Source organism: Anopheles marshallii, chromosome 2, assembly GCF_943734725.1.
Source record: "Anopheles marshallii chromosome 2, idAnoMarsDA_429_01, whole genome shotgun sequence".
NCBI lineage: Eukaryota > Metazoa > Arthropoda > Insecta > Diptera > Culicidae > Anopheles > Anopheles marshallii.
This window is the reverse complement of record NC_071326.1, coordinates 16,858,125-17,002,303: the sequence shown is the minus strand read 5'-3', so window position 1 is coordinate 17,002,303 and position 144,179 is coordinate 16,858,125. Positions and strand designations below refer to the sequence as shown.

General features: G+C 45.8%; 1 protein-coding gene across 1 annotated transcript; it reads left to right on the top strand.

Annotated features, from left to right (window-relative positions):
- Positions 1 to 52,702: 52,702 nt before the first annotated feature.
- LOC128710259 (GATA-binding factor C) lies at positions 52,703 to 136,516 on the top strand. The gene is made up of 7 exons (XM_053805304.1): positions 52,703 to 52,889; positions 90,953 to 91,435; positions 104,378 to 104,529; positions 128,484 to 128,618; positions 135,855 to 136,038; positions 136,166 to 136,353; positions 136,493 to 136,516. Exons 1-7 carry the CDS (start codon positions 52,703 to 52,705, stop codon positions 136,514 to 136,516), a joined length of 1,353 nt encoding a protein of 450 aa, XP_053661279.1.
- Positions 136,517 to 144,179: the final 7,663 nt, after the last annotated feature.

Genomic DNA, 144,179 nt, shown 5'->3' with positions numbered 1-144,179 from the left:
AAATGGGAACAAAAACTGCTTTCTAAGGATAACCCGAACAAATGAAAGGCGTCCGCAAATCTCAAATTACCGCCACACCCGGCTACAACAACGAGTCATTCGAGTCAGCATCAGCCGCTAGCCGCCAACAGTGCAACACGCCTCCAACCCAGAGATATTGTTCAAGCAAAGGCGTTTGCTTTGTGATGTGCTGTGGGCTCAATAAAAAAGACAGTTTTTTTCTGCTCAAAATGGTCCTTCTTTGTGCTCGTCTCGGCTGCATCAGTTCAACCCTTATTTGGTGTGATAGTAAGAGCTCGAAAGAACAAGTACACCAACAGCATGAAGATGCAGATTCACCTGGAACGATGCAATATGCATGAAACACGTTTTGGTGGCTAGAAACGCACGGATGAAATTGTCGTCCATCACGCCGTCGAAGATCCTTTTCCATTCCCCGGCTGTTTGTCACCAACACGGTCCAAGATCATGCGCATGATCTTGGATCCTTTTACAGTCGTCCTTCTGGTTGTGGCGGAAGAGCACAACAGAACCCAGGAATCCATTCCGGTACGGTTCGTCATCTTTCCCATTTTGCGATCTGGTCCCAGGAGAACGATTAATCGTCTTACGCGCGCTTTGGCCATTGTTCCACCGGTAGCCATTCGAAGCCTGGGGTCCCGGAATCGGGAGCGAAAGCACACGGTAGGTAACGGGATCGTTTTTCCATTGTGCGGCTCAAGTACCTCAGCAGCGGATAAGCGCACTAATAGTACTCGAGAAAAACAATGGTTCCACACTTGAGCGGGTGTACCCAGCTTTTCTACCGGTGCCGGTACCGCACGCAAAGGTAGTCCTCGTCCCGGGTGAGTTTTTCATCTGAGGTGAGCCAACAACCAACCCGGAATTGTGTTCGGTCCGCCTTCGCCTGCTACAGAAAGGTGCAGAGACAAGTATCAATTTGAGCCACAATGACCAAATCTGATAATCACCGAAAACAAATCTTTGTTTGTATTGTTCAGATCTGAATGGAGTGATAATGGATTGGTTCAAGTGTCGTTATCGTTGTCAACCGTTCTTTCGTACCTTCCCGCCCAAGAAGTATGGTGTTTAGGTTTGGTTTTTTCTGCTTTTGGTTAGATGAAATACGAATTTAAAACATTTCTATTGACTTGCGTGAAAAGTTTAGAGAAACTTATTAATTAGTGCAGTATCATTGCAAATTCTACATTGACTATTATTGTCACAAAGAATTTAGACACTTTTTCATGAATTTATTTTTTTACCACAGGCTTTCGCGAAAGTGGAGAATTTTTCAGACCCCAGATTTTTAAGCAAGATAATTTTCGCTGCAATTGAACATCCTTTTGGAAATAAATACAATAAGTTAGTTGAATAAATTTACTATTAAAATTAAGCTTCTAAACAATATCAAACGATGAGAATGAACAAACGTGATATGCAAAGGATAAATAACGTCTTATGACCCATCGAAAGGGATGATGATACAGGTACACATGGTTCATCCTTTGCTTCATGTGCACCAGTTACAACCACCATTGATACTTTGAACATTTCGAAGAGTTCGTGCAAAGGGGATTGCCTTAGAGATTTCGCATTGTTTAACCCTTCTAAAACCATTCTCAGACAGTGGACAGACGCCAGATTATCGGTGAAGCATACGCGCAGCAGTAGTGAAATTGGTTTTTATTGTACATGAAGTAGAGTTTGGTTTGAAAAGTAATACAAGTTAGTTTGACATTTACGAGTGATTTTTTATAATTGGTTTCTCATTTATAAAACCCCGGTTCGTCAAAATCAAGCGTAATAGAACTCATGCAACTGTAGTTTCATTTCATTACTCACTCTTCTCAATAAAGGCTAATGTGTGAAAATTTCAACTCCACTCACCAAGGATGTCAGCCATAACCGGAACACCGACACTAACGGTAATCAAACCATTGCAGTTGAGTTAGCGATTCGCAGAAAAAGGAAAACTCTACGCTAGTTTGCCCGCATGCTCGAAAATCACGACAGTTTCGATGCAACCAACAAACCCAACCCTATCAGACTAATGGACGTGCGGATACCGTACCGGGGTGTGTGTGTCACCTTTGATGTTTTTGAATGCGAAATTTAATACATTACACGCTTTGTCACGATTTATCGCATGCGATCTCATTTCCTTTCGCTCGGCAGACGAGCGGACGAGCAGAGGAATCATTTACTAAACCATTTGGCGTTGGTGGGAAGTTTGTAGAAAACTCGTCCCAGCGTTACGAATGGGATGAGTTGAAGCGGTTAGCTGATGCAGATCTAAAACACCATCGTTCTAATTTGGATGAAAGCGACTCTGTCGCAAATGAAGGTTGTGTAAACGTATGGGTGTACTTACGGTAATGCAGTAATTATATTATTGCATTTAATTTGTATTATGTTCTACTTTACTATTTGTGTTTTGTCTTAGTTTTATATTATCTTTTTGTCCCAAACTCCAATTCCAAATCCATAGTAAGGAAATGATTTAATTTTTTCCCTGCGTAATTGCTGTACAATCTGTTCAATGAATAAGCAGTTAACAATGTTTCGATTGCATCATTGCACCAACAATCTCATCAAATCTGTTAACAACTAATTTTGGGAGAAATTCCGTCCACTGGCCGTTCTGGCAAAGGGTCACACAATCGAAATGGCCCAAACAGTCACTGCTTCCGCAAACAAAACAAACGCATCGAACTGGTTGGTGGTGCAGCAAAAGTGAAACATATGAACCGCAAATAATAATAAAATAATTGTCCCTCCGTTTGTTCACCGCACTGCAACACGTTTTGAGCGCAGGGAATGGGACAATTGTCTGGGGTAAAGTGCACCGTGCTTGAACGGGGTGTGGGTAAAGTAACCCATGGTAAGCGGTAGGGATGGTACGAGAACCAGTATCCTTCCGGTACTCGGTGCTGGAGGACCACCCGCCAGGATGACACCGCACGGCACCTCGGGGAATCGATCTAAATTGGGCCCGATTTGAACGAACAAGTGTTTTGCGCCATAAGAAACCTCTTGCCATACGGGCGTTGGCTTTGTTGGGGAGATGTTCGTAGAGAGTACCGAAATTCCGGTTTTGAAGTCATCGGGTTGGTTTGCTTAATTGTTAGGGGTGATGAGTTTTATTTGATTTCATTTGCTACGCGCAGCACATAAACGGCAGCCAAACGTTTGTTTGAAAATTGCCCAATTCTAGCACAGCGGGACAGCTGAAATTGAGCAATAACGAACAAATGGTACGATTTTGGATGTAATTTGTGACGATGAGGTTGAATTTCGAAGGTTGTTGTGGATGAAAAGTACAATTGGGGTCGATTTGAATTATTTTATTGTGTTGAATTTGTGCATAATTTAAGCAAGTGCCGTCACAATTCCATGTACTAGAATTAAGGGACACCTGATGTCCAAATGCAACATGGCAACTTGGCCACATTTTGATCGTTCCATTAGTTCTTTGCAACAAACAAAATTCGAAATGGTCACACGATCGCAGGATCATTTCCAAGTGCAAACATTCCTTTACACTGCGACGCAACGAGCAAGTCGTGGATCGAGTCCTTTAAAGACACCTTCGTCAAACAAACCGCTGCCCAGGTAATGCGAAACCGATCGAAACGTGCGATTGCCGCACATTCAACGCTCATTCCACACACACACACACCCGAAAAAAAGGCCCGATTTAGATGCAATGATTAACACCTCAGAGCCCGAGGCTCATCGATCGAACAGATCGAAGATAGGCCCAGCGGTTTCACTTTGTTTGGGTGCATTCGAATGCCTAAAGTATTTCGTACCATTCGTTACGGCTCGCTGTGACGATTTACACTCGACCACATAGACGGCTCCTTTTTTGATCCTTTGAATGTTATTTGCCGTTGGAATGCAACGTTTTTTTCGATTTTTTTTTAAGTTAGCTTCATTGTGTGAGCAAATTCGATTACAAATTGAAGCATTTCGTTTGCACAGAAACTCCATCTTTGACTCGAACGTTCATCGGTCAATGTATCCAGCAGTCTTTTTTCGGGGATTTACTAGCGCAATTAAACAGACACCAACATGGCGGACACCAGGCAGTGCCAAGAGATGCAATGCATTCAATCTCAATAAATTAGGCAAAGCTGTCATTGTCAAATTAACGATCATTATCTAAAATATGGACAGCACCATAACGCGCGTCGCTATCCGAGAGCGGAACAGGTGGCATAGGGGCTGTACGGGAAGCATTGCTGCTCCACACGCTGATTTGCATCTTGCGTTATGAAAGCTCGCGCGTCCAATGTGTGGCAGCAGAGTTCGGGCAGCATAATTATCGATACCATGAGTAGCCGCAAACGGTGGCGTAATAATAAACTAATTAAATAATTATTATCAATCAATACAATCTAGCGATTGGTGGACAGGACGGGCTCGGACGGACGCCGACCGTGGCCGAGGGTGTAAACGCCTGCAAGCGCATACTGTGCAGCGCCAGTGGATTTATTTTGTGGAGTGCAGATCCGTTATCAAGATTCCGATTGCTATTGGATCGTCAGGTTCATTCGGATCGATTTTCAATGCAAACGGGGGGATGGTGGTGTGGTCATTGTTGGGTGGCCCTCATCCTGGCCCCCGTCGCACAACCCTATCGAGCTGATTTGGATGGCGCTCGATGTGGCAGAGGCAGATGATTAAAATGTAAATTTGGTTGCATCGGTTACCGCCAACGACACCTACCGACACCATCGACCGCAAACAGTCTCCCGAAATCAAAGTATCTGTCGGAAACATTGATCTGGTTTTTTTTATTATTATTTGCTACTGGAGGAGATGCAATTTCCGCGCCAAATCGGTTACGGGGTGCTCTCTTTTTCCCGCGGAATACAACCAAACACCCCGAAAGGCAATCCTCCCAGTACTGGATCAGTCGCATGGGGGATCGAATGGGTAATGGGGATTTCGCTTTTTGGTTTTATTTCGACACTGCCAGTTCCGGTACCGAGCTAATTGGAACAACTGTTTAAGCGTATACACATTATGCTTACCATTACGAACGCGACGATAAGCGGCCGATTATCGTGCCCGTTGATCGTATTGCGCGTTGGCAGCTGCATAATTCCTTCGAGATTGATACGATTGATTCGGCAAAGCTTTAACCGACGGTGCAATTGAACTTAATTGCAAACGGTCAGCGTATGAGTGAACGGTGATCATCAGAAGGCTATTGACAGTTAGTATATCATGTGAGAGCAGCTAAATTGTTGTGCCACGAATGAATGGTCAAACAATTTATTGATGTTTTTTTTATTTATGCTTTCCGGGTAAGTAATATCTTTAATCGATTGATTTATAAACGATCGATTATTATAAACTTCTTATTACAATTTTAAATTTTTAATCTTAAATTTCATAGTCTTTACAATGTGACGTAATAAGAGAAAACGTTTTTATTTGTGGATATCATTAACGGTCATTGGACACATATTTAATGTCGATAAAGTACACAATTTTTCTAAAAAAATCTTGAGAAAACCTCGAATTAATTCTCTGGATAAATAATGCGGGGGATTGACGACACTCCAGCGCACACCGATGGAACTAACTAAAGCAGACAAAGGATGGAAAAAAAGGAACTCCCGAGACCACTGACTGTTTGACCAGGGACGAAACACCGCACAGCTACGGTTTCGTAAAACCCGTCCAGAAATAGACCACAGGTACAGGTAACATAACTCAACGGCTTGACCTTCCGAGGTGCCCCGGGGTCAAGAGATTACAGAGACCAGCAGCAGCTCTCGTCGAGGCGTTCGCCAAAGCTAGCGAACAGAGCCCGGGAGGGAAAAGTCCTCCTAATGCTGGCGCCAGACAGGATCCGTTAAGAAGGTGGTTGACGAAGTACAGTCCAGTGCGGGGCCCTGATAACCCGCTTCTGGAGAAACTTTAAGGACGAACCAAATCGCACCTTCCTGTACGTGACAAATGATGAGACAACTGTGTTTTGTGTCGTTGCTCGTGTACCACCTACAGGACCGTTTAACGTGTTCCATTTCCTTCGTATTCGTCGAGTGAAAAATTGAACATCAATCAATTCCGGCCCAGCTGGATGCAGGACCTGCACAATGCCAACAATGGTCAACGCTAACGATGGTGGTCGAAGCAGAGCTGCAACCCCGTGCCATGACAAACTGACCACAACGTGTGATCATAATATTTTTCCCATTGATAGTGTGAGTGAAAAATCATCGCTTGATTGTTGCATCCGGCCGGGACATTCGAAAGCCAGCCCAAAATGGCTCTGTGCAATTCAACAATTAGCTCTGGGGTTTCAATTTTTTCTTCTGCCAAAAGCCCGCACGCTACCATCTGTTTTGTTTGTCAAGCCCACCTTTGCCGAACGCCCTTCCGGCGAAATGATGATATTTCCAACAAAAGACCCAAATCTTGTGGTTCCAATCTTGCGATGAAAATCTCTAATAATTTCATCACAATATTCCTACATGCGTGTTCGGGCATCCCCGGGCATCGTGGCGCGTACCTGTACGGCAACAACCGTATCGTCGACGTCGACGAAGTCCCGGCAAAAAAGACAAAACAGACCGGGTGAACACAACTCTCGTTCGAATGTCTGTCCGTAGGTGCTTTGCATACGTCACAACCGCAGCGAAGCCATCTTTTTCCCATCGCCTAAGCAAACTAAACCGTACGTACACGCCTGGCACCGTTCCGACCTGGCGAGGACATTCGGTTCCCAAGCGGAGGACAAATTCAGAGCTGCCGTACCCGAGATCGGACGCTTATCGGGTTTGGTCGATCGGCAGAATTTTTACAAACCACTCACCAAACACGAAAGCTTTTGATGTTGATGCTGCTGCTGCACTATTGTTGATGGCTTTCTCCACGGTTGGCAGTGTTTTGTTTGTGCATCGGTTTTGCCGAGGGGCGCATTGAAGGATCCGTGTAGGACGTGACGTCTTTTGATCGTACGGAGCAGGCTTTTGTTTAGCCGGGAATGTTCCGACTGTCAGGGTACGAGCATCAAAAGGGGTTTCTGTGTGCCGTGGGGACAGCAATAGACAAACTTAGCTCGAATTAGCATGCTCCTGAGCTCGTTTAAATGTTTTTTGGGTGTTTGAAGAAGTTTTGCAAGAAAAGTGAATATGATTTGTTAACGTTGTGTTGTTTAGTTTTATTTCGTAACTAACATATTTTCCAATTACTAACCACAATAACAGGCACTCGCAATCTCTTGGCCATTCACCAACATTTTCCATGATGGCTAGCATGGACATACCTTCCCGGTGTGGCTGTTTCTCCGTACGTTTGATGGTTTAGTTGAGATTAATTTCCATCAATGAACGCTAACGAATGAAAAACCACATTAAGGACCCCATACAGACCAGCAAGGAAGCAGAAACATCTGCCCGTGTTCTCGAACATGAAAAATATGGCCGTCTTCTATCGCAATCTCTACCGCAGCTTGATTAAAACATTCACCACCGTAGGTCACCGTATCCCGTACCGTCTGTACACCGAAACGTAGCCGTTTGGGAATGGTTTTTGGATTTTCCATCCAACCCACACCGCCTGTTATCGCACTAATATGCGTGAGCAAACACGTTACTTGCACCACGAGTCGTTTCGGTTCTGTTCCGCTGTTGTTCTGCACAGGCAAGAGCCTATGCGCCTGTTCTAGGGTACAGGACCTGCCGCAACGTTTAACAGCCCGCAAAACAGCACGTACCTGGCGCCACTTCAGCCTGCAGCTGCCGATGGCATAGACCTCCCCGTGTACGGTCAAGGTTGCATGTAGAGGAAGAAGCATTTTGCGATACCCTCCCGAACATCCGCCGTTCTGACGCTCCGTGCTTGTTCTGTTCTGGTGACGTACGAAAACGTGTGCGCCCCAATCTTATCAGCACACTGGCGGGTGTGCAGTTTTTCACACTACGTTTCGGTTTCGCATCTTTTGATTTTCAATTAAGCTAATCAGGAACGCATGTTTTTCTCCGATTGCATCTCTGTTTCGCACCCCGGACCGAGGCCATACAAGGTTGTTGTGCTGTGATGGCAGTTAGATGGCACAACTGAGTTTGATGTAATTTATTGTACACTATAGTGACAGTTTTTACTCTTACAAGGTTAAATATTCTTTGCTGTAACATGAGAGCGAATACTTAGGATGAATTTCTGAGACTTTTAAAATGTACCTAAAATGGTATTGCAATAACAGCAGCTAGGTATCACGTGCCAGATGCAATCTTATCTCGACCGAGCACGAAACGATCACTCCAGCCCATCCAGCTTTCCCCGGCAGTTGGGTTGATGTTTTCTTCTCCTAGTTCTACTATAAGTTTTTTTTTCTACCAGGAAACAGTACATGTAACATGAGTAAGCATCGAATCGGTATGTGACTGATAAGCGAAAACTGGCGAAGGCCAAGGTGACATAATGAGCGCTCTTCAAGATGTATGTTTGCCATTTTTGCCCTGAACATTCACTTTCGTCTGGCACGTACCGCACGATTTTACCGGCAGGTGTAGAGATTTGTTGAAGATCTTGCAGATAGACCCGGTGCACTCGGTTGGCAGAGGTTTGGGAATAACTTAATTGGACCACTAATTGATTATGGTTTGCGATCGGATCACTTATCGTTTATCGTGGGTACGTGACAGATAGTGAGAACGGTTCATCCATGGAAAACCCGAATATGACTGGACGTAGCCACTGGGCGAACGTTGGGTGATGCAATGGTGTTGCAGATCTCGATTAAATACAGTATTTTTTGCCAGTGCAATTTATTTGTTATGCGCAGTAGACTAATATATTGTGAAGGGATCATTAAGGAACGTGGAAGAATGATGAAAATTGTTCAACAACTTAAATGAATTCTTCAATCACAGATAACAAATACTACGATTTTCTGTCCGATTTACAACAAATAAAGTGTGATAAGTCTAATAAGTCTTAATTAAAAATGCTACATGGATTTCATTAATCTCGCACAGAGGTGTAAACAAGGTAGCCATTGAAACATTGTCCTTGCAAAGCAATAATCGAAGCGCAATCTGGATTGCAAGCGTTATGGCCTTCCAACAATGCAACGTTGTTCAACAATAATTAATAGAAATAATCGTACACTTTCTTTCATTAACTCGTCTAAAGCTTCCGCCGCAAGTGAGAAACTCCCCACCAGCACGATTTCACCGCTTCTCCGTGTTTGTGTTTCAATGTCCGTACTCACATTGTACGGGATCTCGCCTAATTGGATGCTGCTGAAGTGTAAGAATCTCGATGATATGATGTGAATCAATCGGCACACAAATTCCGAAAGTCATCACGCCGGCTCGCCGTTCCACCGACGACGATGACGGGGCAAAGTGTGCAGCATTCGTTGCTCGCCAATCAACCCGACCAGCTGCATCCCACAGCCCGGCTGACATCAGCTGGCCGGAGCGGCACAGAGGGTAGGGACCTTTTAAGGACTCGCCGTCAATTTGGCGCATCGCGAAAGCCACTTTAGTTTTGGCCTGTGTGCCGCGCCGCGATGGATGGCGCTTTCGATAGTAGGCGGTTGACAGGTTGCCGTCCCGTGATTTTTGCGCGCTACAACGTGCGAGAACCTCACCGGCTTCACGTTGCGTAGCGCAAGAGCCCGCACGTTCAATGCGGTAGCCGCGTGAGATAATGTATCTTAATGAAAAGGGTGGTTTGATGTACTAATTAATGGCCTTCAGTAGGAACTCCGGCACCTTCTGGACTGTAGCGATGGAACCTTTCAAACATACCAACCGCAAGCGCGTACGATTGTCGCGATGATGGTTGTGGTAGAACTACGGTACGGTAGCATTCGACGACTTCCCGACTTGCGTCTCCAGCGCCCAGTATCAAAGTTCTGATCGATTATTATCACAACCGATCGCATCGTCGGCCCATGGTGTTCGCTTGCGAGCATCAAGATGCAGCATTAGGTTTGCTCTATATTCCAACGGTTGCTTCGTTCGGGTATGGATTTGAACCAAAAAGGTCATCTCTCAATGCGTTGCAGGGTTTGAGATAAATGAGCATCAAAGCCCGCCATTTAGTTTTGACAGATTAATGATTGTCCAGTAGAAATTATACACCGCGGCTGATGGTGCGCATATTAACGCGTGATTTTCAACATTCAATTTTAACATTTCCATTCTGACCGTGCAGTCTGGCCGACCCGCTTGCTGGTTTGGTTCACTCTGTAAACCGTGCCAATGCAAATCGCTGGCAACGCAAACAATGCGCGCACCGTCACGACCTTACACTGCCGGCGGTCATTAGGTGGAGAAGGTTAGCGATCCGTGCGCGTATCGGTTAATGAAATCTAAATTTGGCTATAAAAATTAAAATTAAAAGATTAACGACCACCGCCACTCATCTGTCACCGTGCGGATGGCACTCAATAAAGCATGGCGTTTTCATCAGCGAAAACATAAGGTTTCGTCAACAAACACAAAACAAAAACGCATCTTAACAATCAATCGAGCGAAGAACAAATCTGCCTTCAACCGAAAACGGCTCCGGTGCGGTGGTGGGCTAAATCAACAGTCTAAAGCGGCACCCAACATGATCTTGAGGCGGCTGATGCTGCTACCGGTGGCTTTGGCGCGAAGGAAAGAAAGCTAAATCTTTTCCATTTTTATGAATACCCATAAAACATTATTATCATTAATTTATTTCAGAATCAAATTATTGATTTTATTGCTTTTCTTACCGTCGCTATCGTCTCTCCGTTGGCACACATCAGTGCACACCCGTGCCATGCCCCGTGTGCCCAACCGGTGTGCCGCACAGGACCAGAACGTGGATGATCGAGGTTCCTGGAAATCGAACGGTCTCCGGTTCGCTGGTTCACCCAACGCATAAAGATTTGTGCTCAATTTTTATAGCTATTTCTTTGAGTTACTATCTGGGCAAAAGTAAAGAAGGTAACGTCCCCATTTTGCTTTATCGCTTCTTGGCACACGGACACAGAGCGAGCGGACACGTGTGGTACTAAAATTAATGCGTATCTCGAATCGGGCATTCTTCTTACGCACCCGTACTGCCGGTGACTTTGAAAATGTATCCGGCTAAACAGCAACGAACTCCGGGCGATACCGTTGAAATGCTGATAGAGCGCGAAACAAAACAGCTTTCGCATGCTTTTATGAACAATTTTGATGCGCTTGAAGATGAGGGAACGTGTTGCTATCAAAGTTTGGATTTAATTTTTGATCAAAACCTTATGAATTTCAACTAAAAATGATATTTATGACATATGCTTGGTTAACAAGCTTGTGGCAGAATGTAATAAAAATGGAAGTGCAATTATTCATCATTTCCTGAAGCGTAATTCAGCAACTTATATGTTCGTAATTAAATAACCAATTGAAATTAAACAATAGTTCATCAAACCAACAACTCTTAAAAAATATTTGAAGATTGTGATCGGTCCAGGCAATGATCACGTATATGAGGGACAGAGAAGATCCGCATTACCAATGAGGTATTTTTAAAATAACACAGTAAGGAAGTGTACATTCTAAAAATACCAACAACTCTCATACCATTAAAATTTTAATATTTTTTTTTGTATATTCAGTGCGCCAAGTAACAATAAATGATATTGGTCCCAACTTCTTAAGACGCCACTATTTTTACATCTGTTTCATGATATCTCAGAAAAGTATAATGCGTTCAGAACAGGATAACCTTATTAATCAGGCCACTTACATTAATCAATAGATAAAGATCGAAAAGAGTTTCCACATTGCTCTAGTGTGATATATTATCCAATCATAATTACATTAAGTATCGAATCTATGTTGGTTTTTCAATTGATTTTTGTCAAATTGTCGAATCTTAAATGTCCGAAGCACATTTTCCTCCTCACCGGCACAACAACCTCAGCAGATCTATGGGTCTATAATGTCTCGCTTTCTTTGACTTAATTTACACGCTAGCTAGATAGTCAATCTTGCTTAACGGGTACAGGTTCAAGATGGTTTTTTGTCCCGGTCCTGTGGTGTGAAAACCCGTGCCACTACGCCCATTTTACATTACTAAATGCACTTGAAGAAAGAGAATCAGAAAGAAATTTTGATTCTTTTGGTTATTTTTTTTCTCAATTTTACTTACAATCAAAACATGATACACCGTGGTAACCTCCAACGACTTACACAGACGGGAACAATGCTAAAGACCACCGTGACGCTAACATCCGCTTCCTGTTACCATCCGGGTGGTGTATTTTTTTTACCATCTTCTCGCCGTTCTTCATTGTTGCATCCTATTGTGAATGTAATCATGCCACGAGCCTGCCCGACACTTTGCTGTAGGTAGAGTGGTTTTGTGGCGCGTGCCTACAATCTGTTTTAACAGTAGCTAATAATTTCAATCAAACTCGTGTGCTCGGTCCCGATCGAGTGCATGGTGCCACTTGAACTTTTGCCTCAACAATGGAACCTATTTTCCGACGGGGCCAAAGCCCGTGTGTGTGTGTGGCGTCCTGTGAAGGCGTTTACCAATGCTCTTGATCCTTGTTTGCCAAGCATCGTGATTCTGATTAGGGAAGGAGAGAGAACAAAACAACTCCAACGTCCGCAACGCAAGGAGTGAAGGTGCAAAAACAAAAGTGTGTCGCACTTTGTATAGCAAAAAAAAACACACACATACATACGTACATATTTCCTTCAAACCACTTGCCGCACAAAGCTGTACGGGCCGCACACGAGCCCGTGTGTCATCTGTGGTTTTGCGGTTGAAAGCATATCCTGATGGTGCTGCTTTTCCTTCATTACTCTTTTTTGCCACTCATTCTACCACTTTGGATCGATCAATCTGAAGCATTTCACCTCCGTTCAAGAATGCATGCTGCATCATATGCGCACTAGCCCCCCGGATGGTCGTTCGTGCCCCAGTCGTCTTGGCCCACGTCTGTTAGGAGAAGTTGGTTTTGTTTCCGTGGTTTGAAGCGTTCAGCAATTCCAAGAGCAAATTGCACCATACGCTAACCATCCCGTTTGCATCGAACCGTGCAGCGTATTTGCTTGCGACAAGGCTTATTACAGTGACAAGAGCCGTGGAACGGTACCCCCGATGCCGTAGTACCTCAATGCATCCATTATGGTTATTATTAGTTGAGGATGCTGATCAATATCGCGCTGTGAGTGGAGTGGAATGAACGCGTGCTCATGAGCAGGGCATGTGTGTGGTTCGCATTGCTTTACATCGTACGACCTGCTGGAGCAGTTGCCACACATAGCCCACACCGCGTGACAAATGAAGTAGCGGCAGCTCTTGGAGAATTTCGTTTACGTTTTATTTGTGCACCTAATTTCTACGATTTTCAGGACATTTTGGGAAAAAATATTGTTGAACTATTTACTATATCCAGGATTGGAAATTATTTTCCAGTGTGAACGATACAGATTGCTCTGCTCCTTATTATTCTCCCACGGATTTCAGCAGTAATTGCCGAACTTAATTAGGCAATATTTCTGTCAAATTCCGTTCTATTTGTTTGTAGTAATTGTTTTTCCCACCGTTGATTTCTTCTAGATGTGGTGTGAGAGTAGAGGTTCATTGTGCTTTAAAATAAGACATTTGACGGTTTATTTCCCCCTCCAATAGGCAAGTGGTAAAAAGAATTCTGGTACGAAAGTTGGAAGTCTTCCCTCACTAGTGATTATTTATCATACTCATCTTATTGATTGGAATTCATTCATATTTGTCACCTACATCCAGACTTTTTTCTTTCCCTTCTCTATTTCTCAGAATCCCACCGTATTAGCTTGCAGGAAAGATGTATGATAATTCCTTCAAAACGGTAATTTTTCGGTCAATGATTGAAAGATGTTCGAAGCATAAGGAGACGAACCGTCACAACACGCAAATGATTAAACGAACTAGATTCCGCTGCGAGTGCTCGGTGCGTTATACCATTCTCGTTAAAAGGTGGCAATTCAGCCCACATCGTGCAGAGACAGACACGATGCCTAATGCCTGATCTACCGTCGTTCTCCCGTTCGCTCGCTCTTGGCTATCTTTCATCTCTACGGTAAAACAGAAGCCCAGTTGACTGATCAGTTTCCATCACCATCATCGCCACCACCGTTGGCCACCAATGGGACCAAGCCACCGCGCGTGTGTCAAAGAGAAATGTAGGAAAATTAAATGTATTTTCTACGTATCCGTATCCATCGAAGTTGAGCGCGAGCGAACGTGAATGACGGGCTACGATCGGGCGACATTCGACGAGGCCACCCTCGAACATTTGTCCGATGGTTTATGAATCTATTAAGGATTCGGTTGGCGCTTCTGGTGTTTTGATCGTTGCATTCCATCTGGCTTAGGTAGGTTGGTTTTGTTTAACGGACCAAATAGCTTCGGTATTGTCAGGATACAATTGTCTGTGTTTCATGCAGGGTATGGAATTAATTTTATAGTTAAAGTGGGAAATATGTTGCATTAACTTTTCTTAAGATACAATTATCAAATTGATCTTCAATAGTATTCCAGTCATCCTTTACATCCTGTGTAACGGTAAACGCACATGTACCACCCATCATCTGGCAAACAAAAGATCTTTTATTTTCCAGTCTCACACGGTAACTCAGTCAAACAAATGTACAAATAAACCGATCCTATCGTTTATCAAACGGTAAAATCCCGTTCTCGTCGGGTTTCTCTGTTTCCTCACAAAAGAGTCCTTCTCACACAACAGGCAAAGGAATCCTTCAATAGATCACCAACCATTTGTTGGGTGCCAATGTGTCAAAACAATTCACAGCTTAATGTTTGTCTTGTCTGTGTTAACATTTTGTTCGATGATGCCAGTATACCCGTGTGTTTGTGTGACCAATGTGCCCTGATGGGAAGTGGCCCTTCCCGGCCCCGTAGGGACATCGGACGAAATAAAAGGAAAATTAACTTCATATTATTGGTCTACCATTGAAATCGTTGATTGGCGAGGTACAACGACCCATCACAAAGGCAGTTTCCACCCTCCCTAGTGAGGCAAATAAAATGGCAGACAAAAAAAAACCGGTGGGTACTCGCTTAATCACAAACAACTTACGATACGGTCCCAGCTCAAAACGGCACCAAACTTTTCTTCATGCACATTTCACGTCCACTGCCCGGTTTCAGCTTCATCACCGGGTGGGCTTGGAATTTCGGGCAGGTTTGGGTTATAACCCCTCGCTTTGTGGGTTTTTCTTACGTTTAACAAATCAAATTCATGCTGAGATTTTTACGACCTCTCGGAAGGCGACTAGAATCACGGGAAACAAAGACAACACGGGAGAGTCGCCGGTATGGAAGAAGGCACACATTACTCCTATGCTTGGACGATGAGTTATGTTGGTGCGACCGATCACGGGGGGCTTGAGGACACTTGCGTCATGTTTCGTGTTGCCCCAACCAGACTATCATAAGCGCGTTTAATGCAAGAGATAAGCAAGTAATTTACTTTTGGGAAGGCATTTTCATTTGGTAGGGTTACTGGCCGTTTTGATTTTTGGTTATTGTGTTTATATCTTGGTAGTTTGCTATTGGCACAACTAGTTAAGACTGTTTTATTTATCTTCGCTGGAATTATCTTTAGATTAAGGTCGTTCAATGCAATCCAAAATGTTTGGTCAACCAAATTCAATACGTTGATAACTTAATTTGATCTTATGTTAACATCTTAATCCATATCCTTATGTCCATATGATTAAAAATCTGTTCTTAATTTTATACACTGCGAGTTTCGTAATTACCGTCTCCCAGCGCTATTGACATGTTTTTGCACCTTAGAAACATCATCAATTGAACAGCCAACAGAATAATTATACTTCACCATCGAACAGTCGCTGTAACGAGTGTAAACAACGCTTGTAACTGATGTTATTTTCCTCTTTCGTTTTTCATACGCCCACAAATAACCCCCGAATGGGGGCCAACGTAGCGACATGCAGTAGCTCAGTTGGTAATAAATTATTCTGATAAATTGTATGCACAATCCAGTGACAGTGCAGTTAATAATGATACCCTCCCGTTGCGGTACAGGATCAGTCGAGTGCATCTGTACCAACGCGGCCACGTCCTGACCAAGCTGTCATTTGCATGCAACGGGTACGGCCGAGCATATAGTTTTTGGTGTTAATTTTTCTTCGCCACCCGAGTCTGCCACACCTTAGCCTCAGGCTTCCATCCCAACGATCTTACAACGGCCCCAAGCAAATAACCTCTGGCGAACCTTCTGGCCACAGGCTCCGTCTGCGGTTTTTCATCTGCATGGGTATCGAAAATCTCTACACCTCAAGAGTTTGCCTCGCGGGTCCCCACCGAGTGGGGGGGGGGGGGGGGGGGGGGGGGGGGGACCTTAAACGGTAGGGAATCTGGGCAGGGATCGAATTCCAAACTCGCGTCCGAATGGCTACTGAATTTTACCACTTCTATTGAAAATCATTAATTTTATTTCTCAACCCTAACGGTCATCACCATGGACGCTGTCTCGTTCGTGCCAAGCCAGTGAAGTCACAAGAGGTGGAGTCGGGACGAGCGCGCTCACCGACCCGGCGCTGGTACTTCGAACCCGATCGGACCGCCCGATGCCCGAACGAAATTAAAACACCTTCACAATTCTGAACCCGATCGCGATCGTACCGTTTCGATTCCGGTTGTGATCAGTGTTTTAATAAATATCATTATTGTTCCGTCAGTTTTCGCTCTATCTGGCATCAATCATATCACCTTTTGGGCCTGAGGCTCCGGCCAACCCTCTCAGTACGGGAATATTTATGTGTGTGTTTGTATGTTTTGCTTGTGTGGATATTATCGAGATTTTTCTTCATCGTTGGTATATTAGCCTGAAACGACTTCTGGTGAATCGCGACATCGTCAACAACCTGCTGTCCCGCTGCGTCCGTTTGACTTCTGTCCTAGTGCTGCCGTTTCTGATCTAACTCGACCGAAGGCGATCCCTTTTTTCCGTCCACCCTCATGTGTCGATCGGTGGTGACCGAGGGCCGCACAACCGATCGTGCAGTAGAGCCCTCATCCCAGCGAAGAATGCTAAACAGTCCGAACGGGACGGAAAAGAAATCAATCTTGCGCAGCGTTCAGTTCTTGTTGAGCACCGAGCATTGCTTGGTAACCGAGTGAGGTAACGTATCGGATTTCAAAATTAATGAACAGTCCCACCGTACCAGCTCATCGGTCCCCGGGAGTACAATCGCGATGATCGCGCCTGGATGCTACCAGAAACCAGAACAACCGGAAGAGGTGTTTCGCCCCGGCACGACAATTTCGGGTGACCGTCTGCCACGACTAATCTGACATGGTTCGTGGTTAATCGTTAGCGCTAGCCAACGGGCTTACGGAGAACCGGCAGGACGCCAACACTGGTTAACGCATGTGGGTAGTTCGGATCGTACGTTTTAATCAATTAAACACCGACGCGTAGCAAGTGTGCGCAACGTGACTGATGGGCGTTAGAGGAAGGATGAAGAGACAGGAATTTTGGGGAAGGAAAAACAAAACCAAAAACACAAGCAGTTATAAACCGGATCACCACGAAATTCATTCATAATTTTTGATGAGACCTAGCTATAGCTATTGAGAAGACACTCAGGACGAAGATATTTTAGGAGAATTGGCATAGCCCGTCATGAATGATTTTATTGATATCTATAGACATCAATGACCGTTACTTTCTATTCATTGATGGTTGTTTTGAAAGAATCGTTTTCATTAACGGTTTTAAAATAATATTTGCAAATTGACATCCCCAATGGGAAGTAATGTTATTTACAAAACAATTAATGCCAAAAGAAAATGTTAAATAATATTTATTTATTTTTTCGATGATTACGGGTTTTGATCGTAATATCAACGCCGTATCTAACTGAATCTGAAAGGAAATTAAATGTTGAACTTCCTCTAAAGACGAGCTCATGACGTCTAAGCATTCTTCTTGACGCTCACAGCCTCCTTAGTCGAGTTAGTTGATTAACGTACAGATGAATATTTGCTACAGCGCATTCAAACGCCATCCGGTATCAGCAATTGTATATTCGAATACTCACTGAAATAGTTCGGAATTATCGATTTCTCTTTATAATCGAACCATAACACCTTATATGTTTAACGATTCATAACAACTGCAATTCCATCCTATGTGTAGTATGAAGATATCTTTCAATCAAAAGGCATAATGAAACTGACACTCAAAAAAATGAAGTGAATGACTTCACCTGATTTGAAGTTTTTAACAAACAGTAAGACAAAGATTATCCCTTTCAGATCAACCCACAAGGAACTCTTATCATTTACTTGCTATTTATATTTATGAGACCAATCCAGGCGATGAGTTAAGTAGTGAATATATGCATGTGGAGTTGTGAAGAATAATTATCTTCACTGTATGACGCTTTCTTTGCCGGTGCTCACAACAAAGGCTGCCACCCTCGAACCATTGGCTACAAAGACAAAGACCCATCAACCGATACATAATGTAGCACAGGGTCCAGGTTAAGTGTGGAAATGCGTGTAAAAATAAGCTTTTATTGCGTACACATCCTTTGAAAGGCACCAGGACATGTTTAGGGGCGTAGAATTAATGCACCGTACAGGCGAGGGTGCAAGAACATCTGATACGAGAAGAATTATTTTTTTTCTGTATGTTGGAGTGAAGATGGTGAGATTTTAATAAAGAACTTTTTAGCTGGTTTTAACTAAAATGACATTTAGCGACTCTCTCACACATAGACTAATTTAAGCTTCACGTCCTTTCTTTTGTAGACAGCGTAAGTGCTGTGAACGCGAACGCCAGTGTTTCGCACCAAATGCACGCATGTTGCCCACCACTGTATCATAAATCTAGCGATGTTAAACGGTGCAATCACAGCAAAAAGCGTCTTGATATTAGCCAACAGATAGCGCACCAGATTGACGAGGGGTTGTTTATTGCGAGTGCGCTCTGCGAGGTGATCTCGGGCGATAGATTTCACCGGAACGACCAGTGCGAGGGTGCATAAGACTCGGCGAAGATTTGCTGTCTTTCCAAACCGAACGACGCCGACGCAGGTGCCCGTCTCGCACCAATACCAACGCTGCTCACAAAGCACAAAAATAATCCCACCCCAGTGAGCGAGGGATCCCTTTTTTTTGCGCAACGCCACCCAACAAGCGCCGATTGCGTGTTCTCGTGTCCTTTTCAATGCCCCAGCACACGTGATATCCTTTCACCGAGTGATAGACCAGTCGAATCGATTCGTGTACATTTTTTTTTGCTTTGCTGTTCCTAGTCCCGATTTCCAACCTACGATAGTGAACTTTTGCAGCCGATGATGATGGTGTTATTTATGGCGCAAAATAAACAAAAGGGTAGCGTCAGCAAACGGACGCCCGAGCGCGTGTCTTGCTGGGTTTAATCCGATTATAAATTGACTATTTAGGATCTATTTCCCGGCCATGTCCACGGCACGGATGTGTTCGCCTAGGAAAGGAGAAAAACAAAAGCCATCATCGCATCGACCGGAACGATGGCAAAGCAGCTCAGCAGAACTACAAGCGTTCAGGTCGTTGATGGATGATTTGCGGAGATGCGCAGTTTCGGCATCGTACGATTGACGGATTGACGGGCCGCTGGTAAACAATCACACACGATAACGATCCAATATTCGCTATCAAGTGCGAAAATTTGGTAACGATTGCAAAGCCAAGCGATACTTCATCTGAAGGGAGATGATGGGATAAAAACCCCGATTGAAAAAGAGCAGTTAATAACGGATCGAAATTGGGCCAGAAAACTGGAAAGATTGATATTTTTAATGCTTTGCCACAATATTCTTCCTACTTCACCTTTACTAGGACTCTCAAAGACGTTGCAATGGAAGCTATTCCTTGTATGCTGTACGATTGTGACCGACGCAACCTGTCACAACCCTTGACATTTTCACCATAGCAATTGGATCCAAACCCCTCATCGAATCGTTGACCTCACGCATCGAATGTAGTAATATGACATTTAGTAGTGTAATATGCAGTGCTGATATAATAGTATCAGTACTCTTCACACTTCTGTTATCTGACTTCTTAAGAAGTCGCTAGAGTATTCCGGTTATAGATGAGCTGAGGACTTTGAACGTTCTCAATGTTTTCTGTGTCATGTGACCTTCAACAAAAAAAAAACACATCTTTCTAAACAGAATACAAACACTCTGGTTTCATTGGATGATTGTATAGTATCTCACAGTAAGGCTTGTCCTGTTGAGCTGTAAGACGAACTAGAGCTCCCACAGTGGGACTTGCAGGTGCAGGGCAATTATTAATTAATTATGAACATCTCCATCTTCAGTTTAAATTTGTTTGATTTACAAATACGTTTTTGTGTTTTGGATAATCGTTTCACTACAAAAACAGCAAGATTTTGTTTAGATCATATAATCATATGAGCAAAACAAAACGTTGTTAACATTTATATATGTATTACAATACTTTTAAAAACGAAGAAAAATGATTCGAAAAACATGAGGTTCTTTAACATAGACATTTGTTTGTATAAGTTTAGGTTTGAACTATTTTAAACTCCACAATTCGCTTATATTAAAGTGTGTTAAATAAATGCCAAAGCCACTTAGCATGCAAGGGAGGCACATTTAACTCCCATCAATAGTCACATTGACTGTTTACATGATGTAGCTACATGTGCTGGGTTTCTGTTCTGTTTGCTCTGCCCTGTTCCGTCTGTGCTGCTAAATATTCGCTCGCGAATACGCGATTTTTTTTATCACGATGCCCATAAATCTTGATGGTTTGTACTAAACGCGTTTATCTCAGCTCCTCCTACTTCTTGGGTAGAGCTCCGGTTTGCACCAAACGCACCGATACGTTGGGACTTGGTCGTGTGATACAGCGGAGGTCATGCTACTTTTCATGCGCGGGATAATCCATCAACGCGAATTATGCTGTGGCGTGGGTTGGAATAAGTTGGAAGTAAAAGAAAGCTTCTCTCTAGAAGAATTAGTTTCTAAACCGTGATGAACATTTCGAAAAACACCCAAATGTACCACAAATGTCACGACACTTCCACACAATTATGTGTTAAAAAAAACTGCTGAAAATCAACAGATCTGTTTCGGTGGTTTTACATACACTTTCGCCAGCCCTATCAAACATCAAACTATCCCAATTGGAGTGAATGCAGCAATGTATTCAAACTTGTTGATTAATATGATTGCAAACCCATCTCTGTTTCTCTCCGCAGCACAGTATTCGGGTGAATAAAAGCAAATTTAATCTAACCATCGTAACTATCTTTCATCGTGCTGTGCTTCTCGGTCCGGAAGCGGTCTAAAGCGGTCTGCTTTGCTTGTTGTAGAACCAGTGAACCATCAAAACTTTCTCACTGCACAAAGGAACGAACGAAGCCTCCATCTTGTGCGGCAACCATTCCGGTACGTAACCGTCTGCAGCGTGTCAATCGTTCGGCTGCCGCCCTGCCTGGGAAGGATCTGCAAAACGGATCACTCCGTACGCCCGGCAGGACAAAGGCATCAAAGGAACGCTACGCCACCCAAAGCACCCAACACAAAGTTGACGGTTTTTTTTTTCTCTTTTTCGGGTGTTGCCAACAACAAATTCTACAGAAAAGCGTGTTGTCACCATCCGAAAAATACGCCCGGCCATCGTGTCTGCGTCTGCGAGCGTCAATGTTGTCTAATGCGACAAAGCAACAGCGGGCAACACGGCGTGCCAGGGCAGCATCAACCATCACACCATCACTGGCAGCATCATTCCGGGACGGCTGGCGCTGGTGGCCGTGGGGATGGTGGGGAAAATGAAGACAATAGAGCCACGGTGATACGGTCCCGCTGATAAGCGCCGAAAGGGAAATGTACGCTTTGTTCAATTTAAAAAGGATAAGAAAATGAATTGATGCTGCCTTTCGCATCGTGGCTGACGATGGCAGCTTACACATTGATGCTGGTGTTGGTAGTTGTGTGCCAGCAGCTTCATCCGTGTGGAAACATTTCAAACACACAGGACCAAAATAAAAAAAAAAAAAAACGGATGTCCTTCGCGGTAGCAGGACACACGGAAGACAGGGAAACGAACCCTGACAAGTGACAACAACGTCAACAAGAGTGAAAGTATGTGAGCATCTTAAAATTATGGAACATTAGTATAACGTCGACTAAAATATATAAGGTTACTATTATTTAGTGTGATTGAATCCCCAATTTTTATTCATACTAGTACTAAAAATTAAAAAAAAAACAAGTATAGATGAATCCCAAACTGAAATATCACAGAGAAATCCCTGATGATTGAGAATAAACAAAAAAAGGTTCCATAAGTCTTTCTGACAGTGTGGAAATATGTTTATCAATCAAACCTTCCAACTACGGCACTCATGTACAAATCCTTCCAGCATAGACATTCGTCATACACGGAGTTCTTTTCTGTCCCAGGAAAAAAATCCTAGCTGCGCGCGTTTACTAGCTGACCTGTACAAAATTTACGGCCACAGATTTGCGCATCGACAACGGAGACATCCACCGATGGTCGTAACTTCTAGCTTCTTTTCCGTAAATCTCGGAATGTATTGGCCAACCGTTGTCGAGTTACAACAGGATTCCCGGTAAATCACACCAGCACTAACGACTCCGCCCGTTCACTGCTCATTCATCCCGTGTTTCCCGTGTTCCATTAGGCCACTGCAAGAAAGAACTGACCCATTTTTTTCGATTTTTTACCCTATGCGCTTGACTATTCGTATGTTCTGCAAATGCACCGCTTAAAAAAAATCACTTGTATTTAGATCGAGATGACACTGGCACCTAAATCTTGTCGGACGCTCACCAAAATCCATCGAATGGAAACACCGATCGGTCGTTTGTGTGTGAGACCGTGTCCAAAATCTCCAAAGCCTTGCAATAAATAAACCCATCCGTGCAGAAGTTCTTCCGCTCCATGGTTCTGGTTTCCGATGCTGGAGGAAGCCTCCGTACGTACGGGCGTGAAGTTCTGGTTCGTTTGAGCACGCAAGTGGGATATTCGTATGTTTGTTTGAAGTGGCATCGCAACTGGGGCAAAGTCTTTTTTTTTTCATATGTTACTTTTACAAAACGACGTAAAAAGAATCCTTTTTGCTAGCTAGCTCACTGTGAAAGTGCACTCTTTTGGGTACGGTGTTGCATTTTCGAATACGATGGGATGTGTGTATCCTCGTCCATGGTTACCCAGCACATGTCAGGACACTTTGTGATGGGACAGGAGTTGAAAGATGTCCATACAGTGCAGTACAAAAAATTGAGAATGCGAAATGTTTTACCATACTTATTTCACTAAATGAAAGTTTATGGTTTTCTAATGATAAATGCTTCTACAGATGAGTTTTCTGTATTTAATTTCTAGAATTGCTGATCTCAAAAGTTGCTCGTGAGGAATTAAAAATTCCCCTATGCCACACCTAAATAAGCGCTCTGTGGTGTGAATGCAAAGGGATTTTTATGTGATTTTTTTTTCTAATGTCCTTCCTACATTTTACAAAACTACTAGCTAACATGGTGCGTTGTCGAGATCGTTAATACTACGAAATGAGAAAAAGAACCAGACACACACACACAAACCAGTCGGAAATAAAAACGGAAAAAATCTTTCATTCCCCGTTCTGCCACGGTTGGGCCGCGTTGCCCGAACGGGTGCTTTTAAGGATCTTCTCCTCATGTCCTTTTTGCACGATATCCGGCGCGGATGTGTGCACAGTTGAAATCTGTTAGTAAATCTATGTTTGTACGTTTGTCAACCGAGGTGGAGCGTACCGACCTTCTGACTTTGGCGCGCACTGGTACCGTGCTGGGGGGGAGGGGGGGCTTCTGCTGAAACCCGTGTATTTACCGTGTGTACCGGGAAGTCGAAATCGTAAATCTTCCAGATAACGCTCCTTTATGCGAAACTGTCCGAAGAATTTTATTTTATTTTCAGCTTTAGTTTTATTTTTATTTTTACAACGTAACTCTTTCACGGTTGCCGCCAACCGGTAACCGTAACCCGTTGGGATCCGTGCGTTTAAAGGATGTTCGTGGTAACCTGGAAAGGACATCAGGCAGGACATTACCGGGGACCTCGTGCTGATCTTACACAGATCGGCATATGGACATAGCAGTCAGCTTCTGTGATACAACATCGAAACGGGCTTTGCGACAAGAAATACCGCCTTGTATTTGGTTTGTTTCAGTGGTTTAATGGTTGCGAGCGTAAATTTTAACGAAATGCTTTCTGTTCTTACGAGGTACTATCAATGTACTATTTGTCATTGGAGTGACGTGAAAGTGCTTTATTAGGACAGCATTTATCTTCCAATATTTCTCTCTTCACGCTCAAACTTCTCAATGTATTTGTCTATTTGGACCAAACAGATTATATTAAAATACCTGTATCTTTCTCATCTTGAATTGACAGAAATCAGAATTAACAATGTTCGGAACAAATTGTTTAACATATTTTTTAGCCTAAAATCTTTTGCAGTTTCAGTATGTTAAAAAAGAATCATTTAAAACAGTATAGCAATCAAAACCCATTTCCCAAACTTATGAAACAAATAATACAAAGTAATTTTCTCTCACGAACATTATAACCATTGCCGTGGGTTCCGTGGGTTACGTTAACCGATGCCTACAAGCTAATTATCTTCCCTCCGACCCCACAGTTCCCATCAGCAGATAGGTTCTACCGAAACGGATTCTTTAATTTTCTGTAACTAATTTACTTCCAAACACTGCGCACTACCCTCGTTCAGCGCAAGGACCAGGTCCATGCTGCCCCGCTACCAGAAACCATGATGGGAAGCGTCGGAAATGGGCAACACGGTGGCAGACCGTGAAGATTTGCCTGTCAAAACAATTGTGCCGTGTGCAAAAGGCAAAGTTTGGTCTCGCTTCATTTGGACTGGTAAAGTAGAAGCGCTAAACGAGAAAAAAAAAGATCACCCCACCCGCTTTCCCATCCTGGCACCACGGGGTCGACAATCCCGGGGGCCGGGAAACCGCATCTAATCGATTTCCGAGTTATTGCCGTGAAAGCGGTGGCCACGGCACAAGCACTAAAGTAATTAAATTGTTTCCAAACGATACCCAAACAACGCGAGTCCATCTCGACGGTTTTTTGATGTTATCTTATGCGCGTGATGCGTTGAAGAAGAGACCCACAAACACAGAAACACACGCGCGCACGGAAGATCTGAAGCCTTTCGGAGGCAAGTTGCAGTTTGCAGCACCGATATAGAGCGCGCGCGCACTGTGTTTTGACAGGTTCCTACTCCTTCGTCACGGCAGGGCGATAAATGCGAACAGTGTTGGCCATCAACGCGAACCCACAACTACCCTACGCCCATGTTGATGGTTCGGGCGGTTGTGTTAATTGCGACATGGTACGTTTATTTGCAATAATATTGCGACAATAAAATTTTGCTCGCATCGTATGCAAAAAGTGCAGTTTACGATGGTTCGAAACGGGTACGAGTTTTGTCATATATCAGTTCGCGTGAGTGTGGTCGCCACACGACATGGCCATTAACTAGGACAGCAGCATACGTCTACGTTACCCGAGAAAGTCGATCGAGTGTGTGAAGGAGCTAACATTCGACCGGAGAAATTTACTACAGTAAATAAATCAAAGTAAACCGTTCCGTACTGTGAGGGCAGATAAATGGGTCGATCTAGTAGCCTGGGAACCTGGTGGCGATGGCTTTTTTTTCCGATCCGTGAGAACTGATCTCTCCGAGGTATCTCCGGGGTATAAGTGGATCGATTGCCTAACAGGGAACATGAAGATGTCTCGGGTACTTCGTTTTCCAATGATGCGTAATTATTTCGAGTTGAAAGATCGTACAATGAATTGTTGAATTACAGCTATCCACGAACCGAGTGTCCTCGCCATCTTCAGCACCATGTCGGCGTATCAAAGAAACTCGACGAATGGAAGGATCCTTTCGGTGACACATGGTTTTAATTGTTAAGTGTCAGAAGGATGCGTTGCAAATAGAAGCTTTTCTTTGACTACTCAATGTTTTATGAAAACACGTGCTTGGAAAAATAGAATCAATCGCTAAGCGTACTCAAGCGTGGCGAAAATATTGGAGAGAATACAACATGGACTCGAGTGGCTTATTTTATTCATTTAATTGTAAGAATACCTGCCTTTGGTGGTTGTTATGTTCGCAAAATTATTGGTAAAGTTTATCTTTTAAAATATCTAAAGTTTAAAATATCTCACAAGTAAAATATCGTACAACTATCTTACAAGTATCTTACAATTCTTGCAAGTTCATGTACCATTCTACATTCGTTTAATATTAGTCAATTCATTACTTAACCCTATTGGTATACGTCGGTTAACGTATTCTTTTGAAATGCTGACAGATTATTGATTAATAATAGAAAAAATAGAATAGAATAAAGACTTCATGTAATCTGCCGTTCAGTGTCATTTTATTAATGAAAATAGTCTTTCAAATTTTGAAGAGTCTAGTTCGACGTTAAGTTCATCGTACATCTCATAAAGAGTTTTTAATAGAAGCAGGTCCTTCATTTTCCTTCCACACTATAGGCCACGACAGTTTTGTACAGTGTCCATATTTCTACATGTTTGTCGACCAAAATGGGTGTTGTAGGTCAATTGGAAGTGTAATAATTCGTAGCTTTTATTACCTTCTTGTAGCCAAGTACGATTATTAAAAAAAAACACGATTATCTCATCCTTTGTTAATTAATAAAGCAAAATATGCAATACTCCATACAGTGAAGGCCTTTCATTTCTGCTGTGACTTTGTTGATCGATGTCGGCAATGTATTAGGATTGTTTAATGCAATTAAAAGTGTCAATTAATAAACTAAGCAGTAAATCATGGCCTTAAAAAATAGTATAAATTCACACAATAAACATTGTCCATTCTTCACCAGACTTCAGATTGGACTTCTTTGTATAACAATAAAGTAATCTTCTAGCGGAATATCCTATTGCTTATTATTAAAACAATACTGCTTTTAACTCCAATACACAGTGCACTATCATAAGTATCAATCAGCTCTATTCTACGACTACTCTCAACAAAAACACTATAAATTACTAAAAGCCGAACCCCAACAGCAGCTTGCCCGAACAGAACGCACTGAACCCGTGCAGAACGATTTTATCCAATTTGTCACGTACCCAAAATATTTGGCCAATGTTTAAGAATTCCCAGATGAACATGTCCGTTTCAAGGACATGGGTCGGAACCGGGGCTTATCGCCGATGTACGACGGTGGCTGTAGCTGACCCAATCTCTCGTTCGGTTTCGCTTTTAAACAACTTCAAAAACCAAATATATCATGTCACGCCGTAAGTGACAGCTTCGCATCATGCTTTGTCCTCTCGCCGCCATTTGGGGCCAGGGCGCGTCCCCATGGCGATGGTGGCATGATGAGAAATTTAAAATCCATGCCGCAAGCATGCATTGGACTTTTGCTGCTTTGTGACCCGCGTTTTACCCGGGAATTGGAATACCATCCACCTCATTGTGCCATCCTCATTCGGAAACCGATGAAGATATGGCGTTTGGAGATGGAGATTGAAGTTACGCATGGTATACGAGAGGGAAGAATTTTCCGGACGGGCTTTTCCACGGATCCAGACAACGGACAACGGGATGGTAAATCATGCGATTTTCGGCTGGCAAAGGGCATAAATTTTCCACCGTCTTTCTGTCAAGCGCAGGCCCAATATCAGCCAACAGCATCTTTATACTTTTGCAAGTTTTTCTTGCGCCGGGCCGGCTGGGTGGGGTGAAAGTGCGGTGAAGTAGAAAAACTTTATCCCCCACCAGGGAAACGGGATACACAAAAAGGCTCTCAAAACAGGCACACAAACACATGCGCGCATACGGAAAGACTTTCCAAGTGGCCGTAGAACTCAAACCACCGAGCGGGAAAACAAATGAAACCCACAATTCTAACCCTCGCATGACGAGCGGTTGGAGAAGGGCATGGGCGGAAGTTCAACGGGTAATCTTCGCTCCACGGTTGTTGCCACCGCGCGCCCTGCTCAAAGCAACCCCAGAGTGAAACGGTGAGAGGGAAAGAAAAATCCACCCAACTCAATCCGCACAGTGGAGCAGCAGCATCTTCGTGAAGTACCGGGATTCGTTTCCTATCCGTTTGATTTGGCCGTTCTTTCTTCAGCCGGTACTATTTTATGCTATTTTATGCTGTTTTATTTCCACCGTACCGTACCGTATGCTGCACGGATGCTGCATGTGTGTAGGTTCTCGTTGGCGAAATCCACTCCCTTCCCTTACTGCCGTACGGTTGCCTGTTCCATCACCGGCAATCCCTATGCCAGTTACAGCACCTACGAACTGGGCATTATTCTTTCATTTTCTTGTTCCGGGACGGTTTTTCCTCCAGCATCAGCATTCGTTCGTCACACACACACACACACCCGCCCAACATGACACGATGTTTAATGATCACAGATAAGGCAGGATATAAATTTTATTCTCCTTTCGCTGCTTCCCTTCCACGCCGGTATGGCCACGCTCGCATCTCGAAGGATCCCCATCTGTCTCATTCTGGTGGTGGGATTTTTTTTTCCTCCCATTTTTATTTCCACTGACGATGCATTAGACAATCAGTGGATGAGAATCCTCAATCCTGCCGGGATTCCTGCCTTCCTTCGCACAGCTTTCGGTGCTGGCCACGGAACGAATCCGTAACCGTATCCGAAATCGATGAATTTTTGCGAACCGAATCGCAATAGCAAGATTGCTTACCAGTACGGAAATATGGATTGGGCGATTGCGATGCTTTCGGAGGGTTTGGCTGTTTAGACGTTGGGTTTTGGTGAAGATTTAGCTTGAAGTGGTTAATCCAAGTTTAGTTTAGAACTGTTCGACGGCAATGTTAACTTTTTCTAAGTCAAAAAAAAAGTCTTTCAATCACCAACCTCAACTCCAGCGAACGAATATCATCAAATTGTAACATGAGCTATTCCTAGCTATCATTTACGGGCAGCTTCAAATCGTTAGTTCTCGCCAAACGAAACCTAAAAATCAACACTTACAAATTAGACACTTTAATCTTGCACCAATCTACCATACGTGCTACCATCGTGCCATGGCCGCAAAATGGATTTCTCTCTTCGTCAGCAAAATGCCAATAAAATAACGTCCCACAACTTTGAACACAACACCACACAAAGAAAAAAGCTACAAATGCCTTCACGTTAAACCACAATCAAAAAGGAGGGAAACATGCCGGATGATCAAGCCAATAAAACGGAGCTTTGCAACATGAGCTGACCAAACTTTCGAGCCGTTCCGTTCCGTTAATGTGGACACCCAAGCGATCGTTAACGCCACCGCGAGCTTTTGGAGGGAGGAAGAGAAAAAAAACCATCACTGCCTGGACTGGTTGAAATGGTCGAAATTGAAGTTCATTTTTACGAGCTAGTTAATTTGTTTTGTTGTCCTTTTTTTGGGGGGAGGAGAGGGCACGTAGTAACATTCTGCCCGCTTCCACGTGACCATTTGATGGATTTCAAATCGAACCGAAGAGATGGATGGTCATCATCGATGTCCACATCCGATAGCATCGACGATTGTGCCCGATGATTCGGAACGGATAAATAGCGAAGAATGTTTGTGTGTTTTCAGCGGAAATCATTAAATGTTGAGCTGGTTCGTGCGCACCAGCCATCGTTCGGTTTTCGGAGAATATTATTTAAACGCCACAGAAAGGGGTTTCAGCGTAATGCCATATATTATCGTCGCATTGATCATCGATCGTCGATCATGTGTCGCAAGCGGAACGCGGATTCGGAAAACTCATCACGGGGGTGTTAAAATTGGTAAATAATGAATACGAATACGGTTTATGATCTAGCTGTAAAACCACACAAAAGATGCTGTCGATATGTCGATATACTGTTTGGGAGATTTTGTTACCGAGCTCGAGTGGAGTTGTGCACTCTGAGGTTAAAAATAAAGATGTTTTGGAGAGTTTTTAAATGAAAATTCTTCCCCGTTAGCTGAATAGCAAGTGTTGCTGAGGTAAAAAAATATATAATCAAGAGTATTTACAATAATTATTAAAAAAAAACATAATAAATGACGTAATAAGAGGCCCTCCTTCAGAGAACTGTAAACACAATCAAGTTTATAGCAGCACAGCACAATAACAATTATCAGAAATAATGTTAAAAAATGCAATAACAACAGAAAATTGAATTTAAAAACGTAATACAATAGGATACTTTAAAAAAGTATTGGTTGAACCAGATGCTCCAAATTAACAAAACATTACTGCAACGGCAAACAGAATCAGATTTCTACATAGATTTTTTTAAAAGTATGTTAAATAACATTTACTAAAGATTGTTTTAGTAATCCCTTAGTATACGAGTTATATTAGCTTGATTAATTACTAAAACCGTCCTTCAATATCCCTCTTTTAGTCGAAGGACAAATTGTATGCTTGAAAACTATCGCTCACCAACAGCTCAGCCTCTTACACAGCATTCCTTATATTATCGTTGTCGTCGATGATGATACACAAGACTTTACTCTTTGTAAGCGATGTTAATCGTACTTCGGGAGCAGAAGTTCTTTTACGTACGTACGTATTAGCAAGGAACCATCTTTCTTCTTGCTCTCAACGGTAAGCTCCGGAGGATAGTCTCCACCGGATGCCAAACGAAAACAAAGGAAACGATAGTGAGGCTGTACTTCCCAAAGCATCTTAAACAAGCGAATAACAGAGTACACTTACGCAGTGGAGAAACACATACCTACAGCGAAAAATAACATCCACATCCTTTCCCTACAACTTCCACAACCGAAGCCCATCAACATCTCCAAAGGACGCACAGCTAGGTGGAGAGTTCCGCATTTTTTTCATCATTCATCAATTTGACACCAAAAACATGTAACCGTAACGGCGCGTCTTCCATCAAACCAGGATGGAAACGTGGTGTTGTTTGTAGCTTCTTGCCGCCTAGTCTTGCTTTTCTTGTTCTACTTCGGAATAAATCTCCAGAGCCAAGGTGCTCGCACAAAAAAAGCAACAGAAACCACGGAACAGATAAAGCAAGAAAATTGGATCATCAAACAAAACGCTTAATGAGCGAGAGGAAAGACGGCCAGAGAACTCAAGACATTATGAAACAACAACGTGAAAACGAACAGAAAAAAGCAAAGAAACCCCCGAAAAAAGGAAAACTTCATCAAACAAGAAGCTGGCAACAGTGAAAAAGGCTGCCATTCTACGCTGTGCGAGTTGTTACACCAGGCTAAAACCACCGTGCACCGTTCCGCTTGGCTGTGGAAAGCTGTGGAAAAAGGGACAAAACCGTTAATGGTAAATTTTCCTCATCACGCGCGAGAGAGATAATTTTCCCTGCTCGGTCACGAGTGCACATGCGCGTTTCGTTCCCTTTCGCACTGTCTCGCTCTCATGCAAGTAAGAAACAACGGCATGGTGTTAGTTTTTCCCCGCGTTGGGAAATTTAGGCAACGCAAAGCAGCAGCATCCTTGGATGCAACGATTTCACTCCACAAGTTGCACCTGCTGCCTGGCGTGATGTTCGATCATCTGTCGTTGCTAGAGTGCAACGCGCCATTTTCAAAGTGGGAGGAGCCAACGGATGCATCCACGGCTGCGTTCTCTCCAATTGGTTGCAATCCCGCTGCAAAACGGGCCCAAGAGCGAACAACTAGGAAAAGAGAAGCGCGAAAACGCTCCCTTCAGGAACGGCCACTGCAACGGCTGTGTATGTTGCGTCGCGTTGCTTCGACAGCAATGTCGCGCGACTTGACAGTATTCTGACGTGAAAAACGGTTGTCCCGCAAGGGGATGAAAGAAAAACTTCAGCAAGAAAATCGTTCCGTGAAGAATTCATCTTTTCCTTACAGCAGCTCGATGCTCTCTTTCTTCCCACCATGTGTTTCGTTCACACTCAGCCATCTAAAACATTCCTGTTTTGCTGCATTCAACGGTGCGTTTTGAGAACATTTTCCTCGCACGATGTTCTACCACAATTCATCGGTGCTTGAAATTATTGATTTTTCCTCGCGCACTAACACGTCCACGTCGTTGGCGTGGAAAACCGTTCGGACGGTTTGCGTTATGGTCAACAGAATGGGTAAAGCACGCACACCACTACCAATCGATTTACTCGGGACACTAGCGTGGTCCCAGGGAAACTGGGTGGAAATTCACCCAGTCCACGGCGATACGTCGCACCCAACAACCACATATGCGTCCTTCGGAACGGCAGACGATCGAGCCGCTTTTTATTGAAGCCCATAAGGATGTCTTTATAACCGGACGTGATGCCCGGGCACATAATCACTTTAAAAGCTTGCGGTTTCTCGCTTTTCACGCTTTTCATCGTGCGCTTCAATGAATTAGCGACACATTACCGGGGGATGGGGTGGTTGTTGGGGGCCTGGTTCATGTACAGTTTCTCTCTTTCTATCCCTCCTCTCTCCTACTCTCAGGTGAGCCTCCTCCAGGTGGGTGTTGTAATAATCATTATTTTTCACGGAAAATTTCAAAAGGGACGAAACAGCCGACACCTTGTGCGTATGAATGATGATGCATCCCATGGCCACTTTAAGGTGATAAAAATGTCTACACTTGAGGGGTTTTGGGGATTGGGTGGCTTTTCTTGCGAGTTCAATGAACCGACCGTTGCAGCAGCCATAATCGTAAGAAGAAGGGTTTTATTGGCTACTTGCTGGATGTTTGGGATCGTTTCTCATCCGGCGTGATGGGTGTGTAGCATGCAACATTTGCCCAGTTTGAAGGTTGAGAAGTGAACGTTGAAAAACAGTCAGTCCGTACCTTTATGCAGTGTATGTGTGGGTTTGTGGGAATTTAAAGCATTTTCACAGTTCGTACACACATTTTGAACATGAGAAAATCCGTTTTTTTATTACAAAACCACAAAACAACAGCCCAAACAACCAGCCAATCATCGTTCTTCGCCCTAGACGTCTCACGATTGATGAAGCACCTTTTGCCGAAAGGTTGAGCATGATGCTCGTATCGCCACCGTCAGTGACATTTGCATCAATGGAACAGCATTTTCCATCTTGTGGCTAAAAAAGAAAAAGAACCCAGTGCTAGAGAAAGAGATCAACCTCCAGCTTTCGTACAGGGTTGGAGAAACAAACAGAAGAGGGCGCTGAGTGTAATGAATGATTGAAGCCGTACGATAGCACGAGGTACGATTCCGTTTGATGTTTTTGCCCGTGCAATTACTACCGCAAAGGCTGATGGCTCGGTAACCAGCAGATGTCATTTCGAATGCACTTTGTGCATCATTGCTCCGGGGGAGCAGGTCTTGTCTGGTTTGCCGGAATGTCAATACACGATTACGGTTGCAATGGTACAGACATTTGTACACGGTTGCCTTTCAGCGCTGTTTGATGTATGATATGTGTGCGTATGTGGAAGGAGCGGGGCGTTTAGAATGACTGGCTTAATGTTGGAATATGTTGATTTATTGTAGCTTTAAAGCCTAATTTTACAGGAAAATACAATAGAACTCAGCGCAGCTTGAAAATAAAGGTCATTTCCACGAGTTTTAAATCAAACCAACTACCTCTACTGTAGGAGGTTTTGTATTTTTACTAGAAAGTATTCACGTTCAACAGAAAAACACGGGTAAATATTTAAGCCAAATAATAGTAACAACTGTAAAGAAACATTTCAAGGTGTTTAGTCAATTAGTTTGAAAAAATTTATTTGGAGAAAATTCGCATTTGAAATATGAGCATTGATTTGATCATTTCATCTTGTTCGCTTATCTATTTGAAGGGATTTTTATTCAAACAGCTTGCCTAATTAAAGCATTACATTGTATTAGCACAATGTGATCTGGCTCGTAACAAATTTTCGATTTCCCTCAATCCAATCAATTGTCATTCGTGGCTGAGATCTTTCCACAGTACGGCACAATCGGCCACAAATTTCATCTGAAACCAAACACAAGTGGACAAAACAAAACAAAATTTCCAAAAGCAATAAGACCCGCCGTTCTAGAACCTCCGTGAGAGCAGAGTGAAAATAGTAACGAACCAACCGCAAGAAACGCGCCAAACGCAAATGCAAATTTATTGTAACTCCCGCTGGCCGTGGCCTCAGTCTCTGCAATAATGTTTGGCAATATAGGTTTTTTTTTTGTTCTTTCAAATTTGCTTTCCATTTTTCCGTTTCCCCGTTCGGTACCCAACAGACCGGTAGCCGTACACAGTGTACAAGCGTGTAAAAGAACACCACCGAGCATCAGTTTTTCGATTGTGGCTTATTGTTGCATGAGTTTTGGCGTGGCGACTTTAATTTCCTTTTCGCTTCCTACACCTCGCATATTCTGCTCAATTTTTGTTTTTTTTTGCTTGTTTGCTGCTTCCTTACACCGTTTCGGATTCATTTTCATTCCAGTTTTGGGCAAAAATTTACCCAATGCATTCACCAATTGGTTTTTTGGGGCGTTGGTTGGTTCGGTTCGTTTTGCTGGCGTTTAATTTGAAGCTTGGTTTGTGTGTTGATGTTTGTCTCATTTCGTGGAAAATCGCTTCATTGGGAATTGTTGGGCACACCGATATTACGATAGCCAGAATGCGGGAGGAGGTTTTTACTTTGTTCAATACCCCGGACACGATTCTGCTGCCGAATTGGTTTGTGTCGTTCACCATCAGGTCTTCAGGCTTTCCGGTGCTCTAGGTGCTCACAAAAGAACACAATTCGTTTGTAATGTTTTGGACACCGTGGTAAAAACGCCAGTAATGAATTTGGTTTCTTGAGATTTGGGAAAAGCGAGAAAATCGAGTATAAAGGAAATTTATGTGAATGGCTTGGATTTGCATCATTGAGCAAATAATTGGACAGCACTATCGATAAAATATTGGTTGTCTTTTGTAGTGGCTTGCCTTCGACCCTTAATATGTTGCCATTCTAATGGGTCTTTTAGGGTCTTGCTTTGCATGAGGAGTTCCCCGAAGCGCTCATAGTTAAGCGCCATCCTCCGTCAAACTGTTACACTGTCATATCTGGCAAACACATCAACGTCTTCAATCTATCTCAATGTGGGCCTAACAAGCATGTTTAATCTAAATGGACGGTCTTAAAATATCTCACAGATTGAGTCGTCCAATAAAATTTTAATTAATCTTATTTGTAACAAAATACTAAAGTCTCATCCACCTCATAATTCTACCAACTCCATTCGAGACTTTTCAATTTTTACACTATTTTTCTCACATCGGCACAGCTCTCCATTCTGCAATATTTTATAAATAATTAATAATAAATATTCTACCTTCACGACGGTATAATTTACACCCTTTTTAAGTATTTCATTTCTTAAATTACCCATTAATTTCCATACGCTAGCGTAAAATTCACCGTTGAACGGGTGACACAACCACATCGAACGTGGCTGGTGACAGGATCATTCGTTAGGCATGATGGGCCGAAGTGCACAAAGGCACCAGGATCAGTTAAGGACCCGTGGCTCGATGAAAGGTACAACCACCGGACCCGCACCGGCACCATAAAAGAGCAACCAGAAGCCAAAGAGTTATGAGTGCGGCCCGAAGAACGACGACCAAGCTAACTGCAACGCCAGCAAGGTTAAGCTTTTACCATCCTATCCGACAGCACACACTGGACGCCTGCTCTGGGCACATTAATTCCTGCGGAACCAAGGCTAAACATGAACACCCATCGGGAAGAAAGAAATCGGGCCGGCCAACTTCCGGCCCATGCGCTTGCCCATGGATGCTTGCTGTCGGGTGCCATCATCAGCCTGCTGGGTGATTGCATTTCGCCCAACGACGCTACCGGCTGCCCGGTGTACATGGGTCGGCGAATGCTTAACTTCCTTTTGCATCGAACCACGGTGCTTAACCGTGCCGGAAGTGGACCGATAGTTCTCGGATGATACGTGAGTACACCCCGGTGGGTGGGTGTGGTGGTTGAACTCGCTGATCGGTGGCTATGTTTGCAGTTTTTTTGTTTTGTTTTGTGTTTTTTTTTTTGCAATAATTTACTACCCACCGTCAAAAGCACAACGAGCCAATCATAAACATTTGTACGGTGCATATCTTCGTTCACTGCATGTTCATTCTCGTGGCCAAGCGAATCTGCCGTTCTTCCGTTTACATGTGCCGTCCCTGGAAAAAGGGACTTTTCCCAGCCCTGCCATGCTTACGTTCTAATACATTTATGCCCTTGCGTTGCGTTCCACCACATACACACACACACACACGTGGCCTGGACACGGCCGAATGGATTTAGCCCCGTGCTAAAACGAAAACCGAACACAGCCCGAAAGCTCAACCGGACCTGATTTAGGCGGGCTTCGGCAATGCTTTAATTATGTAAATTAGGTCATGAAAATAATGAATTACCCTTTGGCATGCACCTTTCAGCACATTCAGCACGGCAAGACGGACCCGGCGCGAAAACCGCGCGCGCGCTCGCTCGCGTCACTGTCTCGCCAGCTCGCCCGGGTAGGGCTTTTGCGTCCTCCACCGCCGGCCACCTTTTCTTTTTCCCTCCCCAGCCAGCCTACCGATCGACCTCGCAGCTTTTCCGTCAACCGTCTCCGAACGTTACCTTGTTCCGGTTGGAGTGCGCTGGTCAGTTCCGGGAAGTGGTGGAAAACCCGTCGACAGGGCAGCAAACAAAAAAAAATGAACGAAACATAAAGACGAACTCCAAAACAAAACAAAAAATAATGTACAAGAAAAACAGTTCTTTGGACATTGCGATAGAACCACGAATGCAAGGAGAGAGAAGAGAGAAAAACAGCAGACAGTGGGAAAGTCTGACTGCCCTTTAGAGATGGATTAATGGTTGCGCTACAATGGACCTTTACGATGGCATCAGTGTGGTTCGAGTGTGGGTGCAATTTTTAAACTTATCGTTTAAACGTAAGCCAGGTGTTTATGTGGAAGTGTATCGGAACACTAGAACGGCCAAGCTTTTTACACGCTTTTGCATTGAACTTTCAGTATCCAACAATTTCGAAGACCAGGAGTATGTTTTAACATTTTCAATAAAGTATATAATTTCAATATGTTCAACATCTTTGAATATAGTCCGTGCTATAGATTAGATATGTATTAACTACGGTAGCGTTGTTTATCTTCAAAAAATTAATGAGATGAAATTGAAGCCTTACCAGTCAAAATAATTCGTTTGGGTAAATCCAACTATTGATTTAACGATTTTTTTTTATTATATTGAAAAAAACATATGTTAGTAAATAAGAACGTTTGACATGGACGAAGCTATTACAGAACCCGGTTTGAATTTATTATTCTGTAAATTATCCTTCAATCAAAATGCATTTATTGGAATCATTAGGGATGGGTTATTCTAATCATTGAGGTTGGGTTCATTTTTAAAAGATTCACAAATCTCAACATTTTCTCTAAGATTCATGTTTTTATATATATTATTGCCATTGTAACTTAAAGGGTAGTTTTAGATTAACATATCTGTAAAGAGCTGTGATTGTTTAGAAATAAATTAACCTTATTATTCGTGGATCTTACCTGTACAAAATCTATTTATCATTCATTCGATCATGTTATTAATTTAGATTCAAGAGTTTGATTTAAATAAATTGTATAAAAGTTAAATTAAAATTTTAATTAAAAATTTGAACCAATAACAATATAACAATAGAACAATAACAATAGAATTGAAAATAATCTTAAAACATGTGTAAAAATATGCTTCAAATTATTATTTCGTTTGTGAAAAAATACATGAGAAAAAGAACACGGCATTAAGAACAAAAACAGATTTAAAAAAAACACAATTTGAATTTTACAGCACTACATCTATTTCAATATTTACGGTCTTATCACGTTTCCCGCACAGATCTAGCGTTCGTCCATTCTGCTAAGGTCTTTAAAAAAATCATAAATAGAACAAAAAACATACACACACACAGCCCAACTGCCAATGAGCTACCCCCCAAAAAACCCAAACAATGATGTGGCCAGTAATGTGTCAGTGGAACATCTGTTAATCGTCCTGATACCATCGGCACAAATCGCACATTCAACGCACTATCTCGCACTGGTTGGCGGTGCGGATAGAAAAGGGCACACGTACTGTGTGTGTGTGTGTTTGTGGAAGAAAAATCGAGACCCGAGATTCGGGCACTAGAAGCGGGGCGCTCTAATCGGTTTGCATCTCTTGCGCCCTGGCTCTGTCTGCCGTTTCGAGTGACAATCGGAACGTTGAAATCTCAACCATCCAAAATACGATGCCAAAACTTGCACACCACCCCTCCTGTGAACGGTGGTCCGGTTGGTGGACAAAGCGCACCCCGGGCTGAGTGTCGAGGGCTGAACAGTTTCGGGGGGTTGTTGTTGTGTTTTTTTTTAGAGGCGCCTAAACGAACCACTCTTTAATGGTTAGACATTAACTAAAACTTATTTTTATTTCGAAGGGAACGAACGGTTTTTACACAGCGTTTACCTCGGTCGGTTCGAACAGTTTTCAGTTTTCTCCCAATGACAATGGTGGAAAATGGCGTTCGCTGTTTGGGGGCTTTGCTGTTGATTGACAGCTTTAAAGGGACTGGCATTGAAAATGGTGGTGACCGGTCCGTTCTCATAGCGCGCGCTCCGTTCGCGCGTGGGAGTAAATTTGGTAGAATCATGCACGAAAGCAACACAGTTTGAACGTGTTTTCGAAAGTAATCATAGCGTTCCAAAGCAGCAATAGGAAACGAAGCACACGCACCTACAAAATGTTTTTCGAAACATACTTTTTTACAGAGCGTAACAAGAGAAAGAGGAAACAAGAGAAACATGCCCAAATCAAGGCAGTAAAGTGTCCTGGCCAAAGTCGTTGTCAAGCTGAAGTTATTTCATTATGTTTATGTCATCTTCCCAAGCGGTATTACAAAGTGTGTTTGTGTTTGTGTGTGCACGGAAACAGAAGCTATCCTTTCGAATCCGAAATGTCACACAGCACACCAGGCTACCAACACAAAAGCCGCACAAGACTACCTTCCGAAAGCAATCGCAGCAACTTTGCTGCAAAAACAGTTCGACCATATCCAAAGTGTCAAACGGGGGAAGAAAAAAAAAACAACCCCCGGAGGAAAATAATGCTGGAAAACTCTACCACTGCTGGAATGCGCATCTCCTCTCAGCACATCTCTTTAAAACGACTCCCCGTACAGAGTTTGCGAGAAATGCAATGAGGGGAGATGTGATAATGGGAGAAGCAAGCAAAAACAAGCCCCAACAACAACAACAACAAGCTGCTGACACAAAACAATTGCATTTTCCACCCCGGAGCACACTCTCTCCGGCCCGTTCTCACGTACAGTGGGGGTTGAAAAATGTTCTTCCGTTTTTGGGGTGCTTCAGTGTGCGAAAGCAGCGGCGCGCGAATAAACCCCGAGAAGAGCGAGAAAGAACGCTAAAAGTTGCATCGAGCAACGTGCGTGAATGTGACACCAGCTGCATCGCAGTGTTTCGCGCTCTCGCTCTCTCACATCGTGAGCGACAGCACCGTTCGTCACGCCTCTTCCATCGCGTAGGCCACACCTCTCGCTTGAAACTGCGTTCCCAAGCGAGAGCGTGACGGGTGCTCGAAAAAACACGCTAGCCAGAGCGAAGCAACCGTTGCGATCACCCGCACTCGAAACCGTGCACGCGGTTAGGGCGCAATGCCTTTCATCCGTTCTTTCTTTTGAGCCAGTTCTTCGAAAACCGTTGGCTGGCGTGGTTGCGCGCGTGTGTTTCTCGGATACTGTGTGCGCGGAAAATCGCGGTGTGATCCCCCCGAATTTTGTTAAACCCCGGCTAGGATTAGTGCGTAGCCAGAACGATTGTCGGATCAGTGGCCGAATCGGAGTGTGTGTATAAGCCTCCATCTAGCGATCGATTCGTGCATTCCGTGCGCGATACCGTGACATAAAAAAAAATCGTGCGGAGATTTCATCCCCAAAGCATGAGTGCGTGCGTACGTGCGTGTGTGTGATAGAGTTAGGGTGGTTTTGCTGTATGTTTTCACCACCATCAAAAAGTGCATCCATGTTGTATTGGTACGATAGAAACAGAACAACGTAGCAGGCACCACAATCGCGTGTGTCGAGAAGCGCGGAACTAAGCCCAGAATTGCTGAAAAAATTCGGAAACTTCAATAGTGCAATTACAAACCAGTGGATGCAGAACGTTTTCAACAAGGCGCGCGTATGAAGTGATTGATCGAGTTAGGCAGGTGACAACGTGATCGGCCGTTTAGAAATTCTTCACAACACTGGTTGCAGTTGTTTGTCAGCTGGCGCCCGATTGTTGGTGACATACTATCTGTAAGTGTCATTGTGGAATTAGTTAATTATCACTGCTACTATACGTGTAAATTGTGGGAATTGTTCCAAGTGACGAGCAGCCGCATCTAGCGCGTCCACCATCAGACAGGATTTGTCCATCCCCCAGTGTATGTGTGAGTGTGTGTGTGTGTGTGTGTGTGCTAGTGATTATTCCTCCTATCGTGAGATATCCCTACACACACGCTGGTAACAACAGTAAACAACGATACTGAGTGTATATTCACTTCGACTTCTTAAGCGTTCTGCTCAGTGTGTAGTGCAATTATTGCAAACAACCTATCGTTTCAACAACAAAGCGAAAACAACTTGTGAACAAAACATCATCCGTGATAAGTGCGTGCCCGTGTACATGTTTTATGCTGCCCGGCAATAGCGTATCAATTGCGTCGGCATTAAGGCAGATATTGCAACAGCCTCCACAGGTGAGAAGAGCGAGTGAGTACCCGGGGGGTTCCTTGTAGCGCCACACAACCCAAAAACCAACCAAGCAATCCTCGTGTGTGTAGTTGTGTGCCTGTGTGCTAGTGTGTGGAAAGAAGCTTCCAGTATTGAAGTACGGAAAGGAAGTGGTACAATATTTTGAGAGGACTGTAATAAAACAATTAAAGCCAATGGAGGAGCCACGCGGAGGTGCACCGACTGGTCCAAACCCAGCATTGAGCTGGAGTTGCTTTTAGAGGTGAACAGAACAAGCAAAGACTTTGAAAATATGCATTTGCCCATGCTTTGGTTCCCCTTAATAACCCACCAGTAACCGCTCTGAAATTGGGAAGCCTACAATAGCTCACCCAACTTGCCAGTATGTGCCTGTACAGTTGCATTCACCAAACGGAATCACTATCGGGGTCTTGTTATCGGTGTCGTAAATTGGTAATAAATTTAAAAATTTTGACACTTGAGTGCTTTCGATAACAATTCATAATTGAACGGAGCAACAGAACACCGCCCCCCCCCCCCTCCCATCCCCCCTGTTTCGGACGTGTCGGTGTCACGGTGTCGTCACCCGGCTTGCACTGGGTGCATTGGTGTGGACGGAGATACATATTTGTGCGATCTTTCGCTTTTTTTTTTTTGTTTGGTCTAATCACATCGGTCACTTTCTTATCGCCACTAACTGAGCTATTGGCCATGGTATCAAACCCAATTTGGGGTTTTGATAAGACGCAGCGCGCCCTTTACAACCCTTGTGCACGGCACCCTGGCACATAATCAGATCACGGGTTTTTGGATGTGATTTGCGTACCCGTACACATGTTTGCTTTGCTCGATTGTTGCAGATTGGCGCTGTCCCTGTTCTATTATCAAATCTGCGTAGAAAGCTTCATCAACTTCATGCTCTCGAAATCAACGCTTCCAAGGCGGGCGTTTAGGGTGAAGCCTTTCCAAAATGCTTGGTGAATATACGGTTCACACGGTCTCACTTGCCGACAACCCAATTTCATGGCCTTATCTAATCGAATCAAACGCCATCAACGCGATCGATTGCTGAGCGTACACACTGCAAACAGAACCTTACGAAAGAGTTTGCCAGAGTGGTCAAGCAAGCAATGGAAACAGAGGGGAAAAATAAGAAAACCCACCACCTTTTTTTTTTGGGTGTAAAAGACTCCACTTATCGATCAAGCATCGACGAGCGGCAGGCCGCAGCGAGCGCGCCGTAAAGAAGATTGACAAGTTTGTCGATTTTTGTCTTGTATCACACTTCCGTTATCAAATAGCGTCCCGAAAACGCTATCGTGCGCAGATGTATCAGGTGCGTTTCGGACAGTTCGAGGACTCCTCTAGCGCCGCCTCTCCTGGCCAATTTCCCATTTTTCCACCTGCGGCACTGACACTGAACATGGTCCAGAGACCCGTCGGCATTTGCACCGTGCGAGACCGGTGTTGGACCTGTTTGTTTGTTTTTTTGCTGTGCCTCTGATCAAAAGTCTTTATATGATTGTGCCTCCCGCATCGTAATGGGCGCACATTGCGCTGATATATTTACATTACAGCGTTTAAAAACTTTCCCCGATTCCCATGTTGGTTTGCTTGTCGAACGGTGTTGTGGTGGCTTTTCCGTGCCGCGCCGAAAACAATGCTTTCGGGTGTTTGCGCCGAGACAGGACCGCGTGACGTTTGACGAGCGAGCGTGCAAGATAACGGCCAACCGTAACCCAATCGATCCGGTGTGTATGGTCTGTGTGTACCGGTGCACCGTATCGACCACCGGTGGAAGAAGTAAAGAAACAAAAACAACAACATCAGCAACGAATCCGATCGATTCCCAACCTTGTGGACGGTGCAATCAAATAAATGGATTGAAATTAGGCACCTTTTTGCCGCCCGGACGGGGTTTTGACCCGTACGGAAACAAATTTGTTTACTCGTGTACCGTTTGCCGTGACGAGCTCTCGAGCGGGGCGAGATTCCGAGCGAGCGGACCCGCGCAAACAAATGGCCGATAATTAGGATGGCCCCAAGACGCTACCCTCACCATCGGTGGCAGGTTTGATGAAATGTCCGCTCGGAAAGGCGAATGATTAGATGCAGTTCTTGTGCATCCTGGAGTCCCTGGGATCGTACGCGCTACTAGCAGCTGCGTGTTGGTTTTGTAATAATTTACCACCAGCGCTGGTACATTCGCAGTGTTCTCCAAAAAATCTTCGCTGAACATCTCGTGTTTTGTTTGTGGGTTGGTAAGAAATTAAAAATTAATTAATTCTCTTAATTGACCAATGATTTGTTTGCGGTTGCATCGGAACGTTTCGGTTGCAGGCTTCCTTCTTTTTTGCACATCAAATGGCCGTAACGAACCGTTCCCAAACACCGTCGGTGTTGTTTCATTGAAGGAGCACAGCCGCGACACGGAGTGTAATTTTTCTCCTGTTTGCCGTGTTTGGTCCATTCCATTCACACCGTTTGGCATTCGGTACGAATTCGCGTTTTTCCCGTGTCGGGAGTGTCGAGCCCTGGGGAAGGGATGAACACTTGAGCACAAACAAGAAGAAATTAAGTCCATCTCGTGCGTGTGTGTGTGTGCGCAGGACAGGGAAGGGCGGAATTGAGGAGAAATAAATCAATAAATCAAAACACCACCCAAAAACACTCCAATTGACCGCACCGTAGCACCGGAACCCCGAATCGATCCTGACACCGGTCGCACTCGTGTTAGGAGTAGAAGATTTGTCCGTACGCACGGTGATTGGAACCGAGAACTGGGTGTCTGTAAAGCAATCAAACATCCTTTACCCGTTTGCTTCACCCCGCTCGGAGTATTCGGTGGCAAAAGAAAAATGATTTCATGACACCCGACCCGACGCAGTGTGTGTTGTTTTGGCTGGGAAGATAACTGCCGATTGTTGGATGGGGGTTTCAAACCTCACATTTCGGAACTCACTAGGGACACGTACAGGAAAACAATAGTTGCGGTACCGTTGTCAGTACGTTGGACGTAATAAGATGCGAATGTTTGATTGTTTACTTTGGAACTCCCGTGGCTTTTCAAATAGTCGGATCTCCACGGTACAAACAATCCACCAAAAACCAGATCTTCACCATGGTCTAGGCGAGAGTTTCCTTGGGGCAGACCGGACCGTTGCCATCAAATGCGCATTTAAAACATTGACGCATTCGAACAATTTTGTGGAGGCTACCCCCCTTACGGTGGTGCTATCGGTGGCAAAACTGTGCGGCCAAACAGCAGTGCTTGAAATGATCCTCAACGAACGATCGAGATTTTACGAGTCCACGTACCGTACGCGCGTGGTGCTGGTAACTCATTTATCATCATCCTAATAGATTCCCGGGGATCGATGATCTTCTTTGGAGGTCTGGGTCGTACGAATGGGACTCGGGTTCGAAGCGTTCCGAGAAATTCTCCCGGTACCCGGTGATCACCCACTGGGAGCAGCTTTCCACACACACACACACACAGCTGTGTTAGTGACTCGGAGTGTGTGTGTGTGCGAGTTAATTAATTACTCAAATACGTACATCCATCCCAGAATATTGTAGGCCTTCGTTTCGATCGATTCGTCTACGCGGGAAGAAAGTTATTGATTGTTTTTTTTTTGTCCTTTCCCCGAGTTCCACGAGGGAAACACATTTTCTTTGAGTTGGGTACCCAACCACCATACCCACCCGGAGGTTCTGGGTCGCGCACCAAGGAAGGTGTTGCCACCGTAGCTTCTTTCAGCCAGTTGTCTAATCAGGTTGCGCTCGGAGTAGCTTGAAGATGTTGAAATATGAACCCTGCATGCTGGCATAGACCTGCTGAGACACCGTACCGTGTGTGTGTGTGTGTGCGTGCGAGATAAAACAATTTATCACCATAAATTGGCCCGACCTGGACCTGGCGGGTGCGCAATTATGCTGCATTGCTCCAATCGGCCCCGGCCAAACGGGAACATTGAACATTGTGTGCTGTCCACAGTCTCGAGCCTATTTGGAAGTTCCGGGATGGCAAAGCACTCCCGATCGCATGATCGATGGTATTGGTCGCTGGAATAGTGCGAAAGGGGAGTTGTTGTTTTTGTTGTTTTTTTTTTCGCACCCCCCAAAAAATGCAGCCCAGGTGGTCGCCGGTGGATCGAGCAGTGGAGTCGCGTGCGTGAGCCCGGGGTGAGTGGCGATCGTGTGAAAGATACGGCGGACGGCAAACTGAGCACGTAGCACTGATCGACAGACAATAGGGCTGACTGATGTGATAAGTGATTGAGATTTATTAGACTGTCCAAGCACCGGGTCGGGCTGGGGATTTGAAGGATTTGAATGATTTGAAGGTGGCTAAACGATACCCGTTAGCATTCGGCACACAGTACCGCATCGTTCTGGGCGGTTTGGAGACTTCTTCGCGCCGGTTACATTGTGTTGTTTTGCACATTTTGGTTTCCCCCGGTCCGACCCCACACAAAACGGTCAAATAATTATACCGATGATTGAACGCTTTCGCGAACGGATATGTTGTGTTTTGTTACCGCTTTTCTCTCCAGCAGAAGGGAAAAGTCTTCAATCTGCGGGAAATTATACACCGATCACATTCACAAAGGGAGATAAATTTCCACTCCCATTGCAATTATTCAAATTAATCTACCGTTTCGCTGCACTTTCGCGTTTGCTCTAATTTTGGACACCTTTTTGTGTGTGTGTGAGTGTGTTCCTATCCTTCCTTTACCGTTCTGTCTACTTGCGGCCCGAAAATACTCGCGCACCACCTTTGCTCGGCAATCGTCACCTCAAAAATCGTCCACCGTAACGATCGCAGCTTTTCACAGGATGGCACACCGGTGCGCACATAGAAGGAAGAAAACCGAGTCAAGAGAAAAAACCCCCCTTTGCTGCACTGTTGGCTTTCCCTTGTACCATCCAAGCTACCAAATCGGTTTGGATTCTCTTAAGACAAAGCTTTTTGCTTCAAGACCAAAAATAAAAAAAAAAAACAATCCAAACCCTAACTTTGCGCTAGACATTCGGTCGTTGGGTTTTGGAGCGTCCAGAGTAAAAAAAAAACCCACCCTCTCACGCAAAACCTACACTGGGGGTTGCGCATAAATCCCGAACCTTTCTCGACCTGTCAGCCGGCGATTAAGACGGGCGCGGCATTTTATGGTGCCTCACCTCATTTGCCGGCGTAATGGCGGTGGGTGGGACTGGTGGCCGGTGGCATGATGCGACCCACAACCGTCCTACCCTGCACCGACCCCTTCCTCGGTGCCAGGGGATTGAGAATTGATTGTAACGGGGTACTCGCGCGACAAAGACGCGCGCGCGCAGGGTGGTTTTCGTTCTTTTTTTTTTTTGCGCGCAAATAAGTTGTCACTGTGTGCGAGCGGCTCGTGATTTGTGCGCACGATTCGGTCAAGTGATTTTTCGGCTCTTCCGAAAACGCCACAGCTCGTACGCAAAATGTGGGTGCTGTTTAATGTTTTGAGCTTTATCTTCGAGCCCAGCGAGCTGGCCCCATCCCACAAAGAAGGGAAGAGTGGGGTGGGAAAGCTGGTGCCAGCAGGGATGGGCAGGGAAAATTAAACAAGAAAAGAGTAAATTTTAACACACGATACGCTCTTCGTTTTAAATTTTCCACCTGGTTGGGTATTGTGTTTAACATGGAAATCTTTTTCTTTCTAAAAACAAAACCAAAAAAAGCCACGCTAACACCCGAGGTCATTGAGGTAACCAGAGTGTAGCCAATCCTGTTAGAGCGACGTGGCCAACCTTGCTGGCCAAGAGAAAGGAACGAAATCGGTTCAATTTGCATTCATTTCTTGAGGTGTTTCGGTGGTCGGAAAACGGTAACAGCGTTTGAAAATGGGTAAGCATTATGGTAATGCGCGGCCGTTTAACACTCATTTGTAGCCATTGTTTTGGGGTATCGTTTGATTTCGTAAACAGACCATCAATAGACGGTAGGTAAAATAGACGAGTCATAGATCAGCGTGACGATGATGATGATTTGTGATACGAACGTAGTGAACGGTAGATAAGATAAGATTAAAACTGAATGCTGTATGCAAATATTGTGTGAGAAGTGCCTTGATGATTATTTCAAAGACTGCGCGACGTTTCGCTAAACAATATGCCACAATTATGGTTTGGCAATTTAAATTTTCCTTTTGTCGTTAAGATAGAGCTTAATGAACGTGCAACTATATTTAACTGTTTTATGTTAGCAAATTCGCTCGCACAAGTTGAATGATACAACAATTAACCCGCCAAACTGTTGGCTAAATTTGATAACCGAGTGAAGGCATAATGTTGCCCTTTCAGAACTTCTGACGGTCTTAATGCAGACCTCGTCGGAGACCTCAGGATAGCTTGTTACGAACACGTTTTTTCTGTAGCTTCAAACTCAGAACTCTCGAACAACCAATCAGAATTGTGCTCCTTGGAAATGTAACCTCCAAAGATCGTTACCACACACTGATCATGAAAACTGGACACTGGAATCGAGAGGCAGAAAGTAATGAGACAATAGCGTAAGCTGTGGTGTTCACTATGGGTGGGAAATATACCACCTTTTTCAACCGTCAACATCTTCCCGGACACTGTCGCGCATCGTTATAGGCCGTACTCCATGCCGGGGAGAGTCCTCGGTCCATATCGCATCATCCCGGGAATGGGGAGACGCACAGTGCTCTGCTTTGCCAGTTTGCAGTTGTTAGTCATTTGTAACTACTTTTAACGATCGGTTGTTTGGTTCAGTCTCGTAAAAAGAAAGAAACCCTCGCGTAGTACAATCGTGTAATAGGAATTAACGACAGTAACGAACGAAAATGAACGAACCGAATGATTAAATGGACTGGCAAACGTGCAAGCTGAGCGGATGGAAAGCGAACAGGGAGAGAGTGAGAGAATTAAGGGAAATAAAAGAAAAAGAAAAAAGGAAGTTTGATGTAAAACATAAAACCCTGCTGGAACAGGTCGACTAATTGCGATCGGTACTGCCCATATTGGTACGCCGGAGATGACCGGATCGGAATGCGATGATGGTTGTTGTTTTCCTGCTTCCTATCATCGCTCGTCACTGCACGATCACCAGTTCTGATCTGTGGTGAAGCTGATCTATCGTTTACTAATCAATTGCATTATTCAGAGAATTCTTAACGTTTTTTTTCGCACGTCAACTGTTTTTAAGTCAATCGCGCTCAACATGCGGGAATAGTGTCCCCCGTAATGGCTTTGCATGATCATTCATGTTTTGATTGTTCTGCACTTTACTGCCTTTCGCAGCTAAAGAGCATCCACTACAATAAACCACCATGAACGGAGGATGAATGAATGACTACTGGCCGGGGACGCTTAGACGCTGGTAGTTTTTATTGGAACCTCTGCCCGGATTCATTCGCTGATTTCTGACGATGTTGTTTGTGTGCCGTGCGTTTCATTTCTTTTACGACACCGTCATGATTTTGATGGCCACATATAACATGCATAAATGAGGGTCCTATTAGGCTGACACCGACAGCTACTACCGTAATGTAAGAACTCGCCACCCCGGGCAGGCCGCGCACTTTCTTCACGGAAAATCTTTGCCGAGAGTCCGTCAAACGGTGGAGAGTTTTATTGTTGAGCTTCAATGACGTCGCTTTTTATTAGATTCTTATGAATGTGAGCATGATTTTGTTTTTATTCTTGTAGTCATTCTTTACGACGCACGCTATCAAGATTGCCAACCAGTGGTGCGTATGATGGGACAGAGGGTGGCAGCCGACGGGATGCGGCCGAAGGTGGTTAGTACTATAAATGTTATTATTTCACTTACTACTGTTTTTGCTCCCGATGCTCCCGAGCACCATTAATGAGTCGGAAAAAAAGGTTTATCCAACGGGTCACCCGTTTTGCTACGTACGCAACATCCACTCACCCGGGCGGTCGTGGAGGTTTGTCGTAAAAGAAGAGGGCACTATAAAATTACAGTACCAATTGTCGTCGTAAAAACGGACAGAGGACGCTAGGGCAAGGCGCGAGGAGTGATCTGTGCGAATGGTACGTACAGGACCTGACCGTACCAAGGCTGGTCGCTCACAAAATGGCGGCGAACGAAATGTGGTAGAACATGAAACATGTTTTTATTATGATGTTGTTGTCACATGCCCGGATACACTAGCTAGCTTTAGAACTCGGCGACAAGACGAACTCGACGCGTCTAAAGTTCGGGTCTGTAGTTTATGTTTTATGTCGGGAAGTAAGAAATTTGAAGCTATAAGTTTTGGTGACAGTTGCTTTCGACTTCCGCTGTTACTTGTGAATTGTGGGGAACTACATAGAAAATGACTTGCGAGGCTCCGTACCACTAGCCGTGCATTTCCTGTCAAGAAACCATCTAAAACAGTAGCTTAATCAGCCCTGGCTAAGGTTAATGAACAGTCGTTCGCCAAACGAAGCAAACCGTTCGCGAAGGTACAAGAGGCGGTACAACCACGTTGATGACACCTATGGCAATGGGGTTTTGGTAGTTCGTTAAGATCATGTGATTTAATTACAACTCGTCACTTCCCCAAGCGTTAGCGGTGCGTGATACGAACAACCGAAGTGTCCCAAAAATTAAAGTGACACCACCAAAACTGGCACTATAGCGCTGGCGCTTTTTCGCTTTCGCCGTCCGGATTGGCTTGGGTATGGTTTTGGGTATGCGTGCGGATTGGGCGCGAATGTTGCCCCGGAACCAAAAGACGCCCCAGACAGATACCGAACACGGGTAGCGAATGATTAGAATGTCGTTGGCACGCAAACGTGTGGCGTTGGCATATAATTGAATTATTCAATCGGTAACGAATTCCTATTTCATCGATTACGTGTTGACAGAAGCGTGTTCGGTTTGATGGCCTTTTTCCGATTGAGCTAAAAACGGGGAAAAATAGCAAGAAGGATTCTACTTGGAAAAAGGTGTTTAAATTTGATTTTAAAAAAGATAATCTTTTATTAAGTTCAGTTTGTTAAAAAGATTTTCGAGAAAAGTTGTGTTTAAAGCAGAATATAAAAAAAACTTAAATATACAATTCCGTTCATCGACAAAGTTGCATAAATTTGCCACGAATTGCTACATTGTTTCATTGAATGTTATGCTTCCTGCTACCTTTTTATTTCCCTTCCAACGGGACAGATACGGTGCCAGAAATATGATATCCTTCAACTGGTACCATTACCGCCCGGTACGGATTGTTACATTTCCCATTCCGTATTTTCCGCCCAACACACACACACACAAACCCGGAGGAAAAGTTTCAATAGGGTGGGTACGAAATGTCCACCCCGGGTAACCTTGGGAAGGGAAACTCCACTCCCAAGCGAACGAGCGGATGATCGAGACCCGATATCGATTACGTCGCAAGCACACTTACTTTTCAACGTTCTAAACAGCTTCATTGTTGCGCACAGCGGTTGAGCGTTGCCTTTGTGGCGCAATAAAGAAATAAAGAACAGAACCAACAGGGCAACAATAAAAAAACGCACCCGTTTCCATCCGGAACACATTGTTCCGCCTAAGCTTTAAGAGGCGTGCTTTTGAGCAAAAAAATAAACGGTACTTCAGCAAAGGATCACAGATCGGTCCGCCTCGGCAAACAGAGTGACGGTTTTACCGAGGGAGAGCTCGCAGCATCAACCAGCGAACTTGAGCATTTATTTTTAAATGGTTTCTTCTTGCTTCTCTTTCGGTTGTTCAGCTACGATCAGTTTTGGTTTATCGATTGGCGAATAGGTTTATGCGCATGCTGAGTGCATGGCAATCGAGCGATTGTGCTGAGCGATTCGCCATTTTATGCTTGTTGTCGTTGTTGTTGCAGAGGGGGACCGGTATCCTGTGCGAATGTGTTAAAGGGATATGGCGCACTCAAGCCGGCGCTTATCATTTTATTGTAAACGATCTTTTGTTAAGCCACCGTTCGTTGCTTATGCGAAGGACCAGGAACGAATCCGGGAAAATGCAATGGAAAATTGAGCCTTAGTCCATACAAACGCAAGAAAATGGACGACTGTTTCGGTTGTGTACAGTTGTTCTACGATTTTTTTGCTTAACTGTCCACCCCGTTCAACTCTTCCATTAACAAAACTGAACAAAATACACCGCGTTTGGAACAGTTTTACATTTCCTTGCCGCTTGTAATGGCCAATATCAACAAAAAGCAAAGACGCATCTCTTCGCTCACCTGACGAGACGTGGACATCATTTCAATGTCACAAATTACGCGACTAAACGCTTACCGATCGCTGATGTGGCGGTGTTGATGATGTATGCCCGCATATATATAGAGATTGGATAGCAATCGTTGAGTTATCATGCTGTGTATTACATTGCTGATAGCATCCGTATATGCCCACAGACTGCCGAAACGGCGCCAAGACGCTACCCGCTAGTGCAGGAGAGCGACAGCGAGGTGACACGAAGGGCGGCTAGACAGCGAACCCTCCGCTCGCGAGCTCCCATCTTCAGCAGGTAGACGCACGGGGACATTTGGAGCTTTTTATCAGTCGTTTTCCTCCATACCTTGGGGATGGATGGATTGTTCTAGGAAGCGATGAAGCCATGATAACGATCCCGCTGTCGTTGCGATAAGGTCTGTTCGATCACCGACCGTCCGAAGTGTGTGGGGCCGCCTCTGCTACAATCTAGCTCTTGCTGTGTATCGGACAGGATCGGTGTCAATTTCACTCACGTGGTGTCAATTTCACTCACAGCCCAAAATCCCGATGCGCAAAGGGGTAGTGAATGAATCGGAATTAGTCCACGCTGGGGTGTGTGTGTGTGTTTTTCCATTTTCCTTCCGAACCCGAAGTTCGAATCGAGAGGGAGCCTACAATTTTCCACCTTATTTAAGCGGTTGATTACCAGTCTAATGATATTGTCTGTTTTTGTTTTGCTTACAATAATGGGTTTCTTTTCGCTTTTCTTCCACCAGCAGCACTGCAGAGCCCGCGGCATACAGGGGCACTGGGTGAACGGGGCCCAACAGCCAGGATTTCTCACAAGAGGAAACAATTTGTTTCGTTGAATGAGCAACACACAGTTTCGTGTGTATAAATTACAAACCTCCCCGAAAAAGCATCATCTGCTCGTCCAACCCTGATAGGTCGAACGGGAAGCACCCGTGAATACCTCGCGCACAAGTCGCGCGTTTCGTATGAAGCAAAAACGGAATGATATTCCACCGAGTGTGTTCCACCGTTGGGTGCGCTTAGATGACGAATGAACAAAGGAGAGCAGCGTGATAAATAAGAGTATCGCTCCGCGGGTGTACTGCGTCGTGACCCGCGCGCTTTCCCGACTTCCCCGCCCTCGAGCCCCGGACCGAGGGGCGCGAGCCGTTCGCGATCGACGAATCGGAATATTTCGCTACGTTTGCGATCCACCATTTTGTGGCGTACGGCGACCGGTGGGCCCGCATGCATCGGTGTGCGTCCGTGTTTCGACACCGTGCGGCGAGAGTGGCATCGGCAGCGCAGTGACATGCCCGTGCACCGGAATGTGGAGCGAGTAGATGCAACGGCAGATACGAAGGGACTTGAGCAGTGCTCGCGCTTCGGGCAGTGACGATGCAGAGATGAAAATGTTTCGCGAAGGAAAAACTGTTGCCGTCTAAGTTGAGCGCAAAGGGAAACAGGTCTCCCCCATCCTCCCCGACACGAGCAAGGACATTGCAGCTAGTGTTATCAATCAGTGGTGCAATCAATTACAATTTTGCGTTTGTTTTTTGGCGTAAGTGCGTAAGTGAAGTGAGTTGGTGCATTTGGGTGAGTGTGTGAGATTAGTTACATTGTGAGCAGAGGAAGAAGGCCGTTTTTTTGTAGGCGAAAGTTTACGGCAGCCATCATGGATATGACGTCGGCAGCGGAGGCACGCAGCTGGTACGACAACCAGCGGCTCGGTGGCTCGCCCGGTACATCGGCCGCCCTCGGTCACCAGACGGCCGCGGTCGATCCGTCCGAGATGAACCCATTCTACCCGCTGGAAAATGGCTCCCATCGGCGTTACTACCCGACAAGCTACGGACCGCACGGTAAGTGTTTCGACAAATCAAAAACGGTTTTATTTAGTTTGACGAGTGAATGTAAACATTTTCAAGTCGAAAAGTTTGCGGCTAGTTTTTTTTTTTTACTTCTTTGTTGTAAGACAAACATTGTTTAGAGGTTGTTTTTTGAACTACCGACCGAAACCCCAAATCCGCTGCATGTTCGGTGGTACGCGGTGGTAGCGTGGCTGTTATTTCAATTTCAATTACATAAAAAAGTAATTAACAATAATTACTACAGCGCAGCCAAAGGCAGGCGGTACACCGTGCACTGAGTGTTAATGCAGTGCGCCGTACGTACCGTGCGGGCTGAACGTTTTGGCCCCAGTCGCTGACGTCTGTGAATGGCTCAGGAACCAAACTGCAATTGAGATTTCCATCAAGAACAACGAGACGCTTGAACGCGTCGCGGAAATGTAATTATCGCACGCCAAAATAAAAAAAAAACGTCCCACCTCCAAGCCCCTGTTCTCCTTTCCCCCACCAACCGTGGAGTGGAGTGAGTTGGAGCATTATTGTTCAACGAGTAGACCTGACGGGTGTGCGGGTAAGGTGCCGGGACGCACTCCTCACACGGATGTGTCCAAAATGCGCTGGTACTGGCAACAGACAACACGCCGAAGACATGAATGGCGCTTCACAAGATACGATGGTAATTACTTTATCATTGAAAATTTGGCCAGAGTACACCGTCCACCGTGTATGTGTGTAGGTATCCGTGGCTGATGACATGCTGTCCCGTATTGCCCGTACGTGATCGGTTACCGCGCAAGAACGGTCGACCCGTTTGAATGCCGAGTACGAACGAAGGGTTCGCCGCTTGATGGGACATTGAAGTTGAGCGTTTTAGTGGGTTTGTGCGGCCGGTGGCGCATTCGCGCAAGTTCGCTCGTTGTGAGTTGCATGTCGAAAATGAAGACGACGCGTTCCGTGCCTGAATGCAATTCATCTGTCCCGCGTCTCCCAAGGCATGACCCTGCGTCACCCTTTCCCACCAGCCTAGCTAGTTTTTGTTTTTCTTTTCGATGAGAATGAGCTGTCATAGCGTTGGTTGGGTTGTTTTTCGTTGTGCTCGTGAGTGTGTGTGTGTGTGTAGAAAGGTAGAAAACAAAAATTGCCAACTGACCTGCGCATGGTCGGGTTTCAGGAGAGAATAGCTAAAATGCGATGCGAACACTTCCACCAGACCTTCACCGCTCAGATCCCACCAATTGAAGGGGCTCATCCATGTTCCCTCCGTGAGGTTTGTAATTAAAAGATGCTTAATCTGAATGCGTCACACGAGACTGTGTGTATCCTGAGGAAAGGTTTTGAAAGGTTTTGATGAAGTTTCAGTGATGAAGACTACAAGGAAAACAGATAAACACAAAACATTTCTACCATTAAGCAAGGTTTGGTGATTAGCAATGTGGTTTTCTCCCCATCAGCAAAATATACACTTAATGAAGTAGCGATGAAAATTAAACCCCCATTTCGATTTTTACCAACATCCTAGAACCCTTTCTCACACACACACACTCATAAATGATCGTGTCGTGTCGGGGAGTCTAGCAAACTTTGGCTTTATTACTACACTCACGAATCAATCACCTCCTCGGTTCGAACTCTTTCGCCCTGAGCTTGGTACACCAAATTTCTACTACCATTTGATTGGGTTTGATGCGCAATAAATCTCACGATCGCGTTTCAATCACGATCCTGCCCGTCCGGGCGACGTCGCTTTGGCCGTTATGCTGTGCCCTTTCGCGCGCAGTAAGGTAAATTTTAATTTAAATATTTGATTTACTTCTCGCTACCAGACGCACATTAAACTGATGCTTCTCCGGGGTGTGGAGGCTGACCTGTGGATGAGATGGCCGAGCCAAGCCGGTTGATTCGTCTCCACGATCATATTACGTGGTGGAAAGGGCAAGCTAACCGTACATCGTACCTACCGGTCGCTAGAAACTGACTCCGGTCGCTTCGCCTCCCTCGGACACGATTAATAGAGCTGGTCGATTTGTTAGTGGGCAGCATTTAATGGTTCCTAGTAAGGTGGTAACTGTTTTATTGCTTCTGTCTCTAAACAGTTTCTCCCGCTCGGTGCCTCCAACGGCGTGCACCGAAACTGATAAAACAAATCAACCCAACGTTCGACGACATGCAAATGGTACGCGCGTCGTTCGGTGTGTCCCGGCGACGCGAATCAGACGTGTCGCCGGCAACAGGTACGCGCGGATGGAAACCTTACGGAACCAAACCCCATCCGGATCGTGATTGATTGATATCTCACCGTTCTATCGAGTTTTATGTGACTGTGTGTGTGTGTGTGTTTTATGTTACGCCAAAACGATGGATCTATCAGCTCACGGTGGGGAGTTTTGTTACTTTTTCTTGGTTTATTGGCAAAGCAGCAGCAACATAAGGCTCGGGGCAAACGAACGGGCATCATAAAATAATCGATAACACGATATGCGTCTCCACCGTCGAACGCGAAGCACATTAGCATTTTCGAAGGGATTGGGCTTCCGTCGGTTGTTTTGGCTGGCAAGGTCGATTCCATCCTACCGTTAACCATGCTGCAACAGCGAACAGCCACAATCGCTTTATTAGAGAGCTGAAGATTTTAGGCGGTTTTTTTATGGCCGCTTCTATCGCGCTGGTGACATTCAACTTCGCATAGGGGGAAGAAAATTTGAAAATCCCATCCCACTGCGCTAGGTATCGGCCGAAGAAAAGGTCACCGGTGTTTGTCGCCGTGCCAATTGTGAACGGCCGAAGTCTACCGACCACATAAAGTGTGTTTTAATCACCGAAAATTCATCGGCACGAACAACATCGTGCTGGTCGTGACGCTGGCGCAGAATAGGACGCTGGACAGAATAGGAGTTTCTGGCATTCCAGGAGGAGTTGGAAGCACGCGTCTCCATCGACCATCTGCGATTCCTGGCTAATTCAATCAGCCTCCGTCTGGTGCTCGTATCGCGAGCATAATGAGATGGCTAGACACTGTTCGACGGAAGAAAGTGTCGCCGAATGTGCTGTGACGTCCAAGGTGCAAAGACCCGGGGGAAAACTGTTGCTCCAAAACGCAGGAACATCACCGCGCCCCCACACAGCGCGATGCATCACCCTGTCTCCCCTCGCGAAACGCGAGCTTTCAATTACTAGAGTATGCAATTAATTGCTACTTTCCGATGCGCACGGTCACGGCACGGTCCGGCGCATTAATCTGCAAAAATTAATCTGTCATCTCGGGGCCTGATGTCTTAATTGAGCCTAATTACCACATTTGTGTCGACCGGTGACCCCTCACTGTCACTAGTCGCTAGCTGCGGTCAGCTCCCATTGCCACTCGGAACACTCGGATCGCATTAAGATCCTTTTTGGAGCGTTCCGCTGTGGCTCCCCGTCTCGGATGTTCGGTACCGCCTTCCCGATGATAGTCTGGCCAGCTCGCGTCACTAGAGCGCCACTTAAAATTCCAACCATCCCGTCCATCCATCCATCCAGCCGGGTTTCGATACATTTCTGCCGACCGATCGCCGCACCAGATGGGCATTCGGCTTTGACCGAACCGTTCTCTTTCGCTCCGCAGCACGCACGATCGGCCAAAAACAAAACCCGGGCGACGATTGGTTGTGGTTTGCCGCGCCGGCCAAACACAATCAAACTGTCATAATTCAATTTAGCGTTCCGGCTACCAGGCAGGGCTTCTGTTTTCTATATCGTGGCTGATCGAGCACACATGTGCGCCCTTGGGTATCTCGCTGGCGGCATACACTCCCGTTTGATTGCCGTTTCGGCGCATGATTCGGCGGCACAAACAAACGTCACTCCGGCCCAAACTGGCGATCGATCGTTCAGGGTTGCATGGTGGGGGTGGTGATGGTGGTGGTTTTTTTCTTGTGGGACGATCATATTTCGATGATCGCACCTTAGCCTTCACTTAAGCTGAGCAACCGCTCGAATGGGTGATTCGTGAGCCAAAAAGACGGTAGGATTAAATTTAAAAGTAAAAGAGAGAGAAGGAGAGTGAGAGAACATGATAGAGAGAGAAGAAAAGAGAAAGGTAAAATTAAAGGCTTTTCTTAATAAACACATTAAAACAAATAAGTGCTCCTTTTTTTCTTCTTCGTTAGTTCGTTTCGGCGAATTCTCTTTCGGTGGCGTATTTTTTACCTTGTTGCTTGTTGTTGTTGAGGAGAAAATGACCATCATCTTTGAATTTCTCCGCCCTCCGTCGCGCGCGCACACACACACACTCGTGAACCTGGGGATGCGCGCGCTTCTCTAGTTAAAGATCCGATGTGCTCCAAATATAACCAGACGAGTGGCCATTAAGGGAAACACCGCCGTTCGGTCGCAGGTTAATCCATTAAAAGGTTTTTCCTTTGCCGCCCAGGTTAGCCATCAGGGTATGATCGTAGATAGTTTGCCGTTGCGTACCGAGCCGAAGAGATTGTTGGTAGTGCTTTTCTTCTTCGGGGTTTGAAACATTTTTTTCCGTGTGTGTCCATGGATCGCGATCGCTCCTTGCGTTTGAGTCTTTCTCCTCCAGCTGGTTTGGGTGCTTGTCGCTGAACGAGTCAGCCGAGACGTCCTGCCAGGCGCAGTGAGATCGCACCGTTCCGAACCCTCGTTGCCGTGGTGGCTAGTGGTTGGGTTCGGAAATTGCAAGCTCATGCTAAATAAAATCAAATTATGTTACAACATGCTGCCCAACTGGCGGCAATCATTCGATTTCAAGTAAAACTTTACACTGCTGCCATGTGGCTGTGGGTCTGGCATGTATGGTATGTGCAGAAGTATTTTCAAAACATGGTCCTAGGTTAGTGTTAAACGCAGCCATGGCCAAACTTCAGGCATAGCCACATGGAAAATCTATTTATAGTTGGAACCTTCAATGTCCTAAGCAAGTGAATTATTTTGAAAATTGTCTTGCTTCTTTCCTATTTTAATCCAAAATAATAAAACGACAGACATTGAGACGCTCAACTTCTTCAGAATTGTTCTAGGCTTCTTCAAACTACACCACCGAAAAGACTATTCTTTCGATAACCAATTTTACGACAGCCGCATAGTGTTTGTTTTACGATGTTAACGTGTTCCACTTTCTGAGCTAGGGGTGATTTTACCCTCCTAAATTTCCTCTTTTCTACCTGTTTCTAAACAGTATTTTCGTTGTTCGTTGTTTAGCCAACACACAATCACCATAACCACCGATACGTAGCATTCGGAGTTTGAAAGCGTTCCAGGAATTGACAAACATTTATCGCGATTGATTGCGACCACTTAAGGTGGCTAATAAAAATCAAATTCTTTTAACGATTTCGAACCGGTGGCCACGAGCCACTTCCAGGGCGGATTGTTTCGTTAGGCTATTTTTGTTGGGGAGTTTTGAACCGTCCGTCCAGGGGTCTGTGTAATAGTTGAACTTATCAACCGGGCACATGTGGAACAAGTTAGATGGGTTTGACGATGGATCGTTAATTAACCTTCACTGCCCGTAAAACGGGATGCTCAGGACTGCTTGGTGACATGAACGATTGTTTGCATTCGGAACTCAACATGAATTCTAGTTGATTGTAGGAAAAACAGCCTAGTCGGGGACAAATTAAAATAAGATGGAGAGAAGGTTTACAAAGAATTTAGTACGTTTTAAACCTTAAGTTTTACGAGAGTTGTATGTGTGCGTGGCAGTTGAATGAACAAACGCCAAAACTGATCACGAGAACGACGAAATTGATCGAAGGCCAAAGCGTGTGCTTTCGTTCCCGTTTTGAAAGACACAGACCTCACAAGTAGTCAACCCGTTTGTCTATGTCATCGGTGATGTGGGTGTAACCTTACTGTACGGCCTATTATAGGTATGCTGAACATAAATCATTTCTGCTCATGCATTTGGTTCGAATTCCTACTTACTTCGAGGTAAGTTTCTCCCTCCACTGTTAAAGCGTTGTACGCATGTGTTTAGATATCAAAGACATCTGGAGTATTGCAATGCGAATGTAATTGTCACATATCAATAGACCTCTGCGAATGGCAAAAAGCATGGAGTCTAAAGCAACGAAACGAGCAAGTAACGCCGTCTGAAACATAAACTCACCCCTTTTGCTTGCATATGTATGAGGAGTGTCGATCGTTTCCTGCGTTTAATGCGTTTTTAATGGAGCGAATGCGCACGGCATTCCGTTTTACGAGAAGGTAGCGTAAAGCTGCTTATAAGAGCTACTCCCCAGTACGCGTGCACAATCGATGCTCTCGGTCGGTGGTGTCGCTTGAAGGCGAATCTAATACAGCACCGGAAGCGCACTGCATCAGGCCAACCGATCCCAGCAGACACCGTAGGTAAGATAATCCGCATCAGATCAGATCGGATGTATCTCTTACCGAAGTACCGAAGGAGGATTTTAAACCCTTGACACGGAATCGACCGGCGAGTCCCATTGAGGGAAGTCGAAACAGGGGTAGGCGAAATGCAGAACCCAAGCCAACGTGTGTAAGCTTTGGCAATTAAGCTTCTCGGGAGACACTCGGGGTTAAGTTTTGCATCCTGGTGCGCTGGCGCCACTCGTCTGTACTGTCGATCCTGCGCTGAACCCGATACCCGAACTGACCACTCTCAAGTGGACGGAAGAAAAGTAGCATCGATCGCTTAAGCCAATCCCGCCAGAAACCGCTGCTTGGCATCGGAGAAGTTTGCAGACAGACGCTTGACTACCGTTGCGGATTCGTACGGTAATGCCCTGCGCCTTCCGCAAAAGGACTGACGCCGGGAAGGATCAACTCACCATGGGACGGCTTGGACGGGTGGCTTGTGTTTCTTCTCACTTCCCTGTGCCGCAGTGTTCGGGCCGGGTATGTACAAGGGTACGTTATGTTAAGTACCTGGACGAAACGATCCCTCCAATACCTGCCGGTCGTCGGGAAAGGGTTTGCGGATACGAGCGCTTTGTTTTGACCATGCGGGATGTGTGATCACACATAGCGGACCTGGTGGATGTAATGAATATGGATCTTGTAGATCACACCCGGACTGGAGCGCTGGAAAAGAAGGAGACAGATACTGCGATTGACGATCCGCGCAATCCACCAAATGGAACCGGTAATTCAAGATTCCCCTTGCAATCAACGTGCGTTCCTGCGGGAAATTGAGACTGCGATGGTTGCCAGCACAAAGTGGGTTGGGACGAATGCAAATGTGAAGCAAAAAATCACAAACATGCTCTTATGTTTCCAGCATAAGATATGTGTGTGTGAGTGTGTGTGGTTATTGCATCAAATCATCATACACAAAGTAGTACTCAGCAACTACTGCTGAGAACTATTTGAAACGGACAGAAGGGTTAATGGAAAAATAGCCAGCGCTGAAGATGTTGCCATTTAATCAACACATTTTGCTGGAGCATTACGTTGATCATGTACGACGAAAGCCAAGGTTTGTGTGGAATTTACATATCTCTTTGCCAGCAGCTTTCCCCCCCTGAACGAAGGACGAAGGCGTGAACCAAACGAGCGCGATATTATGTACATACAGCAACACAAATGGAGTATAGAGTTATAAAACAAGATAAACACGAAACCGGACCGCTTGCCTTCGCGTGGAGCCCCGTTCTTGTCTTTGGCAGGCTCTGTTTGCTGTACACGATCGTCATGTTTTGTTGGGCTCGTGTTCATGTTCTTGCTCGTGGCAAGAATTCGTGGCTAAATACCAGCCGTCTCACTTTATCAGCCACCGTTTCGACTAATCGGAGCGGGAAATGCTTCACGTCTAGTTTGCCGTTTGCTGCTGCTCATTTATTCCATTCGTGGTTTTACATTTTTTCGGGCGGTAAGATTATCATTTTAATAATGTTTTTTTGTGTGTGTTCCTTTGTTTTGTCTGTTCCATACGATGAGCCTTACGCCTAGCATCTTATTATGAACCTCATTACGGTACAGGTAATCCAAAGGAATTGGATGCTTGGTTTTGGTTTTGTTTTGCAAGCGAGAAAATCCTAAACAACAAATGAACTTCAATTTCTTCCGGTGTACTTTAGATGATACTGCTGTTCCACCAAAAAGGTGTTTCGGACTGCGGGAAGGAAAAAGTTCAGAAATTCACGCAAAAAAAACAACGAAAAAAAAAATCTAAATTTGGTTAACCAAAATGAACTCATCACTCACCTCCACACACACCAGCTGCCGAGTTGTGTTGTGGTTTAGACCCTCAAGGCAAGAAAACTGGAAGCAGGAACAGGGACAGAAAAGGAAGCAAAAGACTTAGGACTAGTGGAGGAAACAGAAAAACGGAGTACTTCCGAAGTTTTTTTTTTTCCCCCATCTTCAAGCGCCTGCAATGCCCGGAAGACATTGGATAACCTTCTACGGTCAGAGTGCTCGAGTTTGGAACGCAAAGGACTAGGTGTATCTCGTGGGTGTGTGTTTGTGTGTGTAACTGGGTACCACCGGGTACAGGTGAAATTGGTTGTAATTATGTAAAATGATTATTATAAATAATAATTACATCCAATCCTCGATGCTGCCGAGATAAAAACGCACAAGTGGTTGTAGGTAAGCGTTCTTTATTTTCCTGCTTCATTTCCAGGAACTTCTGCCCAAATGCCCTTACTTGCATGGACGATGCGAAAAAATAAGGCATCCCAGCGGAAAATTGGTACACAGTTTTCTATCTGTTCACCGCCGAGCCTGCCGGCTGCTGTTGACAGGGCAAATGGGTCAGTTAAGAGGGAAACTTGAGCACATACACACACACACAAAAGGAAAAGCTGGCACAGTGAAACCAAACAATTTTTGTAACGCGGCGCTTATCGCGATGGCAGGCAGGGCTACACACTGCAGGCTGATTTAGATTAGGCGCACCAGAACAAATTATTCCCCGTTATACCGGAAGCTTGCGGAAGTGATTACTGCTGGTTTGGATAATACTGTTTGGGAGGGGGGGTGGTGGTGTTGAAACAAAAAATTAATTTGATTTTGCAATCAAGTTGCCAACATTTCAGGTGAGCGAACAAGTTCCGGTACTTGTTCCCTTCTTACGGAGCACTGCTGGGCGCGACCTCCAGCTTTTCGTGGTTTGATTGTAACCAATTTCCAAGCCAAGCCATTCCTGCAACATTTCCCGAACTCGCCTCTTTTTTGTCCCATTACAACACTGGAGCTGTCACAAAGTGGTTAAACACATCGATACCTTAACAGATGGGCAACACTTTCAACAAAAGTGTGATCCAATTTCAATAACAAAACAAAAAAAAAACTGTAACGCCTAAGAAATATTGTGCTCAAACAAAGCCTTTTTACGAGTCACAAAAGCTTGGTAGAAGAAAGAAGGCCAAGGTGTCAGTTCACTTCCAATGAGCTCACCCCCAAACACATTGAACAAAGCAGCAGACAGAATAAATCAGTGAAATTGGAATCTAGGTACACCGAAAGATCCCAAGAATCCTTTCTTTTTCGGGTTCAAATGTGCACCATCCCTGGCCATCATCATCGGCCAGAAGCGCATTTGAAAAGATCAAAGTGTCAAAAGAAGCGAAACGGAATCATTTAAAAATAGGTTCGAAATGTAGCTCAGCACAGCGAAAGGGGTGTTCGAGTGCTTGCAGGACCGGGGGAAACAATGGTGCAGCATATTTTAAAGCTCATCGCCTTTGTGCGTCATTCTCGACAATTGACACATCATTCGGGGGGGGAAAAAGGCAGCGCACGGAGTTTGAAAAGTTTTTTTTTCATGAAAGAACGGCGCGCAAACAACGCTTAATGCTTAACAGCCATCTTTCTACGGTGGCCATTTGCAGAACTGGCCATTGTTCGTGGCGGTATCCTGCCGATTTACGCACGGCAAGAGTTCGGGCGTTACGGAAGGTCGTTCAGTACTGTATCTAAGTTATAAATTAGTGCGCATTCTAGTTTAGCGAACGTACCGTTGTAAAATGGTGGTTATTGTGGGGCTTTTACCTTGTTTCGCTCCGCTGTTATGTTTCACGCGGACCCCCAGTGGTGTACGATAGGAGCAAAATTATGACCAGGTGCTACGGTGCAATCGCCACCTTTGGCTTAACTGCGGTCGGAGCTGGGACGTGGAAGGTGCGTGCAGGAAGTGATGTAAACGGAAGGCTAAATCGAACCAATACACAACTGTCAACCCTTGGTGGGACGCTCGTAAGCTGCTGGGCGAGCTGTGGCCCTGGTAAAGAAGCCGAGCGCTTTTGGCCCCACGCTGTGATCGTATTATATTGAGAAATTTATCGTTATTTCTGCTCCGTGAGTTAAGGATCGCTCCGGAGGGGAATGGAGAACGATAAAGAACGATAGGGATAGGGGCGAGTGTATTTGTTTAATACAGCGCTTCTCAGAACGATCTCCCCTGAAAGGGGTTAGAGTGAGCAGATGAATAAAAAATCTGATTTTTACTTCTTGCGATTGTTATTAATAAACTTCGAAATTCATCGTTGAATGAAGCATCGAAAAAAAAAACGTCGCTCCCTTGCACATTGACTGGGAAGAATATCATATTTTGTTTAATGTTGGTGTGCACATAACGATGAAAGAGCTACGATCGCCGCAAAACGGATGCTGGCTGTACATGACCAAACGGAATCCGTTGCGTTTCGCCATTTTGTACAATCAAGTCATTGACATGCGAGAGGGACTTCCGAACTGTCGCCCCGCTGGTGGGTGCTGAGGAATATATGTGTTCGGTAATATTTCTTCATTTTTCTCACGCTTCTCTGTCGCTCTGAGGGGGGGTTTTGTTGGTTTGTTTTCGGGATTTTGCGCATGAAGGTTTCGTTCCCTTGTTGCCCCATTGCCCAATCAGTAGACGAAATCTGCCGACGAAAGACTCATCGGATGGATTTCATGTTCGTCCCCCCACCCATTCGCACCTTTCGGGGATGCGTGTGTGTGTGTGTGTGGCGGATGTCCACCCTCCTCAGGAATGGAAGAACAACATGGACAACTTGAAACTACACCTCGAGAGCTAACCAACAAAAAGGAGTAATAAAGCCGAAAAGAAACATAATTCATAAATCAAGCACACGTAATGAATACGCAACCGGCCAGGAGTCAACACGGTCCGTTTTTTGAGTTGGGCCCTTTTTTTTGGTGTGTGATTATTTCTTGGGACTAGTTTCCCATTTTGCTGGACCGCGCAAAGCTGCCGACATTCGCGGGGTTGTAATATTTGGCACCTACGAGATGTCAAAGCCACAAAAGAATGGCTGAAAACAGAAACGAAGAACAAAAAATCCCATAAGTCACCCCGAATAGCCTGCCTGGGAAAGGCACAGCTGTGGGGCCATTATGGAAAAAGGCAACACCCGCCGGTTGGAAAAGTACGGAATCTCACCCAACTGTATAAACCACACTCACCACGCACGCACATTCGCACGCATCCAAACGGTAGGGAGAGAGCTGTTGGGGTTCTCATAATTTATCAATAATTTATTATTGGCCGCGCGTACCGCTTGACCGGTCGACCTGGGCCGTTGGGAATGGGCCAACAGTCTGCCCGGGCTTTTCACTGAGCACCCGAGAACGACGCGCAAAATGTCGAACGGAATAAATTTGCCGCCGGCCGCCGTACGGATTCATAACTCTTCGTCTCTGTACGGCACGACTGCCCCACCGGTGTATTATGTGCAGTCGGAAGGGTTGATAGACGGTGGACGGTTTTTAACTCCTCCCAAGTGCAAACGTCTGCAATGGTTATCGAATTTTAAAGCAAACCAGAAAAACACATCCTCCGTAAGCATCGCGGACATTCGTGTGAAAAGGTTTCTAGCTGCGCGCAAAACTCAACACACGTACCAGCCTGTCCGGGAAGGTGTCAATTGATGGTTTGGTCATGAATGTTAATGTGTCTTTAACAAACTCGCGGCCGGATGGACGCCGCTCTGCGAGAAACTATCCCAGTGCTCCAACTGCACGCAGCGAGCATTCGTGGAAAATGTATTTAAAAACGATTAATTGAAAACTGGATACTGTTTTTGTTGGAAAATTGGCAAACAGCCAGCGGAATTCTGGGAACCTTTCGGATGCCTTTGAAATGGAGCCCCATTGCGGCAACAGAGCCGGTGGGTTTTTTTATTGATCAACTGCTGCATGCATCATATTTGCACACACTGAGCGCTGTATAAATCTGCCCTTATTCAAGCTGACAGCCGTACGGAGGGCTTCCTGGTCGAGCGGAGACACAGGAGCGGACCATTTCTTCGGAATGTTGACATCAAACTGATGGCGCACTGACGGAACGGACCGCGCGCGCTCGCAGCAGTGAAAGAACAACAAATGATACACCCCTTTGAAGGGTAGCGCACTCTCATTTTTCATCTTCATTAATTAGTTTCGTGCCGCTCCGTGTCCACCATAAGGCACGGCAAATGGCACACGGTATCGTAAAAGTACGCAGCAACAGCGAGCAAACGAGGGAAAAGGGAAAAAAAATAAGGAGGCCACCGAATGCAGCCGACAAAGGCGACAGAACATAATCTCTCGATGTCTGGCGCTCAATTAATTCATTAAATATTTACATAATACTGCGACGCCGTTTGCCCTGTACGCCGCGCGGGTCGCCGAAAAGAATGCGCTGCGGTTGTGCAGAAAATGCATGCATGCAGCCGATGGTGGCGATGGTGGCGCTTGACCGAACCCGCTTCACACTGGTGACCGTCAATTGGTCGCGTTGGTACCGGGGAACCGGCCAGTGGCTTCCCGTTGCGGAATGGATGCCGCGTGCACGCGCGCCCAGTCGAAGAAGAATTGCAGCAGTTCTCGGTGCATTCTCGGCTAGCTCCCGAGACGGCGACGCGTGTGACCTCCCGCGTGGCTGCAAAATTGCATACGAACTAATGCGTGCGTGCGTGAAATAAAGAGGGAGAGTAAGAAAAAACAAAAGCTGCATGACTCCTTCCTCCCCGTGTACTACAACTTCCCTATCGGTAGGCCTATTATTTTATTAGCTTCATTTTGGGGTATTTATTTTATAATAACACACAGATGTTTATTGCTTAATGTGGGGTTTCGATGCTAGCGAGCTTGGCACCTACACTGTGCGGCGCGCGCGCGCGAGTTCCGACTCCGGTGCGCGATCGATAGCGTGACGTGCCCTACGCAACACCACCGTATGCATTTCTTACCACGCGCTCATCACCCACTAATGCTAATGGCGGATGAAGTAACAAAAAAAAACAGAAAACAGGACGCCACAACGAGTGGGTTTCTTCAGCAATCAGCATCGTTTGTTAGCGGATGGTTGTTGTTTTTTTTTTGCATCGTTTGTAAAACGTACCACCACACGCAATGTAACCGACGACAAAATGTGCATCTCGGTGGCATTCAACGATGTATTTTTGTTGAGCGCCTCGTTGTGCGCCATGCCATGTTGAATAACCCATCCCCGTCCTGCACACAATTGCACTTGGCATGAAGTAATTGTCAATTGTTTGCTGTGCGCATAATATCCGCGGATACAGTTGTGTGGCGCAACCAGCACCACACCCACCGCAATTGTCGTTGGCCCTCTGTGTGTGTGTGTGTGTCGCTAACTATTACTTATGGTCAACACAAAATGGGCACACGAGAACATCAGAACTCGCGCGAACGTTGGGTCTCTGCGAAAGGATGCAAAAGCCTCAGCAATCGGGCCGATTGGTTGATTGGAAGTAGAAAACGATTGATGATTTGATGTTTTCAGAAGCTGCTATCCTAAACGATCTATCAGCTAGGTAATCGTATCCTTCCGCACCAACACCGGCAGTGGTTCTGCTGAAAGTTCCAGCTATACCGAGCGATTCTCCGGTTACAAGGTTTGCCGGGCCGCGCGTTCTAACCCTCAGCGTATCGCGTACGAAGGGATAATAAAAGCGTAAAAGCACCATTTAAAGCTACAACTGATCGACACGCCACTTCACACCTTCACCGATCGGGAAACGATGCGATTGCACGGCCGAATGCGTGTGTTCATGATTGACCGGTCATTTTCCGTAATGAATCAAAATGCCCACCATTACCAACGGCCACCCTACGACCACTTCTTGGTGGCGTCGTATGCGCACCAGCTGCACCTTGCACACATTCATTTTGACACTCGTGTAGTGAGGGAAAACAGGGTCGGCTCCAGTCACTGAAAACGGGAGTGCAACCCCCGACGTTCGGTTTTCGAAGTAATGGTTCGAAATTCAACCTCACCACACAATTTATCGCAGCTTGGTTGCATAACGATGCAGTTCGGTTTGCGTTTTGCAGTGCATCTGGCTCGCAGCTAAAGGGACAGATCCCCGGGGCACTAACGAGTACGGCGAGGTAAAAGTCCGAGTCCGAATCCGAGTCCGCAAATGGCATTTGTGTCGCCCGGTTCTTCGCTTCAAACAGGCTTCTCGCTTTCGTGTAGGAGTCGACGTACACGCTCGTTGCGTGCTGATACATTTACGGTTTCATTATAATAAATGTGTGGTGAGGTGTTTGATTTTCGAGCTGCATGCAATGCATTTTGCATAAACGCCACCGCTATTGCAACACTGGTACAAGCCCCCGAAAAGTTCCGGTTCTGTAGAACAGCCCACGAAAACGGCGCGGGAAGTGAGCAAACGTAAACCCATCCACTGGAAACCGGATGGACAGAGGTGCCTCTGCTTTGGCGTGGTCCGGCCAAATCTGGCCAAACATCTCACCCCCTCAGGGGATGAACCATTTTGCTGCAGGTGTACATAGAGCGGCCAAGACCTGTTTGTCTATTATTAAGGTTTTTATTACTTAATTCCACCTCTGCAGCAGTTGTGGCCGCAACTAGCCGGCGGACATGCATATAGAGGAGATTTCGCGGTCCACCATCACTTGCGGTGTTTCGCAAAAACCGGAGAACCCTTGGAGTACCATCACAAAATGGCACTTTTAGCTTCAGGGGGGGGCTAGGAAGCAAATCGAGCGGACGGCGAGGATGGAGTTGCTTTTGTCGAAGGTACTTCGCGTCCCTGTGGTACGGTCCAATCGCCCAATTGGTTGTCTAGCCGCTGGACCAATGTCTGGTCGCGGTGTCGTAATGGCGGGTGCTCTTTCAATGTGCCTCGAACCTAAATCTGCCCTTTTGTGGGTACGGTGTTGCAAAACTTCGGTTTCGCTTGCATTGAATTATTGTTTAATTAGATAACCTCGGGCCTCTAGTGCTACACCCTGTTGTTACATGAAGATCCTGTTCTTGCGGAACTTGGTGGTGTAATTCGAGTTACGAAGAGGTATGGAGATAGAATTCGTGATATTTTTACCCATACACTTATTCATGACAGTTTTGGTGTTATGCGGTTTAGGTAATATATTTTAATATTGTAACGCTACAGGTCTGTCCATCCTTTGGTCAACCGTTGTCGATTAGTCTGATTCATCGATTTTTGGTACTCAAGGTATTCAATGTACACTCCACGTCCCTCATGCGCATGCTTCAGTTTCGGATCGCTTCATAAAGGATCAACAGCATACAACAACAGAAAAACGGACATAAAATGTTGTACCTTTGTTCGTCCACACACTCACACTCAAGCACAAAATTCACACAAACACACCAACTCCGAGACAACGCTTCATTGAAGCGCCAGCGTGGCCAATTTATGACCAACGGAAGGAACACTTCCATCTCAAACCGACAACCGATAGAAATGCTGACGATGACGACGGCACTGATGGTGATGACGGTGGAGAATGTTTCGGGACAAAAAGGAATTAACAAGCACGCCGAAGCATTAAACGGCCACGGGTGGTTCATTTCGTTCTGCTCCAATATGTACCGACCGTGTACGGGTGAATGGGGCCGACGGAGCACGGGCGGAGAATGGATTATTTATGCTTATGAACAAACGACATCCTCCTGTTATGTTGATTTGATGTCTGAATTGTGACCTGCTTCCGTCCGGCCCACGGTATAAGGCGCCCAACTGCACTCGTTAGCCCCGCACCGTATCTCCCGGGACTGCTTCTCCCGCTTCTGCTCCCCTCGTTCCATCAACTCCCGTTTAGAAGACGTATTGTGCTCCTGCCAGATGGAATTCCCCCGAAAGGTGGCGGGTGCATGGAGGGAAAAACGGGGAATGGAAATAACACGGATCCGCTATCCACCGTTCAATGAAGGCCTGGTCGTCGGAGCAACGTCGGAACGTCGATAGGGGGGAAAAAAAGAGCAGCAACATAAATAAAATAAATCAAACCGATTCGATCGCGATGAAATCAAGCTGATTAAAGTGATTATCACGTGAGACACACGCCACCCCAGTGCGCGGCACCACCCCGAGTGACTCTCGTTGGGGAACCGGGTGAAACTCCGATCGTGTGGAACCCGACGGTCGAAGGTACTGGCATAATTCGATCGCTCAATTCTCTTCCTGCACCTGTACCGATCGAGCGATCGAGATGATGTTCTTTGGTGTTGGTTGTTGTGGTCGGTCCCTTCATTACGCGATCCTTTCTCTGCGTGCGCTCTGCAATGTCCAGAGCACAACACCGTCTTAAATCACCCTCCGTAAGTGCATGTTTTAGGCAGGAGAGTTAAAAGCAATAACATTAAAGAAAAAGATCTTCCCAAATCTCGTCATTTCGTCCGCACCGAAACGGGTCCGGGGTTTGCAAGCGAACAGAAACGAGCGAATGATAATTATTCATCATTATCGTATCGTTCATGTCGTGGTGTATTTTTTCGGTTTTACCTTGCCCCGTTTGCCGCGTACCCCGCTTTTAGCCTCACGCCCCAAAACCGATCTCGCCAGGCGAGATAGGATCCCCTTCTGGAAGATTATTGCTATTATTATAAGCTACTTATGAATGAAGATCTGAGATCGAAACATTCTTCGATCTTGGACCGGAACGCAGCCGCGTAATGCTGCAGTTTCCAAAAAGCACACCGTTCCACCGGGTTTTGGAGTGGCTGCTTCTACTTCGTTTTTTTTCTTCTATCTCCTTCGCATTTGCTCCGAACCACCAAAGCCAGATGTGATAATTGAGCCTGATTTGAGGTGGTAATTGATTTAAATTGTAAGACGATTAACTCGGTGCCTTCCCGCGTGAAGCGCGTGTAGCACATCAAGTCGTACGCCACGAAACGTCAAGCCATCGAGCGTACGTCTTCGTTAGAGCTGCTCCGAAAGACCCCTGGAAGCCGCCAAAGATTGTCAATGAAACTGCGCACTGGTGTTTGGTGGTGGTGGTGGTAAGTGAAAATTCATTCATCGAATTTTTGATTGGGCCGAAAGCTAATTTGATTAACCGAACTCAAATTGATAGAATAGTTTCAAGAAAAAAATGGAAGAAGCTTTTAATCGTGTTGATCCAATTCTGCTACCATGAAAGCATCTCCATCGGTGGTGAAAAAAGCTGGAAAGCAGAAAATTTCGGTCAAGGGAACGAAATATTCTACTCATTTCAGCACCGCTGCCACATACCGTACAACCGTTCGGTTAACACACGTGGTTAAGTATCATTAAATAATTGACTTTACCCCAGTGCCTTGGCAGTGCGCGGCATTAATTCGCCACGAAGCATGTAATTTTGTGATGTTGAATGGTTGGGCTACGGTGGTTTGCGGGTTAGTGCTGCGTGGTTTGTGCGGTTTACACCTCGTACGGTGAGGTTTCAACCTTTCTTCTTAATCTGAATGGTTGGTGTGGTGTTGCTGTCTGATCTGTTGGGATTCGATTAATCCGACACCCAAAGCGAGCTGTTCGGACGCGGAGCAATCGGGTGAGGGTATATCGATCGAGGTATTGAGGCGTATTTAAGAGACCGAAGGGTACAACAGTGAATGAACGTACGGAAATGTTTGCATTGTTGGTTTATACAGCTATGTCCGGAAAAGGGGCATTTAATGCTTCATTCCAATCATCCACCAATCTTCAATTATTGTACCATCTTCGTTTACTTGATCGTTCGCAATGGGGGGAGAAAACAGATGGCAGCCAAGAGTAACAAGAATTCGTAACCTCTTCGTTCAGGAATGTTAACTTCTGTTTCTTTGGGATATCCGGTCGGAAATAATTGATGAGTGTCATTTATTGAAATCAGATTTGCTCTAAGTACACGATTGTATTGTGTCTCTTACGACGATATTGCTTCAAATGGTCCGAAACTCTGATTGATGTTATATTAGCTTAGTAGCAACCTGTCAAAAATATTCCGTCAATTTAAATAGTTTACATCAATAAATACATCTTCAAAGTTGGAAAAAATCAAACTCAAAACCACCCAAGTCGAAAATATTCCTCCAAAAGCCATACCAAACACTTGGTTCGGCTGGTGACACACAGTTTGCCACTCATGAATCATGAATCTAATTCAATTCAAATCAGTCAAGTGACCAAACTGCGTCCAACACTGTGCAGATATCACGCTTTGTCGATCGGTGCGATCCCATCAATCAAAATTGCGGCAGCGAATCCGTTTTTCGTCCATTTTTCCATTTTAACAAGTTTTGCAAAAGTTCTTCAATGAACTGGCACGAAACCAGAAGCAAACAGGGAACAAAATATCAAATAAATATATTTTTTTTCCATCGTACCACCGCTACACCGGCTACAACAGAAGCCGTCCATTCCCTTACGGGAACTGAGCCGTTTGTCAATGGTAAAAAGGGTCCAGTTACTCTACCCCGCTCAGCTTCCGCGATCACACTTTTCACTCCATTATTTATTGGATTTTAATAATTCATAAATAAAATCAATAAATCTGCGAGTCGCACAGCATCCCCCAGGTACATCGTATCAGGCTTTGGCTTGGGTTTCTTTCTCGGCGCATCGTGTTCCGTCAGAAAGGAAAAAAAAAATCTTACCACCGCCCGGCGAACCAATCCGCCTGAGGGTTAGTGAAGAACGAGAAATCATAATGTAATAAATTCAAGAATTCCAGGAGGTCGAACGGTGCGGACTCTTACTGGGACCGGCGCGCGCGATGAAACGGTGCGAAAACGGCACCGGATTTGCACGGGAACGGCGGCTTTGTCAACACTACCCGCAGGCGATCGCCATCGGCCAAGACCGCGGCTCGGGATGCTGGGACGATAACGTGAGGAGGGTGGGGAGGAAAAGGGGAGCGGAGGGTAGTGAGGGGGGCAGGTGAACATATTTCCGAGAAGCGACACGGCGACGCTTCGGCTGTCAAAGTCATGTTTGACGCACGGTTTTTGCGCTGTGCCATAAATCGGAACAGACACTGTGGCTGGCGTTTGGTGTGTGTGTGTGTGTGTGTGTTTCGATGTGGCAGACCCCACACAAACCTGCCCATCTTACCGATAAGTGCGGGATGCGGGCGGGACGGAATGACCAGCGAAGTAGTAAGCCCCGGCGCATAAACGAGCTCGCCGCATAAAGTGAACTGGACAAACATTACGCGCGCGAAACAAACGAAGACCAGAAGAAACAACCGAAATGACAAACTGAAACAATTCATACAGGAAAATGCTGCAGCATAATGTATTGCACACGGCGACGAAAAACAAACAACAAAATCAAACAAAAAATAAAAGAAACAACCAAATCAAAACCAAGAACACAAATACGAGAGAGAGAAAGAGAGAAAAGCCCCGGAACGCATACGCAGTAAAGTAAAACAAACAGATAAGACAAAACGCATGGCGTGAACGAGCCAAACAAGCGGTCTTATGATATGGAATATGGACACAAAAACGGGATGAAAAGGATAAGAAAACAGAAAAAAAAACATTGCAAAGAAACCTAAACGAATGGATGCACGAATAAACAACAATGCAGTCGCGCGAATCATATAAAATGTAATAAATAAATAATAAATTAAATAACTGACCGCCGACGCTGTGGAAGGACATGGGGTTTGGATGGGGTGGGGATGGGGGATGGCAAAATAAATGGCACCATGAAACAGGCTTCAAAGCAGTACAATGATAACGACACTTCTGCGCAACAGGGACAAAGTTGAAAGAGAAACTATGAACCGCTGGCCAGATCATGCCATGAGGCGTTCATCATGTGCCGGTTCTTTTCGCTGCCACCAGCAAGCAAACTATCAGACAGATGAATTTTTGATTTGATTTCACAGGACGCGTTCAGCGCGAACGGAACATACCGGACAAGCTTGACTTGAGCTGGATGGTGGTGAATTCGTTGCAGATAAAAAAAAAATCCCTCCCCGACTCAACATGAGGAATTATGCATCAAAATTTATGATGCGATTCCTCCGCGTGCCGACTCGCGCTGAGGTGACGTTCAAGCAGTAAGGTTGATAGATAAAAACGATGAGAGGGATGAACAAAAAAAAACGCAAAACGTTACAACGAGCTGCGCTAAAGAAAAACGACATACCAACGCTTGATCACTCCTTTGATCGGAATCGATCTCATCGCACATAATACATGTGTAAGCGATAGGGTTTATTGTTAACGAGACAGGTCTCAGATAGCGTGAAGCGTTCCTACCTGTTTGCGTTACCCGTTCTTGCGTTACTTGCGGGGAGGGTACTACTTTTTTTTCGCTCTTGGATGATCATCCAAGCCAGGCTTATGAACGGTATCGAAGCCCGCGATGATGGCGATCGGTGGTGTGGACCGTAACTCCCCAGCACTGCTTGATCCCGTCGAGTTGCCACGCGAAAAATGTTTCGCGACAGAAGCTCCGGAAAAGCAAAAGGGCTTCTGACGGATAAAAACAAACATACGCCAACAGTCAATCGCAGTCCATTTATCATCGCAGCTAACGAATCGAGACAAAGTTTCGAGCCGAGTTGCAACAGGAAGGAGATGATAAACGCTCGAGTTGATTATGGTTTCCTATTACGCGGGGCCTGCTTGACGTAGCCCGGCAGAGGAATGAGCCCCAACAAGAGAGCTGCTTTTTTGTTGACCGTTTGTAAGGTATTCAGGCGCAACCTTTGCAGTTCGCCTGCGAGTTGGCGTATTGATTTTGAAGGTTGTGGAATGATATCAGAAGGGAATTTTCATGAGACACGTTCGCAAATACTTTGCCCGAAACCAGACTCGTCGCGTTGACCACGGTAACGGTGGCTAGCAAATTGCAATCGCACAAGCGTTGTGAAGTGGATCATGCTTTTTTCTTGCCATTGCGTCGATGTGCCCGTCCGACCAAAAACCTTGGGAAGCGGAGCATAGTATTTGGACATGTGATTAAAAGCCCCCCCTCTAGTGCAAGCCAATAGCGCGAAAAGGATCGCGACCGCCGGGGTGAAGTGTGATTGGGAAAATTTATGAATTCCAACCATTCTCTCGATGCGACCGAAATTGGGGATCATGAAACGAGTGTGCTCTTTTTTTTTTCGGGGGGCTGCTTGTCAGAATTCCATGATCGACGCACAATACACCGGCCGTCTGAGAACCAATTGGAAGTTGCGGTACGGGACGATTTGACGTGGTGCGTGTTTCGCAACGAACTAGCGTCATGTACAAGCGTCTTTAGAATTCTCAACAAAGCTCCAAAAAAGGTGTCCAAACGGACGCATCACGAAATGGCGTCGCGATGACACGCTGATCGGTACTATTGATATTTCTTTATGGAGCTGGAATGATTTGATATCTGGGAATAGGTACCTCGAAACCTTAGAAATGGTCCACGAAAACGGAAAGATCACGAATGGCTGTGTTACCGTAACGCTATCATAGCATCGATGTCATGAAGTGTCAAAATTTCGATACCAACTGTTTCGCTTCACAGCGTTAATTTATTCACCAATTCACCACGATTTCCCGACCGGTTAGCATTCTAGAATTCCGAAACAGGAACACTTTGTTCCACTTTCCCTATCGTAACGTAATGTTCATGTCTAACGAGCTGCGCACATTGTTCCTCTTCCGATCAATTTGTTAAGTTCCGCCGAGCGACAGTTATCTTAAAAATGCGTTAAATATCCTTCCATTACGTTTCGTCCCGGTTAGCGTCTCGCAATCGCCGTGACGAGAACAACACGACGGGTTGGGAAGTTTGGATAGCAAAGACACAAAAGGTGGGAAAATATTACCCACAACGAAAAAAAAGGAAGAGAATACCCAGAGAAAGGTGAACTGCTCGTACGAAATGGAAAGGAAATGGAGGGAAAAACCGCGTCGCACGACGGTATGTCGCACGCGGTCGCAGGGTAGTGTGTTTGTCGGCCATGGTGAGTCAATTTCATCAGCATATTTCGGTAATAATCCCACTAGCACTAGCACCCCTCCCGGGTCGATGGAAACTACTACCGCGGTGAGTGACCGCTTGTGAATCGATAAAACCGTCCACTATCACATCATTTGCGTGTTGGGTTGGAGGAAAATACCACCGCGGGTGCGTGCTGGTTGTTGGACGCCATTTTTTCCCGCCCTCGCGTTGTTGTTGCGGACGTTGGACCGGGAAACAAATGAATACCGTTGCCATCACCATTGAAACTGGAGTAAAACATAACCTATTACAAATTGATACTTGGGCAGCACATGGGTGTACCGTCCGTTGCCGGCCAATGGGATGGGTTACCTCGGCAGCCTGGGTATGGTGGAGGACGACTGGACAACAATGTAACGAAAAATTGTGCTCGAAACCGTACCTCAAAGGTACAATGCAAAACAGGGGCTAGATAGAGGGCGAGAAAGAGCTCGCGTGGACGAAAGCTGTCCAACAGCACATTTTCCGTGTGCTTTCCATTCCCATCGGGCAGTAGACGTTAATACAATTTCCATGCTTTGTGCGTGACGTTTTCGTTTCTACGACTTGGCCCCCGTGCAGCTTGAAGCTTCCGTCCCGACTCCTTCATCCAATGGTTTCGAACCCTTAGCTCACCCTCACCAGTGTCGAATGTAACGGTTGGATAGGTTTGCTTTCGTGCGTCCGTTTGGCGGTCAGTTGATCCTTCACCGAGACTGGTGATAATTACAATCACACAACTACACTCTTAACCAGCGAAGTTCCTCTGAATACCCTTGCCGAAATGGGCAGTAAAGGTCTCTCGTATTTTTTCCCCTTCAACGCTGCTAATTGTAATAGTCGCGGCCAAAGCTACTCCTGGTGCTAGGGAAGGTTAAACTTGTTGTTTGATATACATACAGGGTATGTGAGTTGAAGTGGCAAAGTTGAAACCGTTTGTCAATTCTCTTCAAGTTGAACTAGAACTTTGAACAGATTTGATAGTAACTCGCAATAGTTCCAGCGTGTGGAAAGGATTCCAGAACTACCTCGACGAATTCTAGATCAGCTTGAAGCGAATCCAGACATGGTTTCTACTTTCCCACTATCCCATTTCAACTCAAAACCCCTGTAAGTGTAATCATCCCTCCACCAAAAAGGCAACACCAACACTTTGCAAAACACGAATCCTCGACGCAACTTTTCCCTTTTTCCCTTGCCCCAGCAGTGTGGTTGTGTTTGTGCTTTGTTTTGATTTTGGCATTTTCGCTTCCTATTAACATAAATTAAATTAAATAATGTAATGTATATCAGCTTCGATTAGCGCACGGCTGCACAGTTCACACACACACAAGCGCCTTCCGTCTGTGGTGCGTGCGTTAGGGTTTGGCCTTAGCAGCACCGAGGTTCCCTGTTAGTTTGGCCTAGTTTTTGCCACCTCGACTCACACGCCCCAAGCGACCCACCAAAACGGCACACTGCTGTGGTGCCCCATGCGCGTTTCGTTCCGTACCGAGCACTAGTCCATTATTATTAATCGTACTCCCGGTGTTGAGCAACATTTTTCACCTTCCCTTGCTTCGGCTGGTTGCGAATGGTGTGTCATACCATGCGCCCACCATCTTGTAACACGCGACGCAATTGGACGTGGAGGAATTGGAGCCCACCACCCGGTAGCCGGTTCCGATCCTGTGGGAGTGTAAAACAGTTAGGACGGCTTATCAGCGATGGGTATAAAATTTTAACTAAAACAAACAAACAACCATCCATTTACCGCATGCCATATTTTAAGCCACCGTGTGGGACGGGTGGGAACGAGTTCTGGAGATTGATTGCATTGTTTCTTCTGCCTGTGGGTTGGCAAACTGTAGGAACTACACATTTAAATGGCTTAGTTTTTTTTACGACGAGGAACAGATTGTACAAATTGAATCGCTGTTTCGCCATTACTCTATAAACTAATAGCGTTCGCTTTCCGTAGCGCTTAGGGCAAATATTCCAAACATTCCAACTCCAGGGCCCGTACTTCCAGGAGAAGGACGAAACAAAAACACCCCTTTAGAAACATCTCTTATCAAGGCGATCAGAGAATCGGAAATGAAGCGTTTAGAATGTGAGCTTATCTCGCTCAAACCCATCAAAGTCTCCGCAGGAAATCAGTGCCTGGTTGACGATTGTTGACTAATCGAGTAATACCCAGCACGGTGTCCTTGCTGAGGGTAATAGCTAACAGGCCGACTCTCTGGAGTCTGTGTAGATTCGTAAATGACCACAGTACCCAGCACTGAGCCATGTTTTACGGCGCCATCTTTGCGTGAAATCGATTGAGCCGTTGGGCAAATCTCTTCCCTCGGCAAACTTTCAATTGCTGCAATAAACTTGAACCCTGCCGTACTGCAACAGGGGGCTTGAAAAACAAATAAATGTGATACATGCTGCTTACCCGCTTCATCACGGATGGTGAGATGGATTTTCTCCCCTGATGGTGGTTTTTTTTTTAATTCCTGTGCGCTAAGCGACGATTTCTGGTCGCTTATCTTACCCGGTCCGATCGGAGTTGCGTCAATCGGCTTAACAGCGGCTAAACGCCCTAGTTCTTTTGTGTGCGTGTGGAGTGAGCCGTGGTAAGATTTCTGGAGGGACATTCGCTGCAAACATCCCTTGAGGGATGTTTGGAACATATTGCTGCAATTGCCTTACTATGTGCAGGGGAGAACCGGATGGGCTACTGTTAAATGTCAACCGCTAGCATCACGGGGCAAATGATACAATTCACTCACAATCACATTTTGGAGGGTTTTCCTGTGTTTTTTTTTTGTCTCAATGCGTCTCGTATGCATCCTTTCGGTAAACGAGGGATTCATTGTGCGCGAAACCATCATTAACCACCGGGTGGTTGAAGTTGTATCATACGAGAAGCAGCCGAAAGAACTTTCCAAACACACTGAACAACCGACAAACGGGTGGATATGTATCCGGTAGCAAAGACCAGATCCTTATCGTAACTGCTCTCATTCCGTATGGGAATTATGGGAGGTAAAATCCACCCATGTCCGTCTCTTTTGGGCACTCAGGCAGCTGGCACTTACGATGCAGTATGAGTGCGTTTTTTTTTTCATTCTTCTCGACACGGAAACGCTACTTTGTTTTGTTTGCTGAGTCAATCGGGTCGGGCGCGAAAAAGATGGCCGTCGAAGGATGTTTTAGTTTATGTGCTTTGCAACCATTCCCTTTACCGTTCAGGCACATAACATCCCTTAGGCTAGCTGGTAGGAGTGACTAAACAATAAACGATGACAAGATACAAACCCCTATCGCAGGACATAATGGTGTTTAGGGGTGGTAATGATGTAGTGTTTTATTTTCTCTCGCTCTGTAATGCATTTGCCCCAATCATTATTTCCTGCAGCAGGATGCCGCTGTGCCGCTTCAATGCCCCAAATAATTCACATCGCTTTGGAGGGATATACATACATCATAATTGCATACGCTGTTGCCGCCTTTATTGCCAAAGGGCGGACAAACCGAACAAAAGCCCTGTTTGCTCCTTGTTGTGCGTGTGAGTGTGTACAGAAAAAAACGTTCATTTTGTCCACCGGATAGCCTACGCAAATGGTGTTTCTCTTCAAATCGGTAGGGTCAACAGCAAGAGTACGATTTACTTAACGGAAGGCTGAGGATAATATAACGAAAAAACGAACCCAAAAAAAACCCTACAGATATGCGGGACATTACAACGGAAATGCGAAACGGTTGGGGCTTCTTGTTGTTGTGCGTGTTTGACGACGGCGGGGAAAATGTTAGACGACATGCAGAAAAATGCGTCACTCGATTGAAGCCGTCCATTCCAAAAAGGGAGTCTGTCTGTATTCTTAACGGGCCAAAACATGACAAAGGCTGTTTTGTACATATAGATGAAAAAAAAAACCGCTTGTTCAATTGAGCAAACAAAATGGACGAAATTAACTGTTGGTTTTCCCGCATTTTTCCTTCTCTTTACTGACCGTGGCTTTTTGTTGTCTTTGGGTCGCTTTTTTTCGTGGTTGCAAAACTGAACCTTCCACTTCCGGTTGTTGGAAACTGTGTCGGAATGTCAAAGGGTTTTCTGCGATTGCTTACCCCCTCGACGGGACAAAGGGGCGAAAAAAAAGGTTCTCGTTAACTGGCAAAGAAGACGCACCGTTTAATTAAACTGTTATATGTAAATTTCGTGAAATTGTGTACTTTTTGCGCCAAGGAAAAAAGGATAGACTTGGCCAGTTTGGTGTGTTTGGTTGGTACGCCGTTTCTATAACTCGACATAATAGAACGCGAGCAAAGTAATTATACATTTTGCACAATATTTTAATTATCAAGTGCTACGCTTTCGGAAACACTATCGTTTGTTGCTAGATAAATGGGCACAAACCTGAGCGTGTCGGCGAGACTGATTCACGTCCAAAAACCTGCTATGCAATGAATTTAGGCGCACACCGAGACAACGTTATTCTCCATGTTAATTTCCGAGGCGTACTGACAGTACGGCAGGGCAGGAAGACGGCAAGAACCACACATTCACCTGCTCGGAACGGACAGCAAACGTGCCTTCGCTGATAATAAATACATATTTTTGTGTTCCAAACGTCTGGGGTGCGACGGTCGCATGCAGACAGTGGCCTGGGGTCGGCCGGTGGTCTGCGTTCGATTCGTGTGCTTTTTATGTAGTTGTTGCTATTATCATGTTCCCTTTGCTCCATACACGCTCGCCGGAACAACACTGCCCGAAGTAGTAATGGTAACGGTTTGAGTTCAATCAAAAACAAAACCAAAAACTTCAAGTAAAAACGGAATTCAGCGATTCTGACGCGGGAGAACAAAAAAAAAGGACGACGTAAGGATCAGTGACTTCGGGTGCGGGTTCCGTTTTCGCTGGTCAGGATCAGTAGTCCCGGTTTTGCCTGGTGCCAGCGACAGGACCACGGCCATAAATTAAGGACAGCAACGCAACACAAAGAAACCTGTCCTGGCCCCGGAGCTTGTTTGTAAGCTGCTCCAGGAGCGTGTGCGCAAGCGTTTGTGTGAGTGTGCTTGTTTTTTTTTTATTTCTCATTCCATTCGTCCTCGTTACAATCCAGCAAGTGTTTCAGGCTCGCATTTAGTGCGTTCCCTTTTGGCCAGGTGAAGGCAGGTGATTTGTTAAGGGTCCTCGATTTTACTGAAAGGTGCGTTCTTGGTGCCCCTTCCGAAAGGGGGTTCTCCAGCTCGTTGAGTGTCGGAACGCTTGTAGACAATTTTTTGTGTCGAATGTTGGAGGGAACGTTGCTGTCTTGCTAGAGTTTAAAGTTCGTTGTGCTGATGTGTTTTGATGTCTCAAGACATACAGCGTTAGCCTTGGTTATATTTGCTTCTGTGTTGATGAATCAACACATTTCTCTCTCTTTCGCTTTCTTTTGCAGCAAATAAACTAAATTTAACTCATCAAACCGCAGACAGCGAGTAGTTGACAAAATCCACCGAAAAAGACCTATGACGTGGTTGGAAAACAGCTGACCACAATAAATAAAGGCACCTTTGCTGACTCGAAGAGTTAAGATTTTTTATACCATTCGTGGCAAAAGTTTCTTTCGTGGGCAAATTGTTAACTCCCAGCAGGAAGGGAACGCGAACCAAGCTGTCAACGGTTGGACAACTTTAATGTGGCTTAAATGTAACCCATCCATTCAATCTGCTTTAATTCGTGTTCACGTGGTAGTGGATTGGAGAGCCAAAAACGTAAATAACAAACCCAAATTATACGGCATTTTGAGCTCACCGAAAAAAAGCTCCAGCTGGAAGAATTGCTAAGAAAAAGTACCATGAGAATTCATTGTTGTGTTCTAGATGACAGCTCGGGTAACTCCTCCGCTTGGGAAGCTTTTTTGTGGTAGCTCCAAGTGTGTTTTTCTCTACGTACCTTAAAAGTTCATCACATTCTAAGTCTGCCTGTGCAAAGGATGTTAATCGGAAAGGATTTTCGTCGACAGCCTGATTGCTTTTAGGACGTGAATGTCTTTTGATGCGTTTGAACACTTACAGTCACACGTAAACATTTGCGAAACAAAGCAAAACCAGCATATCTTTAATAAAAATCAAACGACCATAAATGAAGAAATTAACTGCACTCCACTTTGTTCGATTGTTGCAGCGTGGAACACTTGCGCTAACATATTGTGCACTTGTGCTGCACATGAACGTGTTTGGTCATTTTTTTCCATGCGTTCCCTTCTGCGGGCATGGTTGCACGTACGAAATCCATGATGTGGTGCAAACACCACACGGCGTTTATACCAATAGGTACTGCGGAATGCGGAACCGTGTGCAAAATGGCATCAGCATTTCTTAATTAAGATTCATCATAGCCAAAGCACCACTGTAAAGGGTCTGTCCCCGAGATGGACTTCTTCTCTAGCTGCGACAAAAAGAATGGCTCTTTGGAAAAAAAAGTTTATATACGTATAGCAATCACGTTAATGTCGTGCGATCTTCATCGATAGTCGATCTTCGGAGCATAAAAACAGGAACGCAAAAAAAAATCCATCGCTACGGTAGGGAAAATATGTGAAGTATTCCAAATTCCTTCTTTCTAGATGGTGCTCAGTTATGGGATTTTTTTGCTCACTGTTCCGCTTTATTCGATGCCATCCCTGCATCGAACGATCGCACGATCGGAATGGAAAGCATCCTTTAATTGGTAGTGCGTGAACACGCCACCATGTACTCCCGTGGTGTGGAAATAAGCATCACGGGCCCCTACCGGAAAGGGGCGAGAAAATTGCCTTGCAATAGGCAGCCTCTCGATGGGTTACGTCGCCAAACTGGACATCGATCAGGTTAATTAATAATAACTTTGCGTCCCTGCCGCAGTGCGCAAGAAAGCGACCCCGTTGCAGTTCCTTTTATTGCCATTTGCTAGCAGCGGTTTTTGGTAATCGACACTTAATTAATCCATTTTCACACCTTGAGCATTTTACATGGGCATCGAACCATATTGGAAAAGTGGTCCGGTCGCGTACGGGAAACGCGAACGGGCAGCACTAGATCGGTGGGAATTGCAGCTGTTTTGCTTACGAGAACAGGCGAGTAGTGCGCCGTGTCTCCATTTACGGAAATATTAACCGTGCACCGTGTAGTGAGCATAAAGTATGCAAACATTCAAAACATTCCAGCAAAAGGCAATGTCTACCGTCAGCTAATGTAGATGAGTTAATTATTGCACATTCAGAAAAAAAAAATTTTAAAAAACCCTTTTACCTGACAACATATTCCATTCGAATTCCACTAAGCATTGCATTGAAAATTGAACGAAAATAAAAACAGAATAACTTACGCTTCAACGTGTCGATTAATGTTCTTAACTACTGTTGTGCCCAAGTACCGCGCGGTACGATCAATCAAACCGTGCGCGAACGAACTTTTTTTTTGGCAAATCCTTCCAACGCCGCCACAAACGGGCCAAACGTTCAACCATTCCGTGGTGCATTCTAATCGTGGTCAATTACACGTTTTTAATGCTTCAATTATATTGTTTCACGAGCGTTTGGAGCGAAGAAAACAAAAACGGGGCAAAGGAACCATTGAAAAGGCGTTGCCTCAGCTGCAGGCATACTGTGGTTTGGTTTTTCTTGCCGGTTTTTGGGTATCGATGATCTCCACTCCACAAAATCTACCGTATAAGATGGGGAACCGTTTTTTTGAATTTGAAGCCTTTTCAGGTTGTGGGGCTACGGCGCTTTCACGACGGCGCATCCGTTGCAGACGGGTGGAAAAGAAAGGGATGTTAAAAAAAACAACAAACCTTTATGCCGGCTTAAAAGGCACCACTGAAGCGACTGAATCCACCAGCTGCAGGTGAAGCTATGCTCGCAACCCCACAAGCAACTCTGGCTCGTTCGAGATGCGTAGCTGAAGTTTAAGATGGGGCAAGAACATGGCAACAGGAAACAAAAAAACCACGAGTGCTCCGAAGACATTCATCGCGTCGTTTCGCAGTGCAAAACAAACGAGACATATCGTTAAACCTGTCGCTCGTTGCGATACGGCTGCCCCAAACAATGCCTCTGGCGGAGGAACAACAATCAGCAGATCCAGTGGCAGTGCCATCGTTCAATTGCTAATCCCGCTGATTGAATGTCCGCCACGTCCTTATTGTGATTTCCCGTGCAAAACGGAACGGCCTTTTCGTCCTGTGCCAGCGTGCTCGTCAAACCGGATGCTTAAATCGCCTGCCGATCAACTACGCATTGCGACCACGCGCATTTCGTCCTGGCATTGACAAAAAGGGGTCTCCCGAAAAGCCTCCAACTGATCAATTGAATTGAATGGGTTGCTCCCGCGCTTGTGTGTGTGTGACATTCGTGGGCCCAACCCTAAACCTCCACGATAGCAATTCGATCGTGTTTCTGTTCCCACCGTGGAAAAATGAAACGCGCACCGCCAGGCAACTGGAACACGGTGCCGGAGAGTTTTTGGAATTAAATTTACACAGTTTGACAGTGTGGGATGAAGGGAATTTGGATCCAAAACGGAACGGCTACCGATCGATCGAGGTACAAGCGAGTGAACCACAGGACCAGGAGGTTAACAATGTTTTTGGCAGCTTCAGTACGCTATAAGAATAAGGGCATGAATGGAACATCGAGTTGGTTGTGCTCTTGATGTGTCCGCAGAACTGTTTTTTTCTTGGCTCTCGGCCTTTTCCTCCCAGGAATCTTGCAGATTGTGACAAAAATCACATTGTATACAACGCGAAGCATGTTATAATGGGGCATTGGAATGTATGAGACAAGCAGCTAAGTTCGGGACTGTTAAGGAGATGGTCCGCTTTTTCGAAAGCGCAGATAAATTCTGGGTGGCGCTGATGGCGCTTATGGTTGAGATGCTATTTTTGCGCTGCATGTCAGCTTGGAAACGCTGCGAATTTGGAGTTTGAGATGCTAAGATACCAACCGTGAGCAAGTAATGTTGCTTCACTATCGAAACCCCGCTAACTAGCTGTAGAACATGGAACACCTTGAACCTGCTTGATCGAAAGCCTTTTCTCCATCTGGTTGACTCCCATGAATTGGTACTGTAGTCCGGTTTTTTTTCTGTTGGGATGTCTTGTTTCCAGGAAATTCAACGCTCAGCCTCAGAATTCCGAATGACGTACGAAGGCGAACATTTCTTCTCTATGCGCAGCCCATTCCACCTCGGTACTACGGTTGATGCCTAAACACGTTTTATGAGAGTTCTTGTGTTTTATATTTTTTTATTTCACCGCATTCGTCGCTTAATTTTCGGCTTGTCCCCACACGCTTCGTGATTAGAACAACTTGTTCTCTGCCACGTAATCTGATACCGCGGTGTGGTTTTGGGCCGTGTAGAATCCCCTTTCGGCCTTTCGGGGGTACAAGCCAGCGAGAAAAACTGGCATAAACATTGAATTAATTAAACAATTCCGTGGATTGCCTGCATCGGAACTGTTCTCGGCAATGGCGATCCGGTGCTGGACAGAGAGAAACGCCACCGTGCTGCTGCCACTCGATACACGCGGGAACGGGCGATCGGAGATCGGAGATGACAGCAGCCGTGGTTCGGATGGTCGCGGATGCCTTCGCACCGCAACCCTCAGTTGAGGACCTCCAGGCCGGAATGGCATGCGTAGATTTATAGATTTCGATCGTAATCGTGCTGATAGGGAGTACGTAGAGTTTCCCAGAGTGCCGGTGGTACCGGGTCCGTGCGAGCGATCGAACAATGGTGATCAGTGGCCATCGGGATCCAGATCGGACATCGTGATCTCGCTTCCAAATTAATCGTTGACACTTTGCCGATGACTTGTACGGGATGCGTTTGCCTACCGAGGCAGTGATGAGCACAGCAGCAGGGAGGGGGAGCGAAAGTGTGAGAAACAGAGAATCACCGACAACTATGCTCTACGGTGATGATGAAGAAGTTTAGCCATGCGTTATACACACCCCATTAGCTGGTGCTCAAAGCGCACGCGAAATTGGAGCTTGCTTTGGATTCCGATTTCGATGTAGGCGATGATACGCGATGATCGTTTTGTTCGACAGCTGTTCAGAAGGCTTTGGCGATAGCTCCCGCACGATAAGCTGTGTAGGGGTCTCTCTACTCTCCCATGCCACACCGGGGTAGTGAGACCGACTAGTTCGCCGAGCTGTGGGAAGTAACCGATAGCCTTCGATTTATGTTCATAAAACTCTCGTTAAAAAAAGTTCTCTTCCTCGTCGATGTATAGACACTGAGCCTGTGTAGTATACTTGACAATGAAGGTAAATTCTGCACTGCTAATATTTTATCTAGCTGAATTCCTTTTTCCCGAACAATTGCTACATCGTTGGCGAATTCGTCAACATTGAGGTCACAACTAGCGTGGTTTGTTGTAGCATAATAAAATGAACAATAATTCGACGATCGCTGACGAGCTTTTGCCGTGGCGGAGTGTGTTGCGCTTGACGGTCATTGCAAAGCGTACCAGGTAATCAACTGACATCATGAGATCATAATCATAAATAATGATAAGCATGAGCGTCCCGGGGATCATGGACGCCCGGAAAACCAAATAACCAATCCACCGGCACATCTTCCCTAATCGAACGAATTAACCGTGGACGAGTGAAGGGGCGCAGCGGGTTGAAATTATCGTCCCGGCTCCCTATCCCCATTCGGATGTCCAATTTATTGCACCGGTGGCAGCCGTACTCGTTCGTGGACATTTCACGGATACAATTTGATCGTGATTTGTGTGATTCCGCCACGTACCCACACCCAGGTACAGCCAGGTAGTAAAGATCTAACAAGGAAGATATCGTCCGGGAAGATATGTTACCCTTTCTGCCCGGCCAGTCCCCGGTGGCATCCGACGAGTGGAACAAATTTTTAAGGTTAAAACAATGATACGAAAACACTTCACCGAGAATGGAGGTTTCTCGCGCAGCAAAGATCTAAGCTAACCAGGCCAAACCAGGGAAGGATCGTTGTTCCGTTCCGTGTGATCCATCTGATCATCCGTTGATCCAGCTCGGAAATGATGCTGATAGTAATAAATTGTACGTACGTGCCCGTACTCTTCGGGCGCGCGATACCAGTCACATCCAAACATTGATCGGCCGATCCTGGCGCGGTGAAGGTGGTCAGATACCGTACTGCTTTTTGTTTTCGTATGTTGCGCGCGCGGGATAAATCATAACTCCGCAATGTCTGTGCACGTAGCTGCTTTTGGGACTCCACGGAAACTTGCGCGATGGGGTGAAGCGGACTCAAAAGCACAAAGAGAGAGAGAGAGAGAGAGAAAGAGATAAAAGTTGGTCAGTTAAGAAAAAGCCTATTTTCCCTCAAACCAATCCACCGGAGTGCTGACGGAGGTGAAGCTAGGAGCCTGGAGGCTGGTTATACATTGACAGCAGAGCAGAGCGAATAAAAAGGCGAGCAGAAAGAATGGTTCGTTCGTGCTCCGAATCAAATCACAGCGTCTCCTGTTCTGGGGAGCATTGATGTTACCCTCATGATAGTCGTCCTCTGCCTCTTGCCCTGCACGCGCTGACTAGTTGTGTCGGGGAGTGTGTATTTTCGCTCCGTACCTCCGTTTTTGTAACTCCTTTCCTTCATTTTATCGCTGCTACACTCGTTCTACACTACACGCTACGCCTCGTGTTCGTTGCCTGCAATCGTTCGTACGTTGTATTAATGTTATTACAGGTATTTATCATTTGTTTTCTTCTATTACCCACCATTCGGGCGGGTTTCAACTTCTTCCCGCCTGGCCCGCCGTTATCGTTGGAACCGAGCTAGGAGCTTTAGCACACTTCCCCAGCGCATTATGCTGGGCTGGCTGGGGTAGTTCGCTTAGCCCTCCGCCCAAGTACACCGAGGCACTGGGCGGCTGTGGCTTGCTGTGTGAGCATTATAAATTTTATGATTTCATTGTTGTTTGTGCTTGTTAGACATGATGTGATGCTGTAAAATATGTGTTGAATACGTATACATCGTTCGTACGGGCGGGAACTGGTGTGTGGCGGAGAAACGACTTGTTCTGGATTGATACGAACCCAATAAGGGAGGAGTTGCCTGCCCCTAGTGAAGATTTCTCTTAGCATTATCAGTATGCTTTGTACGAAGTTTATGTACGATATGAGCATAAATATCGCATTTTATTATAATTTTACATTATTGACAAGTCTTCAGGCCAGCTTAGCGCAATAAACTCTCAAGAAATTCAAAAAAATATCTTCATGGAATGTGTCATACCTTAGGAAGAAAAACCCTTAAAATACCTTATTTCTCGACGCAGTTTGATCGATCACCTAGCGTAGGAAAAAAATCCTTTTGCTACGTACCTGTTTTACATTCAGACACGATTTAATGGTCTACAGCGCACACGACGCATTGTCTCAATCAAAACTTTCATTCCCGGCTACTATCGGTGCAACCGTGACGACCCACACGGCTTCTAAAGACCGTGCTGCTAGCAAGCGACACACACGCTTCCAGTTCGAACCTTCCCCACGCCAGATACGCATTACACTGAAGGGCCCAGCGCGACAGTACAGCGCGTTTTAATCCACCATCGGCAAACCGGCCAGATCGATCGATCATCTTAACGCACATAAATCAATGAATCACGCCAAAGTGGACCCTGCAATGCAGTGCGTTAAGAATGGGGGACGAGTTGGAAGTTGGTTGGAAGGTGCAGGTACAACCCCGCACTCTCTTCGTCCCCCGGAATCCCCCAGTGAATAGTCCTGACCCCGAACTCCGATCGAAACGAATCTCGCACGCTCTCCATCATCCGTCGGTCCATTCATCCATCGGTCATAATTCTTACACGGGCGGGCTGGTTGGTTTTGGAAGCAGAATGGATCCTTCCACTTCCTTCTGTCCTGCTCGGTTACGGTGGCGGTAGACGGGCGACAAGGCAAGCTGCAGAGAGGCAACGAACAACGAACGGAAAAATCCAAAATCACCCTGACGAGGAGTTAACTTGACTTGTCTTGACGGATCTCTCGTGCGGATCGACGCAACAGATTCGCGGCAAACCGAAAGGGCAGCATCGGGCAACGATCGGGGGCAATCATGGGGTCCAATCCCTTCCGGTCGTCAACGATGCCTCGGGAAGTGTGCGGCAACGATGCAAACCGTTTTTTTTTTTGTTTCGTACTGGAACATACCCGAACGGCATACGGATCATAATATTATTATTATTATTATGATAATTATTTATTATTTATTATTATCGCAGGCTTCGGTTTACAGCGAGGCGCTTTCACAGCCTGCAGCTCGGGAATGCATCTTCGACACCGGGCTTCGTCACGTTCGGTACGTTTTTGTTGCTGCTGAAGCAGCAATCGCAATCCCTCTCGGATCGATTGCGTACCGATCGGTGATTTGTTTGCGGCTGCATATTTTTCCGATCCACTTCTTTACACAGCATACTGAACTGCCGAGGACCTTGCGATCACTTGCACACTTCAAACGAGTAGCATACGGTTGATTGATTTACGACGCAGAAAATGGGCTATTCGCGAAGGTGGTTTAATTTGGTTTGGCCGTGCAATGTTTTAATATGCTTTGAATTATGTGTAATTGAAAAATTACTGCAAGTCCTCTTCAGGAAAGCTGTATTATTCGGGATGAGAATTTTGTTACATCTAAACGATATAACTTACACCCTGATGACCACTCTACGAATGCTAACTTCCAAGTTTCATCAAGCAAACATAACTTCCCAAAACCTAAGCTTCTAAGCTTCCTAAAATGATCGATCTCTCGGTGATCGTTGCCATCGATCTCTATCCAACGCCGGGGAGATTCTTATTCGTTATACTCTTCCGTCTTTTACACCTGTCCCACTAAGCTCATGGTAACAGGGTTAATCCGATTATCACGAGCGTTTACCTGATTCAAATCGCCGATCGATCATCCGATCGCCACATGAAAAGCTCGCTCGGTGTGTATTATGATATTCAAATGGAGCAGCACAGGAAGAAGCTCGCATTAGTCTTCTGCACCGTAACGGGTTACATACCTGCTATTCTTCGAACCGTACTGTACAAAACCAGCGATCATGATCGAGCGCGAGATCTTTACGTTTGTGAGTTCAAACCCGTAGATTTCTTTCCGATTGCAGTGAGATAAATTTCAATCGCTCTATTTTGACAACTCACCCAGCCCCGGGATGGAATCGCTCCTCTGCCCACCCCGAAGGGTACTTTCCATGGCGATCGTAATGCAGGCGTCGTGTTTGAATTTATTACCATTTCCTACCGATCAATCTGAGGTGAATTTTCATCTCCGGAGGCATTTTAAGGCGAAAAAAAAACAAGTGGAAACAGTTGTCGGACGCGTTGGAAATGTTTCATTTAATACGTTTTTCCACCTTCTTAGCCGGCCGAAAGACGGTGCAAGGTGCACTTGCTGTGTAATAATTATAATCATTCATTATTATTGAACATAAATTTTTATTCCAACCCATCCTCGGTATCTCCATCCTTCCACTGGGGAATTTCTCTGCCGTTTATTTTTGTGTCCGATTTTTCCTTTCAATCCATTTGATTTCCGCCATAGAGTGATGGAGTGCCGGGGTGGAGGGGTGGCGAGGGGGGATGGTGGTGGTAAATTTTTACGACAGTATTCAGCCACTGCCGCAGCGGCACGGCGTGCGGCAACGGCGGCAAATATCTGTCAGCTCGGTTGGCAGGTTTATGGACCTGGGCATTTGCCTGGGAAATATGCAAGTATGCAAGTATGCTACCGCCATCATCATCGACAGTGGTGGCACTCCACCACAGCCACCTGCCCTTTGTGTGACAATCGAACGGGCGGAAATCGGGCGACTATGCCAAGGGTGCGGCTATCTGGAGAAACCTCATTGCACCATTGTATCCGTGCAGTAACCGCGAATAACCCAAAATTCCCTCCGGGCAGCGTTTCCTTACCGTACCGGTGATGTATGGGTTAGCACCGGCAGAAGGGAGTCACCGTGTTGCTGACCGTTTTGGATTTTTTGCTCGCTCGCTCATTTTCTCGGCACCTCAACGATCGGTTGTTGCGATCGGTGCCTTGGGGGGTACTGTGTCCTTCTGCTGCCACACCGGTCACATACTGTGCCGTGGACCAGTGTGAATTCAGGTCCCTGCAATGGTGGACCAGCGCAAAAAAGCAGAAATCAACGAAGAAAACAACGCCTTAAAGAAGGTGCAGCATTTTTCATAATTCCACCTATTAAGGGTACTGTTATGACGAAAAATTATACTCTTACACACGCATACAAACATCCGTACAATGGGGACACGGGTAAACGGAGCGGACTCGCGAATGAAGTCACTCGCGTCGGGATCTGGCGCTAGCGAAAGAGTTTTGAGATGCGAATGTAGTAAAAATAAAAAATAGTTCCACAAAGCTAAAGGAATTCGGTAAAGTTTGTCGTACGGTGAATTTGTCCATAAAGTGACCCACCGTTGTTCACAACATCTCACCATAACCGGAGGTCATTCACAGGGTTTTTGAAATTAAATGGAATAGTTGGAGCCATTAATAGATATTTTTTAAGTTGAAATGGAATGTTTAACGACAGATGTGGAATATTTCCACCTTTTATGAGCTCGATTGAAATCGATTCTGTGGCTTTGACACATTGAAAGCTTCAGAAGGGTCAGATTCATGAATGTTTTCGATAAAGTAATGTTCAACTTGAAAGAATTACCTCGGTAAATTATAATTATGGCCATTCCAGACCATTAAATTCCAGAAGTGGCTCCAACCCTGCAACGATACTTTGTATCGCTGGACTTTCCAAATTTGTGTATGAATACATTTTACTCGAAAGATATGTTGCAAATCCATGTTGTAGTGTTATTTTTAGTTTAATCATTACATAACCTGCCATCGTATCTTATCGGTTTCTCATCCTCTATATTTCTCTGTTTTTTGCCTCTCCTACAGCATCCCGCATGACCTCGTCACACGTTTCACCCCAAGTCTGCCGGCCACACTTCCACGGTCCACTGTCCTGGCTAAGCGATCCACCCAAACCGATCGCGTCCAGCAGTGCGTGGGGCAGCCCGTTCGCCTGCCCGCAGGACCCGCAGGACAAGCTGAGCCAGGTGCAGACGGGCCAGTCCGGCCAGCATATCTTCTCCTTCCCGCCGACCCCACCGAAGGACTCGACGCCCGACTCGGTGCAGACAGCGCCGGCCGAATATCAAGCCACGATCAACGCGTTCATGCACCAGGCCCAGGTCGGTACGGGCGGATCGCTTGGCGGTGTCGGTGGGGGCGTCGGCGGTGGCGGTGCGACCGGCCAGACGGCGGACAGTTGCGGGCTGGACGTGAAACCATGCCTGACCGGTGGCAACGGATCGGGCGGCAGCGGAGGCGGCAGTGGCGGTGGCAGCGGAGGCCAAAACCAACCAAAGCAGCGTGAAGGTACGACCGGCAGCGGGACGGTGGGTGGCGGCAACGGTGGGGTAACCGGCAGCCATACCAATGGCGGCCAGCCGACCGGAAGTGGGCTCGGCGGTGTGCACGGTGGCCAAAGCAATGCGGGCAGCGGGACGGCATCGCACACTTCCGGTACCGGTGGCGGCGGCCTGTTCGACGGGACGGGCCAGTCGGCGTACGGGGGGTACGATACGAGCGGGTACGGTTACCACCACCAGCACGGTGGTGCCTCGTTCGGACAGTCCAACCCGCGCCCCGCCATGAACAGCCCGCACATGAAGCCGCAGCGGACGAAAGCGCGTACGAGTGCCGGTAAGATATGGACACCGTGGTGTTTGTGGAACTTTTTTTCTGTTTGTTTGTTTCCTTCCTTTGTCAGATATAGTTTGTTTTTCTTCTAAATGTACTAACATGTATGCTTTCGTTCTTTGCTTTCATTATTTTTCGTTGTTTTAAAATCCCCCGTTTGGTGTAGTATTTATTGGTTCGTGTACAAATCGTTTTGTGATTTATGCTTTTCACTTGTATGCTTTTGTGTTTCACCGTTAACAAAGGATTGTGGGCCAAATCAGTTGATCGAAACTACCTATGGGAATTGAAAGTTTTTTTTAAACAAGACCCATGATAAAAAGAGAAGATCCAGCCTTCTTCAATATGAGAACACTCGCATCGATGTTACTTGCTTTCTTTTAAGTTGAGTGCTTACGGCAGCACCAAGCGCACCGGAAACTCCATTTTCCAATAGCTCAAATTTGCACTTTATGTCACGGTCTGTGTGAGTTGCACATAGTGAGGGAAACAAGTGTACAAATGTGTGTTCTCTGTTACGTAGAAACTATGTACAAAGTATGTGTCTGCATCAAAAACCTCCAGCATTGATCCTTACCTCGATGGTTTGATCACGATTTATCTGGAGATAATTAAACAGTCTCGCATTGCGCAGTGGGCAAAAAGTCGCAAATGTTTTTTTGCTTTACAAGTTCATCCACTATAGTACGATTTAATGCAACACAAAGGGCCAACGGAGGGCAGAGCTATGGTTTCCTGCCCAGTTCGCTATGCGGCGTCGTTCGGACGCGTTACAGATGCATTGTTTTGGTTACATAAACAAAACCACTAAACAACTTGCACTTCCTCCTGAATGAAGCGTGGTTGTTTTTTTTTCGTAAGCTTTATTATCTCCTTCTTCCAGTAAAAAGTGCATTTTTAGTGCCCCTTGCACACACACACGCACACAGAGTGTGCACGCTCGCACTGCGCTCGCTCATCGATTTGCATCTTCTCATTACCGATGCGTTACCTTCCAAAGCGGCAAATGCTTTACAAACGTTTCGCCCTGGTTTCTGGTACAGAGAGATAGACAGAGAAAGAGAGTGAGAGAGCAAAAAACACACACAACGACGGGTGGGCAAATGGAGCCGGTGGCTGATTTTATGCACCAAGGGCAACCCCAACAACAATGGCAAAACAGCAACAACAACAGCACAAAAACACACTTCGAAACGATCGTTTGCTTTGCCCGGGGAGCCCTCAAAACAGCCGTCCAAGGAGATGGCGGTCCGGTTTTGAGTGAAAAATGAAGTTGAGAGTGCACAGAAACACATACGCGACTCCCCAGACGGAAAGGGAAATGCTGCCACACGGTGTGCTACTGCAACTGCACGGGGCAAATCGTTGGGTGCATCGCAATAACAATGGAGAAAATGGAAACTGCAGCGCATAATGGCGTGGGATGCAAACTGGAGCGCGCGCGCACGCCCGGTGCTGAGAGGGTGGGGACATTTTTTTGTAATAAAAAATTGCCACAATTAAATAAAATGAAACTAACATTGGCTCCGATCGCCACCGTGCATTGCGATAGGGTGGAAGCTTCCTTTACGACGGAACGCCAAACAAAGCGAAGGGTTGATAAAGAATGAAGACAAGGAAGGGTGTGTATGCACACAGTTTTCTTCAGATGGAAATGCTGTATTGTCCTTTAGAGTTCTGAGCTGGTGACTTTAATGGAATCAGGATTAGACCATTTCTTGGATGTTTTCTCAAAACTTGAGAAGATCTTGTTCAACGTTTTCCAATAAAACTCCACCATACTCGGTCACCGTGCAGTTTTGATTCCAATGGAAGACCACTTCCATGCACGCTTACTCGTAAGCTTGATGGGAAAATCGATTAAAACCCTTCCAGGTTCATCTGGCATCTGGGCAATGCAAAACAGATATTGTTCTCACTGCTACCGTCGCTCAATTACTATTCTAATTGCACCGTCGCGGCCTTGATTTTCTACCCCGCTGGAAAAGATTGCGGAAAGCGAATTAACACCTACCGCCAACGATGCACCTTGAGTGGCTGGGTAATATGACGAATTGATCTCTCAACATTTCTGGACAAATTATGGGCTGGGCACACGAAGCTGCGATGTGCAGTAGCGAGTTGGGAAGCAATACATCATCGGCGCGAAAATGTGCACGAGATGACAAAGTATCGCATGATAGCGCACCGTACCGCGTGATCGTCTACGCAACGCCTAAGGCGGGGCGCTAAGGCTACAAACGCCTGGCTAACCAACTTCCAAACTGCGTTCCGTGGGTTCGTTCGGGTCGGGGCAAAGGCAAACGCCACAGTCCAGCCACAGTTATATAAGCAACACATTATTTATTGCATTCCCTTCCTCGTCGGCCTGCGCATAGAATGCCCTTCGTGCGTACGCGCGCCATGAATGTGAGAGCAATATTCGCATTCGCCTATTGTTCTTGCCGGTGGAGGTTATATTGCATCCAATAAACGGCACAGCGTAATGGCCATTAAATAGAAACAGAAACATTACAATCACACTACAAAACCATGCACCAGTGGAATGCTGCTAGAAGGCGGACAAGCTGATGCTTTCTAGCACCGTCTTATAGAACGCTGCGGACTTATTCTTGACGTCGAATCGTCAATTGGAGACAGCTGTAGGAGCAGGCAACGCGGGCAAAGAGGAATGCAGCAGGCACCGTGCACGGGTTCGATTTGATTTAACAACGGGCCCACGTTAATGGAACACGCTCGTAAAATAATAAAAATCATAGTGCGCAAACCGGTGATTCCGGCCGTGGACATAAACTGCCAACAAGTGCGCCCGGGCACGCTTTTCGCAGCGTTCGGTTGAGCGCACTTCAATCACCGAAACCGCGGCACTTGCTGCCCGCTTTTGTGCGACCTAGCGGTAGGTTCCGCGGGTGGCGGACAAGAAGGCTCACTAGAAAACACGCAATTTTCGGCGAACGAAATTTATTGGGACCACTTAAGTGTTGCCTTTTACCGCTAGTACAGTAACGCGAAACTTCCCGCAAAGCGCATGGAGCGTTCTGTGTGTGCGCGGTTCGCTTTGCGAAAACGTCAAACGGAGACACCTGCCCACACCTGACGCACATGGAATCGCTCGTGTACAACCTCACGTCCCATCCGGATCTTGGAACAACACCGGGAAGGCATGTTTTAGATGAAGTTCCGTGCATAAGATCGATTCGATCTCCGACTCGTTCCAGCGTTGTTTTGGGAACTCGTAAAACTCGAGTGATGCGGGAAGAAAATAAACTTCCAAACTGGCAAGTGTATGTTCACACACACATACACGCATTACCTGTTTCCAGTTGGAGTGTTCCGTGTGGAGGACTTCCCTCCAGTAGAAGACTGGTAGCCAAGAGTTGCCACTCGGACGTTCGCTCAAGGACACTCGTGTTGGAGCACTGGCAGCACTTGCCGGCTTTGCCGCCAACTGTCCGACCTGGGAGCTTCTGCTTCTGGCGGCATGATGGCTTTGACGGGAACTTGAAGAACTGCTCAAACCGATCATCAAATCCAAAAACACACATAAGAAGTTGGTCTGGAACCACATTGGTTAGCAATGGCAAGAAGCTGACAGAGAGAGGGAGAGAGCGCTTCAAGAGCTTCGACCCTCCAAGATTCAATTTTTAATGAGGTCAACGAATTGTGGTGTAGACGTTTGAAAGATTCCTAGAAACACTCGTCCAAAATTGGACATTAAGCAGCCGCTCCGGCACGGATTATGTCATCGGTTTTGCGGAATCAGGGTAAGCTTGGTAGCTGCTACCTGTGTTGTAGATCACTATCGCGCAGCTTCACAATGGCAGGAAAACAAGCTGGAGTGTAAGAGTGGAAGCTGGCTGAATGCCTGTTTACAGTATCTTTAGTTAATAAGGAAAGATACCGCAGCGCCACGAAAACCATTGCATTATCAGTGCCCATGAGAACTGTGAGATGTTCGATAGATGGAATTGAACTTCTTGTGGGCAAATAAAGATGACCCTCAGGTTGAAGCGGTTGCTGTAAAGAAAATTACAAGCTGCATTAAAATATGCTTCACCACCTTTACCTGACTTACATTCTTGTCTTAAGTCCCTTTTTACTTACGGGGAACTTGCCGAATGTTAATGAGTTTACATACGGGAAGCAGTTATATCGCACCGTATGTAATGTTTTCAACTGAAATAAAGCAGATTTATGTGATTTTATAATTTCCTTCGCTCCGTTCGGGAGCAAAGTAATGGCCACCGTGGCCTAATAAGTTTACCACCGCCTGATGCACTTGCACATCGGCCAGCAGCTGCACTCAGTCGTTGCGAAAGTCGGTAAACCGTGCAATGCAAATCATTTGGGACAATAAATTGTAAAACAAGTGCCCGTGCGGTTACGTCGTCATGGTCGAAAATGAGTTCCCCAGAACTGTTTGCATAAAGTGGTTCTCATTCTTAGCTTTTGTGCTCTTCATAAATTTAAATTTAAGTCACCTTCAAAACAATTCCTTCGGCAGACACGCCGTGAGTCAGCTTGATGTATAGCGAGCTATCGTTTGACTGCATTTGCGCCAGGCTCTAGGCAATAGATATGGGAGCAAATCCAACCAAACCGGAATTCATCCGGTGCAGATGCTACCGTGCAGGGAAGTTGCTCCGGAAAAAAATCATCGTGTTACGATCCATCGTGTTTCGATCGTGTTACGTGATCGTTCAACATTCGCACGCACCTAGACTGGCTTCAAAGACCGGTAAAATGCTCCGCAAGACCTTAAACCATCGATGGTGACCGAGCGCCTTCGGTCGGAAGCCGACCGGTTCCGGCCGGTTGCACCCTCTCCCTCCCTTTGGAGCGGTCTGCAGACGTACAAAGTACTTGTGGTCTATGGTGGCGGCAGACCCTCCAGTTTGCTGCCCAATTGCACTTTGGCCCGTGGCTCAAGTTGCTACTCCACACGGCCCGCTACAGCGTAGGTCAGCTACGAAATCGATGCGGTGTCTTCCCGGAACGTCGGGCGATACGCGGAACAGAAGGGAGCGTTAGAAACAGCGTGCACTCACGTTTGAAGCAATTGAAGTTTCGCATAAATTAAGACGAGAGACCACAAACTGTGGCAGTGATGGAGCTGGTGGAATGGATAGAAAATATATAGTCATTTCTACCATCCATCTACAACGGCTACAACTTAAACTTAAATCAGTGTAGCAAAACAACGCACTTGAACAAAATGAAAAAAAAAGCCTGAGGAAGAGCTGGTGGGCCACCAAGAAGGTGGTACAGGTGGCGCAGATTGCCAGTTTGCCGGAGAGGTGGCAACTCTCTCACAACCATAAATTAAACCTCAATGCTCCATTGGCGAATCTCCCCGTTGGACGGCTGTTGTGTGCGTTCGTCCGTAGTGTGGTGTAGGGTCAATCCAGCGCGAAGGCAGCCGGGCAGATTGCTGGGTAACGGGCGCAGACGGGTATTGCCGCTGAAGGGCGGATTGGTGCATTTTCACGGTTAAGACCATCGCCGTCATCACCGCCCCGTGCACGTTCACACATTCATAATAGGAAATTCAAACTTGAACACGAAGTTAATTGTTGAAAAAACAGTACAGGTTGGTGCGGTTTGGCGAGGTGGGCCGATGGGCCGAATCGAACGCTCGGTGCTGGGTGCGGAAGTGATGCACGATTCGTTTAACACATGTAGCGCTTTTGTTTCTAGCTGATATGCTGCCGTGCAGGGAAGCAGAAACAGCTCGCAAAAGTGCATCACCGTGCATCGACCGTCGCTTTGTTCGCCGCATACCAGCATGCGAACGCGCGTGTCCATGTGTGTGTGTCTGTTTCGCAAATGATGTCATAGTGGCCGGGAATGGAGCATCATCGAACAGCCCCTGTAATAAACAATAGAGCTACGAACGGCACATACACGGACCGCTCTCAATCTGGAGTGCATATTTGATTAAAGAGTTTGTGGCAAAGGGGATGGAAAAATGGCTTATTGTTTTCGCCATTTTTGAGAACTTTTTCCCTCACCAAACAGTTTTGCTTCCCTGAGCTGGAAAGTTAATTAAAGGGCCACTCCAGCTGGGACGGTACTGCAAAATAATGGGGAAGGAGAAGATCTGGCGAGAGAATGGTGAAAGGATGCACATTGGACGTGACATTTTTAAGGTTATCATAGCAACACATGAAAATTGATAGCCGTGGAATGTTGCAATCGGTTTCGAACAAAACAACAACAAAAAAAAAACAATCTCTTCAAGAGACAAGCGTTATTGAACGGAGCATAATTAAAACGTACCTCGTTGACTAGCGTATGTTTAGCAAAGGTAAATAAAAACAATTTCTGCTGGCGCCTTGTTGGTTTTCTTGTTTGCTGGTATTTCATTCTCAACGCAATCCAATTAGGCATCTGACTCGTCCGGCTGTTGCGAAGCTGACGATGCAAAAAAAAAAACACCGAAGCTAAAGGTACCCAAACAATCGTTCAACGAAAATAAGAAACACCACTCTAAGACAACATAAATCCCTGAGATCACAACGATCCGGAGCCCGGCGGTGCCAAGTGGTGTTGAACTACGGCTACCCCTAGGTATTGCCCGTGGGCAGGGATTGAGGGCATTCGAACACCCCGACACCATCTCACGATCGTCGATCCAGGACGAACGGTGTGCCATGCGGGCAAGGTGCACGAAACGGACTCGAAAAAGGCAACAGCAGCAGCAGCAGCAGCATCAGGAAAACGGATTCCTAAAATCCATATATTTTCCCCGGTGTGACAGTTTTTGGAATTTTATGCTGTCGTTTGGTCGTTTTTGTTTTCGGGAGTTTTGAAATGTCGATCGCTTGGACCGCACTACCGAGCATTAGAACAAACCACGGATCCTGCAGTCGGGCAGCGATGTCGTGAGGATAGTTTCTTGCTTTTTTTTTTCGTTATGAACTTCTGGGTGATTTCTTCCCTGTGTCGTCTGTTAACATGGCAGCAGTGGTTTCGTTTTGTTTTAACTCACCAAAAAGGCGTCAAGTCCTTTGGTCAGAAATTGTATCGTGCTTGTTAGTGCAGATCGGCCACCTTCCCGTCAGCAACAGATGATCACTTTTTTACGATCACCATCGGGTAGTTGCGTTGATGGTTGGTATTTCAGTCATATCACGACCGTTCTGTACACTTCTGAGCCTCGCGTAAGCAAGCGATAGGTTTGGACGCGGAGCAGTAACGTACGTTTGCGTGTGCTGCTAACACGACTTGGTACCAAAGTGCAGGAAAAAGATGGGACCGAAGTTTACTGAGCCCGGGCAGAACATTGACTGTGGGAGAAAATTGCTCTGTTTTACCGTATGGTACAGTTGTACCATCCCACACGCAATCCCAGTGCGTCTCTTGGAAGGATATTGACAGCAACAGAAAGGTAGCACACAGGTAGAGTGCCAGTAGGAAGAAGGATGCGACACAAACGATCAACAAGGAGTGAGAAAACACTTCTGCTCGAGTGCAGCATGTAGGTTAGAGAACAAACAACAACAAAAAAGGTTAAATTTATTGCGCAATAAATTTAGGTAAAGTAGTAAAAAATATGTTACTCTCAGACAAAAGAACTGTTCAACACTCCAGTGCAATTCCTGGGTGACACACCTGATTTTACCTGTCCTTACCCCGGCGCTCTACTGATGCCCAGGCGACGGATGGACGGTCCGTGGCAAACCTGTTTCTATTTGGAAACCCATCGTAACCGGTGGGAATTTGTCTATGCCTTTGTTTACCGTTGACCAGTTGTCGTTATGTTACGTTTCCTTACTTATTGGTTATATTGTTACAGTGATTTTGTTTTCATAACTTTTGTGTTCGGTAATAATATTGACGTATTTCATATTGTGTTTCACCACTACACTGCGTGTCTATGTCTTACTGCCTGGAGGTTGCTTTTGGGATATAGGAAAGCAATGTCGAGCCGCACCATTGGACATTGTACCATACAGTGATCTATTTTCAGAATAAATAGCGTCCACAATCTTCATAACTCACAAAGAGCTGAAAAGCATTCGTACAAGAACGTTCAAATTGAATTGTTATTAATTGGCATCACTGCTAGTAGAATGCATAACAAAGTCTAACGCATTTTAATGTCGACCTAAAATAGATCACAACAACGTATAATTGGTGGTAAATTGATTCTGACCTTAAATTTCGCATCGGAACAACCTTCCGAAATAATTCATAACAACCGATGCTCATCCATATCGTGAGTGCACGGTTGCATAATTGTGATGTTGTGTTCCGTCGACCCGGCGGTGCATTGATCGCTGATTAGTAGCGCATTAAAATTAACTCATTCTATACGTCGAATGTAGCGAATGCATGCGAGCCCCTATCTAACGGCCGACCAGTTCCGGCTGGCGATGGTAGAAGTAATTAAGAATTTTGCATAAAATTATAGCGAGTCACTGTCAAGGCCGTATGTTTCGTGCCGAGTTCGCAAGCACATCACCTTCGGGTGGGTGCAAACCGATGTGCATGTAGTTTTCCAGCGGGTTACGAGGTGTTTTCCACTTCGTTTAATAGACTCGCTTCGCTAGAAGAAATAAACATTCGGAAGATTGTTGGCTTTTTATTCTACTTTTTAATATGTTTAATGGATAACTCAACTACATGTAATTTAAACACTCATCCAGCAAATTGATGTAAAAATATTAAATTGTGACTTGAAAATGATACAAAAGGTTAATGATGCACAAATTTATTGGTTTTTGTGTGTAAGAAAAACTATGAATTCGCTTCTCCCAGTCTATTTCCTCTTGTTATACAACAAGAATTTGCTACGCTTGGACTTTTTCCCATAATTTAGATCTTGCATTCACGGTCTATCGACCGAAGGGCTTAGTTGAAGTTGCAGGTTTTGCTTGCAGATTGCTTGTCTGCTTGCGCTCATGGGGACCTACAAAGTCGATCCATGTACTCAACGCCCATCCCGGCATCCCGGCCCATCTCACCAGATTGGTTCGTGGATAATGATCAGCCACGCAAAGACGGGAGAGGAGTGTAAGGAATGTTTAAATACCTGTAACTTGTCCTCAACACATTGTTTATACGAGTTAAACAAAACATTAGTCAAGGGAACGGTCTCTCTCCCTGTACCCATATTCGCCATTGAACGACGATCGTTACGCCCGAGATCCCGGATGGTCCGTGCTGCCGTGGAAGGACTCGCGTAAGACGACAAGTCCGTCGAGCGAAGAGGAAACCAACATTTGGATTTGGATAACACAGCGCGTATTCAGCGCGGTAATCCAACGCCAAGCTGCATGGAACGCTTCCCGAGACACGAGTACTAACGGCAACGACAGCGATCCTCTCGCATTCGTTCGTGCGTTCCTGTGACTTCCTTTTTCGGGTGCCTCCCTGGACCGGGCGCTGCGTGCCGAACCGCCAACCGACACGGTGGCTACGATGGCAGCGATTTATTTAGGAAAGATCATTAAGTAACTGATTTATTATCGGTCACCAGGCCGGATCGGACTGCCGAATGGGAGGGTGTCTCGGTCCACTCGGTGTCTCCATGGCGGGTCTCGAGTCGTTTTCGGTCGAGCGTTTTGTCTCGGGTGAATTTTTCCCTTTTTTGTTTTTTTGGTGATTACTTCCACGCCAGCATCCTTCTGCGGGATGGCGACCCGGTCAGATAGGTTAACAGGGAAACTCTCCAGCAAACTGCCACCGTCTCGGGCAGTCCCAAGACCAGCGCTCGAGTGGTGGCGCTGGTGGTTTATTTTTTTTGTCTTTTCTCGGAAACAGAAGCGAGCAAACGGGCACCAGCTCCAATATCTGAAGGGAAAAACAAACGAGACACGAGAAATAGCGAGAGAAAGAGAGAAAGCCCAACAACGCGAAGATGACGCACACTCGAGCGTCGAAGATGTGTCGAGAGTCGGTGGGAAAGCTTCTCGAAATATAAATGAATAAAATTTTTAATTTATATCATCGCTACCGAAAATATGTACGCCTCCGGATGGATCGCAACAGAATGGAGTGAAAAATGACGATCATCGCACCACCGGCTGGTGATTCTCCTTTTTTCTATTCTTCGTGGTACCACAGTCCCATTTCCCTAGGGCTTATAATTGGGTATCGCGTCGTATCGAAAACGGTTCCACAATCAGGACATAGACAAGAGAATTTATGGGTGGATGGTTTGGTTGGCGTTGTTAGTCTTTCGGGCTGTAGATACCCTTTTTCCGTTGGAAATCCGTAAAACACTAACTTTCGTTGTTTGGCTTAACTCCACACCTGCTCGTTGAAGGAATCGGGCAATGCAAATTACGGGATTATAAATTTCCTTAAATTACTACCAGATTGAATGGTCATAGGCAAAGTGCAAATGTGACACAATTAGAGGGACCACGATGATGCTACCACGTTTGTCAAATTGAATATCATAGCACGTTTTATGGCCAGCTTCCTGTTCGGGTGACAACGGAACGGACGAATAATTTGACAACAAATTGGTCCTATCTCTTGATATTATTGTGTGGGTCAGCAGTTTTGGAGCTGGTACCACTGGGCCGAACAGAATCTCTGGTGGAACTGTTGAGAACTATGAACGGCAGCATACAACGAACAGCGACTATTGTGAAGAAGTGGAATTGAGCGAAACTTCATCCAAATCGATTCATGCTAACGGAACCGTATGCGAACGGGTTTAACGTTATTCTAGGAATTGCCCATTCTGCACCTGATATTACACCCCGAGCATTCGTTTTCCAACACAAACGCCCTGGGATCGATGCGATTTATGAAGGTTCCAGCGAACCCCTAGTCACGGGATCCAATTAGTTCCCATGAGCATCTCCCCCCCCGAACAGCAAATGGATAAACTGTCCCAAGAAGGTTTCGTTTCGCTGTGGATCAACTTCCCATCGGTGGGAAATCAAGAAGCCGTACCAAATGAGAACCCAGCATCAAGCGGAATGAAATATAGCAAATGCCCGTGATTATGATGTTATGGATGATGATTATTAGAAGGAATCGATTTGGTTTCCGTTCCCATCCTTTCCAGACGATCAACTTTAACGATGCTCGGCCGTTTTTGGACGATGGCACAATACGGCTCATCGTCACTTTACGCAGTGTCCTCGCACCGATACCGGCGGCATGACGCGAAAGCTCACTCATTCTTCAGGCGTGCGGTTGCGTACATTCGGACGAGAAGAAGGAAACAAATGATCGACTTCTGGTCGGCAGCCGGGATCTGCCAAGTTCGTTTGTTTGTGCTGTGCTGAAACAGGAACAGAAATATATAAATAAAATAAATCGTTCACAGTGAAAGCCAGACGAAACCACAATACACTATGCCAGAACGCCGTGAGGAAGGTAGCCAATGATCAAGGAAATAACATTTTTCTTAATAGATTCTCGTCCCCCGGGTCTAACGGGGAGCTACCATGCCCGGGCCCGGTGAATGGTGTCCCCGGGCAGAAACAAACAATGTCTTATAAAAATTAACAAGAACAAGATACTTAAAAGCCAACCGGGGGTGCGATTTCTACCCCATCCGTATCTACCCTCTTGCAACCGCCCTTGTTCCACAACCGATTCCGTTCCGTTCTCTAAGCTCGCGACACCGAAGAAAATCACATAAATATCGAAATAAAAATGTTGTTCTCTCTGAATAAAATTATCTCCACCCGCTGTCTCCTTCAAGCGCTCGGTCGTCTAGAGTGAAGCTGTCGAAGAGTAGCTCGCCAAACTTCACAAACCTGCGGAAGATCGGGGAACCCAAACGTGGGGTGCCGCGAGGCCCAGGAATGAAACCCCGCACCATTCTACACAATCGATGTGTACGCGCGAGTGTGTCGAAATGTCGAAAGCGAAATCGAGACTAATTTATTCCATAACTTGTTAAACGGTTAACTAATATTTGATAGTGGGCAGCGCACGAAGCACTGGCGCACCCGGTGACTAACCGAACTCAACTTCGACCGACCGAGAGCGCTTCGGCCCGGTGGCACAGGTTGTGGGAAAAACCTTTCCCGGATCGATCGAACCCTTGTGCGGTTGTGTGTCAACCCAGATGAGACAGGGCGGCAGTGCCTCCGCACTGTTCGTCCTTGTCGTCTAGCTGCGGTTAGCATAAAAAATGATGCCCCGTATTCTTGGCGTTTTTTTTTTCGCTTCCACCGTTGATTCCGCCTCGACACTGGCATGGGAGGTTTCATTCAATGTCCATGTAGCAAAGCGCCTTCTATTTCCGTCCTTTCCGTTTACGAAGCTTTGGACGGAACGTTAGGGGGAAACATATTTTCTAGCCCGCCTGTGGGTTATGTTTGTTTTTATCCACCTCTCTATCGTCCGTTTGTTTCTTACCCGGGCCCGAGAGAAACTGTCTCCAAATTTCGTGATTTCATTCCCTAATTTATCAACGTCAAATTAAAATTAATGTTGATGCCAAACTAATTTAATTAATTTCAATGGACGTGCATCGAACCAATGCTCGTACAATATTCCCTTTCTAACGGCTAGAAGTTCTCGTTGAAATAAATCTCCGTAGTGCAAGACTTAATAATATAGCATTATAAACAAAATAATGATTTAACTAATCACGCCATCATTTCTGTTTCCTGTACATGTCTCCTATTCTGTCAACAGAGGGACGAGAGTGTGTCAACTGTGGTGCTACATCGACACCCCTGTGGCGAAGGGACGGTACTGGCCACTATCTGTGCAATGCCTGCGGACTCTACTACAAGATGAACGGCCAGAATCGCCCACTGATCAAACCGAAACGAAGACTGGTTAGCGTAAGTATTGACAGTTTTAATCATTTTTTTTTGCTTGCAAATCTCTCTCGTCCAACTCCTCCAATGTTTCGAAGCTCCGTAACCGGGCTAATTTTTCACACGAACATCTTATTACCCCTCAAACGTTCGTAAATATAAATTCTTCAATGTTACGAATGCGGCACACACAACTCACAGATGAAATAACACACGCCACCTCATGGACCAGTTGCTCACCGGCTATTCGCGAGCCCAATACTCAGGCTATTTAATATGCACTTCGCCATTCCGCACAGTGCAGAGTACACGAACGCATTTTTGGAAAGTGTTTCACACGTTCACACACTAACGCTCGGTGTGTATATCGCATGTCAATCAAAAATTTTATCGCCCACTTACTGATATGATCCTTAGCTCACCCCGAAACCGTGCGTACGTCTCAATGTCCAAACATGCGCAAAATGCACCCAAAGCTTAACCAGCTCAGCATGCACAGCGACGAGACGGGTGTGACAATCAAACGAATTGTGTGAGGCTTAAACGTAAGAAGTTCATCTGTTTCTCTCCTTTTGACAAACATCGGTTTCGCGACTCTTTCACGCGAACTCGCTAACAGGGTAACCACAGTGCAGTGCAGTGTTGCTTCATAAACACGCTATATTTATGATAATTTTTAATTGTAAGTAGCAATATCGATGAGTATCATCAGAACGACAAGATAATTTTTGCATCTCGTTTTCCGTCCCGGCCGCCCCGGCTCGGTTGAGTAGGGTTGCGTCAAGGTGCGCGGTTCGTTTGTGGTGGCATTTATTTTGACTCGCTGAATCGTCTCGCGTATCGTCCCGCGGACGAACGGACGGAAGCCACTGCGTGCAAAAGAAGGCGCTTGATCGGATGATCTTGATTGTTGGTTCATGATCAGGATGATTTCTGGTTTTTTTTCGCTTTGCCGTTGCTATGGCAAGAATTTATATGGATTTTTTACCCCCAGTTTTTGCCATCCCCAAAGGACGAAAATGTATCAAATAACTGAAGATGGTGACAAGTGTTTTGTTTGTACTGCTGCTAATTGGAACGATCGATATCGTTCGCGGGCATCGTCAGATTAGATCACCATATGGAGCAGTTAAAAGCTAAATTAGATAAACATTCGACTGTAACGTTCGTCTAAAGCATACAGTAATACCTGCAGCAATATTGCTAAGTTTATATTGATAAAGCAGCTTTTTCTCCTGTAGTGTTTATAACCCAGTGTAATAAGTTTCAATATGACCTTCCTCGACAGTACATCCAACAATGTTAACCCAAAAGCGAAGAGTATACCCATCGATACCGATTTCAATTTTAACGAGGTTAAACCCACTTTTTGTACAGTGAGATGCTGCCACATCGGTGATGAACTTATGCACTGCACTTTTGCTTTCATCCCGCGCGACAGCACATGCTCGAGCGGCAATTTGACTCTTACTTTACGGTTCGGTTTCCGACCAGTCCGGCAAGAAGAAGCCTGTGAGGAGGATTGAACGTCTTGTGAGGAGGCGTGTTGACCGATTATTGTTCCCGCTTGTTTCATCGGTTATTTGCGGTGCAGTTTTAGCTGCAAGGTTGGTTCAAAAATTGCATTTCGACCTTGCTTTAACGCAATCCGGCAGTCGACGCCTCACGGTTGACTCATTTCGGTTGTGCCGAAGTAATCGATATTCTATACCCGCCTGGCAACGAACATTGTGGAAGTCCTGAACTGACTGCGATGGGCTGGTAGATGGGATGGGCAAACACAAGAGCAGCATGTGTGAGAAATATTATCAAAATCGAATAAATCATCCCGTCGATCCTGTTCGCAGCCATCGGCGAAGAATCGTTTGCTGTAAGAGATGCCTCTTTAACTCTTTTGTGCAGTGTCTGAATATTCCGCATAATATCATGAAAATAGCTTAAGTGTTTGTATATTTCTAAGCTATTCCAAATTTAGATCTCAAAGCGTAGAGGCTACAAACGAAACGATTGATTGTAGCTTGTGTGAAGAGCTTGAGCTCCACATCGAATGGATGAAGTTTGTGTTGAATGGTCTCGCTTCTTGAAATTAAATCATGCTGAAATCCCAAATGGGGGCGCCCCAGTTTTAATTGCCCCTTTTCGAGATGATCGAGAGAGATCAATCACCGATCGCCATCACAAGACGAAACGTCTCCCGATCATCTCGATCGAACTTGAAACGTGGAAAGCAAATTGTAGGGTTTTGGTTTCCCAAGCTCTCGGAAGGATCCATCGCCGTTCACATTCGGTCATAGTTGAGCATCCTTTCATCCGGGCGCATACTTTTCCCAGATCGACGGTGCAAAAGTGCATCTTCGATGCGTTGAAGTCGCAAAGAACACTAATAGCAACAACATCAACAAAAAGCCATCAGACAATCTAACGATGATCCCGGGTGACCATGGCCATGATGCAATCTGTACGCCAAACGAAACGGTTTTCTTCCCAAGCTCCCAAAGTCCCGGCACAACCTGTAGCGTCGTCTGGGAACTATGCCGCGCTCACTCGCTCTTCTATAGCGCTATCCGTTCCTTGCTCCAGCAGGGCAACAGTCAACCGCACGGACAGGTTGTTTTCTGTACGTTGTTCGATTTAATTAGTTTACATCCGATATAAATAAGGAAGTGATTTAATTTATTTCAATGCTTGTATGGTGCAGGCATTCGGCTGTTACGCTGCATTTCGGCCGAAACTCCCTTGCTGGTCGGCGACCGTGAACGAATGCGTACACATGCACGATAACAAGCGCATGGCGCTATGCAAAGGGTGATGCTTTTTATGCTCGTTCCGTATTTACTTTACGGTATGCACGACAACCTTACCACATGCACACGGAACGGCGCGAGGAAGATGCTGGAAGATCTTACGGTGATCCGCTTATCGCAAACTACCGATCACCGTTTGCTTGGTAGCGACGCGAACCGCCAGTTGTACGGCAATTTTTCGACCCAGTAGCGCCCCGGCCGGTGTCCCGGGGCCATTTCGTAGTGGGCTACCCCACGGCTACACAATTGACAATCGTGTAACCGTTTATTTTTTCCTTTACAGTGCGGTCCGCCGGTAGCCAAACTTTTTGGCCCGGTTTGCCCTTCTTGGGCACGGGGAATTTGTGTATTCAAATCAAATAACAATTTAAAACAAGCATTCTGCTGTTCGATCGCGAATTGTTAATCCAACTACCCCGAAAGGCAATTGGGCAGGGAAGACTTTTTGATCTGCCGGACCAACCGTAAGCTGGACAAAGCAACTGTTCCCTCGAGGGGGAGGTTTCTTATTTGGTTTTATTACCGAATGATGAATTAGTTTTGGCAATTAAATAATTTTTGCAGCCTTTTAATGAGCTGACTCGGTGAGGTTGGTTTGTGAGTGAACGGAATCAGTCCACTTGCCTTTCTCTTTCATGTGAGCATTCCGCTACAGGAACGAGCAGCTGCAGTCTCGGTCTGGGCCTAAGGGTCTAATGCGGTACTCAGCATTTACACCTGCCCAGTGCTAATGGGTAGTTTTGCAGCAGGTTGTTTTGACCCTAACAAAGAAAACATTATGTATCAGTTTGCCCTCTCGCCTTATCCAGTGTGTGTTCTGCGTCTTGTTTTCACACTCATTGACAGCATTGAATGAATTTTATGGATTTATCGCATCGTTCAGAAAAGAAATGATAAACGAGTTTCTGTTTCTTGAATAAAGAAGCATCTTTGGGTTAAACGATTAAGTTGAAACAAACAAGGATCTCAAATATTTATTATCGATTCCCAAAAAAAAGTGTTTCAAAAACTTTAGGACATAACAACAATGCCACTTTTTGGCCAACATTAAAGCAATATTTTTACGGTGTTGGTGAACTAGATTCCATTTTTCACGCGGTACTACCGCATATTCCTCTTTGTCCGACCGGTAACATCTGTGTTCTGGTCAACAAGATGCCTGACATGGACATTTAGGGCAGGCGCGCAGTTTTTGTACGCCACACAGTGTCTGAGGCAGTGTGCAGCAGACGTACCGCATTTTCTCAACGCACTTCTTGACCGCCCGGGATACTGGGGTCGGGGTCTGTGGGACCTCTGGCTTATCAGTTACATAGATCTTCACTTAATAATTGTGAATAGCATCATCGTACCCCGCCAAAGGCCATGTGGTCCAGACCGAAAAACTACAGAGGAGCAACACAAAAAAAAAAAACACAACAACAACCGACGGGGGCCATTGTGCCTTTGTGGGAGAAAGCTAGGGTAGAGCGGACAGGAACAGGAAAGCTGTGGGCACCTTGACGCACTAGAGCGTTAGAGGGTTGGCTGCGAACTCTTGCGGGTTGTAAAAGGTGACATACAAAAGACAGGGGAGTAATTATCTTCACCTATACTTAGGAACACTTGCTCGTTGTATGCATCGGTTTGTCTCAACCATCTACTACGGAAGTGAAATGACTATCACTAGCCTTGGGACGAGTGGTTGCGGAGCTCCCACCATGTTCGTGCGGAACGTTCTATAAAGTGTTGAACACCACCATGATTAGCTAAACTGTAACAAAGTTAGAGAAAAAAAAACTGTAAGTTCACTCCGTTTTAGCCGGAAGTGTACTGCAACAAAACCGGTTGAATGTGTTCCATGAAGGTCATTTTTTGTCGCCCAAATATGAGGGGTTTGTACGCACGATTGCCACAATTAGAGACAAAATAAATGGTCGAATGTATGGTTGGGTGGTTTTTGGCATAAACGAACCGAATTGAATCAAATGTCCTATGAAATTGTGTGTTCCTGTAATAGGCAGGTTTGGGTAATGGGTTTCAACTAACGAAATATAAAAAGTCCATCAGGCGCTGACGTTAGCCAGTATTCTAAGCGCTTATATGAATGAATGTGAATGTTTTAAAATATTATCAAGAAAAATATCCCATATCAGAAGGGAACACCTGGAGATTGAATGCAACTTTCATAAAAGCTCAGACAAACCGTTCCTGTATAATTCTTATTCAATTTCGCTCCCGTAAATGATGCCCCTCCGTTTTACGTTTCGACGAAGGCTCTAATAAAACGAAAAGAATTATATTTATACGTTCATGCACCAAATCCCACGGCCAATGACATCGAGGGGAAACGGCAAAGGGTTGAGGGAAGCGAAGCAATACTGTGTCCATCGCGAAGGTGAGTGACAACATTTCACAGAATCACGGGCCCAAACATACGCAAGGCACGAAATGTCGAAAGCATAAGACACATAACCAAACGAGGGACCGGAAAATGAAGGAAGAACTTCTTGACTTGTCCGTTCGCGTACAATAAGCCATGATTCATGCAATATTAGTAACGTTCACAACGACTTCGTCATCGTTGGTTTGGAACGAGCCTTCGGGATACCTATTCACTTCGGGATCCCAAGAACGTACGAATACCTTGCAAACGACGTACGACGGCAGACACAACAGTACCCACGCTCTGCGGGGCGCCAAACCAAATGGTACGGTGTAGAGTTCCCGAAGATTGGTTCTCAGGATCGTACAGTGGTCGAAGCACTCTAGCGGTCTGTGCTTCATTTGGTTCTCAAAACTGCTGCCCAAAACCCCCGGCTGGAGTACCCGAGGGAGGGGGGGTTTACGGATGGCACCGGAGAGGATGTAACTTTTCTTCAGTTTATTGACCAATTTAAATTAATTTCTCATCGAGCCAATGAGCGACCAGCTTCGACGACATCAGACTCATTTCCAGCGCACCGTCCGCCCGTCCGGAGATCAGGCAAACTGCAAGCTGGCCACTACGGCGTCGACGGGTGGTTAAAAGCTTCCGTTCGAGTAGCAGGTTCCGGGTCCGTTCCGAAGCAGCACACTCACAGCGGGACATTTGGCGGGCAGGAACGCCAGGAACGCTAACCAATTCGGCTACTAATCCCCCGAAAAAAGCAGCAAAATCGTGTGGCTGCTGAGATATTGTGGTGGATGAAATTTTAATTAGCACACTGTGCCAAAATGTGCACGCCTGCAGCTTCACGCGTCCACTTAGGCCGCTCATCGGCGGTCATTACGTCATTACGGTCCACAAAGTCCACGGTGGGTCTGTCGGTGATGGGGAGACGCGATTCACCGCATCATGCGTGCCGCTCATCAGGCAGAAGCTCATCTGCCCAGCGATGGTTCCACGTGGGGAAGAGAACCTTCAAAACTAATGCGCTTCAACATTGGCCCGAACAGCAGTCACAACTGCACAGTTGGAAGTGCTCAATTATCCACTAATTGCCCCGGTGCATGGTTTTGTTTATTTATAATTGACATCGAACGACTGGGTCGAGGGTAAGGTTGGTGTGGTAGGGAAGGCGGTAGGGTCCACTGACTCGTGAAGCAGCCTCACTAAATAGGCACCCATGTTCCCGGATGAGTATTGGTGTCTGATTTGATATCTGACACCGTTTCGGGAGGGTGACTTTTGGTGAAGAACCTTCCAACGAAACCTCCAAGGGCTTCAGCGTGGCGAAAACTGTTGGCCTTTTGCTGGCGACGAAACAAATCGCCGAAGCGGACGCGAGCGGAACTGATTACGGTAAATTGGAGGGTAATTTTCAAACCTTGTACAACATGGTAAGGCTCCCACCGACCCGCCAGTACGCCACCACGCTGTATACCATGTATCCTTGCCGTGCAGAGACTGACGGTCACAAAACGCGCAACCCGATTGTACCGCGGAACAATGTATCCAAACTGCCCTTAGCTCGAGGGCCCAAAGCATGAAGCACTTGCGATCGTACGCTGTTGCCCGTTTTGCATCCACCATCCCGGTCAAATCGATCATAAATATATGCTAAACTTACTGCCCGCCGGAAACCATTTGGGGGATGTGTTTGTACCGGTTCGGATGGGACGATGATCGAACATTATTATCTGCTGTTCGGAATTCCACCGGTTGGAATGTGTTCCGCTTATTGCATGGGAAGCTTTGTTGGCTTCAAAGCAGTTTAACGTCCACGAGACTGTCACTTATTAACCGGTGGTGACATATCTCGCGATGGTGATCCAATAAAGTGCTCCCTCTCGGTACCCATCTACCACCCGCGTGCCAGACGTGACCAAGGCCATATCGTGCGCTTTATTATGATGCACTTGAAAATCATGCACAGGTGTATTCGGCTCACCCACCATGATGCTTGTCCACTCCACTCCGCATCGCGTCGTATCCTTGCACCGTAAACCGTGGAGTAGGCGCCCGGCTGAGACAATCAGCAAAAAACCGGTTCCTACTACACCCGTACCACCTGGTGATACTGGTGGCGCCCAACTTCCACGGCAACTTCCTGAGCCTCTAGCTCGCGGTTGATTTCGACGATCGACGTCATCTCTTTCCGACCGATGAGATGAGATGCTGACGCTAGATGGATAGTTGGAAGATGATGCCGGCGTACGTGATCGGCACTATCCGCACGTCCCGCAGGATCCCCGGTCGAGCGGTCCGACCGGTGGCACGAGCATGGATCTGCTTAATTCAATCTATTACAAGCTCGATTAAATCGGCACGATCGTAAATTAGTCGTGTTTTTGAGTTCGCCCCACCATTGTACATGCGTTCATTAGACGGTGGGTCGCATGCTTGTAAGCTGCATGTCGCGCGGTGCTGCTCGTGATGGTTAATAATTGTACAAAAGTGCATAAATTATAAGGTAAAACAATAATTCTCCCTTCGCCTGGGCTCGGTGGACTCTCTCGCCACACACACACACACACACACAGACACGCCGGGACTCCGATCAACTTAGCGCGCAGAGTTTGAAGCATACGGTGACTTCACGTCACCCCTGGAGAAGGCCACACCGAATCCCCACCCCATACACCCAGAATGGCACACAGTAGAAGTCAAGCGCAAACGTCAGCCCAGTCAGTCACTTAGACCAAACATCCAGTCAGTCAGTCAGTCAGTTAGTCCGTCAACCACACCGCGTGGTGTGGCATGAATGAGCCACGAATGACATTGAGATAATCACGATTTCCTCCCGGGTGCCGCGCAGACACCGGGAATGTAAGATGGATAGCTTCCAGAGTTCGTCCTCTATTGGTGGTTTAGGTCACCAGCAGGCTGCCTAGATCTCTGGCACGGTGCAATGATACAGAAACCGTGGCGGATCTATCTTCGTCATGGATGATGGAATATGGCTGGAGAAGGATTTGGTTAGTATACTGTTCTTACTGGATTATTCTTACCGTTGGTATCTTACTAGAACTTCAGAGGAACGTTTTTACGATTGTCTCAATTTTGTGTTCGCGTAACTACCTTACCTAGAGTCTTATGAAACATCACATTACAAGGAAGCATAACATTAGCCAAAACAAACAGAAGGAAGCTAGAATGAAGCATATCGTATCTTACCAAAACTACGACCTAATAGCCAGCGTGAACTTGAACTATGAAACGACAATCGAGTGCAGAACCATTTTTTGCCCTGGTTGTCAAAATTTTGCCACGACCGTAAGGAAACTTTTCCCCAAAAACAGACTTTCTTGCCTTCGTGCAACCACACCAGCGAGAAAGCGTAATTGATTCCACTTGCGTTGGCCTGCTTTTGAATGCGCAATTTACCAAGAAAAAAAAACGCTCCGTTCCGTTTCGTGAGGAAAACTTTTGCAGTTCCCCAGGGCAAAGGCAACAATTCTTCGAACGAAATACAGCGCGGACAAAGATTCACTGCTTCCCGGGAATTCATTTGCATATTACAACAAATGGACCCTACGTAACATCGTTTGAATAAATACTGCTTTATTAGGAAAGCATTTGCGTGGAAAGTGAAATGAAGCGCCACTACGGGAATGGAGTTCCGCTACGGGGACTCTGTGGAGTTCCGCTGTCTTTTGGATGGCAGCAACAGCCCGAGCGGAGGTCGGTGAGGTCGCAAGGTCGCGAGTTGGTGTACGTGGCTTTACCCGTGATGGCCGCGCGACCACTACGAGGTCTTGAACTCATCAACATCCTCGCGTACGATAGACACGGGCGTAGGGTTCCGCTGCGGATCCCGTGCGGTCGGTCCGTTATGTTAATGATGTTAATTATTGGGTTATAAAATTTATCGATAAATCAGTTTTGCTCATCATACCAACCCGGGACGATGGACAGGCACAGCAACAACACGGCAGGAAATGGTAGCAAACGATATCGTTTTGCTGAAAATTCTAAAACAAACCGTGGCCTGTTTTAGCGAACGCAACGAACGACCGTTCGTTCGTCTGGGTTGAGTGAGCTGTTACTGGGAATGTACTGCTTCCGGCAGGAGCCGACTCTCCGATACGGTGACGAACGACGGCCCAAACCGGGGCAGACATGTTTATAGTCTGTTTGAGCAAAGTTATTAACATGGCAATCGCCCAAAACCAAACGTAAAGCGTAACCACCAACACTGGCACCGGTGGACGGACAGCGGCAAGGTCGAAGAAATAATTTTCAAAACGGCAATTCGCGCATCGGCAATGGTGCTTCGTCAGGCATGCTGCTGCTTGCTGTGCAGGCGCGAAGGTTGCAAGCGACCCGAACGGGCTTGACATCTCTATAGCGTTGGTCCCACTTATTCGCAGACCTTTGGGCCAGTAAATCCAGCCAGTTTCGTTCCGTGTGTTTTCTCCCCCCATTTTACTAATTCGAAGAATTCATTAAGCTTGTTCGATAATGCTTACCACGGGTACGACCCCCAGGTGCAGCGCGTTTGGGGACACGGGTTTTTATGTGCTTTTAATTGTGTCGAACACGTTTTAAAACGAGCAGCTCAAAATAAGTTGCGTTCGTGAGTAGTGAGCAAATGCTGGACCGAACGGACCGAAAAACGCGTCCCAAGCGATTGCTAAGCCCCGCGATCATCCTTTTCGATCTCACGGTTAGGTTGGGTTGAAGCACCACGCAAAGAATCGTCCGATCGGTCACTATAGATCGACGAGGATCGAAATGTTTGGCCTTTTTTTTTGTTGGTTTTGTTTGGAGGGAGTGGATCCACAAAGTAATTTAATTAATTTTCGAACATAAAATCGAACCATCAAGGCGCAAAATCGTGAGAGACGATCGGGACGACCCGTAAGACGATCGTAACGTTGGTTCTCTTTTTTTCCACGAAAATCCAAATCCTTCGCGCACAGAAGTTTTTTTTTTTGCACTGGCACCCCTAACGGGTCACCATTCTTTCGGGGCGCGCGGGAGTGACTTCTTGGCGCGCCGGGCAAAGTTTCCAGCGAAATTGAAACGCGATACATTCCAATTAGCATTTTGGTGACTCGCCGTACGGTGCGCGCACTCCTCCGCCGATCTTCACGTCGTCGGCCGATGAGGATGGGGGTACGATATGGGTGCGTTGTTGTGCAATGGTTGCAACCATCAACTTCGGCACCTTCGATACCCCGGTTGGGACCAATAAATTAGATTCTCTAAGTCCTGACACAGAATGGACAACGGGCGAGAGAGAAAGAATGAGCAAGGGCTGGAAGCATTTCCGAACCACCCTGAGCAGGGTAGTTCCTCCGGATCGTTATTGTCGCCGAGCCTGCCCGCTAATATAGTTGTCAGCTTTCAGCGTGCAGTGGTGCTGGTGGCTGTTTTGCCCATTCGAGCGGTATTTTGTCGTCCCGGGTGCTCGGGGTCGCAAGATGGATGGTACGAGCATTATTCGCATTTTAAACGCGCCATAGTGACTGGGACTGCGGTGAAATATGGATGCTACCACGAGGGGCTGTAGCTGTACGGATCCTGCCAAACAGTTTCATTTACGCAGCGTGGACAAGACACTGCTTATACGGTGTGAAACGAAGATTCGCGCTAAGTTTTGTCATTCCCCGAGAACACTCTCTACCGCTGGTGGATTCTTTCCAGCCTAAGCTAACACATACCGCCATACGCCTGTTGCATACCGGGGCAGGAACATGTAACACCGCTGGGGAGACTTGTTTTCTTATGCGGAACTTGTGAACGAACCAAACGGACCAGACACAAAAAAAGAACGATGCACATTCACCCACAGGGCATGGAGAAGTTTGGCAGGACTTTAGATATTTATAAACTTTTATGTAACATATATTTTAACACCATAATTTAACTACCGCGTCAACCACGGCCAGCCTCTGTGCCCTGTGGGTCAGTTCAGGGCCGCGACGCACAAACCGCACACAGCTTCCCTCGCGCGGTGATAATATTTAACATTGGCTTGGTGTTTGTCTGGCTTTTTATTATATTACGGTTGTGCTCTGTGCGGTGTGTTTTGGTTTCCCTTTTTATTCCTGGCGTTTCAAAGTTTCGTTCACACCTCATCGTTTTTCACTTGCTCCTTGCTTCCAGTGATGTCCTCCTTCCTACTTCCTTCCTCCCACAGCAGGACGTTAGCCCTGAATGCGCAGGAGCATTCGACATCTCGCAATTCCAGCTCTGTTCCCTTCGCACAAGGGAGACTGACTGGCGCATCATATTGCACAGCCAGCCCAACGTTCCACGCACACACTTTGCGGACGGGGAACAGAAAATCGATGTTTGGTAGAATGTGCGAAAAACAAAAAACAAAACCATGAGCTTCCACTGTTGGTGGAGCTGAGTCCCACCAAGTGGGACAAAAGGCACGCAGCGAGAACGAAACAAAACAGTCGCTACACTACAACAACCCCCCAAAAACGCACAAACAGCATAAATCAATGTCATTCGGTGGGAGGCAAAAAAAACAGGCCCCTCGGAAAGTGTGCGAGATTGGGAGGCAAATTCTCTCCCTTTTGGAATATGTTTGGGGGAGGGGGGGATTTTTCTGATGTTGCTGTGAGGAACAACATTCAATGCCTGGTCATCTCGATGTGGCAATACGTTGGTCTATAAGAGGCGTCCGATCGTAACCGTACGATGTGAGTTCTGGGAAATTGAATATTGCTAATGTTGTGTTCATCACTAAAGGCGACATGTAGAAAGACAATCGTGTTATGTAAACCCTTCATCAAGGGGGTTGATAATTGCCAACAGCTGTGAAGTTTATGGATTTTTTTATGCAGGTATCTTGCATTATATGTTATTAATTAATTTTATTAACGAACTTTTATGCGTCCATTTGGTGTCATTTATCGAACTAAGCAGCAAATAGTTTGTCTCATTATAACATCAAATTACCATTTTCGTAAGCTAATAAATGGCTTCTAGCGAGCGTTTTGAGCGACCATAAAAGAGAAAGGAACGAACCGAACGATCGGGAAATGGGAATAGAAGCGGTAAATGCTACGTGACAACTACGACCTGCTGCTGGTTGGGATTTGTTTCGGTATGCACACGACGACCCAACTGCACAATCCACCCCCAACGGAACATCGGCTCATTGTCTACGGCTCTGACTCCGGCAGTCCCTTCCCCACCTGGTCGTGACTAGAAACAAATGGTTATAATAAAATTACACTTTGTGTATCATAAATTCGCGATAGCTTGCCATACACGATACAAAACGGATGCTAGTGTACCGGCAACAGATTCGCAAACGGGCGGCGGGGAAAAAAAGTTGTTAACGAAAAGAAAAAGCATCGGAGCGCTTTGTGGACGGTTCTTCCTCTGTCTAGCGAACGACTAAGCGAGGCTCACATTTCATAAGAGCTGCTCTGGCTGAGACGGTCGTTACCGATGAATGGTGGTGGTTAAATTACTACCATAATAACATCAACAGCAGCACTAGGGCGACACTAGCAGCCGTGTAGTGTGCATGGAGGACGCTTCGCAACTATGCTCGTACCAAGCATGAAAATTCAACTAAGGTAATGGAATTTGTATCAACTGCAAAACCAAGGCACACGATACCTAACCCTTCTACACCGATGGGGGGGAGCACCCGAAATGGCCCACTAAGCAGGCGCCAAGGCACAACCCAGTTCCAATCCCATTTCACCTCAATGCTTCCTTTATGTGCAGCGTGCACGGTTACGGATTGCGGACCGATATAGACGTCGTCGTCGTCTTTCGCTCCGTTTCCGCAAGGTACCGATTCCCGTTCAGCGGTCGTCTTCACTGGGGCCGGCCGCGTCGTCTACGTCGTTGTTCTTTATCAATTTATTAGATTATAGGTGATTTTTATATGAACAACGATTGTTATTGTTCCAGCGCGAGGCAACCGACAAGCAGAACGAGGCCATAACCTCAAGCCACGCACCTTATTAATTTTACTATCCCGCAAAGCCCGCGCGTATGTACGAAACTCCCACGACGTTCTGCACGTTCACGAGGGCAGAAGGATAAACTTTTCCCTCAACACAATCCCCCAAAGGGGGGGAGGTTGTTCGTTTACTTCCTGTTACCCCGGGCTGTGGGATAAGTTTCCCCGGTGGGGTGGTATTGATTCGGGCTGGAACCTATCTCTGGAACGGTACGTGAGCTCTCAATAAATTGCCAAGAAATTACGGAACGAAGACAAATAAGGAACACGACCGAACACGCGGGACGTACCCGTACGGTGGAATCATTTACGAGTTCTTCCCGGGTAACCTCCGATCGGTCCGGTGGTGTGCTACCGGTACGGATGCAAGACCGGTGTGCCATAGACAACGCAACGGCGCAGCTAATCCGAACGCAAACGACCCACGACGACCCCGGCAAGCTGATGACCGAAAAGGCGGAAATTAAATGAAACGCAAACGGTGATCGAGTTTTGTTTGACATTGGAGAGATTTTAGAGGGCAGACACTTCATGCAGGGCCATGCATGCGGATTGCCAACGTCCGTACCCTTAGGCTGCTGATGCAAGGCTGAAATTGAATGACAATCTAATCCGCACCATGCCACCCCTGGTGCGGTTTTTGGCTAACGATAATCCGATTTGCTCAATTCAATCAAAAGACCAAGAAGTCGTCCGGAAATTGCCGCTTAACGCTTTCAATTTTCATACCCCTCTCCGTCAGACGTGCCATCCACGCCATCCATTCCTTCCTTAGCGTGAAGTTGGTTGCCATTCCTTACTGCACCTTGTTGATGGAATGCATACGGCTATTGAATGCATCTCAATGGTTTGGTGTGTCCGGGATGGGAAGATTGTCCCACAGGCTCAATAAGAAAGGAAAAAAAAGATGCTCATCCAGCTAAGCTGAACAGCGCAATAATAATAAGCCACCGGTAGAAACGACGCACACGAGAACACAAGCGACAACACCACACGGAAACCGAAGGAGGCCAGAAAGCGGGTACGACTTAATGGTAACGGAGACTCGGCGGAACTTTCTTGCGGGATACCTGGGACGCAAATGTCGCGCATTTGCAATGGGAGTGTAAACCACACCGAGCAATGTTTCCAACGTCACGGGGCTCTGCCCCGTTTTAAAACTCGGTTCGGGAAAAATGTGTAACAGAGCCGTATGGAAGAGTAGCGCACGGCGACGTACATGCACTGCCAGCAAACAAGCCAAACAAGAAACAAATTAAAGGAGAAACGTGCAAGAAAACATGAGATGAAAACAGAAGTAAAACGTATAAAGTAACACGCACACCAGACGGCGATCGATCGCCGTTTGGTACACGATCGCGGGTGCCGGAAAGGAGGACGAGTACCGAAGCCCTGGGATCGCGCAAATGCTGGACACATGGTGAACCCACGGACGGTGCAATTGTCACGCCTCTTTTTGATTTAAAAGTATTACATTAATCGATATGGTATACAGAAACGCTGCGCGCTACAGTTGGCTGCTAGCTGGTGATGCCTTTACTTACGTTTAATCGATATATTTTCTTAAGTTTGATTTAATTCGCTTACTTATAGGGATATATTTTTTAAGCAAATAAATATGCTAAACATGTTTCAGGAATTTGATAGGTTGTTTCTGCATCAGCAAAATACACATTCGTGTTTGCTTCTTGCTAGGAATGTAATATTTCATGCACATGTTTCCAACCAGTCGTACAATAGCAAACAAATTTTCTTCCTCCGGAAATTCCCACAAACTCACCACACGCCACCCGCCCAGTTCTGACGCACCTTCGGTGAAACATCCAACACAATCCATTAAAGTCGAAACAAAATTTATAACGTGCCAGTTCTAGCATCACCCACTTCCTCCTCTCCCTGAAGAAACCCTTCCTCGACGCAAAAGATGGACATAAATTATGAAGGTGATGAATTTCCTACGCCTGGGCAGTCAGAGAAGCGCAAAGCCCCATTGTACTGGCGAATGGGAACGAAATAAACGCTCAGTCGATAGCCCAATTTTCGGACCAATCCTTTCTTTTCTCTCTTCCTCCCCCCCGGGTTGCTTACCCTCCTGCCTACCCTTCCACTCAAATGACGATTTTTCCAAACCTTCGTTTGAAAAGTCCGCCTTACATGTACCCAAAACCGGAGCATGAAAGACAGTTGCCCGCATTTGGAACACCGAAAATCAGCTGCACAGTCACGGGGCTACATCATGACTGACGTTGCGTGGCACCAGCGGGGGGAAAAAAAGTGCCCCGGCTTGTGGCCATGGCGGCTCGACCGTGCTGCAGCCCCCGGGTGAGGGTGGGCAAATCTATTCGCCCGTGGCAGCGAATTTCATTAATGAAATGCCACTGGGCAGCAGGTCCGCAGGCGGCGGTTTTTCTGTACGTCGCCGACGTTACCGAACACGGTAAAAATGGTATGTCAAGAATTTTGACGTTTTGAAGACGTTCGCCGTTTCGCCGCGAGTCTACGGACGAGATTTTCGGACACCGGACCGGTTCGGGGTAGCAGCAGGGCGGGATGGAGATGGAATTATGGAGGCGCTACCCACTGCGCCTAGGGGACGGTGTCTATTATTTCTGCCGGATAGAGATGGATTTTGATTTTCTCTTTGTTTTTGCCCCAATCCCCCGGCTGGACGAGACTGAGACTGGCCGCGGCCGGCGGTATGACGGTTTCGGAATGCTACGCTTCGGTAGCTCCCGGAGAAGTTTTTGTTTCCCGGGCAGGAGAAATTCCGCCACCAACCCACAAACCAACGCCCGCAGCATTGGGTGTGGCAGCAGCGTGGTCGCAAATGGCGTTAACGTTTTCGGTAGCCAAAACTTTTGACTACCGCCCGTCGGGATTTGTTCGGGGTTGGTTGGCAGTAAGTGGTCTACGGTATCACTGGTGGCCACGGAATAGGTCTCGTGAAAGCGTATCAATCAAAGAGGAAATTTCTCACTAATGGAAGCTGATTTACGTCCATCAAATGGGTAATAGTTGGGGTAGAAAGAGCTTGCATTGTAGTGGCTATTGAGAAGGGTCTCTCTGGCGGAAGGATATTGATTGTTTTCGTTGCTAGCCGAAACACATTACCAGCGCATTAATCTGCGACTGAAGTGCTAGGTTGTAGGTCTTTAAAATAAGTCCAGAACTTGAATTCTATGGTACATCTTTACAACATAGCCTCGTCTTCAATTCTAAACCACATCTTTATAATATTCCAAAGCAAAATACGTTGTCAGTTGCCTCGCAAATAAAATGGAACCATCGGGGAAAAATTCAATCCATCTTCATCCTGTTGCCCCGTACGAGAACGGTCCCGCCAGCAAGCGAGGTGAAATAAATCACCCACAACCGTTGTGTCATCCTTCGGGTGGGCGCCTCCGGGGGGGATAGATTTTTTGCGCAACTGCGTGTGCGTGCCACAACAACTACCACAACGCTGGCTTTGTGGGGCATGCGCATCGGTATCTTGCCTTCCGTATCGTAGATGATGTCGTCTGGAACAGGATCGGTATCCTCCGATGCTGCGATACCGATACGCCTGGGGAAAGGGTGGCCACATAATGTATGTGTGTGCGTGTGTGTGTGGGTATGGATGCTGCCACACACTTCTGCGCCCGACAACCATTGCAAACATTGTGCGGAGCAGAAAAAAAAATCGAGGGGATTTTATGTAATGGGCTACATTTTATTCGCGCCAATTCGCTCCGAACCCGGTCTCGACGGGGCATAACCACACGGACACTAGCATGCGCGCGTACATTGCAAAAAAGGACACCCTCGTGAGGTAGAAATAATTCAACCGACATGACGTGAGACTAGGCTCTGGAAACGCTAGGAATGGGGAAATGGAGATGGGGCATTGTAGGGTAAGAGAATGAATAAGATAAACTTTCTGACGAAAGAATGTTTTTTTTTTTTTGTTTGCAACGTTCTTGCGCTCGTACACCGTACACGAAACTGGGATAGAAAAGTTTTCGCCTTTCCCTGTCAAGACGACGCACATGAACGACACACCAGCGCCGGGATTGCCCATGGCGGGTAAACTGACTTGCACACACACACACATACCCACAGACCGTTGGCAGAATCAAGGGAAAAATGACAAAGTTTTCTTTTACCCTTACCCCCACCCCCACCCCCCTCTCCTCTTTTCACCTTTTTGCACCTTTTTTCCGACCCCCAAAGCCAGAGCATCCCGCGCGCGCGTTTTACTATTCCACCATTTTGCGTTTCGCTATCTGACGTCGGGGCTTATCTTGATGCTGCTGGGTGTGGAAATTGTTTGTTCTCCAAACATGTCTGCAGCATGAATAATTTATATCGTTAAGGAATCCTCTTCTCGCCTTGCTTTCAAACCCAACCCCCACCGCAATGGCTTGGCAGGGAAAACTTCAGCACTCTTTCTCTCTCGCTCGCTCGCTTTACTTTAGCCGCCCAATCCATGGGGATCCATCGTTTCTGTTTTATATTGCAACTCCCGTTTCCCGTTGCGAAAGTCTAGCAGCCTGAGGGGTACGTTATCCTTACCCGGTTGCCCCTTTAGGGGATTATTTAGAACGGCGTAGCACTCGACGAGCAGGATGAAGTTTTGGGGATGAGAATCTTTTCTATTTCACCATCCAAGTGTGCGATTAAAGCTTGGGTAGGGTTGAGATAGCTTTCGGGGTGGAGATTGGTATCGTTATCATTCGGTGTTTAAGCGCACCCACACACACACACACACGCGCGCAAGCAGGGATGCATACATACAAAGTGGGTGCTTAAAATAATCTTCACTACGATTTCATCCCAAATGGATGTGCCTGGCTGCTTGGGCGACACAAGTATGGTTCTGGGGGAGGGATTTAAGGATTCTTGTCTGAAGTGTTTTGCTGTTTCATCCACAACCACACAGCCCTTATTGGGGAGGGTTTTTGGGCAGGGATGATTGTCTTCGCGCACGAAAATGGCTGAAGAACAAAGAAACTCCGGTACATCCTTTTCGCTAGGCTGCATGTGTATCCTTTGGAGCTCCCCATTCTGGGACAGCATCCCTCGGTGTGGTTCGGTTCGGTTCGTGTTTACCGCCCTTCGGGCACTCCCATCCGGTGTGGAGCGGGAGGAACGGAAGCAGCAACACTCGCACACGTACATGCGACCCAGCTGTCAACTTTAATTGGTAGCTGATCTTACCGTACCGATAGCGCGGTTATTTCGATTCTAATTTATACACGCACATATACTTGGCGATTCCTCCCCCGGGGCGAGCCTTCGTTCCTTCCTTCCGCACACATGCGAAGATATAAATAAACACACACACACGCATGCACACACTATGGGCCCGATTCGGTTGCTATCCCATTTCGTCGTTATTTCGTTTATGTCTCATTTCAAATCATTTCTTGCGAAACCCACGTTCCTTGGGCGCCCTTCGCCTCTGTCACGGCACTAACGTCGAGTGATTTCTTGCTGTGGTTCTTGGAGGAAAGGTTACGCACATCCAGGGTTCTAGAGATGATCAGAAAGTATTTGCTCTCCGATAATCGGTATCAAATGGAAGAAGGTTTTTTCCTGATGCCAGCTCAACATGCTGTTTTATTGAAATATTTCTATGAAAAGTTGGAAATTGAAACTATCTGTTGTGATATTTTACATTCATACACAACTTCTGAAGTTACTGGTATGCATGAAACATGTTTTTAAATGTAATTAAATTGAATCAATTTAAAATTCCCTAATCAGCGCTACAATTTAAATTGTCATCCATGCTTTATGCCGCACAATCTTCATGCCATTCCCACGCACGTAATGCTGCGCGAGAAGATGGCAAGAGTTGAAAATTGAGCCCGATATCATTGAAATCATTTAAATGGTACCACGCACCATCCGTATCGATCTGTCGGAATTGGTGGACGCAGGCGTGAACTGGAAGGGAACATTGCTGCCAGCCCGCAATAGTAACGAAAATATGACACACGAATAGCTAAGGAGCACCTTTTCCCCCCTCCATCTTTACGTACCCCGCAGGCCTCCAGCTCGCCGTAGCTCTGTTTAGGCATCGAAATTCGATCGATAGGAACCAGTTCCCGTCAAACAAGTCGACAACTTGTGCCCCGACCGAAAAACCATCCATCCATCCGGGAACAAGGCTCACTTACTGGTTTTCGTATGCGTGTTGAGTTCCCAGTTCCGTTTCGGACTCCTTCGTCTGCTGCGGGGCGCGTCCCTCATTTCCCCCCCTCCCCGCTGACGTTTAATTAAAGCTGATTTCGGAAATCGATACTCAGTCGCAGATAAAAACCAATTAATAACACCTTTGTTGACAGTTGACTCGGGGCTGCGGTTCGTACCAGCTTCCATCTGGCCAGTTTCCCGGTATGCACGCGCTTCGGATATTACTGATCGACACGATCGATTCTGTTGTGCCGAGCGAAGCGATAGGTAATAGGAAAGGAAAACCACAACAACATTAAAAAAATCACACAAATCCGGACACACCCGCGTGTTGTTTTTTTTATTTAAACACCCGGAACGCAACCGGAACCGGTTCCGGATGGAGCAAGGATGTGGAAATGATAGGAAACCACGCGAGTGCCACTAACGTTTCGATGTGTTTGAGTTCTAGTCTTTTTTTTTAACATGGTCCGCCTCACGTCCACAAACCCCCTTCTCAAGCCACGGACATAAGCTGCGAACATCGGAAAGCAATGACTGACCACGACCTGTATATGTGTGTAGGAACCGAATCGTTTGACAGCTGAACGATATCCCAAAAAGCTTTGCGGGCTTGTACATTTGGGGGAGTGCGAGTGAATGGGAGAGACAGAGCGAGAGAGAGAGAGACTAGGAACAAGTGGTGGCTTAGCAAACGAAAACAACAATTACTGGATTGATGGATTGGAATTGGATTGGATTTGGATCTCCTAAAGCCGGTGGCCAGGAGTCACGGCCGGGCCCGGAGTGACATGCGTGAAATGGATTCAGGAACCGGGAGCCCGATGACGTACACGAGCGGGCTATGGTTTTAATTGGGTTAATGTCAGTTTGACAGGCACCGTGGTTCTTGTGTGGTCGATGCCTAGGCTCCCACTATACGTTCTACCGTACCCCTTCATGCGTGTGGGACGGTTACAGTTGCTTATTGTCATCGAAATGCGAACGCAGACGAAGCAGGCCACTATCATCATCCATCTTCTTTCCGCTGGATGCCGGTTTTATGGTGAGCTACAAAATTGATGAACTACTGCCATTCCGAGCCGGACCTTGATTGACCACCTGCAACGCTTCCGCTTTGCCGTGCCGTGTCTCGCGCTTCCACCGCACCGACCTGTTTCATCCATTATTCACCCACAGCTAGTGGCCCGAACGACCCCAAAAGGACGCCACCCGGCGTTGGACGCCGTGTTTGGTTTTTGGCGTTGCCTTGGTTACGCCATTCGCCATGGTACGCACAAGCTGTCAAAACATCGCCACCATCGTCCGCCTGTTGTCCAAGCCCTCGGCAACGCATTCTTCTGGGGGTAGGTGGCTGGGTTTGTTCGTACAGTATCAAAACCCCAGCCCCGCTAAACCAGCACAAAACACACATCCTAATATGTGCAAACCCAACGCAACTGCATCTGTATGCAGTCGTCGATGCAATCGTCATCGGGCGCAAATCGCGCCATCTTTCTCACTCCGCACGAGACGAGACCAACATCGATTGAGAGATTGAAAAGTAGGCGTGGAAATGGATTGCTCGCGGTTTTCATCGCTGCTCTCCGGCACATCTACACGTTCTCGCATCTCGCGCACCTTTTCACACTGAAACGCGCGATGTTTTCGTCGTGCTCTCTGTGGGCGCGCTCACGCGACCGCGAACTGTTTTTTTTTTGCGTCAACTCGCACCACAGCTTCACGGCCTGCTCTGTGGTTTTTTTTTTTCTTGCCGAGGAGTTCGCTGTTTCGGTGCAACAACAATTGTCTGTCGCGTTCCGGGTATGGGAAAATAAGGGTTGATTGGGAGGCGAGCGGGTGAAACATAAATCGAGCGGGAGAGCGAAAGGTTCGAACGCCCTTTTGCCACCCACCACCGAAACAATGGACTCTGTGTGTGCGAGGGTGGATAGGCGGATAGGAAAAACAAAATGGATTTTATCGATTTTCCAACACCGATTTTCCAACTCCATTCGGCTCGTCTGTGTTGGTGAGCCTTGTGGCTGACGCGTCAGAGTTTATGGTCTAACGGCGTGCTAAAACTCACATCACAAAAACTCCCCAACTTTACCGCGCCACGGATTGACATTGGAAAACCACCCTTCTTTACCGGAGGGGGGAGAAATGCGAGACCATGCTACGTGGCTTCGAACATTTAATTTGGTCATAATTAATGTCACCACGGTGAGGAACCCGGACGGGGGGACGGGAACAATCACCCCGGGGGCCCTTTACATGGAACCATAACACCATCACCAGTCAATAACATCCGGTTCATTTTCACCCTTGGAAAAATTGTTCTCCACATGAATACTCGGGGATAAGGGACATTTCCTGGCAAGAACGTTGGAAAACTCTCAATGCTATTACCATCGGAATGCGTTACGAGCGGAAATGATGCGACAGTCCGCTCCAGGATAGCGAGGGCAGCCCTGGAATGGGTGTTCCGGGAGTTCCGTCGATTTCGATTCGACGACTCCGAAATTCTGGGCGCGTGTTGGTGTCTCGCGGGGATGGTCCGTCGATGGACGCGCGTGATGGTTAAAAGCACGGGAAGGACATTTGAATAAATAGTGTGCCGTCACGGAAATAGGATTTATTTCGTAATCAAGCCAAAGTGCATGAGCTTCCTGCCCTACTGGGTGCGGCTGAGGAATGAATTTTCGATAGAATTTTGTTTCCGAACAATTTTCTTTCATTTTTAAAACATCTAATTGCATCAGAAAATGTTGTACTTGGTTGCAAAATGTTTTAGATAATAGTACAAACAACACCATCTATGAGTAAAAAATGCCACTACCTTCATGACAAACGAATGAATTCCGTCCACTCCAAACCATTAAGTGCGACACGTTTATGCAACGATGCCTCATTTGTCTTGTGTTGCACGTCGTTCATTATCTACTGCCGGTGCGAGCAGCACCATTAGCAAAACAAAGCCAAAGCAATAGCGGACAATTAAAGTGTTAAGCCTAATCCATCATTCCGGGTGTTTGAAGTTTCAAACTAGAGAACACTATTTCTTCCTCGTTGCGGTAAACATCAACTGGTTGTTGCAATAGATAAACAACAGCAACAACAACAGCAACAAAAACGAACACAAACATACAACAACGAGCAGCTAAATATTAATGAATTCAGCAAAAACGTGAACCACGACAAAATATACCAACAACATCTCTAACCTCGTTCATCCCTGTCCGCACGCGATACGGTCATGATGATAGTTTGGACATTAGCTTCATTTCTATTGCTTTTAAAAAGCTCATCATCGTGTTTGTTTTCGGTGGATGTGGGCTTATTAATAATGGTGGTGAAGAAATCAACGCCCGCATTCGCATCATAAATAGCTTTCCACTGTGGTCGATCCGGCCTCATCGGTCAGTGATGTAAAGCAAACTACAAATGTTTTACGAATAAAAACAAAAAAAAAACAGTAATTTTTAATCAATAAAGCAATTATAACATTCATGCATGGATTGGATTCCACCTAACTAATGTTTAAAAATGCATAAACCTTCAGGTTGCATTATGTAAAGCGTTATGTACAGTGCGGAACGATGCCTTCCGTTGGAGTAGATAACGACACTGAAATGTTACGGTTGTTAGTGATGGGAGGAAAAACACATAAATCATCTTCTTTTTTTTCAATATTTCTGCTAGCTGTCAAAAAATGTGATGATTGACTAACGAACCGATTTACGATATTTGGACAATTGCGATCCATCCAAAATGAGGCAGGATGGATGGAAAGAAAAAAAACACTCAACACATTAATATGTGTCTGTCGGTAAGACGTAAAAGAAACACATAAAATTAATCTCATACACCACATCAACGTGATGAGCTTTCAAGAGTGGTGAAATTTAACGTCACTACAAATGTACCGGTTGGTTTTCTACGGAAGAATCGAAATGTCCCCAAAAATAAAATATGGAAGCAGTCAAAGCACCCAGCTTACAATCAAATTTAAAACCCAACGGTCCATGTCCCCATTACGAATAGCTTCATAGCAATGCCGTTCACGCTACGAAACTTCGCTTGCGGCACAAAAACCAGGAAAAAACATTGAGCAAAATTAGACACCCGGTTCCGTCCCTGGTTACTACCCTCGGGGAAGTACACACCCGGGCTGTCGGTTGCCATCAAAGTTTTCCAGATATGATTTTAAAATTGAACAATCTATCGATCGGTGAACGGACACGAGGCTGTATGGGTGTAATAAATCAATTTCAAGCGTAATTGTTTTTCCCGAGGCTATTCGGATGCGCTTTCCTTGATCGCTACCCCGGGTCCGGATCCGGGATCAGGTTTTGGGATGTGCTTAAGTCTACCGCGCGTCTTTTGCTGCGGGGTGGTAAAATTCCAGAATTTCATAAATGTCATGTCAGATTATGCATCACCCGGCAGCAGCGATGCTGTTTCGTCAGCAAATGTTGCGAGATTTAGACAAAACTCTTCGCGTAGGCAATTCTTCCGTTACCGATCGCAAACACTACTGACGCAATAATTGCGATCGTTTACGGCTCTCTCACTCGCACACACTGTAGAATGTTTTTCCCCCATCGATAATGTTGATGTATGATTGTTAATTTTCTTTTCCCGCATTTTTTTTTATGTCTTCTTTCAGTCGCTTCAAAGTGCCGCCCGACGTGCCGGTACATCGTGCGCCAACTGCAAAACGACCACCACCACCCTATGGCGAAGGAATCAGGGTGGCGAACCAGTTTGCAACGCTTGCGGGCTGTACTACAAGCTGCACAACGTAAGTACTGCTACCGGCCAGTGTGTTACGACTTTCCACCCGTGTGTTATTACATGGCTGGCGAGAACACGCACGGAGGGGATGCAATAAATTGCAATGTACCGAAGAACTTAATCAATCGATAGATTGATCGTCAGCGATGGTAGCGATCGGAGGACGACATCCCGGCATGGATTATCCGGTGTGCCGTTCCGAAAGTTCCGCTTCGGGCTTCGGGAGAGGGTCAAAGCAATAAAATCTACCCGCCAGAAGTGGTCGAGGAGAAACGAAATAATGACCCATTATTGGGCCGGATGCTGTAGAGGTGGAGAGATCCTGGTAGCGATCAAGAACCTTTAGCCATCCATCGGTCAATTCCGGTGCCAGTTGCCAAACGACATGGAACACGGAAGCGATTAATATTCGTAGTGCGTGTTACGAAGGATATCCGGGAGGACGATTTGTGTTGCTTCGGGTAGCGTAACACGTACATTAACGACCTCGCACGTAGCTCGCCACTACGCTATGCAAATGGCGCTGTTTGGTTTCCGAAAAATCGCTCAATACATCGAATTTACCTGCCGAGGAAACGGATGTTCCTAGCAAAATATATTGTGTTTTTTTTTTTGTTGCTAGATTTATTTTAATTGAAAGCAAATAGTGTATTTGGGGAGGGAATGAGCGAATAGTCGAGGGAGTTGAAGTCACCCCGACGAATGTGTGCAGTATGCAAGATAAAAAATGAAATCAAATCTTTGAACAGGAAATTAACTTCATCCTCTAATCTGCCCATCATCCAGGTCTGGCAGACCACGATATAGCTAGATACTCACCGCCGAATAGAGGGTAAAGATTGTGGCGCTTCATATTCTGGCACGTGTCATTGGCACTGCTCTTGCTTTTTCTGCCCAAACCTCGCACGTACGAGGGTCCTGCAGGAGTGTGTCCCTTCATACACGCCGTCTTCAATGACACCAATAGCACCACGGCGGGGTGTGGGAATTGTGGATTTGATTCGTAGTACACTTGCCCAACATCAGGTACCGGGAAGCGGGATGATTTTCCACCACGAAAATCTGGTCGGTGATGCACAGAGGATAATCAATCTGCAGTCATTGCCATCATCTCCGACCCTCTCGGCGAACCAGTCGCACGATAATAGGGTGTAAATGGTTTGGGAAGTGCGATAAGATTGATTTACTTCTGATTCGTTCGAGAGGGTGATCTTTGTGCTAGTCGGACCAGATTCGGTACAATGAATATTAAAGAACGGGCAGACTATAACGCCTTGCGGTTCCACCCTCTTTTTGGAGGCCACAAAGGAACCAGAAAGAATTACGAAGGGCTGGTCGATGCTCGTTCAACTAGAATCAGCTTCCTTCCCTATTAATCGTCCATATACTTGCGGGAACAGGATGTGTCATGAGTGTGAATGGCGACGAAAGTGTTGTGGGGGAAAGATTAAAACGCTTCAACGGAAATCGTCGAATGCTGCAAAGAAAATTAGTTCAAAGATAAGAACAAAAACAGGAGGCTTATTTCCGCCACCTCTTCCTCGATGACATTGCAATGCCGCGATCAACGAAAACTAAGCAAAAAACATAGACTCCAATAGCCTCTTCCTAGCGTGTGGACTGTGGAGCGCATTGCAATGGTTGCACCAGGTTTAACAACAACCTGCACCGAAGGTACAGCACCTTTCGGAAATTCGTCAAAAAGCCAATGTCTGTAAGCATCTGACATGGGGCAGAAAGTGAAGAATTGTCAAGCCCAGTCATTCACAACCTTCAATTGCCATCCTTCTCGCCAGTTCCTCTGCTGGTAGGGGCATAAAAGCGAAAGCATAATGATACCGCGTCCATTACCGATCAGGATGGTTACGGATGGTTGTCAGCTTTCGTCAGCGACAGTCCGCGGACCTTTGACTGACAGTTGAAAAGACGGCCGAATGAATGTGACCCAGGGGTGACGCTGGTGAAGTATCAGGAAAAACGCCACCATGCGCCACATAAGATGCCAGTGCTAACGATGCAGTTGCCTTGATGGACCGCGAGAAAATTGGTTCGCGATGGGTGTTGCGTTACATCGTGGCCAAGGTTGCGCCGTGTGACAAATAAAATGGACAAATAGCAAGAAACATGTTGGGTGGATACTGAAGGGGCAGTTTCAATTGAGAGTTTTGATGGTTTAAGTAACTTTCAAAGCGATTATTGGAATTTGTTAAACGACACAATTGTCGCAAAATAGCAATCGTTTGGTGGAAAATCTATAAAAGTTGTAGCATTATTCTAAACAAGAACAAAAACCATTAGTTGAAAATAATTAATTCAAAAACTATAAACAAAATTTTAATTCAGTTATAGTGAAAAACACATTAATAGATAACACATTTTACGATGAAACAACGAATGATAGAAAAAACCGACCAACGGCGCTTGCAAAACCTTCCACAACTAATGAAATTGAATGAAAAAGTGATTATTCAAATTTATGCAAAACTGGCCGAGTGCAGGTTCTGACCAGGTTAGGTTTATGGGGAGTTTCTTCATGCAACGAAGCAAAAATTTGACCCAACGCACCCAAGGGCACCAACTGGATAATGGAACCGATGATAATGTGTGCGTGCGACACGACTTTTCGAAAATATTTTGGGAGGGTGGATTATGGGCATGAGAAAGCGGGGTCAGGGGTGGTCTCGGAACAAACACACCCTACCTCTCGCGGACAGTTTTTAAGCCCACAAAATACAACCCGCAAAGAAAAGGTTTTTCCAAGCGTCTGAAGACAATTCCGGCCATGCCCATCTTTGAAATGTGAAATGTGGATTGAAAGACACTGAACGTCGCAGTTTCACTCCCGTGAACGGTGTAACCCGGTGTAGCAAAATGGCTAAGCAACGTAAAAACAAATGCATTAAAAAATTAAAACTACATCAAGTTCAAATCAACCCCTTTCCACGGACCACGGACGAAAGAAAAGAAATGTACCACACGAACAAACTACCCTAGCCATCGGATGTTATGCGCTGTAGTGGTGCCGTTTCAATGGTCCATTGATAAGACAAAGAAACGAAACGGTCGGTGAGACAAAATAAGTCCAAACGCTCGGTTTTTCATTTTCATCATAAAAAGATTGTGTGTGTTTTGTGGTTGTGTGTGTGTTTGCTTGTGGTAGAAAAATGCTCCAGGGAGAAGACAGAAGCGGGAAAGCCACATGGTGATATTGAAATATTACCATGATGTGCCTAGCGCAGCATAAATGAATTGTTATGGCCGTAATAATAGTAATTATCATTATAATGTGTTTGTGAAGCGGTGTGTGTGTGTGTGTGTGTGTGTATGTGTAGGGTAGTTATTTGGGGTTGGAATGGATACACTGGAACTGGGTGAGGAACGAGAAATAGGGTGGTGGATAATGAAATGTTAGTGAGATTTGAGGAAGTAGCATTTTCCCCACTTGCTTCCATACCAACTCCCGTTCTGTTGGATTAATGTGAGTTAAAAAAAACGGAAAATTTGACATCCAGTCCGTAACGTCTGGTTTGAGGCCGTGTGTTGATTAAACGGATGTTTGCTGAGAAAATAGCCTTACACTGATTAAAACGAATTGGGATATTAGTTGGTAGAAGCTTGCATGTTTTAGTGCAGCACTGGAAAAATATGATACTGTCCTACGCATTGTGACAGTTTGATACTGTAGCGATCATAAAACCAACGACAATTGTCAAACCGAATCGTAATCGGTGTGACCTGAACGCTTCCATATCGCCTGACATACCGTTGATAACATCAGGCACGTTCAGTGCGTGCAGCGTTTCGCTCAGTAACCGATTGGATCAGCGCTTGTACATCGCCATATTGTGAACGGCTTTATCACAGCCACCGCAATTAGCCCCCGGAGTTCGTGGATGAACCTGATCCCAAACTGTCCGGCGTTCGTCCTCGCATTATCGTGACACGTTGCGATCTTTTCGGGCCGATCTTATCGCGAACCTGGCCCCAATCTACTTAACGTTGATTAGTGGTTGTAAAAAGAAGGGCTTAAGCGTCATTTTACCGATCGTTCATTACCACGCGTCACAATGCGGGAGCGAAGTCACGCAGGGCACATATGCGGTGAGAAAAACTCGTGCTATCGAGTTCCGAAAGAAATGGTGACCGAAATGCAACCGCTACCTTGCAGACCTTATCAGCGGTGTGGTGTAGATAGCTGCCGATCATGATGTAATTGATATTGTTACGTGCAATTTTACTGCCCATAAAACAGGCCATTTGGTTTACGCCGATTGTTTATCATTTATAGACGTATTACACGTAAATGGTGCTTTTGTACCATGATTGATAACGTTCGACACCAGAGCGTTGGATTTCGATTGCACGTAGGGCGCGAGATGCAGTAATCCGCGTGCTGAAACGGGCGGGAAGTGAGAGAGAGAGTATTGCAATTTCGATGGTATTTAGATACAATTATCACCACCGTACGCGATGCGGAGGAAGACAAATCTACTGCGCTCGGTAGCGTTTATCAAACTCCCATCTGACAGCTGTCAATGTGCGATGAACCGTGGGGTGGTCTGAGCAGTATAGCCGCCCACGTGTGGCCGTGCGATCGCGGTTGGTGCGGATTTCTTACCGAAACGGTGTAGGAATAATGCACACCCAAGGGAGAGCGATAATTATCATCCTTCAGACGACGCACGTAACTTAATTTGAATGACAAATACGATTGCGATCTCGGACGTTACCCGGTGGGCCCTTGAAGTTCGCTGAATGTGACACCTTTTGGAACTGTGCGCGTTGGCAATTGTAGATCTCGGGTAAAACAGCGCTGGTGTGAAGTTTGGAGTGCTATATGCAATGTCTTCTGTCTTCCAGCACAGAGTTCCATTATTACTGACAGACATTTGAAGTCCAACACAAGAATGATTCATTCCTTTTATTGTGAAGTTAAACATGATCTTTTCAATGTGATATAAGATGGTCAATAAAGTGAAGGTAGAAATGTTAAAAACTATCCCCGACGCAAAAATTAGATCCTATTTTTTTTCTAACTCTTGCCAAAGCATTAGGGATTTGCGGTAATTGATACGCTTGTTCATTCGATTTACAACCACACAAAAATCGTTGTGAAATTGGATAGAAAAAAAAAACCTTCTAACCCAAAAGAAATAGCAAGAGAATAGCTGCACGCAATACTGCAATAGTTTCAATTGCAGATTGCATTGTTCGCCCACCCTTCGCAAACATCAGATCCTTCGCTTTGTGACAACGGTTAAGGTTCAAGTTCCTACCTGATCAACGCAGGAGGTTATCCTGCATCTTTTGGTGTACATGAATGCGTTCCTTCTTATGGTTCCTTCTTTCACCTCACGCAAACAAACATGACCGCACCCAACTTTGCTGCTGGGACACTCCACGCTTCCACCGCAATTGCACATTTCTGCCCAAGCCCAATTTGACAATTGACAGATATATACGCTTTTCCGAGGAGGGACCCGCTCGGGGCACGGTAATCTGCAACGAACTGCTTCGACAATTGATGGCAGACAGGAAATGAAGAATCATGGAAGATTACGATCACAGGGCAAGATCAAACCTGCAACCGATTTGGAAGGGACGCACGGCTATGTTGTGCCGGTGAGTTTTCCGCCTTTCGCTCAAATACTTAACCGGAACTCAAACTCTTCGGTCTTTTTTTGGAGACACCAGAACCTTAGCGAAATTTGCACTTGCTGCACTGTCCGCCACTAAAATGTTGCCAATTTGATGCGTGCGCGCGCGTGTATGTACTCATGTAAACGTTGAAATTTGAGCTAAAGCACATTTCGGTTCCACATGAAGCGCATTTGTGTGCCAGTAGCCAGATGAAAGATGAGAGATCGGAGATCTGGTACTGTAGATCGTTATCCGTTCGACCAATCTGAGAATCTGGCTAGCATTACGCTGGCCTCCGTATCGGCAGAGTCTGCCAACAACAAAAAAAAAAAGAAAATGCAGCACATTCACCGGTAGAAGTAAAGACGAGAACCAATTCTTAAGCCGAGTGTAAACTCGATAATAAGCTTGCGGCATTGCACCATTCGCCCAGCTACCGGACGAGTGCACCGAAACTCGGCCGGGTAAAGATTTTCGTAATTAAAGAAATTTTAATGATTCAATTTATCTTCGAAAAATCATCAGTACCATTTATCCCATCGAGGGAAAGAGAGAGAGAGAGAGAGTGGAAAAAAGGTCCCCGTCGGCACGGTGTCACAGTGCTGCGGGAGAAAGCCGGCAAAGAACTCCCAAGTGCTGCGCGCCACTAAAACAGGGATAGGCAGCACTGCTCATTTTCGTAATGAAGTTAGATGTAGCATGCAGAACGCCAATTAACGCTTTAATAACTTCGCTCGATTTCACCCAACGACGGCGACGACGACGGCGATCACAGGGCCTGATCGCAAGCGAAAGGGTATACGCATTCGCAAGAATGCTGATTTGCATCAAGATTTATTTCATATGGTTTGTGAAGGGCCCGTTTCGATCCGATCCCCGCACTTCCCCCAACTCCTTTCCCCCTTCTCTTCGGCGCATCTTCCCTCGCACCTTGGGTATCGTGCACTAATTATGGGCCCTCCGGATGCTCGGGGGCATTCCCTCCGATGGATGTTGCCGCCCGGAAACCTGCGAGCGAAAGAATCGACCCGATTGAGCAGGACAGATTTCCCAGAAACTGCCACCGGGAGGGATGACTCGATATCATAGTCATAGGCATCATCGTTTACGCGGCATTTAGCGCACAATCTCGGAACGAAACCCTCCGGCCGAGGGAGTAGGTGCTTTAGCAGATGCATCTGTGTGGCGCGTGCGACCTAGTCGGCTGTAGCACGCGTTCCCCGCTCGTAGAATCCGGGAAGCACATCCGCGTAAATCGACCGGAACGCGCCGCCTCACTGCCTCGCGTGCTCGTGAACAAATGATGCAAACCCGGTGTGTGCACAAGGGCGCGTGTGTGTGCGCTATTGCGTTGAGGTCTACTTTGGTGGTCTTGCGTGTTACTTGCGACGATGATATGCAAAAGATAGAAGAAGGCATTGCTTTATGCGATCTGGTCAAATCCAACGATGATGTTTGGTTTTGCACATTAACATTGCCTGTTAACGAGATATAAGTGTTGGGAAGTCCATCGAAACATTGTGCCACAATAAGGCAATTCAGTTGACAGACAATACAACATGTTTAATGTTGGTTATTTCTATTTGCTTACTTTCACCCGTAGGTTAACCGACCATTGACGATGAAAAAGGAAGGCATCCAGACGCGAAATCGAAAGCTGTCGTCCAAATCGAAGAAGAAGAAAGGAATTCCCGGCTCGTGTCTTCCACTCGGCGGCCATCTCGGAGACCTGATGAAACCGCTCGATCATAAACCCTCCTTCCCAGGAGCCTTCCCCGGATCGATGGGTAAGTCACAAACGATAAGAATATATTCTACAATCATTTATAATATTTTGTAATTAATAATGTAATAATAAATAACCTAAAATTCTAATGCGAACGGGAACATTTGCTCCATATTTGCCTCCGCTAGGACAACACGGCCATTTATCTGGAGGATTACATCCAGCGCACACGCATATGCACGGTGGCTGGTACACGACCGGCATGGGAGCTCTCGGAACGTCCGGTGGACTACAGAACGGTTTCGGTGGTGCGGGCTCGTTAGGTGGAGGAGTCGTCCCACATTCGCAATCGTACCATCTAGGACTTAATTCAATGGTAGGTTTCACACGTCCATTATTTCGAAACCATACTGTACCTACTCATCATCGATCGTTGCTTTCAGCAATGCGAGATTTAACCGATTTCATTCAATAAAAATGTTTCCAATATTTTCGTTTCACCACAACCACAACAGAGCTGGCGTTCGGAGTACACGTGATGGAGCACCAGCAACTTCAATACCAATCTGTTTGAGTTTAGCACCTCGCCGAAACTTCAGCAGCAGCACCAGCAACAGCACCAACCATCCCTCCAGCACCAGCAGCAGCAACAGCAGCAACAGCAACAGCAGCAGCTATTGCTGCAGCAGCACCAAAACCAGCAGTCCACCCATCAGCTACAGCAATCGCCATCGTCCAGTTCGTCCCTGTCGTCGATAGCGAATGCGGCCTCGCTGCTCGAGCAGCACCATCTCGGATCGCTTCATCAGCTGCACGAACATCACCACGAATCGGCCGCCAGCCAGCTGCATCTTCATCCCCATCAACTGCATTTAGCGACCGCAAGTCAAGTACAAATCTAACTTACGACTACCCCACCCATTCCGCTGTTTCCTCCCTTACCGACCACTGGTTCGATCAGTTTTCCATCAGTTCGTCGCTTATGCGCGCCTCTAGTCACCAGTAAATTCGTACAATTCGTTTGCTTTTTTTTTGTCTACAACCATTTTGCGTAACAACCGTTATCATCACTACAACAAACACGACAGTTCAAAGATGATCGAAACAGATCACTCCCACTTAGAGTAGCAAAAGGATGCTCCGGCCCAAAACGGTCGGTCGGCAAACCTTCGAGCAGGAATTTATTGGAACGCATCCCTGCGTGGAATGTGTTGCCGTCTCATACGATCGTCACGATCGGTTCACCGGTTCAGTATTATAAATGATTTTCATAGACAGCCAAGTAGTAAGTGAAATGCATGCGGCGAACTAAAACCTCGACGGACGGACACACTGTGTGCGTGTGTGTGTGTGTGCACTCAGTGGCGAAGGTAAGTCGGGACGAATCGCTTCCGGTGGCGCTTTGCAGGGTTTTCGCTGTAGAGGGAGAGAGAGAGAGAGCCAGAGTGCCAGAGCGGGTGTATAGGAAGCGTAACAAAAAGGTAACCAAGCGAATGATGAGCGCAAGTTAAAACGAATTTAATTCACCCACCCTAAGGTAGGATGAAACCATAGCAAAAAACAACAAACTGGTGCAACGCTGTGTGAGAAATTGTGTGTTGACTTGGGCTTTGTATAGTTTTGTAAATAAGATTGAAACACTGATAACTTACCAATGTTCATCACCGGGGCATCGGAACGGGATGTTGCTCCAAAACAGCATAAAACAACCCCCCAACGTGTGTGTGTGTGGTGTGGTTAAAAAACAAAAACACACACACACGCTAGGAAAAACGATCCGCGCGATAGAAACACAACACAAATGAAGTGAAGTGAAAGAATCGTATCCACCAGTGCACTGAGCATGGGATCTAGAGAATGTGCGTCAGACACAGCGAAACAAAACAGCACAGTGATGTACGTTACAATTGATTAGACGCTAAGCAAATAGTGAATTTAAATGTTCGTACCAAGCCAAGCGAATCTTACCCGCGGGACGCTCGGCGAACCAAACCAGGTCTCCAGTGGGGGGGTGACGAACACTGTTTTTGATCTTTGGATAAATGTACGAGGTTAAGGAGACCTAATCCGTTTCGTGAACCGAGCGTTCACGGAGAATTTTTGGGTTGGGGCTGGAAGCAAACAAAACAACCACAGCAAAAATGCCCACCCGTTATTTGTCACCACAGCGAGGAGCGTGTGGTGTTTAAAAGTGCAGAAAGGGGAAAAAACAGTGGAGCAAAGTGCAATTTTCTTAGTTTGAATTACGCGGATTCGGTTTCATCCCTCTTTTTGGGATGATTATTTTTAACACAGCGTTAATATTAAAGCACAGGAAAAAGAAAACAGCTGGACCTCGTTTAAGTTAGCGTAATTTATTTATCTATCCACCTTATTTTAGTACACTTGTTTCAAATCTGTGTGTAAAGCAATTGGTAAGGTATTGAACATGTAAATTGCAATATAAGTTTCTTGACTATCGTTTGCTGCACAAAGAAAGCGGACGCATGTTTGCATGCTTTGATTGTTGATGGTAAACCAAATTTTCAAACAAAAGTAGCACAAAAGGAAAGAGAGAGAAAGAAAAAAAATATAACAAACACAAAAAAAAACAACATTACGGAAGCAGATGCCATATAAATAAGTAGACTGTAAAATAGTTCAGCAAAACAGAACGGCAGCAAAACAAAAAAAAACATGCAACTTTTTGCGTAAGCGTGTAGCGTGTCTTTGGTGTTTTGTGAAGGTGAACATTAGGAGGTGAATGCCGATGTACGCCAGACACCTGATTAATATGAGTCCCATGCTAGAACTACAACAACAACAAAAAACATGCTCGTACGCATCTTCTGGAAAGGTAAGAGAAAACGTTGTTTGTTACACATGCAAAATAGGGGAAAATAAACAAAAAAAAAGGGCGAAAGATAAAATACAAAAACAATGAAATCAGTCAAAGCGAGAAAGTGATCGGAACAAAAGTCACAAAAAAATAACAAACAAATGCAAACAACACATTTCCACAAAGAGAAAGTGTATGCATCTATACAGTACGCTAAGATGCTATCCACTAAAAGATAAAGGAAGAAGAAAAAAAGCGACAAACGGACAAAAAAAAAACTTTTAGCGCAAATTGTACAGTACATAGTAAAAGGGTAAGAAAATTCAACCATAAAGTTGATAAACAAAAACGATACACGTGGAAGCAACAAAAAATAAACCAACCCCATGTAAAAGGGGACGACAGGAGCAATTGTAAGGCACGCATAACAATACAAACAAACCAACAGGAATTAGCGCACCGTTACGCGTGGGAAGTGCAGAGCACGCAAGATGTGCAACAAACAAAACAAAACAAAAAAACAAGATGCTCAACTTTTAGCAGCCCACGCTGGTAAATATCGTTGATAAACCGCACATAGTAACATTCATTACACTGATGTCTTTTTTGATGTGTTGACTACTATACAATAGTATTAACTGTGTAACTTTTGTTCGTGGTGTATACAGATAGGAGCACCGATGGCAAATCAACAACAACATAAGAAGAAAAAACACTACCCCTTCCCTTTCCCTTTCCGCCTCCCCCCCTTCCTAAGCACCCCGAACCACCCCCGGAAACGCTCTTCACCTCGTACAAGCAAAAAACACGGTCTCTATAAATATGGATATAGGCGTACATATAAATATATATATAATACATATAAATATAAATGTGTAAATTATATAGAATGTGAAACATGCGGTGCGGTAAGTGTCACCGTGCAGCTCTAGCTCTATAAGAACCCCGACCCGGAACCGTAGACGAAGCCCCATCGTGTCGCATTCGTGGTTGTGTCGCACGCGCTGTCGGCACACACAAAGTATTGTAATTAATATCAACAAACTGTGGCTGGAAGAATGTAAAATCACGGAAAAATATTAATAAAAAAACAACAACATACTGATGTACAAAAAATATTAAATCAAACTCTCCAGTGATCATTGTAGGTGTTGCCGATCAAAAGCCAAGTTGAGAAAATAGTGAACTACAGCTTTTAACGCTTCAAATGAGCAGCTAGGCGAGAAGAGTTTTCGCACCAATGAAGACAATCATTGCTCATCTTCATCAAGGAAAAAACATTACATTTACATAAACAAAAACCCAGGCTTGGGTCGCCCTTTTCCGTATTCCGATCGAGGCGCATGATACGGTGTACTAATGGGAAAACGTGTGCAGCGGTTCGTTGCCATCATCTGCATCGAGCTGCATCTGCATCGTTTCACGGACGGAAGCATAAATTCTACAGCCACGAGCGGCACAGCGCTGCAAAGTTATGTCATTGTGGTGTAATATTTTGGCGTCGATCGTTTAGCAAATTCAAAATAATAATTCCACTTTATCCACCGTCTTTCCCGGATCCTGCACTGCAAGAAACATGGCACACGGTTTGATCGTGGCCCGCTTGCGTTTGTGATCCGAACACACCCGGGGCCTTAAGCGGGAAGGCACCTTTACTGCGTCTTTCGACGATGTATCATAATTTGGCAGGTGTACCGATCTTCCCTCGCAGGGAATTCCCGCTGCGCGTGCATACCGACTCTCGCAACCACACAACGTTCCGGAAGAGCAAGACAAAGCGAAAGGAACGGCAAGCGAACACCATGCCGGGCCATGGCAGAATGTTCGTGGCTTGAAGCTCGACAGAGTTCCAAAAAGCCAGCTGATTGCGTGTCAGTTTCAGCTCAAAATCACACATGCATTGGCCTTGTTTCCAGCGAGAATGCACTGCGATTCGTCATAATTAAGGCATCGGCACTCTCCTGGCACGAGCCTGACCAAGGTGCGCACGTTTGGGAAAGACCGAGTATTTTTATTTTTAACGTTCGCTCATTCGAACCGCTAACAAGGACGACACATGAAAAAAGTCCTGCTTCTTAGCGTAGCAGCAACGGTTTGTTCGATCGTTAGTGGGATCCTTTGTTGGGTCCTTTCGATTATGGCCCGGTGTTAGGCACATACAAAAAAAAAAAACGAAACTCGCGCGCACAGGTCAGTTTTATGATAGCACGTGCCGGCACACTAGGCACAACTGAAATGACAGGAAGAACCCCTTACACTGAGGCGAAGGAAACAAAGATTACTGACCCATTGGCACATGCTTTTCGCGTTTGTTGTGTCGTTTAATCCGACCTCATTTTTCATTTATTTTCTTGTAAAATTCATCGTTCTTCTGTTTGGTTCTTCCACTTTGTCCTTCCGTTCTTCGATGATTGTTATTATCCTGCGGTGCACACAAAAGCTGGATCAGGGGGAAATCTTTATATTGGAAGGTAAAGAAATCACCTGTCCTATCAACGGAAGAAACAGACGACCCAGTTTCGGAGGGAACGCACAAACCTCACATTAATAATGGGCTTTGATGATGTTAAAAATAATGGCAAAGAATAGACTGGATACATTTTGGTTTATCTTACAGATATTGATACTTTAAGAGCTCAGAGGTTCACAAGTTATGGAGATGGTATAAATACTAAATCGCATCACCAATTGGATTTATTTACTATAATCCAACAAAATCTATAAGCTATCGATGACCGTGAATTTGCACAAAATATTCTGATCAATTTTTTGTGTCAAATACATAATTTCTGTGACACATCTTCGTAATCCCTGCATGATGAATAGATTTCCCTTCCCTTGTAAGGTTAAATGTTCTTCAACAAAAAAAATTGTACTCAACTATAAAAGGGTAAAACACGCTAATCAAGCATGAAATGAGCTTGGGGCAAGTGAAAGGATCAAACCAGTGAGATTCTTTTGCTAAAGCGTATCAAATTGCGAACCGGATGCTGACCCTTGTCCGGCAAAATTGATTTCCTTTTCGTATCGGTGATTTTAATTTTATGGCAGGATTTAGCAAGAAAATAGGATTTCTCTGGGGCAGTCTAGTCTAAACAATCGTAATGTTGTTTGTTATGTTTTTCAACAATTTTTCCTTTGGTAACATTTTACAATAAGGATTCGTAGTATTGACAGATATTACATGGAAAATATTGACTCTTCTATCACAATCAATTTAAGCCAATGGAAATCCTATTTTATGAGTGTTCCATAAAATTACTGATAGAACTCGCTACGTAAGTTGACACGTACTGTAATAAAATTTAAAAAAAACTCCAAACTATGAGTGTAAAACTGTCCCTGATCGCACTTAGCAAAAAAGGTTCAAACTTAACGAGAATAACATCAACTTCATCATCATTTTCGCTAAAATGAAAACATTTTCATAATGATACAATCAGAATGTCGATTCCTTTTAACTCCAGATCGTATTCTTCCCCCGTACCTTCCCTTTGTGCGATTTGCCCAAATCAAATGATGAAAGACTATCACGCTCAGAGACAAGCTGTTTCATCATGTGAAGCACCAGCACACCTTAGCAGTGTACGATATGATCATTCATCTTGATGCATGACTAAACTTGAAAGAGGACACACTAAGCTAACTTTCTTGCCCACAAACTCCGTCAGACAATCTCTAACCAAAAAAAAAGAGGTCCCACTGTGGAGCAAGTGTTAACTGAATCCCGAACATATCCTTATCGCAAACGAAGTCAAACGCAGGCTAACCATAACCGGCTCTTCCACATCACTTAACATCAGAAACAGCTTGGCCCGCATCAAATTTTCAACAAACAGCAGCATCAAGGGTTTCGGGTAGTCGACACGCACACCGTAACAAACGGGAGAAACAAAACGGTCGGAGATTCCTTTCCTTGCTAGCGCCATCCGGCTGAATCGGCCCATCTCTTTCGCCATGGTGAGATATGTTTGATTGAAAAAATATAATAAAAAGACAATTTTCCACATGAGGGATAAGTTAAAAATCGGATTTTCCAACCGGATGCTTTTCGGTGTGAGCAGGATAACGAAAACAAATTGTCCTCGCAAGCCATAGTTCATCACGCAGCGTCCCAGCTCCAAGGGGTGCTCTGGATGTTCACGCTGGTTGTGCAGTTCCTGCGCAAAAGAAAGTGAAACACTTTGAAGGATTTCCGTCCCACCAAACCATCCGAAATCGAGATGCCGAACCAAACGACCCGACCAGATTGACAAAAGCAATGATAGTCTGTTTATCTTGTTACTGGCCCGTCCTGATGCGCTTCCGTAGTCCGCATTTTGGGTGAAACTTTGAATGATGATACCTTGACGAATGGTTTCGCTAGCACCGAACGATTATGGTGATGCTGATGATGATGATGAGCGCCGGCAGCGATCTAGCTAGCGCGATACGAGAGCACACAAGCGCAACGAAGCGTTGCTGTCACTTGAGGTAATAACTACTGCCGGGCCATGTGATGTAGTGCAAACAGGAAAAATATAGTGTGAGAGTGTGGACTATAGTTAGGCGAGGTTAAAATACAAACTACTGTAAGAAATCGCATTTGCATAATGTTGGCACATTTTCCTGTGTTAATTTAACTTTGAGATCAATCGCAGGTGTGTTTTATTTCTAAGGATAGTCTATAAGAAACTCTAATTTTTTCCCAATTTTTTGATGGTTTGTGATTCACCCTTCCCAAATCAAACCAATTTCTCACCTTTCAAGCCCAAAAATGAATAGGAATGACTTGTAATTTCCACTAATTTGCATTGAGATGGAAAGAAGTGGTTGTCCAATGATGTAAAATCGTAATTATAAGGAGAAGAATCCAGATTTATATATATCTAACTAGCTGCGAGTTGAGGCCGAGTAAGTTCGTAAACAAATCGTTTTATACGAATTAATGGAGGTCAATCATTCCCCCAGGATGGTTTAATCTATCGTAAGCAGCTCATGATATATGGCACAATTTCGATCCCACATTTACTTCGTTGTCATAGGTATTTTTTGCCTTGAAAAAAGCCAACGCCGATTAAAATGCATTATGCAACGTCAACAAAAGATGTTCAACCTATGAAATGAGTCCATGGTATCCATTACCGTAATTTACCAGCGGTGTAAACTTATGTGACACGCTGGAAAATTACTCAAAGATCTATTACTAATAAGACTCTGCACATATTTGGTCGTAATCTAATCAATAACATTTGTACAACCAAACACTTCTTACCACTCATAAGCCAACGCAGCGTACGTGAATCTCGCCGAAGATTAATTTCCCGAGTAGGTCAACAATTTTACTCTCCCACTGCACATACTGCCTGTTGTAGCACTGGAACATTCCTTAATAGATATTAATC

What these genes read in the sequence shown, in the direction of transcription:
- LOC128710259 (XM_053805304.1), top strand. Translation starts at nt 52,703, where the DNA reads ATGGATATGACGTCGGCAGCGGAGGCACGCAGCTGGTACGACAACCAG. An exon ending in CCAACCAAAGCAGCGTGAAG is followed by an intron (nt 91,436 to 104,377) that starts GTACGACCGGCA and finishes TTCTGTCAACAG; the next exon opens with AGGGACGAGAGTGTGTCAAC. An exon ending in AGCCTTCCCCGGATCGATGG is followed by an intron (nt 136,039 to 136,165) that starts GTAAGTCACAAA and finishes TGCCTCCGCTAG; the next exon opens with GACAACACGGCCATTTATCT.